Source organism: Oncorhynchus nerka, linkage group LG3, assembly GCF_034236695.1.
Source record: "Oncorhynchus nerka isolate Pitt River linkage group LG3, Oner_Uvic_2.0, whole genome shotgun sequence".
Lineage (NCBI taxonomy): Eukaryota > Metazoa > Chordata > Actinopteri > Salmoniformes > Salmonidae > Oncorhynchus > Oncorhynchus nerka.
In genome coordinates, this window is record NC_088398.1 from 20,174,657 (window position 1) to 20,318,835 (window position 144,179).

Below are 144,179 nucleotides of genomic sequence, written 5' to 3' on the forward strand. Positions count from 1 at the left end.
GCCTAGGCCACTACAGGACCTTGAAATGCTTCTTACGAAGCCACTCCTTCGTTGCCCGGGTGGTGTGTTTGGGATCATTGTCATGCTGAAAGACCCAGCCACGTTTCATCTTCAATGCCCTTGCTGATGGAAGGAGGTTTTCACTCAAAATCTCACGATACATGGCCCCATTCATTCTTTCCTTTACATGGATCAGTCGTCCTGGTCCCTTTGCAGAAAAACAGCCCCAAAGCATGATGTTTCCACCTCCATGCTTCACAGTATGTATGGTGTTCTTTGGATGCAACTCAGCATTCTTTATCCTCCAAACACGACGAGTTGTGTTTTTACCAAAAAGTTATATTTTGGTTTCATCTGACCATATGACATTCTCCCAATCTTCTTCTGGATCATCCAAATGCTCTCTAGCAAACTTCAGACGGGCCTGGACATGTACTGGCTTAAGCAGGGGGACACGCCTGGCACTGCAGGATTTGAGTCCCTGGCGGCGTAGTGTGTTACTGATGGTAGGCTTTGTTACTTTGGGCCCAGCTCTCTGCAGGTCATTCACTAGGTCCCCCCGTGTGGTTCTGGGATTTTTGCTCACCGTTCTTGTGATCATTTTGACCCCACGGGGTGAGATCTTGCGTGGAGCCCCAGATCGAGGGAGATTATCAGTGGTCTTGTATGTCTTCCATTTCCTAATAATTGCTCCCACAGTTGATTTCTTCAAACCAAGCTGCTTACCTATTGCAGATTCAGTCTTCCCAGCCTGGTGCAGGTCTACAATTTTGTTTCTGGTGTCCTTTGACAGCTCTTTGGTCTTGGCCATAGTGGAGTTTGGAGTGTGACTGTTTGAGGTTGTGGACAGGTGTCTTTTATACTGATAACAAGTTCAAACAGGTGCCATTAATACAGGTAACGAGTGGAGGACAGAGGAGCCTCTTAAAAAAGAAGTTACAGGTCTGTGAGAGCCAGAAATCTTGCTTGTTTGTAGGTGACCAAATATTTATTTTCCACCATAATTTGCAAATTAATTAATTAAAAATCCTACAATGTGATTTTCTGGATTTTTTTTCTCATTTTGTCTGTCATAGTTGAAGTGTACCTATGATGAAAATTACAGGCCTCTCTCATCTTTTTAAGTGGGAGAACTTGCACAATTGGTGGCTGACTAAATACTTTTTTGCCCCACTGTATATACACATATACAGTACCAGTCACACCTACTCAGTTTGAACACACCTACTCATTCAAGGGTTTCTCTTTCTTTTTACTATTTTCTACATTGTAGAATAATAGTGAATACATCAAAACTATGAACTAACACATATGGAATCGTGTAGTAACCAAAAAAGTGGTGTTGAACAAATCAAAATATATTTTATATTTGAGATTCTTCAAAGTATCCACCCTTTGTCTTGATGACAGCTTTGCACACTCATGGCAGCCTCTCCAACATTATCCAGGTAGACTCAGGAATTCCTCAGGGCAGCTGTCTAGGCCACTTACTTTTTTCAACCTTTACTAACAACATGCTACTGGCTTTGAGTAAAGCCAGTGTGTCTATGTATGCAGATTACTCAACACTATGCACGTCAGCTTCTACAGCGACTGAAATGACTGCATTACTTAACAAAGAGCTGCAGTTAGTTTCAGAAAGGGAGGCAAGGAATAAGTTAGTCCTAAATATTTCTAAAACTAAAAGCATTGTATTTTGGGACAAATCATTCACTAAACCCTAAACCTCAAACTAAATATTGCAATGAATAATGTGGAAATTAAGCAAGTTGAGATGACTAAACTGTGTGGAGTAACCATAGATTGTAAACTCATATTGATACAATAGTATCTAAGATTGGGAGAAGCCTGTCCATAATAAAGTGCAGCTCTGCCTTAAAACGTCTTTGGGACAGGGGGGCAGTATTGAGTAGCTTGAATAAAAAGGTGCCCAGAGTAAACTGCCTGCTACTCAGTTCTAAAAGTTAGAATATGCATATAATTAGTAGATTTGGATAGAAAACACTATGAAGTTTCTAAAACTGATTGAATGATCTCTGTGAGTATAACAGAACTCATATGGCAGGCAAAAACCTGAGAAAAAAATTCAACCAGGAAGTGGGAAATCTAAGGTTTGTAGGTTTTCAACTCTTTGCCAATCCAAGATACAGTGGAAATGGGGTCAAGTTGCACTTCCTACGGCTTCCACTAGATGTCAACAGTCTTTAGAACTTAGTTTGATGCTTATACTGTGAAGTGGGGCCGAATGAGAGGGGAATGAGTCAGAGGTCTGGCAGAGAGACACAAACTGATGATGCGCGGTCATGAGAGAGGTAACTCCGGTTCCATTGCTTTTCTACAGACAAAGCAATTCTCTGGTTAGAACATTATTGAAGATTTATGTTTAAAACATCCTAAAGATTGATTCTATACTTCATTTGACTTGTTTATACAAACTGTAATGGAAGTTTTTGGACTTTTTGTCCGACCTTTCGGCTGGACACGCGCGTTTGGATTTGTTTACCAAACGCCATAACAAAAGAAGGTATTTGGACATAAATTATGGACTTTATGGAACAAATCAAACATTTATTGTGGAACGGGGATTCCTGGGAGTGCATTCTGTTGAAGATTCTCAAAGGTAAGTGAATATTTATAATGCTATTTCTGACTTTGTTGACTCCACAACATGGCAGATATCTGTTTGGCTTGCTTGGGCTCTGAGCGCTGTACTCTTACATGGTGTGCTTTTTCGGTAAATCTTTTTTGAAATCTGACAGAGCGGTTGCATTAAGGAGAAGTTTATCTAAAGTTCCATGCATAACACTTGTATTTTCATCAACATTTATGATGAGTGTTTCTGTAAATTGATGTGGCTCTCTGCAAACTCACCGGATGTTTTGGAAGCTAAACATTACTGAACGTAACACGTCAATGTAAACTGAGATTTTTGGATATAAATATGAACTTTATCGAACAAAACATACATGTATTGTGTGACATTAAGTCCTATGAGTGTAATTTGATGAAGATCATCAAAGGTTAGTGATTAATTGTATCTCTATTTATGCTTTTTGTGACTCCTCTCTTTAGCTGGACAAATGGCTGTGCTTTTCTGTGACCATATATTGACCTAACATAATCGTTTGGTGTGCTTTCGTTGTAAAGCCTTTTTGAAATTTGGTGTATTGCATCTGTGATTTAATGAAAGTTGCATTTTTATTGTAATTTATTTGAATTTGGCGCTCTGCATTTTCACTGGATGTTGGCCATGCGGGACGCTAGCGTCCCACATATCCCAGAGAGGTTATTAACAACACTTTCAACAAGGTTCTACAGGTCCTACAGGCCCTAGTTTTGTCGCACCTGGACTACAGTTCAGTTGTGTGTTCAGGTGCCACAAAGAGAAAATTGCAATCGGCTCAGAACAGGGCAGCAAGGCTGGCCCTTAGATGTACACAGACAGCTAACATTAATAATTTGGATGTCAATCTCAAGTGGAGGAGAGATTGACTTCATCAGTACTTGCATTTGTGAGAGGTATTGACATGTTGAATGCACCGAGTTGCACCGAGTTGTCTGTTTGAACTACGGGCACACAGCTCGGACACCCATGCATACCCCACAAAACATGCCACCAGAGGTCTCTTCACAGTCCCCAAGTCCAGAACAGACTATGGGAGGCGCACAGTATCACATAGAGCCATGATACATGGAATTCTATTCCACCACAAGTAATTGATGCAAGCAATAGAATCAGATTTACAAAACAGATAAAAAATACACCTTATGGAACAGCGGGGACTGTGAAGAGACACAAACACAGGCACAGACACATGCATACACACACACAATAACATACGCACTGTACACACACGTACAGATGGATTTTGTGTTGTAGATATGTGGTAATAGAGTAGTGGCCCGAGGTCACACACTTAATGTGTTGTGAAATCTGTTGTGAATGTATTGTAATGTTTAAAAATGGTATGTAACTGCCTTGGCAGCAGGTAATGGGGATCCATAATAAATACAAATACAAACTCAGCTGAGGAAGGAATTTTTCATAATTTGAACTTGACTAATCACACAAATGCGAGGTGTCTTCAAAAAGGGGCAGGAAATGTCTGGGACAGGGATGTTGTTTCAATGTGGAAATTCGTAGGCAAGTTCTCGGCATCTGAGGCTACTAAGCCCATGAAACTGGTCTGCAAGATTCTTGATTTGTTTAGCAAGCTCAGACTCATGTCAGACAAGACCTTGTGTGCCTCTGCTACTCTATCATAGCCTCTCTTTCGCACAGGTACATGTTCATTTCATTTTTTGCCTATATAACTCTTAAGTGTTATTGTATTATGTATTATGTATTATGTATTGTATTATGTATTGTATTATATATTGTATTATGTATTGTATTATGTATTGTATTGTGTATTGTATTGTGTATTGTATTATGTATTGTATTATATATTGTATTGTGTATTGTATTATATATTGTATTATGTATTGTATTATTTTTGTTGTTTTTTTCACCTTTATTTAACCAGGTAGGCTAGTTGAGAACAGGTTCTCATTTGCAACTGCGACCTGGCCAAGATAAAGCATAGCAGTGTGAACAGACAACACAGAGTTACACATGGAGTAAACAATTAACAAGTCAATAACACAGTAGAGAAAAAAAGGGGAGTCTATGTACAATGTGTGCAAAAGGCATGAGGAGGTAGGCGAATAATTACAATATTGCAGATTAACACTGGAGTGATAAATGATCAGATGATCATGTACAGGTAGAGATATTGGTGTGCAAAAGAGCAGAAAAGTAAATAAATAAAAACTGTGGGGATGAGGTAGGTGAAAATGGGTGGGCTATTTACCAATAGATTATGTACAGCTGCAGCGATCGGTTAGCTGCTCAGATAGCTGATGTTTGAGGTTGGTGAGGGAGATAAAAGTCTCCAACTTCAGCGATTTTTGCAATTCGTTCCAGTCACAGGCAGCAGAGTACTGGAACGAAAGGCGGCCGGCCGAATGAGGTGTTGGCTTTAGGGATGATCAATGAGATACACCTGCTGGAGCGCGTGCTACGGATGGGTGTTGCCATCGTGACCAGTGAGCTGAGATAAGGCGGAGCTTTGCCTAGCATGGCCTTGTAGATGACCTGGAGCCAGTGGGTCTGGCGACGAATATGTAGCGAGGGCCAGCCGACTAGAGCATACAAGTCGCAGCATCCCCCCTCTGATGACCAGGTGGCGAATCGCATCTCTGCATGTCTGGCAGACAGATCAGTGTGGATGACGGATCACCACCTCAAGCTGAACCTCGGCAAGACGGAGCTGCTCTTCCTCCCGGGGAAGGACTGCCCGTTCCATGATCTCGCCATCACGGTTGACAACTCCATCGTGTCCTCCTCCCAGAGCGCTAAGAACCTTGGCGTGATCCTGGACAACACCCTGTCGTTCTCAACTAACATCAAGGCGGTGGCCCGTTCCTGTAGGTTCATGCTCTACAACATCCGCAGAGTACGAACCTGCCTCACACAGGAAGCGGCGCAGGTCCTAATCCAGGCACTTGTCATCTCCCGTCTGGATTACTGCAACTCGCTGTTGGCTGGGCTCCCTGCCTGTGCCATTAAACCCCTACAACTCATCCAGAACGCCGCAGCCCGTCTGGTGTTCAACCTTCCCAAGTTCTCTCACGTCACCCCGCTCCTCCGCTCTCTCCACTGGCTTCCAGTTGAAGCTCGCATCCGCTACAAGACCATGGTGCTTGCCTACGGAGCTGTGAGGGGAACGGCACCTCAGTACCTCCAGGCTCTGATCAGGCCCTACACCCAAACAAGGGCACTGCGTTCATCCACCTCTGGCCTGCTCGCCTCCCTACCACTGAGGAAGTCCAGTTCCCGCTGAGCCCAGTCAAAACTGTTCGCTGCTCTGGCCCCCCAATGGTGGAACAAACTCCCTCACGACGCCAGGACAGCGGAGTCAATCACCACCTTCCGGAGACACCTGAAACCCCACCTCTTTAAGGAATACCTAGGATAGGATAAAGTAATCCTTCTCACCCCCCCCCCTCCCCCTTAAAAGACTTAGATGCACTATTGTAAAGTGGCTGTTCCACTGGATGTCATAAGGTGAAAGCACCAATTTGTAAGTCACTCTGGATAATCCAGGCACTTGTCATCTCCCGTCTGGATTACTGCAACTCGCTGTTGGCTGGGCTCCCTGCCTGTGCCATTAAACCCCTACAACTCATCCAGAACGCCGCAGCCCGTCTGGTGTTCAACCTTCCCAAGTTCTCTCACGTCACCCCGCTCCTCCGCTCCCTCCACTGGCTTCCAGTTGAAGCTCGCATCCGCTACAAGACCATGGTGCTTGCCTACGGAGCTGTGAGGGGAACGGCACCTCAGTACCTCCAGGCTCTGATCAGGCCCTACACCCAAACAAGGGCACTGCGTTCATCCACCTCTGGCCTGCTCGCCTCCCTACCACTGAGGAAGTACAGTTCCCGCTCAGCCCAGTCAAAACTGTTCGCTGCTCTGGCCCCCCAATGGTGGAACAAACTCCCTCACGACGCCAGGACAGCGGAGTCAATCACCACCTTCCGGAGACACCTGAAACCCCACCTCTTTAAGGAATACCTAGGATAGGATAAAGTAATCCCTCTCACCCCCTCCCCTGAAAAGATTTAGATGCACTACTGTTCCACTGGAGGTCATAAGGTGAATGCACCAATTTGTAAGTCGCTCTGGATAAGAGCGTCTGCTAAATGACTTAAATGTAAATGTAAATGTATAAGAGCGTCTGCTAAATGACTTAAATGTAAATGTAAATGTAAGTGTAATTTGGTCCATTTGTTCATCCCTTGCTGTAGCTCGAATAGACTTATTCCTTTCTCTCACTTCCTTGGCTGCTCTTTCAAGAACTTCAAGGGGCTGGACCCTTGCTTTTTTTAACGTTTGTATACATGGGACATGATTTTCTGCTCTGTAACAATAAAAATGCACGTTGAGTTCATAATGCATGACAATACTATGTGTATTATGCATAAAACCAAATGGTGCAATTTACCCCAAAGCAACCATTTTGACTATGTTAGCCCACACAGCTGAGTATGAGCTTTCACACCATGTTTAGGACCTCATATTGTAGCTTATAGAGATCCCAACTGATGTATAAAACTGTCTTAAAACAATCTACTTTGGTTTAGATACAAGCATCATGAAACCTATAACACAATACATCTATTTGACTTTGTGAAAATAATTTTTTTGGACCTACCTATTTTTCCATGTTGTTTCTTCCTTCACAGATTCCATGAAAAGATGACCTATTCCCAAATATTTGCTTACATGATTCACTTTGTGTATGGTATCCTAGCAACAAGGTGTGGCTCAACTAACCCTTTGGCATGACTTCCTCCACTCTCACCTACAGTTCCTTAAATGGTATGGTCATTGTGTTACTAGAGAGCTTTCTGTTCTGTCCAAAATCCTGGTACCGTTACATTAAACAGATTTCATGTTCTATTTACTTGAATTTACGTGCAATATTCAGTGAGACCTGAGAGAGCTGTTGGAGAGGAGGCCACATCTGTTTCCTGTTTCTGTGCATACCATTGAGCCCACCACAAAACTGGAAACAGATCACCTCCCAGGATCCTCTGCTCTGATCATATGACCAATCCCGTGACTGAATCATGGGATGGGATCTCCAGCTTGACTAAGCTGGTCTGGTACTATAATAATAAGTAATCTGACATCATTGTGTTGTTCTATAAGAGCAACAAAGTGATCATAAACAACCATATATAGAGCAAGTTTATATATACTCATCATAAGACCCCTCCTATACCATATTTTGTAACAGAATTTACAGCAATTCCACAGTAGAAGCTTTGGAATTTACAACCAATCCAGATATTTTGTTAGGAGAATTATACATATTTTTTGTTTATTCCCTGTCCAGTATCAGTATGTGGAGTAACATTCATTCAGATTTTTTCCAATCTACTGAAATATGTGTATGCGTGGGTTTGAATTCAGATGTGAAATGTGTGCACTTGTCACTGACAAATTCAGACAAATGCATTTAAACTGGAGGGTTTCAAAATATGTTTGACAACAGATTCAAGTATAGTCTATATTTCATTCAATTCCAGTACATTGCTTTTTAAATTGAATGTTTATAATATTATGTATCGTCTCTTAATGTAATAAATCCATGATAAACCAGGAGGGTAGGCAGGATTGTTTGATTTGAATGTCCCGCAACTCTGGAACATCCAGATGTGTTGAAAATAACCACTTATCCCATTATAGCTCGGCATTCTTTCACCATTTGAAAGGGTTAGAGAATCAGACTAGATAATGAATAACTGCAGTTTTGTAGATTGTTCATTCAGGTGGAGCATGGGGTTGCAGGTTCCCACATGGGTTACATGTACCAATAGGCCTACTGTATGTGTTGACTTGAAGTCGCTCTAGATAATAGCATCTGGTGAATGCCTGAGCATGTCCTGAATAAGTCAATCAGTGTTCAGAGAATTAGCAACACATTGTATTACAACAAAGATTTGAGGCTCTGGATGGGAAATCTATCATTGCTTAGAATGCATCCAACCACATTCTGATCTTAGTGCTGGTAGACCTTAGTATGTACTGAAATACCATCAGTGACATTGGCACAAAATCCACGTGACAGTTGTTAGTTTTGGGGTAACTAGTTCAACCGTATGCTTGGGATGTAATGTCACTTAGGGGCTTCCTCCTTTGGCTTTCCACATGAGGAGGAATGGCGCTGCAATGTATAATTTTGTGCGTTCTTTTGCGCTGATCTTAAATTATTTATTTTTTACATATTGTTTGTGATATCATTTCCTATGACCGGAAAGAGCTTCTTGGACATCAGAACAGCGATAACTAACCTTGATTTGGAGGTGGATTTATACTCCATCGAGTCGGAGGTGCTGGACACACTGCTCAGCCTGGACCAGGCCCTAATCCTCGACACTCGGAAAAGAAAGAGACTTGATAAAGAGACCAACGTGCAGGTACCCTGATGAAACTATGGCGGCAAGTAAATAAACCGCTTCTACCCTCTGTTCTATTGGTGAATGTACAATCACTGGAGAACAAACTGGACGAGCGCCGTTCGAGACTATCCTATCAATGGGACCTGAAGAACTGTAATATTCTATGCTTCTCGGAGTTGTGACTGAAGAAGTTACATGAATAATATACATCTAGCTGTTTTTTCTATGCATCAGAAGGACACAATTTCAGTGTCGGGTAAACTCAAGGGGTGTGTGTCTCTTTGTTAACCACAGCTGGTCCGCGATCTCTAATATTAAGAAAGTCTCAAAGTTCGGCTCGCCTGAGTTAGAATACTTCACGATAAGCTGTAGACCATACTATTTACCAAAATAGTTTTTATCTATATTATTTGTGGCTATGCTGGCACTAAGACCCCACTCAATGAGCTGTATAGGGCCATAAGCAAACAAGAAAATGCTCATCCAGAGGCGTCGCTCCTAGTGGCAAGTGATTTTAATGCAGGAAAACTGAAATCTGTTTTACCTAATTTCTACCAGCATGTCCTGTGCACCACCTGTGCAACTAGAGGGGAAAAAACTCTGGATCACCTTTACTCCACACACAGAGACGCCCTCCATTTGGCAAATCTGACCATAACTCTATCCTCCTGATTCCCGCTTATTACAAGCAAAAACTCAAACAGGAAGTACCAGTGATGTGCTCAATACGGAAGTGGTCCGGTGAAGCGGATGTTAAGCTACAGGACTGTTTCGCTAGCACAGACTGGAATATGTTCTGGGATTCATCCGAGGGCATTGAGGATTTTACCACATCAGTCACCAGATTCATTAATAAGTTCGTCGACGAAGTTGTCCCACAAGTGACCGTACAATGGATTACAGACAACATCCGCACTGAGCTAAAGGCTAGAGCTGCTGCTGGACGCTTGTAAGAAATCCTGAAGAACCATCAAACAGGCAAAGCATCAATACAGGACTCGAATCCTACTACACCGGCTCTGACGCTCGGCGGATGTTTTTATTATTATTATTTTTTATTTCACCTTTATTTAACCAGGTAGGCTAGTTGAGAACAAGTTCTCATTTGCAACTGCGACCTGGCCAAGATAAAGCATTGCAGTGTGAACAGACAACACAGAGTTACACATGGAGTAAACAATTAACAAGTCAATAACACAGTAGAAAGAAAGAGAGTCTATATACATTGTGTGCAAAAGGCATGAGGAGGTAGGCGAATAACAGTATGGGGATGAGGTAGGTAAAATTGGGTGGGCTATTTACCGATAGACTATGTACAGCTGCTGCGATCGGTTAGCTGCTCAGATAGCAGATGTTTGAAGTTGGTGAGGGAGATAAAAGTCTCCAACTTCAGCGATTTTTGCAATTCGTTCCAGTCACAGGCAGCAGAGAACTGGAACGAAAGGCGGCCAAATGAGGTGTTGGCTTTAGGGATGATCAGTGAGATACACCTGCTGGAGCGCGTGCTACGGGTGGGTGTTGCCATCGTGACCAGTGAACTGAGATAAGGTGGAGCTTTACCTAGCATGGACTTGTAGATGACCTGGAGCCAGTGGGTCTGGCGACGAATATGTAGCGAGGGCCAGCCGACTAGAGCATACAGGTCGCAGTGGTGGGTGGTATAAGGTGCTGTAGTAACAAAACGGATGGCACTGTGATAAACTGCATCCAGTTTGCTGAGTAGAGTATTGGAAGCTATTTTGTAGATGACATCGCCAAAGTCGAGGATCGGTAGGATAGTCAGTTTTACTAGGGTAAGTTTGGCGGCGTGAGTGAAGGAGGCTTTGTTTGCGGAATAGAAAGCCGACTCTAGATTTGATTTTAGATTGGAGATGTTTGATATGAGTCTGGAAGGAGAGTTTACAGTCTAGCCAGACACCTAGGTACTTATAGATGTCCACATATTCTAGGTCGGAACCATCCAGGGTGGTGATGCTAGTCGGGCGTGCGGGTGCAGGCAGCGAACGGTTGAAAAGCATGCATTTGGTTTTACTAGCGTTTAAGAGCAGTTGGAGGCCACGGAAGGAGTGTTGTATGGCATTGAAGCTCGTTTGGAGGTTAGATAGCACAGTGTCCAAGGACAGGCCGGAAGTATACAGAATGGTGTCGTCTGCGTAGAGGTGGATCAGGGAATCGCCCACAGCAAGAGCAACATCATTGATATATACAGAGAAAAGAGTTGGCCCGAGAATTGAACCCTGTGGCACCCCCATAGAGACTACCAGAGGACTGGACAGCATGCCCTCCGATTTGACACACTGAACTCTGTCTGCAAAGTAGTTGGTGAACCAGGCAAGGCAGTCATCAGAAAAACCGAGGCTACTGAGTCTGCCGATAAGAATATGGTGATTGACAGAGTCGAAAGCCTTGGCAAGGTCGATGAAGACAGCTGCACAGTACTGTCTTTTATCGATGGCGGTTATGATATCGTTTAGTACCTTGAGCGTGGCTGAGGTGCACCCGTGACCGGCTCAGAAACCAGATTGCACAGCGGAGAAGGTACGGTGGGATTCGAGATGGTCAGTGACCTGTTTGTTGACTTGGCTTTCGAAGACCTTAGATAGGCAGGGCAGGATGGATATAGGTCTGTAACAGTTTGGGTCCAGGGTGTCTCCCCCTTTGAAGAGGGGGATGACTGCGGCCGCTTTCCAATCCTTGGGGATCTCAGACGATATGAAAGAGAAGTTGAACAGGCTGGTAATAGGGGTTGCGACAATTGCGGCGGATAGTTTCAGAAATAGAGGGTCCAGATTGTCAAGCCCAGCTGATTTGTACGGGTCCAGGTTTTGCAGCTCTTTCAGAACATCTGCTATGTGGATTTGGGTAAAGGAGAACCTGGAGAGGCTTGGGCGAGTAGCTGCGGGAGGAGGGCGGAGCTGTTGGCCGAGGTTGGAGTAGCCAGGAGGAAGGCATGGCCAGCCGTTGAGAAATGCTTGTTGAAGTTTTCGATAATCATGGATTTATCGGTGGTGACCGTGTTACCTATGTGGCAGGGTTTGCAAACTATCATGGATTACCAGCCGCGAGATGCCCAGTGAGACATACCTATCAGACAAGCTAAATGCATTCGAGGCTAGCAACACTGAACCATGCGTGAGAGCTCCAGCTGTTCTGGACGACTGTGTGATCACGCTCTCCGTAGCCGATGTGAGTAAGACCTTTAAACAAGTTAACATTCACAAGGCCGCAGGAACAGATGGATTACCAGGACACGTACTCAGAGCATGCGCTGACCAGCTGGCAAGTGTCTTCACTGACATTTTTAACCTCTCCCTGACCCACTCTGTAATACCTAAAGTCGAAGTCGGAAGTTACATACAGTTAGGTTGGAGTCATTAAAACTCCTTTTTCAACCACTCCACAAATTTCTTGTTAATATTCTATCATTTTGGCAAGTCGGTTAGGACATCTACTTTGTGCATGACACAAGTAATTTTTCCAACAATTGTTTTTACGACAGATTATTTCACTTATAATTCACTGTATCACAATTCCAGCGGGTCAGAGGTTTACATACACTAAGTTGACTGTGACTTTAAACAGCTTGGAAAATTCCAGAAAATTATGTCATGGCTTTAGAAGCTTCTGATAGGTTAATTGACATCATTTGAGTCAATTGGAGATGTACCTGTGGATGTATTTCAAGGCCTACCTTCAAACTCAGTGCCTCTTTGCTTGACATCATGGGAAAATCAAAAGAAATCAGCCAAGACCTCAGAAAAGAATTGTAGACCTCCACAAGTCTGGTTCATCTTTGGGAGAAATTTCCAAACGCCTGAAGGTACCATGTTCATCTGTACAAACAATAGTACGCAAGCATAAACACCATGGGACCATGCAGCCGTCATTACTCTCAGGAAGGAGATGCGTTCTGTCTCCTAGAGACGAATGTACTTTGGTGCGAAAAGTGAAAATCAATTCCAGAACAACAGCAAAGGACCTTGTGAAGATGCTGGAGGAAACATGTACAAAAGTATCTATATCCACAGTAAAATTAGTCCTATATCAACATAACTTGAAAGGCCGCTTAGCAAGGATAAAGCCACTGCTCCAAAACTGCCATAAAAAATCCATACTACGGTTTGCAACTGCACATGGGGACAAAGATCATACTTTTTGGAGAAATGTCATCTGGTCTGATGAAACAAAAATAGAACTGTTTGGCCACAATGACCATTGTTATGTTTGGAGGAAAAAGGGGGAGACTTGCAAGCTGAAGAACACTTTGCTTTGCTGCAGGAGGGACTGGTGCACTTCACAAAATAGATAGCATCATGAGGGAGGAAAATTATGTGGATGTATTGAAGCAACATCTCAAGACATCAGTCAGGAAGTTAAAGCTTGGTCGTAAATGGGTCTTCTAAATGGACAATGACCCCAATCATACTTCCAAAGTTGTGGCAAAATGGCTTAAGGACAACAAAGTCAAGGTATTGGAGTGACCATCACAAAGCCCTGACCTCAATCCTATAGAAACTTTGTGGGCGTAACTGAATAACTGTGTGCGAGCAAGGCGGCCTACAAACCTAACTCAGTTACACCAGCTCTGTCAAGAGAAATGGGCCAAAATTCACCCAGGACAACAACCTCTACCTCAACATCAGCAAGACATTGGAGATAATCGTGGACTAGAGGAAACGGAGGGCTGAGCACGCCCCGAATCATATTGACGGGGCTGGGTGGAGCACCAAGTCTGGAGCCAACAGGACCCTGAACAGCTTCTACCCCCAAGCCATAAGGCTGCTAAATATTTAGTTAAATAGTTAACCAAATAGCTATCCTGACTTTGTTCATTCACCCCTTTTTGTACTCATCACATACGCTGTTGCTACTGTTTACTATCTGTCACTTTATTCCTAGTTATATGTACATATTTACCTCAATTACCTAGTACCCCTGCACATTGACTTGGTACTGGTACCCCTTGCATATAGCAAAGTTATTGCTACTCATTGTGTATACAGTTTATTATTATGTGTTTTACTATTCTATTATTTCTCTATTTGCTTTCTCTCTGCATTGTTGAGAAGGGCCCGTCAGTAAACATTTCACTGTTAGTTCACACCTGTTGTTTACAAAGCACGTGACAAATACAATTTGATTTGATTTGACGTGCTGATGTGGAAATGATCACAGGATACCATCATATCTGGCAATGAAACAAAGCCATTCATGATTCCTAATAACTAATGATATTAACTGGGATCGTTGTGCAGGCGTCTGTTATTTTTGTTGACGTGCACATGTTCCCTTTACTGTTTATGGGATTAAAGTTCATGCAGAGCAGAAATGGCTAACCTCCACATCACACAGACAGAATTAAAAGCCAATTACAATGCCACAGAATGCAAGCTCATTCACTATTTTATTTAAAAATTGGTAGATCTCATCTGGCCCGTGCTGCTCCATCTCCAAGTTTGCTCTTTAGGGATTAGTAGTCCGAGACAAAATGTAGTTAAAGTGGTGCGTGCCTCATGCTTCGGCCTCCAAAGCATATTTTTAGACCAGGGTCAAACACTCACTGTGCAGAAGAAAAAGTGAAATGAGCTGGGAGACTGTAGCTAAGTGACGTTCACTTTATAGCGGTGCCAATATTTGAAAGAATACTTGAGCACTCTGCATTATGGGCCTGTTCATTAGTGGAGCCAAGCAGAGCCACAAGAGACAGCAGCTGAGGCCTCACTGTGGGATTAAAAGATGATAGGTCTATTTGGAGTTCCATGCTTTGATCCACAGAATAGTATTAGGATGACCTTTGACATCATATGAAATTCCATGCACCACAGTTACTAATGTGTGTGTGTGTGTGTGTGTGTGTGTGTGTGTGTGTGTGTTTGTTTACTTGGTTAGTTGGTTGGTTTGGTCTGTTATAGACTTTAAACTCAAATCTCAAATTTAAATGGTGGTCAAACTGTTATAACAGACAAAAGCAATTTTCACAAATTCCCAATATCCCAGAATCTATTATCCGCATCAACCAAGCAACATCACCAACAGATGATTCTGTTTTGTAAAAACATTTAACGAATTCATCACAACAATGTTTTACTAATTACATGTTTGTCTGAGATTAGCATTTACATGTAATTAATTTATTGAGTCTTGCTTTGGAGAAGGGAGTGTGCTTTGTTTTTGTTTTCCCCTTGTTTTCATTATATAAAAACATTTAAGGATGGATCAGAGCCACCCAAAACAAATAATCCCAATGTAATCTTCTTGGTTACAAAACAAAGTGCTGGCCGCTAACCAAGCAGAGCCTGTTAGCAGGTCTTTGACCAGCTGTCTGTGGCAGCCTCTACAAAAAGAAAAACCCTCAAGAAAGAGCTCATCCTTAATTTCAGGCTCCTTCCTACGCAGAGAAAAACATAACGATTATTCATATTGTACAGATTATGATTCTTTATGGTATCATTGTGATGAAACACAACATTATCTGTCTGTTATTCTGTACATGTTTTGTTTTTTGGCTAGAAATATTTATCTACATTAATCAACAATGTTGATATAAATATTTTGACAATGATGCAAATCATTCCTCATCATGTTTTCTTAGATTTCGTTCAGGTCTGATATATGTGAAATGGAGTATGTGACACTAATGTAGTCCACTAAGATTGTTTTGTTGTACTACTGTAATTCCGATTAAAGTAAGTGAACTCCATAATGTAGTAAAAGTGAGAACCGGCTCCATCTCCCTTTGTTCATTTTAGACATTCTCCCCCCAGTGGCCAAACGTAATTAAAGTCCTTTGGGCTTTGCCAAGAGTGCCACTGTCCTTCCAAATCACTAATGGATGGCGCACCAGTTTCAGATACAGAGAAATAAAAGGCTACTCACGATCATTACAGCAAATGTAACATACTGGTTATTAAAATGAATTAAGTGACTATCAGCTACATTATGTTGGCAAAGCAACCAATGCCAACTAATGCACCTCAGTGAACAACACTAACAGAATGTCATGTGGAGAGTGTGGGACTCCTGTGCAATCAATACATAATGTATCTCTAATGCATTTTTTTTTACATCAATCCAGGCAGGCAGGTCACCCATGATACAAGTCAGTATTCTAATATTCTGCTGTCCATCCATGTCCGAGGATGTCAGGAGATGACCTGGAAACCAGCCACTAGGGGCAACAGTGAGCAATGTCACCTTCAAGCATCTTCCTCTAATTCCAAAAGTTGAATGTTTGAATCCAGTGATAGAAAGTAGTTTTCTATATATATTGTTTAAGCCTATCCCAAACCTTAACCCTTACCTTAACCATTGAGAGTTAATGCCTAACCTTAAACATTACCTTAAAAATGTGGAGTTGATGCATAAACTTAACCTTAAACACTTTGACATTTTCCCTTGTGAGGCAGTCTCACCAAATGAACATGGCCATGAGTGTTGTTAAACGCAATAACCTTCTGCACCTGCCTCAGTTTCAGGCGCACTTTTCCTCTAGGTCCTCATCAGGAACATACCGTCCGGCAGATGCTCCATGTTATGCTCCATAGAGAGGAACCGCAAGGCTGCCCTGCTCCAATCAGAGAGCACCAGGTAAACTGATGAGGATGAATTCAAATGGAACTGTGGTTGAGCCCAAATCTACCATTTACTAGTGGGAGCCAAGGCCCAACATCTAGCCCATCTGGCTTCTTTCTGCGAAGCAGTCACAGTGTTAGATTAAAACAAAACCCAGAGTAGTTTGCCCGTATCCCATTGATGGGGAGTTGGATTGACTTGTAAAGCTCACAGGGCATTGTCAGGTTGGCCACACTTGAATATGGTGGCAAAATCCCTGTGCTAGACAGAATTCTTCTTGAACATAAATCTCTTGTATAACCTAAAAGGAATGCTCAATTTCAGTTTAGAATCAAACATACCAATATGTTTGTGTGCCAATTAAAATATCAAATAATGTTTTGTGAGGATTATTGTGGCAAATCCACGAATGATTGCATGCATGTGTATGCACACTTTGAGGCATGGGCTCTCCAACTGAACGCTGAAGGGGATGAATTTAGTCTGTGATTGCCCTATAGTTTTTTATTTATATATATTTATGTATTTTCTATACAGCTGGTGTCTTGCCTAAATCAAAAGATTTGCCTGACCAGAGTGCACATTTGCCCATCATTCCCAAATATTGGCCTAGCCGGCGCGGTAGTAATGTACTGTCGTGGATCATTTCCAGAACTCAATCAGTCTAGTGGATAACATCACAAATCCTGTCAGAATGCTAAAATCTCAGGGATTTCGCCACCATGTTCGCGCATCTATGGTAGCCTACTATGAACTCGTTCTTACACACTTGGTCGTTGCACTATGTCCTCATGGACAAGGGTTTCATTCATGTAGTTGACTGGTTCGTTGATGTACACCAATAGGCCACTTTCCTCAAATTCGCTTGAGATAATTCTGATATTTTTCTGTGGGATGCAATTGCGACTCGAGCAAGAGCGTCACTACCACGCAGAAGAGCACAAGCTGGGCAAGAAGGCGGGCTTTCGATAGCGTCAGAATAGAATAAAGTAGTCGACATAAATTATTTTCCGTAGCGTAATTATCCTACCCCAGAGGGTGGTGCAGTAGTCAGAATAAATTAATGAAGGAGGACAAATTAAATTGTGTAAGGTCTCAAGGCATATGTTTTAAAGTCTTGTAAAACATAATAAATCAACCAGCAACCGACGCGAAAAGCTTAGGCGAGAAGGAACCCGAACGTTTGGAGTTGTGCGTAAAATATGGAAATGTTTTACTATCAACGTTTTATTGAAGTCATTAGCTGGTGAGTTTTCGTTCATTGTATACAATTTTCAGTGTACATTTTAAATTGTGTAACCCTAATTGATTTTGCAATTGTGTTTTTATATCAGACAGTTCAAAGGCTACTGATTTACCAGTCTGCATTGTTGGCTACTTGTCAATAATATGAACTAAGCACCTGTGGGCAGCAATATTTTGTACAGGAGCGGACTTGTGTTGTCGCCCTTTGGCGTCGATTGATTTATGGGTCAGCCTAATTCAGACCCCATGTAATAGTTTTTATGGTCAACGTGGGCTTCTGGACAGAGACCAGCTCAAACGAGTTCTTGACATGGCTTTCGACTTTAATCCCACAATAAGTGCCAAAATGGTGACTGTGATTTCCATTTGATTCCTTTGACTCAACATTTGAACAGGTTCACAACCTAATATGGAAGGAACAAAAACACAAACGTAATATTAATAAATATACAAAAATACAGTACCTGGGTTGGCTAGGCTATATTGTCAAAGAAGCAAAGTCTAGACACCTTGATTTATCTTCCAATGAAAGTATGCAGAATGCAAAGTTTTTCCGGTCGTGACAATATATATATATTTTTTTAAAGCAATCCTGATTGAGCCTGGTAAATGTTCTTATCATTTAGAATACGTTGGATGAGCCAATTATATAAATATCCATTAAAACGTATAATTAGATAATTAGACGTTTATGATAGATTTTTAACTTCATAATTGATTTTCATCTGCAGCCTGATAAATTAAAATTTCAATTATAATTCATCAAGGAAGAGAGAAAGATACAATAATGTTATCCAGTTTGTAGATTTTTTTGTACGTTTTTTCCCCCAGCCAGAGAGAAGGCGCATATCACAGAAGAAGGAGAATATCACAACAATGAAGTGCGACTGGCAAAGCAGAGTGCCAAAGAGTACCTTTTGGTGACTGGCCAAATAGGCACTTTAATCAGGAGGTGCTTTATGCACAGGAAGTATTTCAGTATCATTGTTAGGGGAATGATTTATCCTGACTTTTAATTATCAACCTGACCTGATCTGGGTCAAGCAAGATTTTTTTTTTCATCAGTGCCTTCTTTGTTTTGCTTGGTCGCCATTACTGAAATGTAAATGGTCTTGTTCTTAATTTCAAAGTTATGTGAGGCAGGGCTGTTTATACAGTCCCAACAGTCCAGGGATGAGAATATATTTCGACAGGTTGCTCAGCTGCAGCTTTTAGCTTCATCTGCAGTCCTTAATAGCAGGCTTAGTTAAAAGCATTGGGGCAAGGTCACGCGGTAACGGAGTCACACTCCCACTATAAAAACGGCCATATCTTTTTAATATGTGTCATGGAGCCATATGGGAGTCTTTAAATGCATACAATTAAGATGTATTATTTAGTTTCTGGGCAGGTGTGACTCCATCAAGCACTAATCAATTTTTTGCATTAAATATGTATTTGAACAATTACTTGTTAGTATTGCACTAACTAGTATGGCACTAAAAAATGATATATACACACACACACACACAATCGTTAAAGATACAATATGTAACATTTTGGGTGACCTGACCAAATTCACATAGAATTGCAGGTTATAGATCTATCATTCACAATGAAAGCAAGTCTAAGAAGCGGTAGACATGTTCTATATGTGTTATTTCTATGTTTCCCATTCATTAAATTTAGTTTTTGTGTCTTTTACTTTCGGTTTTGTATACCAGCTTCAAACAGCTGAAAATACAATATTTTTGGTTACTGAAAATATATCTCACAGAGGTTTAGATGGTACAGTAATTCTCTATATATTACTTGCTTTCTCACATAAACTAAAATAAGGCAAACTATTAAAATTTTAGCAACCAGGAAATGGCAGAACGATTTCTGCATATTGCACCTTTAAGATCTGGCCCCAATTATTTAAAAAAAGATATGCCCATTTTTGTAGTGGGAGTGTGACCCTTCTACCGCATGACCTTGCCCTTTGAACCTGGAAGATTGCACCACAGATCCTTGCACACTTTCATCCATTCTGCTCCAATTTGACTCTTTACAGTCCAGGGGATTAACATCAAGGCAATTCCACTGTAAAATAATATTTCACTTTAATAGTATGCCAAACATAAAACATGATTTCAAGGTTAAACAAACCACACTACTCGATGCACAAGGACTACTTTTATCAATTTTCACAGAACATTTTACAAAAATACTTTTACTCGAAGAACAGTGCAGATGTAAAGTTTGGTAACAGAATGACAGTGAAATCTCCATCAGTGTTCTATGTGACCACGTTGTCTAAAAACGACTCTGAATTAAGATTCAAATATGTCTACAGAAATAATGGGGTGTCAGCTATGATATACTATATCTACAAAAGTATCTAGACACCCCTTAAAATTTGTGGATTCGGCTATTTCAGCCAAACCAGTTGCTGACAGGTGTATATAATAGAGCACACAGCCATTCAATCTCCATATACAAACATTGGCAGTAGAATGGCCTTACTGAAGCGCTCAGTGACTTTCAACGTGGCACCGTCAAATTTCTGACCTGCTAGAGCTACCCCGGTCTACTGTAAGTGCTTGTTTTGGGAAGTGGAAACGTCTAGGAGCAACAACGGCTCAGCCGCAAAGTGGTAGGCCACACAAGCTCTAGGAACAGGACCACTGAGTGCTGAAGTGCGTAGCGTGTAAAAATGGCCTGTCCTCAGGTTGCAAAACCCACAACCGATTTCCAAACTGCCTCTGGAAGCAAAGTTAGCACAATAACTGTTTGTCAGGAGCTTCATGAAATGTGTTTCTATGGGCAAGCAGCCACACACAAGCCTAAGATCATCATGTGCAATGCCAAGCGTTGCCTGGAGTGGTGTAAAGCTTGCCGCCATTGGAATCTGGAGCAGTGGAAACACGTTCTCTGGAGTGATGAATCACGCTTCACCATCTGTCAGTCCGACAGATGAATCTGGGTTTGGCGGATGCCAGGAGACTTCTACCTGTCCCAATGCATAATTCTAACGAGTGGAGTTGGAATAATGGTCTGGGGCTATTTTTCATGTTTCGGGCTAGGCCCCGTAGTTCTAGTGAAGATAAATCTTAACGCTGCAGCATACAATGACATTCTAGATGATTCTGTGCTTCCAACTTTGTGGCAACAGTTTGGGGAAGGCCCTCTCCTGTTTCAGCATCACAATGCCACCGTGCACAAAGTGCGGTCCGAACAGAAATGGTTTGTCGAGATCGGTGTGGAAGAACTTGACTGGCCTGCACAGAGCCCTGACCTCAACCCCATCGAACAACATTGGGATGAATTGGAACACAGACTGCGAGCCAGGCCTAATCGGCCAACATCAGTGCCTAAAACTGATTAATGCTCTTGTGGCTGAATGGAAGCAAGTCCCTGAAGCAGTGTTCCAACATCTAGTGGAAAGCCTTCCCGGAAGAGTGGAGGCTGTTATAGCAGCAAAGGGGGACCAACTCCATATTAATGCCCATGATTTTGGAATGAGATGTTTGACGAGCAGGTGTCCACATACTTTTGGTCATGTAGTGTATGACACCTTGAGTTTGAAAAAAATATATACATATTTTGGTTATTGAATTACAGTGAAGTGGATTAACACACGGTAACAGAATGATGGTAACAGAATGACATCATGTGTTCTTGATCTGTACTGTAGACAGGTTAGCTGACATCACAAAAACAATGCAAACGCTTTACTGGGGCAGAAGGCGGTGTGTTGTTGTGATTCTGGATGACCAGATAGCAAGCAGCAATGATAAGAAGCTGCCATGTGGGGAGTCGTTTCAGCTAGTTTTATGTTGTTCTTCATACCATGTCTTGTTTTAAGGTGTTTTGACTAATTTCCTGTCAATGCTAATATGGCAAAAATGTGCTAGCTAGCTAATCAACAACTGTAACGATGTATTTGAAGGACAAGTTCTCATTCTGCAAATGTATTTCTTTTCAACATTGGAGATGAAATATATACTAAACAAAAATATAAACACAACATGCAACAATTTCAAAGAATTTAAGGTAATCAGTCAATTGAAATAAATATATTAAGCCCTAATCTAACATGACTGGGAATACAGATATGCATCTGTTAGTCACAGATACCTTAAAAAAAAGATAGGGGTGTGGATCAGAAAACCAGTCCGTATCTGGTGTGACCACCATTTGCCTCATGCAGAGCGACATCTCCTTCACATAGAGTTGATCAGGCTGTTGATTGTGGCCGGTTGTTCCACTCCTCTTCAATGGCTGTGCGAAGTTGCTGGCTATTGGTGGAAACTAGAACACGCTGTTGTACATGTCAATCCAGAGCATCCCACACATGCTCAATGGGTGACATGTCTGCTGAATATGCAGGCCATGGAATAACTGGGACATTTTCAGCTTCCAGGAATTGTGTAGAGATCCTTGCGACAGTACATTATCATACTGAAACATTAGGTGATGTTTGCGGATGAATGGCATGACAATTGGCCTCAGGGTTGAAATTGCCACTGATAAAATGCAATTGTTTTTGTTGTCCATAGCTTATGCCTGCCCATACCATAACCCCACTCCCACCATGGGGTACTCTGTTCACAATGTTGACATCAGAAAACTGCTCGCCCACACGACGCCATACACGTTGTCTGCGGTTGTGAGGCTGGTTGGACGTACTGCCAAATTCTCAAAAATGATGCTGGAGGCGGCTTTTGGTAGAGAAATGAACATTACATTCTCTTGCAACAGCTCTGGTGGAAATTCCTGCAGTCAGCATGCCATTTGCAAAACCTGAGACATCTGTGACATTGTGTTGTGACAAAACTGCACATTTTAAAGTGGCCTTTTATTGTCCCGTGCACAAGGTGCACCTGTGCTGTAGACAATGCTGTTTAATTAGCTTCTTGATTTGCCACACATGTCAGGTGAATGGATTATCTTGACAAAGGAGAAACTCTTACTAACAAGGATGTAAACAAATTTGTGCACAACATTTCAGAGAAATAAGCTTTTTGTACGTATGAAACATTTCTGGGATCTTATATTTCAAATCAAATTTTACTTGTCACATGCGCCCCGAATACAACCGGTGTAGACCTTACCATGAAATGCTTACTTACAAGCCCTTAACCGACAATGCCGTTGAAGAATTACAGTTAATAAAAATGTTCCCAAAAAATTAAAAATCGAATCAATCAAAAAGTAACATAAGAAATGTACATAACAATAACGAGGCTATATACAGGGGGTACAAAGTCAATGTGTGTGGGGTACAGGTTAGTCCAGGTAATTTGTAAAGTGACTATGCATAGATAATAAACAGTGAGTAGCAGCAGTGTATAAACAATGTCAACTTGTGAAACATGGGACCAACACTTTACACATTGCATTGATATTTTTGTTCAGTGTAGTTTACATGCTGTCAACAATCTAAGCCAACCCCCGTCTGTTTTGCCCCATAGTTGTGCACGTGCCAGTTTTGATTCTAAACAACCAACCATTCTATACAGAATTGCATAATTATGGATGATGTTTACTGAATAGGTACGCAAAGGTAGAACATTTGTTGGTAAGGGTAGGCAACAAGTCTGCCACGCTGATCCTCAACACTGGGGCCCCCCATGGGTGTGTACTTAGACCCCTCCTGTACTCCCTGTTCACCCACAACTGCATGGCCAAACACGACTCCAACACCATCATTAAGTTTGCTGATGACACAACAGTAGTAGGCCTGATCACCGACAACAATGACACAGCCTAGGAGGAGGTCAGAGAACTGGCAGTGTGGTGCCAGGACAACAACCTCTCCCTCAATGTGAGAAAGACAAAGGAGCTAATCGTGGACTACAGGAAAAGGCGGGCCGAACAGGCCCCCATTAACATCGATGGGGCTGTAGTGGAGAAGGTTGAGAGTTTCAATTTCCTTGGTGTCCACATCACCAACGAACCATCATAGTCCAAACACACCAAGACAGTCGTGAAGAGGGCACGACAACACATTTTCCCCCTCAGGAGACTGAAAAGATTTGTCATGGGTCCCCAGATCCTCAAAAAGTTCTACAGCTGCACCATCGAGAGCATCCTGACCGGTTGCATCACTGCCTGGTATGGCAACTGCTCGGCATCTGACCGTAAGGCGCTACAGAGGGTAGTGCGTACGGCCCAGCACATCACTGGGGCCAAGCTTCCTGCCATCCAGGACCTATATAATAGGCGGTGTCAGAGGAAAGCCCAAACAATTGTCAGAGACTCCAGTCACCCAAGTCATAGACTATTTTCTCTGCTACGGTAAGCGGTACCGGAGTGCCAAGTCTAGGACCAAAAGGCTCCTTAACAGCTTCTACCCCCAAGCCACAAGACAGCTGGACAATTAATCAAATGGCCACAGGACTATTTACATTGACCCCCCCCCCCCCTCTCTCCATTTGTTTTGTACACAGCTGCTACTTGCTGTTTATTATCTATGCATAGTCACTTCACCCCTACCTACATGTACAAATTACCTCGACCAACCTGTACCCCCACACATTGACTCAGTACCGGTACCCCCTGTATGTGGCCTCGTTATTGTTATTTTTTTGTTACTTTATTATTTATTTTTTACTTAAGTTTATTTTGTAAATATTTTCTTAACTCTTCTTGAACTGCGCTGTTGGTTAAAACTTCTTTGGGCTGCAATCCCGTGAACAGGGTCGATATGACAACAGCCAGTGAAAGTGCAGGGCACCAAATTCAAAACAACAAATCTCATTATGAAAATTCCTCAAACATACATGTATCTTATACCGTTTTAAAAGGTAATCTTGTTGTTAATCCCACCACAGTGTTCGATTTCAAATAGGCTTTACAGCGAAAGCACCACAAATGATTCTGTTAGGTCACCACCAAGCCAAAGAAAAACTCAGCCATTTTTCCAGACAAAGAGAGGAGTCACAAAAAGCACAAATAGAGGGAAAATGAATCACTAACCTTTGATGATCGTCATCAGATGACACTCATAGGACTTCATGTTACACAATACATGTATGTTTTGTTTGATAAAGTTTATATTTATATAAACAAAATCTGAGTTTACATTGGCGTGTTACGTTCACTAGTTCCAAAAACATCTGGTGATATTGCAGAGAGCCACATCATTTGACAGAAATACTCATTATAAATGTCGATGAAAATTCAAGTGTTAGACATGGATATACACCTCTTCTTAATACAACCGCTGTGTCAGATTTTTAAAAAACTTTATGGAAAAAGCAAACCATACAATAATTTGAGAAGGTGCTCAGAAAACAAATAAATTTTTTCCTCCATGTTGGAGTCAACAGAAATCAGAAATTACATTATAAATATTCCCTTACCTTTGATGATCTTCATCAGGATGCACTCCCAGGAATTGCAGTTCCATAATAAATGCTTGATTTGTTCGATAATGTCCATTATTTATGTCCAAGTAGCTACTTTTGTTAGGGCGTTAGGTGCACATATCCAAACGTTCGTGCAGGTCAGGCATAACATCGGACAAAAACTTCAAAAAGTTATATTACAGGTCGTTGAAACATTTCAAACTAAGTATAGAATCAATCTTTAGGATGTTTTTATCATAAATCTTCACTAATGTTCCAACCGGAGAATTGCTTTGTGTGTAGGGAATCCATGGAACACAGGTCGCTATCATGTGAAATGCGCGTGACCAGGAAATGGCTCTCTGCCAGTAACCTGACTCATTCAGCTCTTATTCAGCCCCACATCACAGTAGAAGCCTCATTCAAGTTTCTAAAGACAGTTGACATCTAGTGGAAGCCCTAGGAAGTGCAACGTCATCCATATCCCACTGTGAATTCAATAGGGGATGGGTTGAAAATCGACCAACCTAAGATTTCTCACTTCCTGTTTGGATTTCTTCTCAGGTTTTTGCCTGCCATATGAGTTCTGTTATACTCACAGACATCATTCAAACAGTTTTAGAAACTTAAGAGTGTTTTCTATCCAATAGTAATAATAATATGCATATATTAGCAACTGGGACTGAGGAGCAGGCCGTTTACTCTGGGCACCTCTGGGCACCTTTCATCCAAGCTACTCAATACTGCCCCTGCCACCATAAGAAGTTTTAAGGGCTTATAAGTAAGCATTTCACGGTAAGGTCTACACTTGTTGTATTCGGCGCATGTGACAAATAAAGTTTGATTTGATTCCAAATTTGTGTGTGTGTGTGTGTGATTTCAGTGCTATCGATAAACAACTCTTGCATTCTTGCCAGTCAATGCATCCATATGACCCATCAAATATTTGGCCTTCCCAGCTAGCACATTTGGTTCCTTGGAAGTTGTGGGAACTACTGTTTTTGGTTTCACATTGGTTGTTGGAATGAAGCCATGTGTTTCCTGACTGGTAAAACATCACTTTAAAAAAAAAACATTTTAATGTTCTGCTAACAGAAGTTAACATTTCGGCTGTTCTAAGAACATTTATTTTACAGTAGGTTACAGGTAGATTCTGAGAATGTTTTACTCTGGTACCTTGAAAGCTTTCCTGGGTGGTTTTACTGAAGCTCTGTGAACGGAGATTATAGTTAATTTGGAGGTTCTTGAATAACTTCTTTAAAACTTTCACAGAATTGTTCAATAAGACTTTTAATAAACTGCTATCTTATTTTAGGTTTAGGTTTTTTGAACTCCAAGCAGAGATTGAACACATTGAACCTATAATCTTCTGTTGTTTTCCATGGAATTAGTCCACTGCGCCACCAGGATGGAGGTAGCATGAAATGTTTGTTTATGCACACAAAACTGTTCATTTTAGTCTATTCAAACAGACCCCATTTCAAAGGAAACAAGCACTTCTTAAGATGCGCTCATTAAGATCTGGCCAATAAGTTGGCACAGCTAATACACCTGAACACACTTAAAGAGAGAGGATATAGATCATTTTGTTGATGCTGAGAACGGAATGTATATGTTTTTAAATAACATTCTTAGAACATTCTCTAACGTTACTAATGTTTTCTTGTGTTTTTTATGGAAAGAACAATTTGAAAACATTCACAATGGACAACCACACTCTCATCAAACTCTAAGAAACATATGGTTCTCAGAACATTATGTGCTAGCTGGGTTTGTACCCACAATGCATCACTATTGACCAGACCAAATCTGTACCAATCATAGACATTTATGTTTCAAGTTTGGACATCACAGTACAGCACAGTTGGTTACACTAAATGGAAAGAGAGGGGGCACATGGGTAGATGTCAGTAAGAGGTGGTTTATCTAGATTGTTTTCAAACTCTTGCTTTGACCACCACTTGACAGAAAGAAAACAGTTGTGAGCTGAACATAACAGTATGCCAGTGGAAGGGAGGACAGTAGCAGGTGACCCAAATGTGGTTTCTGACTACTATGAATTTCCATTGTAGCCATTCAGTTGCAGTCAGTCTGTTACAAATGTTTTGGTTATTCTTTCAACGATTTGTTAACAGAATAATGCGTTTTAATCACTTAATAAATTATGAACCAAATTGTTATTAGTAAAATCACAAAACAAATTGGTTTGTCTACCTTTACTTGTTATGTGAACTTTCATAATCCTCCCTCCTGAGGGAGAGAAATGAGGAAATATCTTTAAAGATATGTGGGTTTTTGGTAACTGAATGATACTAGGCAATATTTCTTAAACATAGAGAAGGCAAATTGTTTTTTATTTTTTTTATTTCTAATACCTTTCAAGACTTTTTCTGCTAGATGTTTTCTAAGACCCCTTTTCCATCTGTTTGACCAGAAATCAAAGCCTTTGTTTATTCCTAATTTCTAGCATGGACAATGGTGGACAATGTATTTCCCCCCAGAAATATTGACTCTCGTAGGTTTCATTTCACACCACATTTGATGTGCTCCTATGAACTTCACATGTGAATGCTCATAGGGCTTTTTACATGGAACTGCCCATCACTAGTATTGGAGAGTTGGTTTAAAAACCTGTTTATGGAGGATAATGCATTCTGTTCACACCAACTCTGTGCTGGGTTGACAATTTCAAAGGATTGTTTCTGTCAATCTCTTTTTTATGCCATTTCAGTAGCCTCAAACAATACCCATTTGGAAGGATTGTGCATAAACATTATGCATACATAATAAAAGTCACAATATGAAGATTTAAATGGCAATACCCTTGGGCTCATGTGAAACCAACAAATTACTTATTCTCGCAATTGCAGTGGTTTATGAGAGACTGTGCTAAAGGACTAGGACTAATGTTTATGCATGTTTTCATTCTACCTTTTAATTTGATTAAGTTGCTGTAGTGTTTCTGCATATCAGAGGACTTATTAAACGAATCAATGATGTAAACACAACATCACAGCACTATAATAAAACCTCATTGTTAATCTCCCAACCAATCTATTTGAGCAAAATGAAGCATGGTTGAAAAACCTGCATACTTACTCTGACGTCACAAGGAAATGGACACGGTGTCTCTTTGCCTTTCTTTGATGATGTATTCTTTCAGACTCAACCGCGGTTATCACATTTATTGGATGAGATAACAGCCCCAGTATGTGCCGTACCCAGAGAGGACAATATGTGCATTCCATTAGCGTTCCACATGATTGGACCAACGCTATAGCTTTAGCACCACCATAGCTGTTTACCTTTATTGGAATCAAGTTAGGATTGTGGCTGGCTCTGATCAGATTAGCAAGCAGCCCGTAAGTGTGCCAAACGGGAAAAGCTCCACCTGTCCAGTGGTGTGTGGAGGATTATGTAGTGTAGTTGCTTTTCTGTAAAAAACACAACCCGTAACAAACTGTTGTGGCTCTCTTTCAAGAGGTTGATCTCTTTGTCCTCTCAAAGCTGTTTTGGAATAGTGAAAGCAGAGAGGGTATGCTGAAAATGGAAGGACATTCTAATGAAAGTGTAGCCTAAAGGAGACCTTATAACAGGCCCAATGTAACCCAAGAATGGTACAATTGGCTGCTGTTATATATTCTTGGTATACTATAGGCGGAAAGTTTCCTGACTGCTGAAGTCCACCTTCAGAAGAATCAAGTACCTTTTTTTAAAGCGTGCTTGCTGGAATCCTTGTTTACCATCCATCTCCTCCTGTCAGACATGGTTCTTTCTCTCATTGTACCTTGTTGGATTCAATCTGTCAATGCTATTAACTAAAACGACCTCATTCGGCATGTCACATCAGTGCTGCACTGAAACCAATTATCTTTTCTCATTTATTTGTGCTATTATTAATTTTGCAGCCAGTGCACTTTGTGCGAGCAGTGACTTAACTGACTGCCTTGATAAAGAATTATAATATAGTGCTCCCTGCAACACGACAGAACACTGTCTCTGGAACCAGATTGATTTGAGTGGGCTGTCATAGTGACCCACTTCTGCCTCTGCCTGTGTGAAAGAGTGAGCGTGTAAATACAAACATATTCAGAGCGCACACACGCGTACACACACACACATAATGCATAACGCCTAACCCTAAGCATCCCGACGCAGACACACATTCCACCATACAAAGACCAGAAACTCTCCAAAACCCACAGATATTTAAGTTGCAAATACACACAAAAGGCATTTGTATAAAACACATTAAATCCAGATGAAACAAATGCAATTGCAAATGTGGGCACAGTGTCACACAGTTAATATAATCATATTTGTCACAGTTGCAAGCTTACAGCCAGACAAACATACTCTTCTTTATGGCTTCCCTATATGCTTAGTGTAATGCAATTACACAATCTATCTAACGTAGGTCTACACACACACACACACTGCAATATTATTGAGGTATACGTTGTCTTTACAAAATGTTTTAAAGTGATTGAATCAGAAATGGCTTGCTTGACTTGAGGTTGTTTACGAGCCCTTTCTCCTTTCCCTGGCAGACCCAATGGCAAAAAGAATCTGGCATTCTGAAGAGCACTGCTATTCTCTCCCCCTCAGCCTAGCAGCTGTTCTGCTCACAAACCTTTTAATACACGCTTGTAGAACTCTGGTGCATATCACAGAGGCTGGTGCACAGGGGCAGGTGCCAGGAGCAATAAACAATGTCTTTCTAGCACATAAAAACATACAGATATACACACAGAGACACTTTCAACAGAGTGGATGCACACCCCCTGGTCCGTGACCCCCCTGACCCCCTGGTCCGTGCTGTTGTTTCATTTCAGCCATCTTAATTGGTCTAAGAATAGCACTTATACAAGTGTCAAAGTGTAGCCTGGCTTACACTGTGTGCATTCTATTTCTAACCCCATGATGATTTGGAGAGTGACCAATGTGGGGAGGGGAGGAAAAGTCTGCCAGGGTGTCTGTTTTGAGGACTGACTTCAATACAATGAATGAACACAAGACTGTTCTCGTGGGCCCATCCAAAGCGGCCCCCAGCTAGACATCATGCACCGGTTCAATTGGGTCTTCTTGCCCATAATCTCTAAGTGTCCCTGCCAATACTGATCGGGAAAGATATGTCTTGAGGTAGGAAAGACCAAAGGCTTTGGGAAATACTAGTCAGGTTGCAGAGCAGATACCACTTCAAAACAATGAATCACATTAAAAAACAGATCAAACTTAGTTTGGGGTTGTTGTTTTGCTCTGTTTCTGCTGTGGGTCATGTCAAAATGAGAAGGAGGCTCATGAGCCACAGTTTTGGTTACCTAAAGTCATTCCATGGAGTCAGTAATGGGGATTCTGTAGCTAGGCACGCGCTGCAAGGTCACTGTTTTGACACTCAGAATGTTCTGACATCTGTCCACAGTTTGATGTAACACGATGACAGCTGAGCGGACTTGATGAGTTTTATGTGATGGTGGGAGAGAGCTGAGTGGCAAAGTCCAAATGTTTGAAAGAATTAAGCAACAGTGGGATCCAACCCAAACACCAAACATGGTTTGTGGATCTGCCATGGGATTGTCTGAGTGGATGTTACATCAGGTTGGCTTTGATATGGTTTGCATTTGGCGTTGTGGTTGTCTGTTAGATAAGAGCTGGCCGCTGCACAGGTTTGGACGGGTGGGTTTTGGTGTTATGCAAAAGTTTTACATCTCGGCCAGTCAGGCATTTTGCCATCAACTGTCCAGTTAAAAACAATAACAAACCGAATACCCACCCAGGACAGACTTCATTCAACACCTTCCTCAACAACTATTTCAATTGGAACAATACTTGAAATAGTATTCTATTTTTACCCGTAAGAATGTACTTAGCATAAATATGATACCGTGTGACTGTGGAATCCAAAGTGGGTGAAGTCTAGGTTCCTGACCCAGGGTCTGGTCACTTTGTGACCTCTAGGTCAGGACCATTGGCTGCAATCTAGCTTCATGGTGTATGCATGGACATACAGTACCAGTCAAAAGTTTGGACACACCTACTCATTCAAGGATTTTTCTTTATTTTTTTATGACTATTTTCTGCATTGTAGAATAATAGTGAAGACATCAAAACTATGAAATAACACACATGGAATCATGTAGTAACCAAAAAAGTGTTAAACAAATCAATCTTTTTTTTTATATATATTTGAGATTCTTGATGACATCTTTGCACACTCTTGGCATTCTCTCAACCAGCTTCACCAGGAATGCTTTTCCAACAGACTTGAAGAAGTTCCCAGATATGCTGAGCACTTGTTGGCTGCTTTTCCTTCACTCTGCAGTTTTTGCGACTGCACTTGAAGAAACTTTAAAATTTCTTGAAATTTTCCGGATTGACTGACCTTCATGTCTTAAAGTAATGATGGACTGTCATTTCTCTTTACTTATTTGAGCTGTTCTTGCCATAATATGGACTTGGTCTTTTACCAAATAGGACTATCTTCTGTATAGCACCCCTACCTTGTCACAACACAACTGATTGGCTCAAACACATTAAAAAGGAAAACAATTCCACAAATTAAATGTTCTAACAAGGCACACCTGTTAAATGAAATGCATTCCAGGTGACTACCTCATGAAGCTGGTTAAAATAATGCCAAGAATGTGCAAAGTTGTTATCAAGGCAAAGAGTGGCTACTTTGAAGAATCTCAAATAGAAAATGTATTTACATTTTTTTTGGTTACTGCATGAATCCATATGTGTTATTTCATAGTTTGATGTCTTCACTATTATTCTACAATGTAGAAAATAGTCAAAATAAACTAACTCTTGAAGGAGTAAGTGTCCAAACTTTTGATTGGTACTGTAGAGCAGGAGGAATTCTATAACACTGTGGCTGAAGGCTCAACCTCTGACAGCCCTGCCTCATTCGGACCACCTAGCTTCTTGCCGTGATGTCATGCACCTGCCAGTCTCTGTCTCTCACAAGTCCACACTGAGGGATCAACACGGTTCATTTATGTTAGCTTGCACTATGGTGTTAGAATGGCTCAAGCAGTTCCAAACGTCTGAGCTCAAGTGGATGGGTTGAGTCAGCCCTTCTAGTCGCTATAAGACCGTTTTCGGGAATAGCAGGGATGAGACAAGCCACTCTGGGACTGATTTCAAGTTGGCCGGTCAGTGATAAGGCTGTGTCGAGAAAGGACAGAGTGAGAAAGTGTCTCTATGATGTTGGACTGAGAGACCGCAGCTCCCGCAGGTTTGACTGAGCTCAGCACTGTATATTTATAATATTGATGTATTAGTCATCATATGCATATTCATTTGATATATTGGATTGTAGATTTTCAGCATTTTTAGAGTAGTATATGATATATTTTAGAAAGGGCATGAACAAAGAAATATGGTAACGGTAAATAATTGCAAGCTATATTGTACCCATATTTACTTGTATTTTGGTTTTAAGCAGTAGTTAAATCACAGCAATGGATCGGTCCATAGTCCTCTTGATGTGCCTGACAACCCTTTGTCAGCTAGTGAATGTTTTCTTCAGTTGGATCTTGGGGCCAATTTTTCAAATGCAATGCCACAATTAGTAAACTGATTGGATTCATTTACAAGATATCAGCAAAAACATGATTATGTCATCACATTGTGCCAGTTGGGGGAAATATATGTAGGCTATCACTTTTTACTTTTGTTTATTTAGGTTTTACCTTTTGATCAGTGGTGGAAAAAGTAAAAGACACCTTAATAGAAAATGACTCAAGTAAAAGTAAAAGGCACACAGTAAATTTCTACTTGGGTAAAAGTATTTGGTTGAAAATATACTTAAGTATCAAAAGTAAAAGTATAAATTCCTTATATTAAGCAAACCAAATTGCACAATTTTCTTGTTTTTAAAATTTACGGATAGCCAGGGGCACACTCCATTATTCAGACATCATTTACAAATGAAGCATGTGTCTTCAATGAGTCTGCCAGATCAAAGGCAGGGATGACCAGGGATGTTCTGTGCATGAATTGGACAATTTTCCTGTCCTGCTAAGCATTCAAAATATAACAAGTACTTTTGGGTGTCAAGGAAAATGTATGGAGTAAAAAGTATAATATTTTGATGTATAAGTAGTCGAAAATATAAATAGTAAAGTACAGATACCCCCAAAAATGACTTAAGTAGCATCTTAAAGTATTTTTACATAAGTACTTTACACCACTGCTTTTGATGTTGTTGATTTAGATTTAGCCTTTTGGTGTTTGAGGGCTAGATCTAAATGCAGTTGCAGTTACAACTAATGTTTTTGGCATTTGTGTCGGTATAAGAGTTAGTGCTTTAGTCAGTGCTTTAGTCGTCATCATCAGGATTAAAACTTTTAAAAGCATTCCTAAAATCTGATTTGCACCATAGTTGAATCACAAATGTTGCTGAAATGTATGAACATATTATATTTTATATATTTGTACTTAAAAGGACAGTTTGAGATTTTGGCAATTAAGCCTTTTTGTTCAAATGAAGTCAAATGAAAAAATGTATGTGTCTGTGTGCAGTTTAAAGGAAGTCAAAGGTAGTTTCTGGAGCTATTGCTTACTAGCGTTAGTGCAATGACTGGAAGTCTACAGTAGCTGCTAGCATTGTATCCATGAGTTCAACTGTGTTGAACTATCCCTTTTAATACAGTGTAGTTGAAAATGTTCCCTAATTTCTTGTCCTGCTTAATGAATTGAAAAGGAGCCTGCACAGTACGACAAAACCATTTTGTTTCTTGGGGTATGTACGATGTGCCCCTATGGGAATGTTAGACTATTCCCTACTCGACCTTCTCAACTTGGTCCTGTATAGCCTACGTGCGCACATCTGCTTTCGCATGTCACGTGTCACTGGCCCTGACCACAGATAGCCTGCCTAATCCAGATGTCTGGCCAGGGGGCACAGCTCCCATCTGAACTGGCCTTCATCAGGGTTTTTAGAATCAGTGAGCATAGGTCTGGATGCACTAATGAGGATTTTTTTTTGTGCAGATCAAGATGGGGGCACGGTCATGGGCGTGTGTTTCATTACCGTATCACTACCTTTTAGCCTGCAGCTTAGACTGAGGATATAAGTTGCAGAGTAAAAGTGGTAAACAATGTATTATTTGGCAATCAATTAGTAGAGATGTTCTCTGTATTAAACAGAGATGTAGGTCGATAGTAATTAGGACATCTGCTCTGAATAGTACCTTAATTATGCTCTGACGTTGATCATGTGGATTTTTTAATACATTTTTTTTTTGTCTTGATTCCACTCTCAAATTCACCACTTTTGTTTTAGGTTTATCTCAAAATGTTGAAAACTCATGCTTTGTCCATAAATCTAGCATTTGCAATCCATGATTTACAAATGCTACAAAGAATCATTGCTTATGTATTTTTGGGGGGAGATTAATTCCTGTCTCTTTTGTCTCTCTAGGCCACTTGCAAGGACATGTTTTTCACAGAACATCATCTCTTATAGAAGACTTAACTCAAGTCTGATCCCAACTTGACCACCACTGGTTATGAAAACCTGCATCCTCATAGTAAATCGGTAAGTTCCTTAACAAATACTAAAATATATTCAGACCTTTGTTTTCATCTGTTATGGCATTGTGAGTTAGCATGACTGCTCATAACCTTTTTGTTTCCATTTTTAGGCAGGAGGCAAGATGTTTGTGGAGTCTGTTGTCAGATGGGGGGCATGGAGCATCTTGCTCCAGTGTGGATTATTGGGCGTGTCAGCAGGGGACTTCCCCTGGCCTTGCCCTGCCAGGTGTGTGTGTCGGCTTGAGACTTTAGAAGTTAACTGCTCTGACAAGCAGCTGACTTCTGTGTCTGAGGGCTTCGCTAGTGGCACCCAGCGCATCAACTTATCTCGTAACAAGCTGAAGACGCTGGGTCGTCGCCAGTTCTTTGGCATGACCCAGCTAGAGGATCTGGACATTAGTGACAATCACATTGCCATGATTGAAGTGGAGGCTTTCCAGGGCCTGCAGAACCTCAAGACCCTGTGCATTAGGAGCAATCGCCTGAAGATCATCTCTGTGGGGGTCTTCTCCGGACTGCCCAGCCTGCGCTTCCTGGACCTGAGTGAGAACGAGATCCTGGTCTTTCTGGACTTTACTTTCCGTGAGTTGGTGAGCCTTCACCAGCTGGAGGCTGGGGAGAATGACCTGGTGTTTATCTCCCAGCGGGCCTTTACCGGCCTGCAGAACCTGCAGGAGCTCAATCTGGACCGCAGCAACCTGACCTCCATCCCCACCGAGGCACTATCCCAGCTCCAGAGCCTGACTCGGCTGCGCATGATCCGCCTCACCATCTCGGCGCTGCCCAACAATGCCTTCCGCCGCCTGCATCGGCTGCGTAGCCTCGTCATCTCCCACTGGCCCTTGCTGGACAAGCTGGCCAGCAACAGCCTGATTGGCCTCAACCTCACCTCGCTGGTCATCAGCAGCTGCAATCTCAGTGCTGTCCCATACCAGGCACTGCGCCACCTGGTCTACCTGGGCTACCTGGACCTGTCCTACAACCCCATCACAGCCATCCAGGGTAACCTGCTGGGGGACCTGTTGCGGCTGCAGGAACTGCACCTGGCTGGGGGCAACCTGCTCCGCATCGAGCCAGGGGCCTTCAGGGGGCTGGCATACTTCCGTCTGCTCAACGTGACATCCAACCAGCTCAGCACACTGGAGGACAGTGCCTTCCACTCGGTGGGGAATCTGCAGGTCCTGCGGCTGGATGGGAACCCCCTGGCCTGCGACTGCCGACTACTCTGGGTGGTCCGCCGGCGACAGCGCCTGAACTTTGACGGTCGCCAACCCACCTGCTCCACCCCAGACATGGTGCGAGAGCGGGAATTCCGGGACTTCTCAGAGAAAGAGCTCCCGAGACTGTTCACCTGCCGGCAGGCCCGCATTGTAGACCGCAGGTCCCAGGAGGTCAGGGTGGAGGAGGGCACTACGGTGCTCTTCTCCTGCAAGGCAGATGGTGACCCAATGCCCTCCTTTACCTGGTTGTCAGCCCAGCGGATTCCGCTCTCCACTACGGGGCGCATCAGGGTGTTGTCCAATGGGACTCTAGAAGTACGCTATGCCCAGGTTCAGGACAGCGGCACATACCAGTGCACGGCGGGCAACGCAGCTGGCAACGACAGCCTGTACGTCAGCCTCTATGTGAAGGGTTTCCCACGTAACCGCACCATGCCATTTTTCACAGACGAAGGCTGGATAGAGTCCTCACACGCTCCTACTGCCAACTCCTCTGCCCAGGTGGCCAACCAGTACCCGTTTGATGCCAAGACACTGATCATCGCCACCACCATGGGCTTCCTGTCCTTCCTCAGCTCAGTGGCTATCTGCTTCGTCTTCATGTTCTTCTGGAGCCAGAGCAAGGGGCAAATCAAACACACAGCCACCATCGACTATGTGCCCCGTTCCTCAATGGGGGTAGGAGGAGGAGGAGGGGGAGGGGGTGGAGGGGATGCTGGCAAGTTCACCATGAAGCTTATCTAAGGTTATGTGGGAGAGAACTTGGGACACATTAACTGTGTCACCCCATGAGGGTGAAGGCTCTACAAGGACACAGGGCCACGGTCTGCCTTCAGAAAGCTAGATCCTCAGTGCACCCTTAACATACAGAAATTATACATATCTGATGACTTATCATCCTAAATATCTTGGAGAACAAAAAATAATGAACAGTGGTTGTCTAGAAGCCGGTTTATTTAAACTCTGTTGTCATTTTTTTTTAAATGGTGTCATTTTCTTTATTCAAGTATTTATTCAACATTACAATTACAGTGCTACAAAACGAATTTGCCGTTACTACATGATGACATGAAATATTATACATGTTCATGTGTATAAGGAATGCTCTTAAAGGGTCAAGGTTCGTTTCACTCATATCAGGTGTGCTTGGTGGATCTGATATACAGATATATAGTAAGTGTGGATATCATGTGTCAACTTGCCAATACAGGTCAACCAAGCATTGCCCTCTGACCTGAGGATAACTATTTAAGCTTATCCACAGAGGATCCATTCAGAGACTGCATACTCACCATTTGCTTAAGGCTCTATGAAACTATAATAATATGCAAACACATGATTGTAGTTATATAGTTATAATAGATGTATAGAATATTGTACTAGGCTATATTCAAATACTGTAGATAAATCAGTTTCACTGTACAGTAACATTTCATGGCTCACTTTTTGACTAGCCTCTAGTTTACGAAAATTCATGTTGTTTTGGGGACAGGAGTATTATTTAGCTATCAGAATATGACAGTGTCCAGCGGGTGATGAAATTATAATCTGTACATAAGAATGTATCCAATTCCATGTCATATTATAAGCAATCTTTTAAGCTTTAAATCCTATTTCCATTCGATTTTTTTTATAACAAAGTAAGATAGTTCGCACACATCAAATACAGAGAATTCAAGATAACTTTTTGCAAGTCGTTTTCTTTTTATATCAGTGGAATTTCATACTGTATAATTTGGTAAGATGTTGCAGTCAGCAACGATGCTTCAATGATAATATAACTGTATAACATTCATGTAACCTCACACAGTTTATTTTTCCTGAATGATTATCGATCACAGGGTATTGAAAATATGTGCCTGAGTAATCTTACTTGCCATTAAAGAAACAATGATGAACTGTAATGGCGAACAGTACCTTGTAAAATTCAATGTCAAATGTAGGTCGTAGACATTTCCATGCTCTATGTTACTTTATGGCTGTATCTAGTCCTGTGGATTAGTGTCACTCAAATATGCCACTCTTCTTTCATGTACACTTGTTGTGTAGGTACACACAAACCTAAATTCCAATACAATGTAAATGATGTACACATCTATAGTTAAGTCTGTTTTGCTATTTTATTTGTATAATATAATCTTTTTGCATTTTGAAATGATTAAAAACCTCCTTTAACCTGCCTCATTGCCTTGGATTGATTCAGCAATATCCCATAGCCTTTTATGAAATGACAAAAAAAAACGATTCAGTCTGCCACAACATACACATCTCAGTGGATCTGAGTTGTGCTCTATTTTAAATAACTATACAGTACATTGTTAAAGAATTGCTATGAGAGAGACATCCTTCACTGCATAAGACACAGTACGTTGATAATCTCAATGTTTTGGCTCAGTTGTCGTGCCCATTTCAATCGATTAGAGCAGAGAAAAACAGATTTGTTTCATTGCCTCAGCACAAACGCAGATGGTTATTTGATACAGCTATGTTTGTTTGTTACACTTCCTTGTTGGTCTTACTTTTCTGACGGAAAGGAGGAAATAGTAAATGAGGGTTTTGCTGTATATTGTCTCATTAGTTCAGTTGAAGGTGACCGCATGAAGGTCAACCTCAGGAGATCCACGATCCACTGACAATTTCCCGTCCAGACGGATTTGAAGCCCACCAGCTCTAAGTGGATTCGGTGGAGAGCAAATCATTTTCTCTCTCTTGCCCTTGCCCAGAATAATCCAGAAAAAATGATAATCACGTGCATGAGCAGAGATTTAAACCCTTTTGGATTACCTCTGCATGTCTCAATCTGTTATATAGGTCTGTCTGGTGGCTGCTAACCCGAGGCCTGGCCTGTCATATTATCTGTTTTAATGCAACTATTTCCTCTCATGGAATGGAATCCAAAGGTTTTACTGTAGCGTCATAAGCCAATGCTCCCTATGGGAAGAAAATCCAAGGGCATTATTTACTTGTGCTGTCAGGTGCAATGTTCACTGATATTAAAGACTGCGAGGACAGAAAATCAATGTTTTTGTAGGTATAAATCTATTTAGGTTTACAACAGCCTGCCAGAGAAATATATACTCTCAAGTAGGTCTCATGGTTTACAGTACAGGTCTACAGTATTATTGCACCTCTACACAGATATGTCCACAAGAGAAAGAACTTGTTAGGTGTGTCTGTTTTAACATGGTTAACACATTTAATGAACCCACAGTGCGGTTTTTTCTTTACCTATAATTGATTGAATTGGGGCCCTTGTGTCTGAATTCCAGGTGCTAAAATAACCATGACGCTTTGTGTTCCCCTTATCTGGCCTGATGCTGGCCACTGAGTGGTGCTAAAACCCCATGATTAAAGATTCTCAAGTCTCATCCATTACACTTACCAAACATATTTTAATTTGTATTAATTATACAAAGATGCTGGGTCAACGTTTCTATGGAAATCATTTTGTGGAACTCCTACTGATTGGATTTTATAAGAAGGGAAATAAATGTAGTTATAGGTGACAATGACTAATTCATCTAGGCGATGTGTAGAAGTATGGCATATGTTGCAGATACAGTAGCCTATATCTAAACAATAGATTCCAAATTATCTCTGTATTATGTAACTATCGTATTTGACTAAAAGTGTGTAAATATCTATTACTCCGGAGTTGCTGTGAGCGCTCTTCGTTAGTGTCTCAGATGGTAGCCACCGTGAAAGACACTGACACTACCATTAAGATGAAACCATCCATTAAGCCATTTTTCCTGCCATGGGCATTGATGCATCTTCTGACATTCAAGTCAATTAACCCTCCTTGGATGCGCACACAGCAGAACTGCTTTGCTGATGCATCGCTTTCTGGGCGTACAAGTGACTATTGACAGGTATTGATTGGGCAACATTACAATAACCCATCTCTACCATTATTGGCTTCTTGATGTGGACCTAAAACGTGTTAACACTACTGCCCGATTAAAACAAAATGGCTGTGTTTAGCAAAAAAACAAACATATTCAGGCTGGAACATGTTTTCCAGTTGCTCACGTTAGGTCTAAGAACATAAGAAAACATAGCCTGCACATTACAGGGGTATATTGTACATGTACGTGATTGAATAGGATTAGTCCTTCAACACACTGCTGCGAGCATAAAGAGCAACAGGTATCAAATTACGCGTTTATGGTGGATTTACTCTGAAAGTGACCATGGTGCGCTTCCATACATCACGAAAGCCTACATTTCTTTTTCGCGCCCCATTCCTCACACCCACCGTTCTTTTTGTTTTTGAGGTGGAGCCTGATACCCCGATTCTTCAGTGGACTGTCGGCAAGACGGGTTGCATGATTGAGGCCAATAGTCAGTCGCATAGATCAATACATTATACCAATACGAAAGCTGATTGCCTATTGTGGAAATAATAAAGTGAGAACTCATTCTATTATTAAATCCTTGGAAATCGGGCACATTGAGGACGTGGAATTATGAATTATATCATATTGGCGACCGTTTTTTCCATGGTTTTCGCTGAAAAGTCACCTCGGCTGAAATTCATTGTAAAAGGTATGTGTTAATTTAGCTATTTACGTTAAGGGTGGTCAGATACGCCCCAGTCTGTGTATTAGGCTATATGCGAGGGTCTTGTTTTTTCCTCCATGGAAATAGTTAGATTAACAATGAACACTAGACTGTAGTCTACTTGAAAATAAAAGTAGTGGATCACTTTCCTCATCGCGCGTTTAAACATGCATGACGTCATGCATGATTCAAGGTAGACAATAATGTAAAATGTTCCTCAAAACAAGCTATACCGACAAAAAATAGAAAGTGAGCCTTATAATGATACTAGGCTATATTAAATTGATAGAATGTTTGGCATTGTGCCAATGAGAATGGATCTCAGAGAAACGCAAAAAATGTGATGAGAAAGAAAACACTTTGGACTTGGTATAATTGTATAATTTAAATAGCCGATTTGTCACATTATTTATGTGTCCCAGTTCTCAACTAAATTAAATGAAATACGCCATTTGTATTAGATTACATGGAAGAAAGTAAACACTGTGTATTAGATTAAATGGAAGAAATGAAGCACGGTGTATTAGATTATATTAATTAAGCTTCATGTGGGCTAATTTAGGCCCATTGGCCTATTCCATTGTAATGAAATGGAAGGGACAGAAGTGTTGTTTCGAACAGGTTTATGGCAGCGGGAACGGTAGAATTATTCAGAACCAATTGTGTTTTACAAGAAACTAGCTTAATTAAGATAGCCTATTATTACTATTTAGGTGTTCATTATTCGAGTAGCCTTTTCCTATACAATAGTGACCCACTCCTACGAAGACATCTAATCTTGAATTCAGAGCGCACCTCAGCATGCCAATGCAGAGGCTGTGTGTTAAAGGCCCAGTGCAGTCAAACGTGTTTTTCCTGTGTTTTACATATATTTCCACAATATGATGTTGGAATAATACTGTGAAATTGTAAAAAGGTTTATAATGCCCCTTTAGTGTAAGACCTGTTTAAAAAAGGCCGCATTAAATTTCTGCCTGTTTTGGTGGGATGGAATTTTAGCCTGCCTGGCTAATTCGGCTGCATTATACCTTTAAGTGTTTTGAAGGTTTTGTACGTTTTTTGCGTTTCGGTCACTGATAACTCATGTGTGAGGTTCAACCTAGGGCAGTGGGTAGACGTTTGTCAGTTGTCATGGAAACGCAGTCCTGGTGCTGTTTACCAATCAGACAGCTGTTATTTGTGATCAATGTCCGGATATTTCTTCTGCTCTGCACCTCATTCCCTCTTCAAGACAGAATATAAGGCTAAATGATCCGTGCTAATTGAAAAGAGTGCTCTGGAGCTCTGGGTGTAATATCATTACGTTTACTCAAAGACACAATGTCAGTGAACGTATTACAAAACCACTACATTACAGTTAAAACCCATCCTTATGGTGAATACTTTGGTCGCGCTGCAGAACTGCAATGCAGGTGCACGAGCTGACGCGTTGATGGTACTGCAGTAGCTGAGGCTTGTTGAGGATAGAGCAGCAGCATTAGCTCCAGGACCTCATTAACACACGCGAACACACACACACACAGCCCAATGAACATTTATGGGAATTCCGCGCAGCAAACTAACAGGGCTATCAAGTTAAGATGCACCGACGCTATAGTCATTACAGGTGTAAAGGACTGTATTCCTCTTGGCAGATCAGCATACAAATACAGACAACAACGTGGACTATTTGTTTGACATATCAATCAAACGTATGTTATACAATAGGCCTACCAACCCTATAAAGGGATGTCATATTAACGACATTCAGTCCTAGTGTACCCGATAGAGACAGAGACATGTCAAAACAGAAAGATAAAATCGATGAAGGCATTACGGTCTTCTCACCGTGGAGGTTTAAATGAGTGGTGACCGAAGCCTAGTTCAGCACCTTGGACAGCGCCATTTGCCGCTCTTTTTTTGTCGGCCAATTGTGAAACTAGTGGTCTACTTTCCTGAACCGTCGAGAACATCAGTCTGCCACTGAATTGGTAGACACACTAGTGTCGGATTTGCATGTGCCTGTAGGAATAGGAGTCCCGAGGGTAAATTGTCCTTAACCATGGAAACCAATTCAATTTCAGTACAGACTCTTTCTCTCTCTCTGAACTGTACAGCTTCAGCCTCATATCATGTAAAACTAAAATGACTTGGGTCAAAAGAAAGACTACTGGATTTTTTTTGACCATTACATGACCACACCACAGAGCTCAATTAATACATTCTGGTTAAATCAAATTAATTAACTGAAAATAATGGGCAATTACATGTTTAATTGACTCAACTTGAAACCCCCAAGACACTGATATACTGGTATATCATATAAGGACATTGTAGCAACACCTTCTCCTAACCTACTTTGATATGGCCCACAGAGCCAGCCAGGTATCACTTCTCCAAACCGGAGAACTACATGTCAGTGTACCACCAGGAGGGCACCAACGTGCTGTACGTGGGGGGCCAGACAGTGATCTACGTGCTGACGTTCACTGACAGGGGGGTCCGCGACCTGCAGGTGAGTTGCTGGTAACCAACGAGATGAACAGAGATACTCGGTGGTGGTGACACAGTAACCCAGTGAAGGCACAGGAGACTAGCTTAAAGAGGAGGCAGCAGCTGTCGACCTAGTTCAACAGCCTCCGTCGCATGAGATGGGTCATACATACATTTATAGAGCAGATCTCATCTCTGTCCAATCGGAAGGAAGTGATTATATAGTGTGGACTTATGAGGTCAACATACAATAAAGATAATACACTGAGCTAATAATGTCAACGTTGACTCGACGAACATGAGCAGAAGGTAGCCTATCATTTGTCTTTTGTGACTATTCTGATTGTCTGTGCCCTATAGTTACGCATAGTTGATCAAATATTAGCGACAGTAAAGTAATCCTCCATTTGTTAGTTTATAGCACAGGACCAGACTTTTGTCATTTTCAATCAGCACTGAATTTGATTGCAGTTGTTTGTATATTTGAAAAGGCCTAATATTTGCATACGAGTTATGGATAAATTGTATGACATATTGGAATGTATCTTATATTATTACAGATCCCTGTGGTAACTGATGAAAGCGCAAAGGCAGCTTGCATCGCCAAATCAGACCCACCAAAGGTAGGTGGTCACCATCAACATCATCCTCATCATTATCCTCCTAATTGATCGTTGTCATCATTATCATCATCATTACAATGAGGTAAGTTTGTTGCTACTGTATGATTATGAATAAAACAGACACATAACATCAACGTGATATCATCCCCAGTAGAAACTGTCTCAAAGGTTAAAGGTTGGGACAGGGGAGCGGTACAATGCTGTATTTGGTATTCAGGCACAAACTCCATCTGGAAGTTTCTCTTGAGATAACAGTCCAGCTCCTGTACCTTCTGAATAAGTGATGCAATGCATATGAAGTTATGCAGACAATGCATTCCCTCAGTACTGCAGAGGTAATTCTTGCGCTATCTGCCAAATTAGGGAAAATGGATCAGTTCCAATATTCTCTTCTCTCTCTCTCTCTCTCTCTCTCTCTCTCTCTCTCTCCCTCCCTCCCTCCCCCCACCCCTCTCTCTCTGCTACAGTTGGAGTGCGACAATTTCATCACAGTCATCCAGAAAGTCAAAGACACTTTTGTGGTATGCGGGACAAATGCAGGAACCCCCAAATGCTGGCTGCTGGTAAGATGACATGATGATGAATAGGATAGCTATTGTCTTCAACATGTGTTTAGTGTTCTCACAACAGTCACACTTTCATCTTACTTAACTCCTGTATCACTTTTATAAAAGTTGTTAATAGTGTTCAATAAAGTACTTTAACTTGTATCTCTATTTGTACTGTATTCAAGGTGGTAAGAGCATTCAGGATATGGCTTGTGAGGCTGTGATGTCATTTCCTCTCCATAGGTAAATGACACTGTGTTGACTGACGCCCCCACCAATGGACAGATGGCACCAGCCTCTGACATCTCCCCTCCCTACCCCTCCCAGAGGTCCGTCAGTTTGTCTGCAGGTACGATGCGAGGACAGACAGACACTCCATCCAAACATCCATAGAAACTCTGCTATTGGCACAATACTAAACCCATCCCTCAGTCCTATTTCTACATGCTTGTTAACTCCTCTCTGTGGATCTGAAAGGATAGGATAAGTATCAGCATTTTGGTGGAGAGCTCCATCCAGCCATTATGTTCATAATTATACAGACCAATCAGATCCTCAACATTGGCTTTGGTATGGAATAGGAGATCTGTTTGAAATGGTACCATAGTACTACAGATGGTTCACGACATGTAGCGAAGCTGTAACTCACTGTATTATCGAAATCATGGCAAGGTTACTTTGTATAGCAGGTTCTGTGATATCGCAGACCAGGCTGGACTGGAGTGATGAACCAATGAGCCATTTGCTAGAGTGGTGCAGCATTCTGATAATGTTCGGTTCTCATTGAACCATTAATGTCATGATTCCAAATGACCTCCCTTATTGCTATGGAGACAGTGCCCTAAGTGGGGTAATTGTAATACGGTTATGGGAGGATGTTGGTTGATGCAGTCAGCTGTCTTCTGTTGATTTCTTTTCTTTCTCTCCCTCTACCTTCTGTTTGTCTCTCTCCCTCTCTCCTCTTTATCTCTATCTCTCTATCTTTACCCCCCCTCTCTCGCTCTTAGATGGGAATCTATACTCTGCTCTGTCAGCAGTGGGGCGTCACCCTGGCTCTATCCGCCGGACCTACGGCACTCAGAAGCTTCTGAAGACTGAGACCAAGTGGCTGCAGAGTGAGTGGGATGAGAGCAACATGGGACTATATTGGTGTAGGAGAGCTGCATGAGGCACTGGAGTGGATGAGCATGGAAATAGCAACTCTATATGATCTTCTATCTTGTAACTGTAACACGCTGCATGCAGAAATGTAATCCCTATGAATTCTTCCATTTTAAAGATCATAAGTTAAATTCACAATTGTGATAAAACATTGTATGACTCCCTGTATGATGAACTGGAAGTCTTTATTAGTCTACAAAGCTTCCAAGCAAACCCTTTTATCACAATGTATTTTTTAAATACACCTTTTCTCTGTAGACACTAGATGGCCCTGCTAGAATGAAATGCATTAGGAGTTTGAAAAGGACCCAAATAGTTACAACCAGTGACTGAGTTGGCCTGGTGCTCACTGGCCTCAAATGTTTTATTGCCTGATTGAGTATTAGCGCTTATAGAATTGTGGCACCTATTTCAGTCCACTTCAAGCACTGGTAGAAGCCCTTTCTCTCTCCTGTTGCAGGCCCCCAGTTTGGTGGAGCAGCAGTAATACCAGCCTCTCAGAAACACAAGGAGGAGATCTACTTCTTCTTCAGTGAGATTAATAAGACGGCCATGGTGGATGAGGAGCCCTACAGGTCGCGCATCGGCCGAATCTGCATGGTAACCATAACAACATCACCGTATATCAGCTGTATTACTACGCTATTGCATATTAAAGCTGAGCTCCGCGAAAGTAGAAACTGTACCACTGGTCACCCCAGGCACATTAGTTATTGTTATTGTTGTTGTTTTTTAAACAGAGGAGATGAGCATCCAGCCTCGTGGTACAAATAACACGTATTACATACTCCAATGTTCTATCGCATGTGCAATGATGTCAGAGGGGGAAAAAACTGGGTTTGTTGTTTGAAGTAACATCTGTGTTGTTGTAATATCGCGAACGAACCTGGCAGTTTCACCGCTAAGGGTTCCAGCTTTAATGTTATGGTGTACTGTTGTATACTGTGTGTCCGTCTCCAGGTGGACGAGGGGGGCATAAAGAACCTGCTGGCGGACTCGTGGACTACCTTCCTGAAGGCCAGGGTGATATGTGGTGCGGGTAGCTCCCCCCAGCAGTACAACAACATCAGACAGGCCTTTGTGCTGTCTGAAGTGGCCCAGGAGAAGAGGACCGGGGTCATGTACGGCCTGTTTGCCAACGCCTGGTGAGTAGACACCTTACACCTTCAACACCCTTCATCCCATATGGCTGCTTAAGACTGTGTCATGCTTAGAATGCAGGAGAGGAATGAGCTGCACAAACAACATAATCAGAGGAAAGGAGGATTATGCACAGCACATCCAAATGGGGCACAGGAGCTGGATAGACATGTACAGCAATGAAAACTTGGGAGCAGCAACAGGTTTCAGTGAGGAAAATAAATGATTGTATTTGAAAGGGGGATACCTAGTCAGTTGTACAACTGAATGCATTCAACTGAATTGTATCTTCCGCATTTAACCCAACCCCTCTGAATCAGAAGTGGGCTCTGCTCTGTGGAGGCGGTCAATTACTTTTGAGCTTGAATGCTTTTGTTAGCATATTTGAGCAGCCTTAAATCTTTTAAGTCCATTTAGGGAGTCATAGTAATATGATTCTACTCCGCTATCAGTCAGTGATTGAGTTGCTAACAACATTCCGATTCACATTACGTTTGAATAAAGTAAGTAGAAGGAAGGAAGGCTTTTAAGTGTTGTATTGTTTGGTTGACCAGGGACACAACAGTGATATGTGCTTACTCCATCGAGGACATTGACCAGGCCTTCGCCACGTCCAAACTGAAGGGCTACAGCAGTCCTCTGATTGGACATCGCCCTGGCACAGTAAGACACCCACTGAATCAGTTAAATTAACTTTATTTTAATTCATGTTTTGTAGTGCCAATCAAAGTCATTTTGCAAAGGCCAATTGCATAAGCTCACGCATGTGAGTCCACAATTTTGGGGAAGTGGAAGACTTGTGTTTCTATTTTGGAACAGTTGCAGATGACAGACACTGGTTGTGAAATTATTGTGCAAGGCAAAGCCACAGCCAAAGTCCGTCTCCCTTCCTGATTACATCACTTTCATTACATCACTTCTTGTCCCAGTGTGCCTTCAAGAACTCCACGGCAGCCCACAACCCTAAGATCCTGGGGGTGATCAGGGACCACCCGGAGATCGAGGACGTGATTCGTCCGGTCGGGGGTGCTCCGCTGAACCTGCCCACCGACGATCACTTCACACACACTGTCGCTGCCATGGTGCTGGCAGTCAACGACGAGCACTATACTGTGCTGTACCTGGGAACAGGTGTGTGTGTGTGTGTGTGTTTTTAGCTGTCAAACTGTATCTCATGTACAGATGTTTGGTGTAACCTATTTAAAAGTGATGTTTTAGAAGACGTAGTCTCCTTGACAAAGTAAATAAAAAAAGTTGTTTGCTCAACACAGGCATGAGTTGGGGCTTATTATAAGAGTGCATTTTTTTGGCATGAATCTCAGATAAATTGACTGAATTTTAAAAAACTAAGTAGCTACAGCCTAATGGACTGATAAAGAAGTCAGTCGCTACCACAGGGAAAGTAGTGATAGAGCTGTGAACAGAGCCATGGGTCTCCGAGGTGGCCTAATAAGAAATTAGAGCAGTTAAGTCTTCTGTGGGAAGTAATCGCCTCTCAATGTGGGGAGGAGATAAGAGAGGACAAGCTGTAGGACAGGCCTGCTCCTCTCCGTTAGTCACCCACTGATGAATTGACCAGTAGAGGAAAAAGGCAGCATGTGCTATTATAAACCTGGGGCCATATACAATCAAAAATAGTCACTGGGTTTCCGGGATACATAAAAAACAATAGGGCTCGACCATGGTGTCTCTCTCTCCTCTGATAATATTCTCTCTCTCTTTCTGGTGATAGAACAGGGCTCGACCATGGTGTCTCTCTCTCCTCTGATAATATTCTCTCTCTCTTTCTGGTGATAGAACAGGGCTCGACCATGGTGTCTCTCTCTCCTCTGATAATATTCCCTCTCTCTTTCTGTTGATAGAACAGGGGAAAGTGCTCAAGGTTCTGCACACTATCGAGGATGCCTTTATCATATCCCAGTACTCCCTCTTCCACAATGAGGGTCCTGTTCTAAGCATGGCCATCGACTCTAGGAAGGTACTGTGAGACCATCGCCGAACACTCCTTAGCAGCTAGCACTAATATCCGTAGATGAATTTGTTTACGATGTAGCTGCAGTCCAATCCTTTTAAACAATGCACTTCTAGTGATAGCCACTGTATGTCTCTTCCTGTCTCTCGTGTATTGCTCCCTGCCTTCTCCCCCAGGGCCACCTTTATGTGGGCACGGCAATGGAGGTCCAGCGCATACCATTGGCTGACTGCGGTCGCTATGGAGACAGTTGCCGGGAGTGCATTCTGTCTCGGGATCCCTATTGTGGTTGGGACGCAGCCAGGAGGAGGTGCACACCCATCCCAGCTGGATACAACATCAGCACTGGGTATGAGATGTGATGATGTCACTCCTGGAATACAATTCAGATACCTATGGAAAACATGCAGTGTATCAAAAAATGACAGTCAATACCAGCCATAACTTATCATTTCTCACAGAGTGTCAAGGTTCCAACTACTATTCTAGGTTTTATGTTAATTGTTTAAATTACATCAAATGTTTGATCGTTCAAAATGGTACATGCTAATTTGATGTTCCTTCAATAATTTGTTTCATACTGTAGGGCACTCACTCAGAGTCTGGACCACTCCAATGCCTCTATCTGTGGTGAAGCTGCTGGTGAGTGCCACTCCGCCTCCTCTCTGACTCTCTGTATCTTCATTAACTGAAATATGGGACTTTTTTCCAGAGCTTAACTCAGAAGATGATATCATATAATTGAGCGGAGGCTCAAACCCATTGGGTGGTTTAATATCAAAGTTTGCCCTCACTTCAAAGCCCAATAGCTTCAGCCATATTAACCTCTAATAATCCAAACAAATTCTCCCCGCTGATGGGACATGTACTGTCTTTGTTATCAAGCTCTTTTTCCCATTACTTCTCTTGGTCACAGTCTCAGTGCAGCTGTCATGTATATCCGTTCACTGTTTCCTTTCTTCCACTCCTGGAACACTGAGATTTAATCCTAGGGAGTAGAGGATGAAAGGTGATGCAATATCATCTATAACGATATTCTATTTGAATCTGTTATTTTAGCTGATATTTTCCAGAGAAAGTAAGTTTCAGGCCACAGAATAAAATAGAACACTATTTAATGCATCTCTGTGTCAGTTTGTACACGTTAGTCTGGTTTTAGGGTTTACTGGGCTTTGAGTCACAATTGTCCTAGTAACTGAGAGCAACGTTATCATTTACAACAACCTGTATATTTTTTCACAAATAAACTCAGCAAAAAAAGAAACGTCCTCTCACTGTCAACTGCGTTTATGTTCAGCAAACTTAAAGTGTAAATATTTGTATGAACATAAAAAGTTTCAACAACTGAGACATAAACTGCACAAGTTCCACAGACATGTGACTAACAGAAGTGGAATAATGTCTCCCTGAACAAAGGGGGGTCAAAATCTAAAGTAACAGTCAGTGTCTGATGTGGCTGCTGTGAGATGTTACCCCACTCTTCCACCAAGGCACCTGAAAGTTCCCTGACATTTCTAGGTGGAATGGCCCTAGCCCTCACCCTCCGATCCAACAGGTCCCAGACATGCTCAATGAGATTGAGATCCAGACTCTTCGCTGGCCATGGCAGGACACTGACATTCCTGTCTTGCAGGAAATCACGCACAGAACGAGCAGTATGGCTGGTGGCATTGTCATGCTGGAGGGTCATGTCAGGATGAGCCTGCAGGAAGGGTACCACATGAGGGAGGAGGATGTCTTCCCTGTAACGCACAGCGTTGAGGTTGCCTGCAATGACAACAAGCTCAGTCCAATGATGCTGTGACACACGGACCCAGACCATGACGGACCCTCCACCTCCAAATCGATCCCGCTCCAGAGTACAGGCCTCGGTGTAACGCTCATTCCTTCAACGATAAACACAAATCCAACCATCACCCCTGGTGAGACAAAACCACAACTTGTCAGTGAAGAGCACTTTTTGCCAGTCCTGTCTGGTCAAGCGACGGTGGGTTTGTGCCCATAGGCGACGTTGTTGCCGGTGATGTCAGGTGTGGACCTGCCTTTACAACAGGCCTACAAGCCTCAATCCAGCCTCTTTCAGCCTATTGCGGACAGTCTGAGCACTGATGGAGGGATTGTGCATTCCTGGTGTAACTCGGGCAGTTGTTGTTGCCATCCTGTACCTGTCCCGCAGGTGTGATGTTCGGATGTACCGATCCTGTGCAGGTGTTGTTACACGTGGTCTGCCACTGCGAGGACGATCAGCTGTCCGACCTGTCTCCCTGTAGCTCTGTCTTAGGCGTCTCACTGTACGGACTTTGTAATTTATTACCCTGGCCACATCTGCAATCCTCATGCCTTGCAGCATGCCCAAGGCACGTTCACGCAGATGAGCAGGGACCCTGGGCATCTTTCTTTTGGTGTTTTTCAGAGTCAGTAGAAAGGCCTCTTTGGTGTCCTAAGTTTTCATAACTGTGACCTTAATTGCCTACCGTCTGTAAGCTGTTAGTGTCTTAACGACCGTTCCACAGGTGCATGTTCATCAATTATTTATGGTTAATTGAACAAGCATGGGAAACAGAGTTTAAACCCTTTACAACAGGGTCCTGAAAAAGGGATGTTTCTTTTTTGCTGAGTTGATGAGTGTGGCCTCTCACCCACACATTTCTCACATAATGAAGTAGTCCTACCAATCCTGTCCTGCCATTCCCATTTTGAACTCACCTATGATTGTTACCGTAGATACGTAAACAATCCATAGGTATGAAACCATAGGCTACTCTCTAGTCTAGGCAGCCCATAAGTAAGTATTTCATTTGGGTGAGATCAATGTTAACCAGGCTGTGCCCTCTGAACCCCCACAGCACTGAAGACCCATAGGACAAACCCCAAACAGGTGGTGATTGACTCGGACGGCCCCGTCAACCTCCCCTGCCCCGTGCACTCCTTTCACGCCACCTACCGCTGGGAGAAGGACAACTGTATCCAGCACTACCCCTGCTTCATCATTGGAGACTCCTGTGTGCTGGAACCCACCCCTGGCCTGCCCCTTAAGCAGGGGGTGTTCCGCTGCATGGCCACGGAGAACGGCTACAAGGTGGAGGTGGTCTCCTACAGGCTGGTGATCAACAGTGGGCCTCTGCCTGCCTCCCTGGCCTCCACCCTGGGGCCCTCCCTCCTTCTTGCTGCAGCCACCCTCTGGCTCCTGTAACCATTGCAAATGCTAAAGCTAACCCCTTAGCCTCTAAGGCCCTCTCTCTGACAGACAGGAGAGGAGGGACCACCATACCCAGGTTAGGTTCGCAGAGCATTGATATTAATGGTTGGGTAATGCGATCAGTGTTGCCCGCAGAGACTGTTTTCAGAAAAAGTGTTTTTAAATTAATTTTCCTTTGTTCAGAAAATGCCTGAAATAAACCAAGCCATTTATTTTTAAATAATATATGGGCCTACCATACTAACTAATACTGTACTGTTTAAACAAAAAAATACCTAAAACAAACTCAAAATACATAACATTTAAACTTAATTAATACATTAACATCAATATGGGTTTTATGGAAAGACAAACTATATTACCATGTCTTATTCTTAATTTTAAATACAGATTCAAACCACAAGATATGCTTTGCGAACCTTGCCTGTCCACCCAAGAGATGACATCTCATGAGTTGTGTTAAATACAATACCAAGCCAATTTCTCTTTATGGTTTCTCAACTTATTTTGAAACTTGATTGTGCTACTTTGTGAATATTTGAAGCTTGAATACTGCTCTAACATCTAAACATCCTGTTGAATGTCATAAGTATAGGCTAGTATTTAGAAAATGTCTGGTATTGAGTTTTAAAAAAAGCCTTAACAATTCTGGGACATACCCCCTAAGCACAATTTGCTGTGAAAGCATAACTGCTCAATTGTGTTGACTTGAATCTGTGAATGAGGTGGCCAAGTCTTACTTTGATGCTGGGAGGAAGTGTCATCATTTTGACAAGAAGTCATCTTTTTGACAGGAAGTAGGTAGAAGAGTGTGAGCTAGTCCTCGAACATCACTGTGTCTCGGCAAGTCCTCTGCAGTAAAAGGCAGTTTTTGCATAATTTTAATGGACAGTATCAGACATTCATATTATGCTACTTCATTTTCAATAAACGTAAGTTCAGTAAACATCATTCAGTGGCAGGTGAGGCCAAATTAGAATTGAGTAGATGACATGTAGAGTTAGTTGCATTTTGTAGTTTGCTAAATATGAGAAAAAGCTTGTGATTATATGAGTACTGTGTGTTAAGTATTTTATTGCTCCGCAAATGCTGATTTCCACCATTGCTGCCTATGAAAGTTATTCTTGACGGTTCAAGGTTTTATACTGTACGGAAGTCATGAGAGGACATATGAATAAAATAAAGTAAATCCTTGTTATGTCGAGATAACAAACATTTTGCCGAGGTCACAAGATGAACTCTACAAATAGGAGTAGACGCATTGATGATAGATTGACAGCATGGCTGAGGCGGTAGAGCCCACAGTGGATCAGCGCATATGTTTTGATCGATTGCTACACTAAGGGATGGTACATTTCATGCTAACATATCAGTCATTATCAGTTTATAAATTAGAATGTTAGCCAGCTAAATGTCCCTTACCTTGAACAAAGAGCTCTTGGGGCATCTAAGCCGTCATGGGGCGTTTGAGTCTTGAACGATGCCTGACAGGCTTGGCCTGTCTCTGAGGCTGTATGCCACCCCCAAGACCACAGGTAATCGCATGCAAGCAACAATGCAGCTAACCTGGCTAGTCTTGTGAGTGCGCAAGCTATCTAGCTAGTTAGCTAGGTAGTCTTACTAGCTAGCTAGCTAGCTAGCTCGTTATATATGCTGGTTGTTAGCTTGCATAACTGATATGTGTATAATTGTAAGGGGCACTTCATGTTTTATGGATAATATTACAATTTACAGAGTGGGTGAGCACAATTCCTGACAGGCTAATAAGATGACATTTTATCCTCAGACATTGATCAGATTCAATTGCAGCCTCAGAGGCTGATAAATCAGGATTCCACCTTGTAGGTTGTTTCATAGGTAATGCTCCTTGCATGCAGATTAGCAGTCAGTGCATTGTGTATATGATCAAGACTGGGTGCGCTCTATTCCTGGCAGGCTGATTCGATTCAGTAGCAGCCTCAGAGGCTGATAAATCAGGATTCTGACTAGTAGGCTGTCTGCAAGGAGCCTTACATATGAAACAGCCTACAAGGCAGCACCCTGATTTATGAGTCTCTACGGCTTCTATTGAATCTGATCAGCTTGCCAGAAATAGAGCTCACTCACTTTGGATTATAGGCATCAGCCTCTACAGCGCTGACAGCTAATCTGCCTGCAAAGAGATTTACCTATGAAGTAACCTACAAGGTGGAATCCTGATTTATCAGCCTCTGAGGCTGAAATTTAATCTGATCAGCTTGTCAGAAATGCAGCTCACCCACTGCAAATGTAAATATTATTCACAATAAATGAAGTGTCCCTTATAATTTATACACATATCAGTTATGCAAGCTAACCACCAGCATAGATAACAAGCTAGCTTGCTAGCTAGAAAGCTCACAAGGAGAGCCAAGTTAGCTGTGTTGTTTCTTGCATATGATTTAATATGGTCTTGGGGGTGGAGGACACCCTGGGAGACGGTGTCGCCTGTCAGGCATCGTTCCGTGCTTACATGCCCCACTTTGCGATCAACACAGCCACAGGGCTCCTTGATGAAGTGGTTATCGGGCATCTGAAGAAATGAATGGGTGATAAGTTGTACTTTTGATTGTCTTGTGATCTCGACAAAACAACTTTTGTTATGAGATAAATATGTCTTGATCCCGACATAACGAGATAACTATTTTTTAAATTCATATGTCCTCTCTGGATTTCCGTAATACTGTGGATGTACAATGATGTTACTCATTGACTGCTTTAACTAACCTATTCTCAATGGGAAAATCCAGTGCACAATACACAAAGGGGTTATTTTCATACTTGTATCTGTATGCTGTAACAAAAGGCTTGACATCATTTGATAGGATCATTTTGTGAAGTAGAACACTTTGAGCAGCCACCATACTCTGGGGAGAAAGACTGAAATTGATTGACATTTCTGGAAGATATGGAACAAAATTCCTCTTTAAGCAATAGATGTTTTTTATTTTAGCACCTGACCTCACGTAACAATAGTGTATGCTTTATTGGAGGCAGAGAATGTTTGCTGGGAGGGAGTGGTTTACTCAAAGCAAATGTTGAATGTAACATATTAATATGAACGTAGTTGCAACAAAATGCAGGTCTATTGTCCCCATGTATTGATTGTTTTATCTCAGTGCTGAAGCACCACCTTATAACCACTACTGTGTTTTGAACTGTGCCACTGAGCTTTGTGGCGAATTTTGAAATGGCAAAAAAACAGTCGCCTGAAAATATTGGTCGAAAACAGTCGACATAATGCTGTTCTTAGAACAGTTTTAGCCATAGTTCTGCAGGTCCCATCTTTCTCTCTGGGGGGTGGCTGTAAGTTTGTTGTCTCGAGGTCTCGGAAGGATCTGCTTGCTGCATTGCACTGATGCGGGTTATTGACTGTGCCAAACATAAGCTGTGTTGAGCCGCCTCATCCGCCGCCTGCCGCTTCTCACTCACTTAGCACTTTGAGTAATTGGTTTCCCAAATCTCTTTCTCAAACACACACACATTCTTATATATGTCACAAATACACACAGGCATGTAGGTGCGCGCACACACACACACCTCTTGTTTACCAATCACCCACCTCAATCTCATTCTCTTTACTCCAGTATTTACTGTTGCTTATCTGTTTCATTGTATTTTGAGCATGAAGCTGGTGTGTCTCTGAAAACAGTGAACAGAAGCCACTCACTCATACGCTAGCCAACACTAATTAGGCAACTGAACCTGTATCGCTCACTGCAGAGACATACAAGCTCTTTTACCAAGACAGATGGCCTAGTGTCAGTGGGTATTGTTAAAAACGGTCAATGAATCGTGGCTGTGCAGAGTTGATTGTATTTGGCCTTTCATGGATTTCCAAGGGGCAGCAGTGATATGGGAGTTTGTTTTCTCTGGAGCACTTTATTTAATGACCACCTTCCTAGCCGGGAGTCCCTGCTTTGACGTGGACATAAACAGTGGATATATCGCATGCGAGTGATTATCATTATCCTCGAAAGATTTAAACTGGTTTGTTGTGTTCAATTACCCGTTAGATAAATAATGCCAGCAGAGAAATTGAGTGAAGTGAATTGTATTGTCTTTAAATCCTTTCTCTGGTGCTTTGGACGGTGTTGATTGCATTCTGTGTCTTAGTACATTTGTATTGGGAATCAGCTTACCAAACTCGATTGAAGAGGAGATTGTATTGGTATCATGCTCGTTAATGCCTCACCATAACCATTTGTTTTAAGGACAGATGTCTGTCTATATGAAGTGTTAATACATGTCCATGTAACACATCTGTATCTCCAGATGTTTCCCTTTACTGAACATGTACAGTGAAAATCAATAAAGTAATCAACTACAGTATTTGATTTTTTATTAACTTTTATTTTTTCCAGGGTAGCCCAATTTTTTTTTTCACACACTGGAAGAAAATGGTCTTTCTTTCATTTGCTTGTGTGTCTAAAGAGAGAGAGCGAAAAGATGGGGAGAGGGAGGGATGTGGACAAGCGTATCAAAAGAGGAGAGGGAGAGAGAGCGAGAAGATGGGGAGAGGGAGGGATGTGGACAAGCATATCAAAAGAGGAGAGGGAGAGAGAGCGAGAAAATGGGGAGAGGGAGGGATGTGGACAAGCGTATCAAAAGAGGATAGGGAGAGAGAGCGAGAAGATGGGGTGAGGGAGGGATGTGGACAAGCGTATCAAAAGAGGAGAGAGAGCGAGAACATGGGGAGAGGGAGGGATGTGGACAAGCATATCAAAAGAGGAGAGGGAGAGAGAGCGAGAAGATGGGGAGAGGGAGGGATGTGGACAAGCGTATCAAAAGAGGAGAGGGAGAGAGAGCGAGAAGATAGGGAGAGGGAGGGATGTGGACAAGCATATCAAAAGAGAGGGAGAGAGAGCGATACATACGTAACTGTATAATACATGGGCAATGAGCATGGCACCGTTTGCGGCACAGTGGAAAGTTGGATTACTTTAAATTGTAGCAGATTGTGTTAGATTCATGCTGGAGAACCACAAAATGGTTGAGTTCTACATTGAGTAAATTATGTTAAATGTTGCACCATCTACTGGTGTAGAATTGTATGACAGTTCAGTGTCAATGCAGCACACGTGATCTTCACAAGAGTAAACTAAAATAAAAACATCACTTAAACCATGAAACAGACAGGTGAACCCTATTTATGCTGGTGATGAACCCTATTTATACTGGTGAATGCCTATTCAAGGGCATACTCCATTGTCAGAGAAGTGTTATTGCTTAACACAAAAGGGACTATTTATTTTTGCCAACTCACTGCCAGCTTATTTTCTGCCTATCACTTCCTGATTTTTCCCCCAAAGGAAACTTGGCGTGACATGGTGATGAATCACTTATGATTAATAACAAGATCTAACAAGACAGCTTGCATTTGTTATGGGTTGTCATTCACTTTTGAACAACCACCAACAAACTGAGGCAACCATAATGAAGAACATATTTATTTCCCCCTCTCTCTTTTCTATTAAAGTTTCTACCCATTTGCCATGAAGTTAGTTTCCTATTTGTAATGAAGAGAAACAACTAATCTTATTCAATAACAGACAGGCTTACTTCTCGACTGCCAGAGATAGCCACACAAAGCAAAATCAAAACCCCTGCTACATACAACCATACAGCATATTAGTCATCCATTTTATTAGGTTCTAGCTTTCCTCTGTGCAAAGACAACCACAATACAATTATATCTAATGACATGACTCACTAAATCAATTTAATTGCCAGAGAGGTTTTAACTATAAATGTGGAAGGTTCTGACCTAGCATTTTGTCTTTATGTGTTAGAATACCCAGGGTGGAATAACAACAGAGACAAAGCTATTTCAATGTACTATTGCACAAGATGGCCCCATATCTTATTTTCCCCACAGTCACCTCAAAAGACATTGTGTGACATTAAAGGTTGCAAACCCCGCCAGCAGCGCTTGACTTGGATTGGAGTAGGTGCCGGTACTCATTTTGGGTGCAGGTACCTTTTATATTTAGGTGCAGGAGCGCTACAATACTTTGGAGCTAATATTCTATAAGAGGTGCAGGAGCTCAAGCAGTAGAACATTTGAGGTACCGGTACTCAGCTCCTGCCCAAGTCAAGCACTGCCCTGCAGAAAAGGGAATGTCTTCATCCACCACATTCCACATTCCTGAGCGCGTAACAGAGCAATGAAGGAAATAAGGCTTATAAAGGGCTGGTCTTCTTCCTTCATTTCTCATAAGCGTGATCAGTCACTGACAACATATGCTAAAGTGTTGAAGGGCTGAATTGGTTCACTAATCTTTCATCTTCAGGTGAGTGCTGAGAGTTTGTCTGACTACTTTATATAAAATGTAGGGAGAAGGGGGCTGGCATCATTTACACTCATTTAAATATTTGAGTGTAAAATTACCTAAAAAAATGCTAGTAGTAACTATTGTTAGGCTACAGGATGAGTTTACAAATACCAAACAGTCGGGCATCAAGGAAAAACTTTTAAAAATCTAGATATGCAAATGTGAACTTTTCAAGTGACTGAGAAATCAAATGAGTTTTTTTTAAGTAAGCAGGCCTAGACAGGCTGTATGAGATAAATATAGAACCACACTGTGATTATAGGAGGAGTCACCATCATGAGCTTTACTCTGTTAAAACATTTCCCTCAAGTCCAGCAACACAGTGATCTGCCAGGTGGTTGAGGGTGCGTTTGACTCCATTAATATTGTGCTAACTGAAGGACTCGTGTGAGGGCCATGGTTTTGTGCAGTCTGTGCAATTGAGCCATTGCATCACATATGGCTTTAATGTTAGGGTACAACTTATAATATTGAAGACCTTTGACCAGTTCTCTTGATAAATAGATTCTGTCAGTGAGACTAAGCTGTATAAAAAAAAGTTAAATATATCTATATAAAAATAAAACTATAGCTCAAGTCAAACTCACAACATTACAGTATGCATGCCAAGCAAACACACAATGGACAGTACCATGACAGACTAGGTTGGGGTAAGTCATTACCTGGGAGCAGTTTTAAAGCTAATTTCCTGCAGTTCTACACATTGTATTGCTCATCTCATGCCATTTGTCACATTTTGCCATGAGGCTGAGAGAAAACGTTGCAGTTTTAAATTGTCCAGTGAAAATCACTTTTAAAAGTGAATATTGTTAACTCATACTCAAATGTTGTTGCCTCATCCTATGCATAGTATTTGTGGCCGAAGTATAAATAAAAATCAACTCAAACTTGCAACTCAAACTAAAAATAATGCTTACTGTGATATCACCCTCCTGAGGAGAATGAGCTGGCTAATCACCGTTCTACTCAAATTCATATTTTTAATGCCCGGCATACGCCCACACCATTCCTACACAGAATATGTGCTTTAACATACTTAATTACCTTTTTTTAGAAGGAAAACCATTTCACTCATTGTAATTGATGAGTAATATTTTATAGAAATCTGGAAACACTGGACAGTTATTTTAAGAGGTCACCTTTGGGCAAAAACAGCAGCTTTGAACTGTATAACTGATCAAAGCACCATCATACCCAGTCATTTCACCCTTAAAATGGCTACATTAGTGCTATTTCTTACCGATGTAAAAACTGATCAGAGTTGGGGTTGTAAAAGGACTGCATCTTGCTGTAACTGTTAGTTTGAGTCAGAGCTACCATGGTGGTGTCTCCATTAAAACACTGAGATGGTGGTTTGAGTCAGGGCTATCATGGTGGTGTCTCCATTAAAACACTGAGATGGTGGTTTGAGTCAGGACTATCATGGTGGTGTCTCCATTAAAACACTGAGATGGTGGTTTGAGTTAGGGCTACCATGGTGGTGTCTCCATTAAAACACTGAGATGGTGGTTTGAGTTAGGGCTACCAGGTGTCTCCATTAAAACACTAGTCATGGTGGTGTCTCCATTAAAACACTGAGATGGTGGTTTGAGTCAGGGCTATCATGGTGGTGTCTCCATTAAAACACTGAGATGGTGGTTTGAGTCAGGGCTATCATGGTGGTGTCTCCATTAAAACACTGAGATGGTGGTTTGAGTCAGGGCTATCATGGTGGTGTCTCCATTAAAACACTGAGATGGTGGTTTGAGTCAGGGCTATCATGGTGGTGTCTCCATTAAAACACTGAGATGGTGGTTTGAGTCAGGGCTACCATGGTGGTGTCTCCATTAAAACACTGAGATGGTGGTTTGAGTCAGGGTCATGGTGGTGTCTCCATTAAAACACTGAGATGGTGGTTTGAGTCAGGGCTATCATGGTGGTGTCTCCATTAAAACACTGAGATGGTGGTTTGAGTCAGGGCTATCATGGTGGTGTCTCCATTAAAACACTGAGATGGTGGTTTGAGTCAGGGCTACCATGGTGGTGTCTCCATTAAAACACTGAGATGGTGGTTTGAGTCAGGGCTATCATGGTGGTGTCTCCATTAAAACACTGAGATGGTGGTTTGAGTCAGGGCTATCATGGTGGTGTCTCCATTAAAACACTGAGATGGTGGTTTGAGTCAGGGCTATCATGGTGGTGTCTCCATTAAAACACTGAGATGGTGGTTTGAGTCAGGGCTACCATGGTGGTGTCTCCATTAAAACACTGAGATGGTGGTTTGAGTCAGGGCTATCATGGTGGTGTCTCCATTAAAACACTGAGATGGTGGTTTGAGTCAGGGCTACCATGGTGGTGTCTCCATTAAAACACTGAGATGGTGGTTTGAGTCAGGGCTATCATGGTGGTGTCTCCATTAAAACACTGAGATGGTGGTTTGAGTCAGCTATCATGGTGGTGTCTCCATTAAAACACTATCATGGTGGTGTCTCCATTAAAACACTGAGATGGTGGTTTGAGTTAGGGCTACCATGGTGGTGTCTCCATTAAAACACTGAGATGGTGGTTTGAGTCAGGGCTACCATGGTGGTGTCTCCATTAAAACACTGAGATGGTGGTTTGAGTCAGGGCTATCATGGTGGTGTCTCCATTAAAACACTGAGATGGTGGTTTGAGTCAGGGCTACCATGGTGGTGTCTCCATTAAAACACTGAGATGGTGGTTTGAGTCAGGGCTATCATGGTGGTGTCTCCATTAAAACACTGAGATGGTGGTTTGAGTCAGGGCTATCATGGTGGTGTCTCCATTAAAACACTGAGATGGTGGTTTGAGTCAGGGCTATCATGGTGGTGTCTCCATTAAAACACTGAGATGGTGGTTTGAGTTAGGGCTATCATGGTGGTGTCTCCATTAAAACACTGAGATGGTGGTTTGAGTCAGGGCTACCATGGTGGTGTCTCCATTAAAACACTGAGATGGTGGTTTGAGTCAGGGCTATCATGGTGGTGTCTCCATTAAAACACTGAGATGGTGGTTTGAGTTAGGGCTATCATGGTGGTGTCTCCATTAAAACACTGAGATGGTGGTTTGAGTTAGGGCTATCATGGTGGTGTCTCCATTAAAACACTGAGATGGTGGTTTGAGTCAGGGCTATCATGGTGGTGTCTCCATTAAAACACTGGGATGGTGGTTTGAGTTCATGGTGGCTACTGAGATGGTGGTGTCTCCATTAAAACACTGAGATGGTGGTTTGAGTTAGGGCTATCATGGTGGTGTCTCCATTAAAACACTGAGATGGTGGTTTGAGTCAGGGCTATCATGGTGGTGTCTCCATTAAAACACTGAGATGGTGGTTTGAGTCAGGGCTATCATGGTGGTGTCTCCATTAAAACACTGAGATGGTGGTTTGAGTCAGGGCTATCATGGTGGTGTCTCCATTAAAACACTGAGATGGTGGTTTGAGTCAGGGCTATCATGGTGGTGTCTCCATTAAAACACTGAGATGGTGGTTTGAGTCAGGGCTATCATGGTGGTGTCTCCATTAAAACACTGAGATGGTGGTTTGAGTCAGGGCTATCATGGTGGTGTCTCCATTAAAACACTGAGATGGTGGTTTGAGTCATGGTGGGCTATCATGGTGGTGTCTCCATTAAAACACTGAGATGGTGGTTTGAGTCAGGGCTATCATGGTGGTGTCTCCATTAAAACACTGAGATGGTGGTTTGAGTTAGGGCTATCATGGTGGTGTCTCCATTAAAACACTGAGATGGTGGTTTGAGTCAGGGCTATCATGGTGGTGTCTCCATTAAAACACACTGAGATGGTGGTTTGAGTCATGGTGGGGCTATTAAAACACATGGTGGTGTCTCCATTAAAACACTGAGATGGTGGTTTGAGTCAGGGCTATCATGGTGGTGTCTCCATTAAAACACTGAGATGGTGGTTTGAGTCAGGGCTATCATGGTGGTGTCTCCATTAAAACACTGAGATGGTGGTTTGAGTCAGGGCTATCATGGTGGTGTCTCCATTAAAACACTGAGATGGTGGTTTGAGTCAGGGCTATCATGGTGGTGTCTCCATTAAAACACTGAGATGGTGGTTTGAGTCAGGGCTACCATGGTGGTGTCTCCATTAAAACACTGAGATGGTGGTTTGAGTCAGGGCTATCATGGTGGTGTCTCCATTAAAACACTGAGATGGTGGTTTGAGTCAGGGCTATCATGGTGGTGTCTCCATTAAAACACTGAGATGGTGGTTTGAGTCAGGGCTATCATGGTGGTGTCTCCATTAAAACACTGAGATGGTGGTTTGAGTCAGGGCTATCATGGTGGTGTCTCCATTAAAACACTGAGATGGTGGTTTGAGTCAGGGCTATCATGGTGGTGTCTCCATTAAAACACTGAGATGGTGGTTTGAGTCAGGGCTATCATGGTGGTGTCTCCATTAAAACACTGAGATGGTGGTTTGAGTCAGGGCTATCATGGTGGTGTCTCCATTAAAACACTGAGATGGTGGTTTGAGTTAGGGCTATCATGGTGGTGTCTCCATTAAAACACTGAGATGGTGGTTTGAGTCAGGGCTATCATGGTGGTGTCTCCATTAAAACACTGAGATGGTGGTTTGAGTCAGGGCTATCATGGTGGTGTCTCCATTAAAACACTGAGATGGTGGTTTGAGTCAGGGCTATCATGGTGGTGTCTCCATTAAAACACTGAGATGGTGGTTTGAGTTCAGGGCTATCATGGTGGTGTCTCCATTAAAACACTGAGATGGTGGTTTGAGGGATGGTGGTGTCTCCATTTGATGGTGGTTTTCAGGGCTATCATGGTGGTGTCTCCATTAAAACACTGAGATGGTGGTTTGAGTCAGGGCTATCATGGTGGTGTCTCCATTAAAACACTGAGATGGTGGTTTGAGTCAGGGCTATCATGGTGGTGTCTCCATTAAAACACTGAGATGGTGGTTTGAGTCAGGGCTATCATGGTGGTGTCTCCATTAAAACACTGAGATGGTGGTTTGAGTCAGGGCTATCATGGTGGTGTCTCCATTAAAACACTGAGATGGTGGTTTGAGTCAGGGCTATCATGGTGGGTGTCTCCATTAAAACACTGAGATGGTGGTGTCTCCATTAAAACACTGAGAGGGCTATCATGGTGGTGTCTCCATTAAAACACTGAGATGGTGGTTTGAGTCAGGGCTATCATGGTGGTGTCTCCATTAAAACACTGAGATGGTGGTTTGAGTTAGGGCTATCATGGTGGTGTCTCCATTAAAACACTGAGATGGTGGTTTGAGTCAGGGCTATCATGGTGGTGTCTCCATTAAAACACTGAGATGGTGGTTTGAGTCAGGGCTATCATGGTGGTTTGTCTCCATTAAAACACTGAGATGGTGGTTTGAGTCAGGGCTACCATGGTGGTGTCTCCATTAAAACACTGAGATGGTGGTTTGAGTCAGGGCTATCATGGTGGTGTCTCCATTAAAACACTGAGATGGTGGTTTGAGTCAGGGCTATCATGGTGGTGTCTCCATTAAAACACTGAGATGGTGGTTTGAGTCAGGGCTATCATGGTGGTGTCTCCATTAAAACACTGAGATGGTGGTTTGAGTCAGGGCTATCATGGTGGTGTCTCCATTAAAACACTGAGATGGTGGTTTGAGTCAGGGCTATCATGGTGGTGTCTCCATTAAAACACTGAGATGGTGGTTTGAGTCAGGGCTATCATGGTGGTGTCTCCATTAAAACACTGAGATGGTGGTTTGAGTCAGGGCTATCATGGTGGTGTCTCCATTAAAACACTGAGATGGTGGTTTGAGTCAGGGCTATCATGGTGGTGTCTCCATTAAAACACTGAGATGGTGGTTTGAGTCAGGGCTATCATGGTGGTGTCTCCATTAAAACACTGAGATGGTGGTTTGAGTCAGGGCTATCATGGTGGTGGTGTCTCCATTAAAACACTGAGATGGTGGTTTGAGTCAGGGCTATCATGGTGGTGTCTCCATTAAAACACTGAGATGGTGGTTTGAGTCAGGGCTATCATGGTGGTGTCTCCATTAAAACACTGAGATGGTGGTTTGAGTCAGGGCTATCATGGTGGTGTCTCCATTAAAACACTGAGATGGTGGTTTGAGTTAGGGCTATCATGGTGGTGTCTCCATTAAAACACTGAGATGGTGGTTTGAGTTAGGGCTATCATGGTGGTGTCTCCATTAAAACACTGAGATGGTGGTTTGAGTTAGGGCTATCATGGTGGTGTCTCCATTAAAACACTGAGATGGTGGTTTGAGAGGGATGGTGGTGGTTTGATGGTGGTTTTAGGGCTATCATGGTGGTGTCTCCATTAAAACACTGAGATGGTGGTTTGAGTCAGGGCTACCATGGTGGTGTCTCCATTAAAACACTGAGATGGTGGTTTGAGTCTGAGAGGGCTATCATGGTGGTGTCTCCATTAAAACACTGAGATGGTGGTTTGAGTCAGGGCTATCATGGTGGTGTCTCCATTAAAACACTGAGATGGTGGTTTGAGTCAGGGCTATCATGGTGGTGTCTCCATTAAAACACTGAGATGGTGGTTTGACAGGGCTATCATGGTGGTGTTCCATTAAAACACTGAGATGGTGGTTTGAGTCAGGGCTATCATGGTGGTGTCTCCATTAAAACACTGAGATGGTGGTTTGAGTCAGGGCTATCATGGTGGTGTCTCCATTAAAACACTGAGATGGTGGTTTGAGTCATGGGGCTACACATGGTGGTGTCTCCATTAAAACACTGAGATGGTGGTTTGAGTCAGGGCTATCATGGTGGTGTCTCCATTAAAACACTGAGATGGTGGTTTGAGTCAGGGCTATCATGGTGGTGTCTCCATTCCATTAAAACACTGAGATGGTGGTTTGAGTCAGGGCTACCATGGTGGTGTCTCCATTAAAACACTGAGATGGTGGTTTGAGTCAGGGCTATCATGGTGGTGTCTCCATTAAAACACTGAGATGGTGGTTTGAGTCAGGGCTATCATGGTGGTGTCTCCATTAAAACACTGAGATGGTGGTTTGAGTTAGGGCTATCATGGTGGTGTCTCCATTAAAACACTGAGATGGTGGTTTGAGTCAGGGCTATCATGGTGGTGTCTCCATTAAAACACTGAGATGGTGGTTTGAGTTAGGGCTATCATGGTGGTGTCTCCATTAAAACACTGAGATGGTGGTTTGAGTTAGGGCTAGGCCATGGTGGTGTCTCCATTAAAACACTGAGATGGTGGTTTGAGTCAGGGCTATCATGGTGGTGTCTCCATTAAAACACTGAGATGGTGGTTTGAGTCAGGGCTACCATGGTGGTGTCTCCATTAAAACACTGAGATGGTGGTTTGAGTCAGGGCTATCATGGTGGTGTCTCCATTAAAACACTGAGATGGTGGTTTGAGTTAGGGCTACCATGGTGGTGTCTCCATTAAAACACTGAGATGGTGGTTTGAGTTAGGGCTACGATGGTGGTGTCTCCATTAAAACACTGAGATGGTGGTTTGAGTTAGGGCTATCATGGTGGTGTCTCCATTAAAACACTGAGATGGTGGTTTGAGTCAGGGCTATCATGGTGGTGTCTCCATTAAAACACTGAGATGGTGGTTTGAGTCAGGGCTATCATGGTGGTGTCTCCATTAAAACACTGAGATGGTGGTTTGAGTCAGGGCTATCATGGTGGTGTCTCCATTAAAACACTGAGATGGTGGTTTGAGTCAGGGCTATCATGGTGGTGTCTCCATTAAAACACTGAGATGGTGGTTTGAGTCAGGGCTATCATGGTGGTGTCTCCATTAAAACACTGAGATGGTGGTTTGAGTCAGGGCTATCATGGTGGTGTCTCCATTAAAACACTGAGATGGTGGTTTGAGTCAGGGCTATCATGGTGGTGTCTCCATTAAAACACTGAGATGGTGGTTTGAGTCAGGGCTATCATGGTGGTGTCTCCATTAAAACACTGAGATGGTGGTTTGAGCTTCAGGGCTATCATGGTGGTGTCTCTCCATTAAAACACTGAGATGGTGGTTTGAGTTAGGGCTATCATGGTGGTGTCTCCATTAAAACACTGAGATGGTGGTTTGAGTCAGGGCTACCATGGTGGTGTCTCCATTAAAACACTGAGATGGTGGTTTGAGTCAGGGCTATCATGGTGGTGTCTCCATTAAAACACTGAGATGGTGGTTTGAGTCAGGGCTATCATGGTGGTGTCTCCATTAAAACACTGAGATGGTGGTTTGAGTCAGGGCTATCATGGTGGTGTCTCCATTAAAACACTGAGATGGTGGTTTGAGTCAGGGCTATCATGGTGGTGTCTCCATTAAAACACTGAGATGGTGGTTTGAGTCAGGGCTATCATGGTGGTGTCTCCATTAAAACACTGAGATGGTGGTTTGAGTCAGGGCTATAAAACATGGTGGTGTCTCCATTACAACACTGAGATGGTGGTTTGAGTCAGGGCTATCATGGTGGTGTCTCCATTAAAACACTGAGATGGTGGTTTGAGTCAGGGCTATCATGGTGGTGTCTCCATTAAAACACTGAGATGGTGGTTTGAGTCAGGGCTAGTCATGGTGGTGTCTCCATTAAAACACTGAGATGGTGGTTTGAGTCAGGGCTATCATGGTGGTGTCTCCATTAAAACACTGAGATGGTGGTTTGAGTCAGGGCTATCATGGTGGTGTCTCCATTAAAACACTGAGATGGTGGTTTGAGTCAGGGCTATCATGGTGGTGTCTCCATTAAAACACTGAGATGGTGGTTTGAGTCAGGGCTATCATGGTGGTGTCTCCATTAAAACACTGAGATGGTGGTTTGAGTTCAGGGCTATCATGGTGGTGTCTCCATTAAAACACTGAGATGGTGGTTTGAGTTAGGGCTATCATGGTGGTGTCTCCATTAAAACACTGAGATGGTGGTTTGAGATGGTGGTTTGGCAGGGCTATCATGGTGGTGTCTCCATTAAAACACTGAGATGGTGGTTTGAGTTAGGGCTATCATGGTGGTGTCTCCATTAAAACACTGAGATGGTGGTTTGAGTTAGGGCTATCATGGTGGTGTCTCCATTAAAACACTGAGATGGTGGTTTGAGTCAGGGCTATCATGGTGGTGTCTCCATTAAAACACTGAGATGGTGGTTTGAGTCAGGGCTATCATGGTGGTGTCTCCATTAAAACACTGAGATGGTGGTTTGTCAGGGCTATCATGGTGGTGTCTCCATTAAAACACTGAGATGGTGGTTTGAGTCAGCTATCATGGTGGTGATATCATGGTGGTGTCTCCATTAAAACACTGAGATGGTGGTTTGAGTCAGGGCTATCATGGTGGTGTCTCCATTAAAACACTGAGATGGTGGTTTGAGTCAGGGCTATCATGGTGGTGTCTCCATTAAAACACTGAGATGGTGGTTTGAGTCAGGGCTACCATGGTGAGTGTCTCCATTAAAACACTGAGATGGTGGTTTGAGTCAGGGCTATCATGGTGGTGTCTCCATTAAAACACTGAGATGGTGGTTTGAGTTAGGGCTATCATGGTGGTGTCTCCATTAAAACACTGAGATGGTGGTTTGAGTCAGGGCTATCATGGTGGTGTCTCCATTAAAACACTGAGATGGTGGTTTGAGTCAGGGCTATCATGGTGGTGTCTCCATTAAAACACTGAGATGGTGGTTTGAGTCAGGGCTATCATGGTGGTGTCTCCATTAAAACACTGAGATGGTGGTTTGAGTCAGGGCTATCATGGTGGTGTCTCCATTAAAACACTGAGATGGTGGTTTGAGTCAGGGCTACCATGGTGGTGTCTCCATTAAAACACTGAGATGGTGGTTTGAGTCAGGGCTATCATGGTGGTGTCTCCATTAAAACACTGAGATGGTGGTTTGAGTCAGGGCTATCATGGTGGTGTCTCCATTAAAACACTGAGATGGTGGTTTGAGTCAGGGCTATCATGGTGGTGTCTCCATTAAAACACTGAGATGGTGGTTTGAGTCAGGGCTATCATGGTGGTGTCTCCATTAAAACACTGAGATGGTGGTTTGAGTCAGGGCTATCATGGTGGTGTCTCCATTAAAACACTGAGATGGTGGTTTGAGTCAGGGCTATCATGGTGGTGTCTCCATTAAAACACTGAGATGGTGGTTTGAGTCAGGGCTATCATGGTGGTGTCTCCATTAAAACACTGAGATGGTGGTTTGAGTTCAGGGCTATCATGGTGGTGTCTCCATTAAAACACTGAGATGGTGGTTTGAGTCAGGGCTATCATGGTGGTGTCTCCATTAAAACACTGAGATGGTGGTTTGAGTCAGGGCTATCATGGTGGTGTCTCCATTAAAACACTGAGATGGTGGTTTGAGTCAGGGCTACCATGGTGGTGTCTCCATTAAAACACTGAGATGGTGGTTTGAGTCAGGGCTATCATGGTGGTGTCTCCATTAAAACACTGAGATGGTGGTTTGAGTCAGGGCTATCATGGTGGTGTCTCCATTAAAACACTGAGATGGTGGTTTGAGTTAGGGCTATCATGGTGGTGTCTCCATTAAAACACTGAGATGGTGGTTTGAGTCAGGGCTACCATGGTGGTGTCTCCATTAAAACACTGAGATGGTGGTTTGAGTCAGGGCTATCATGGTGGTGTCTCCATTAAAACACTGAGATGGTGGTTTGAGTCAGGGCTATCATGGTGGTGTCTCCATTAAAACACTGAGATGGTGGTTTGAGTTGGGGCTATCGTGGTGGTGTCTCCATTAAAACACTGATGGTGGTTTGAGTTAGGGCTATCATGGTGGTGTCTCCATTAAAACACTGAGATGGTGGTTTGAGTTAGGGCTATCATGGTGATGTCTCCATTAAAACATTGAGATGGTGGTTTGAGTCAGGGCTATCATGGTGGTGTCTCCATTAAAACACTGAGATGGTGGTTTGAGTCAGGGCTACCATGGTGGTGTCTCCATTAAAACACTGAGATGGTGGTTTGAGTCAGGGCTATAGGGCTATCATGGTGGTGTCTCCATTAAAACACTGAGATGGTGGTTTGAGTTCAGGGCTATCATGGTGGTGTCGTCTCCATTAAAACACTGAGATGGTGGTTTGAGTCAGGGCTATCATGGTGGTGTCTCCATTAAAACACTGAGATGGTGGTTTGAGTTAGGGCTACCATGGTGGTGTCTCCATTAAAACACTGAGATGGTGGTTTGAGTCAGGGCTACCATGGTGGTGTCTCCATTAAAACACTGAGATGGTGGTTTTTCAGGGCTATCATGGTGGTGGTCTCCATTAAAACACTGAGATGGTGGTTTGAGTTAGGGCTATCATGGTGGTGTCTCCATTAAAACACTGAGATGGTGGTTTGAGTCAGGGCTATCATGGTGGTGTCTCCATTAAAACACTGAGATGGTGGTTTGAGTCAGGGCTATCATGGTGGTGTCTCCATTAAAACACTGAGATGGTGGTTTGAGTTAGGGCTATCATGGTGGTGTCTCCATTAAAACACTGAGATGGTGGTTTGAGTCAGGGCTATCATGGTGGTGTCTCCATTAAAACACTGAGATGGTGGTTTCAGGGCTATCATGGTGGTGTCTCCATTAAAACACTGAGATGGTGGTTTGAGTTAGGGCTATCATGGTGGTGTCTCCATTAAAACACTGAGATGGTGGTTTGAGTCAGGGCTACCATGGTGGTGTCTCCATTAAAACACTGAGATGGTGGTTTGAGTTAGGGCTATCATGGTGGTGTCTCCATTAAAACACTGAGATGGTGGTTTGAGTTAGGGCTATCATGGTGGTGTCTCCATTAAAACACTGAGATGGTGGTTTGAGTTAGGGCTATCATGGTGGTGTCTCCATTAAAACACTGAGATGGTGGTTTGAGTTAGGGCTATCATGGTGGTGTCTCCATTAAAACACTGAGATGGTGGTTTGAGTCAGGGCTATCATGGTGGTGTCTCCATTAAAACACTGAGATGGTGGTTTGAGTCAGGGCTATCATGGTGGTGTCTCCATTAAAACACTGAGATGGTGGTTTGAGTCAGGGCTATCATGGTGGTGTGTCTCCATTAAAACACTGAGATGGTGGTTTGAGTCTGAGAGGGCTATCATGGTGGTGTCTCCATTAAAACACTGAGATGGTGGTTTGAGTCAGGGCTATCATGGTGGTGTCTCCATTAAAACACTGAGATGGTGGTTTGAGTCAGGGCTATCATGGTGGTGTCTCCATTAAAACACTGAGATGGTGGTTTGAGTTAGGGCTATCATGGTGGTGTCTCCATTAAAACACTGAGATGGTGGTTTGAGTTAGGGCTATCATGGTGGTGTCTCCATTAAAACACTGAGATGGTGGTTTGAGTTAGGGCTATCATGGTGGTGTCTCCATTAAAACACTGAGATGGTGGTTTGAGAGGGCTTCAGGGCTACACATGGTGGTGTCTCCATTAAAACACTGAGATGGTGGTTTGAGTCAGGGCTATCATGGTGGTGTCTCCATTAAAACACTGAGATGGTGGTTTGAGTCAGGGCTATCATGGTGGTGTCTCCATTAAAACACTGAGATGGTGGTTTGAGTTAGGGCTATCATGGTGGTGTCTCCATTAAAACACTGAGATGGTGGTTTGAGTCAGGGCTATCATGGTGGTGTCTCCATTAAAACACTGAGATGGTGGTTTGAGTCAGGGCTATCATGGTGGTGTCTCCATTAAAACACTGAGATGGTGGTTTGAGTCAGGGCTATCATGGTGGTGTCTCCATTAAAACACTGAGATGGTGGTTTGAGTCAGGGCTATCATGGTGGTGTCTCCATTAAAACACTGAGATGGTGGTTTGAGTCAGGGCTATCATGGTGGTGTCTCCATTAAAACACTGAGATGGTGGTTTGAGTTAGGGCTATCATGGTGGTGTCTCCATTAAAACACTGAGATGGTGGTTTGAGTCAGGGCTATCATGGTGGTGTCTCCATTAAAACACTGAGATGGTGGTTTGAGTCAGGGCTATCATGGTGGTGTCTCCATTAAAACACTGAGATGGTGGTTTGAGTCAGGGCTATCATGGTGGTGTCTCCATTAAAACACTGAGATGGTGGTTTGAGTCAGGGCTATCATGGTGGTGTCTCCATTAAAACACTGAGATGGTGGTTTGAGTCAGGGCTATCATGGTGGTGTCTCCATTAAAACACTGAGATGGTGGTTTGAGTCAGGGCTATCATGGTGGTGTCTCCATTACTGAGAACACTGAGATGGTGGTTTGAGTCAGGGCTATCATGGTGGTGTCTCCATTAAAACACTGAGATGGTGGTTTGAGTCAGGGCTATCATGGTGGTGTCTCCATTAAAACACTGAGATGGTGGTTTGAGTCAGGGCTATCATGGTGGTGTCTCCATTAAAACACTAGGGCTATCATGGTGGTGATGGATGGTTTGAGTTAGGGCTACCATGGTGGTGTCTCCATTAAAACACTGAGATGGTGGTTTGAGTTAGGGCTATCATGGTGGTGTCTCCATTAAAACACAGATGGTGGTTTGAGTTAGGGCTATCATGGTGGTGTCTCCATTAAAACACTGAGATGGTGGTTTGAGTTAGGGCTATCATGGTGGTGTCTCCATTAAAACACAGATGGTGGTTTGAGTTAGGGCTACCATGGTGGTGTCTCCATTAAAACACTGAGATGGTGGTTTGAGTAAAACACATGGTGGTTTGGGCTATCATGGTGGTGTCTCCATTAAAACACAGATGGTGGTTTGAGTTAGGGCTACCATGGTGGTGTCTCCATTAAAACACAGATGGTGGTTTGAGTTAGGGCTATCATGGTGGTGTCTCCATTAAAACACTGAGATGGTGGTTTGAGTTAGGGCTATCATGGTGGTGTCTCCATTAAAACACTGAGATGGTGGTTTGAGTCAGGGCTATCATGGTGGTGTCTCCATTAAAACACTGAGATGGTGGTTTGAGTCAGGGCTATCATGGTGGTGTCTCCATTAAAACACTGAGATGGTGGTTTGAGTCAGGGATATCATGGTGGTGTCTCCATTACAACACTGAGATGGTGGTTTGAGTTAGGGCTATCATGGTGGTGTCTCCATTAAAACACTGAGATGGTGGTTTGAGTCAGGGCTATCATGGTGGTGTCTCCATTAAAACACTGAGATGGTGGTTTGAGTCAGGGCTATCATGGTGGTGTCTCCATTACAACACTGAGATGGTGGTTTGAGTTAGGGCTATCATGGTGGTGTCTCCATTAAAACTGAGACTGAGGGATGGTGGGTTTGAGTTAGGGCTATCATGGTGGTGTCTCCATTAAAACACTGAGATGGTGGTTTGAGTCAGGGCTATCATGGTGGTGTCTCCATTAAAACACTGAGATGGTGGTTTGAGTTAGGGCTATCATGGTGGTGTCTCCATTAAAACACTGAGATGGTGGTTTGAGTTAGGGCTATCATGGTGGTGTCTCCATTAAAACACTGAGATGGTGGTTTGAGTCAGGGCTATCATGGTGGTGTCTCCATTAAAACACTGAGATGGTGGTTTGAGTCAGGGCTATCTGAGATGGTGGTGTCTCCATTAAAACACTGAGATGGTGGTTTGAGTCAGGGCTATCATGGTGGTGTCTCCATTAAAACACTGAGATGGTGGTTTGAGTCAGGGATATCATGGTGGTGTCTCCATTACAACACTGAGATGGTGGTTTGAGTTAGGGCTATCATGGTGGTGTCTCCATTAAAACACTGAGATGGTGGTTTGAGTCAGGGCTATCATGGTGGTGTCTCCATTAAAACACTGAGATGGTGGTTTGAGTCAGGGCTACCATGGTGTTGTCTCCATTAAAACACTGAGATGGTGGTTTGAGTCAGGGCTACCATGGTGGTGTCTCCATTAAAACACTGAGATGGTGGTTTGAGTCAGGGCTATCATGGTGGTGTCTCCATTAAAACACTGAGATGGTGGTTTGAGTCAGGGCTATCATGGTGGTGTCTCCATTAAAACACTGAGATGGTGGTTTGAGTTAGGGCTATCATGGTGGTGTCTCCATTAAAACACTGAGATGGTGGTTTGCTACCATGGTGGTGTCTCCATTAAAACACTGAGATGGTGGTTTGAGTCAGGGCTATCATGGTGGTGTCTCCATTAAAACACTGAGATGGTGGTTTGAGTCAGGGCTATCATGGTGGTGTCTCCATTAAAACACTGAGATGGTGGTTTGAGTTGGGGATGGTGGTGTCTCCATTAAAACACTGAGATGGTGGTTTGAGTTAGGGCTATCATGGTGGTGTCTCCATTAAAACATTGAGATGGTGGTTTGAGTTGGGGCTATCGTGGTGGTGTCTCCATTAAAACACAGATGGTGGTTTGAGTTAGGGCTACCGTGGTGGTGTCTCCATTAAAACACAGATGGTGGTTTGAGTTAGGGCTATCATGGTGGTGTCTCCATTAAAACACAGATGGTGGTTTGAGTTAGGGCTACCATGGTGGTGTCTCCATTAAAACACATATGGTGGTTTGAGTTAGGGCTATCATGGTGGTGTCTCCATTAAAACACAGATGGTGGTTTGAGTTGGGGCTATCATGGTGGTGTCTCCATTAAAACACAGATGGTGGTTTGAGTTAGGGCTATCATGGTGGTGTCTCCATTAAAACACAGATGGTGGTTTGAGTTAGGGCTATCATGGTGGTGTCTCCATTAAAACACAGATGGTGGTTTGAGTTATCATGGTGGGCTACCATGGTGGTGTCGTCTCCATTAAAACACAGATGGTGGTTTGAGTTAGGGCTATCATGGTGGTGTCTCCATTAAAACACAGATGGTGGTTTGAGTTAGATGGGTCTCCATTAAAACACAGATGGTTTGAGTTAGGGCTATCATGGTGGTGTCTCCATTAAAACACAGATGGTGGTTTGAGTACCATGGTGGTGTCTCCATTAAAACACTGAGATGGTGGTTTGAGTCAGGGCTATCATGGTGGTGTCTCCATTAAAACACAGATTTGAGTGGTTTGTCTCCATTAAAACACTGAGATGGTGGTTTGAGTCAGGGCTATCGATGGTGGTGTCTCCATTAAAACACTGAGATGGTGGTTTGAGTTAGGGCTATCATGGTGGTGTCTCCATTAAAACACTGAGATGGTGGCTATCATGGTGGTGTCTCCATTGAGTCAGGGCTATCATGGTGGTGTCTCCATTAAAACACTGAGATGGTGGTTTGAGTCAGGGCTATCATGGTGGTGTCTCCATTAAAACACTGAGATGGTGGTTTGAGGGCTATCAGTCTCCATGGTGGTGTTCCATTAAAACACTGAGATGGTGGTTTGAGTTAGGGCTATCATGGTGGTGTCTCCATTAAAACACTGAGATGGTGGTTTGAGTCAGGGCTAGGGCTCATGGTGGTGTCTCCATTAAAACACTGAGATGGTGGTTTGAGTCAGGGCTATCATGGTGGTGTCTCCATTAAAACACTGAGATGGTGGTTTGAGTCAGGGCTATCATGGTGGTGTCTCCATTAAAACACTGAGATGGTGGTTTGAGTCAGGGCTATCATGGTGGTGTCTCCATTAAAACACTGAGATGGTGGTTTGAGTCAGGGCTATCATGGTGGTGTCTCCATTAAAACACTGAGATGGTGGTTTGAGTCAGGGCTATCATGGTGGTGTCTCCATTAAAACACTGAGATGGTGGTTTGAGTCAGGGCTATCATGGTGGTGTCTCCATTAAAACACTGAGATGGTGGTTTGAGTCAGGGCTATCATGGTGGTGTCTCCATTAAAACACTGAGATGGTGGTTTGAGTCAGGGCTATCATGGTGGTGTCTCCATTAAAACACTGAGATGGTGGTTTGAGTTAGGGCTATCATGGTGGTGTCTCCATTAAAACACTGAGATGGTGGTTTGAGTTCAGGGCTATCATGGTGGTGTCTCCATTAAAACACTGAGATGGTGGTTTGAGTTAGGGCTATCATGGTGGTGTCTCCATTAAAACACAGATGGTGGTTTGAGATGGTGGTCTCCATTAAAACACTGAGATGGTGGTTTGAGTTAGGGCTATCATGGTGGTGTCTCCATTAAAACACAGATGGTGGTTTGAGTTAGGGCTACCATGGTGGTGTCTCCATTAAAACACAGATGGTGGTTTGAGTTAGGGCTATCATGGTGGTGTCTCCATTAAAACACTGAGATGGTGGTTTGAGTTGGGGCTATCATGGTGGTGTCTCCATTAAAACACTGATGGTGGTTTGAGTTAGGGCTATCATGGTGGTGTCTCCATTAAAACATTGAGATGGTGGTTTGAGCTTCATGGTGGGCTATCATGGTGGTGTCTCCATTAAAACACAGATGGTGGTTTGAGTATCATGGTGGTGCTAAAACACATGGTGGTTTGAGTCAGGGCTATCATGGTGGTGTCTCCATTAAAACACAGATGGTGGTTTGAGTTAGGGCTACCATGGTGGTGTCTCCATTAAAACACAGATGGTGGTTTGAGTTAGGGCTATCATGGTGGTGTCTCCATTAAAACACAGATGGTGGTTTGAGTTAGGGCTACCATGGTGGTGTCTCCATTAAAACACAGATGGTGGTTTGAGTTAGGGCTATCATGGTGGTGTCTCCATTAAAACACAGATGGTGGTTTGAGTTAGGGCTATCATGGTGGTGTCTCCATTAAAACACTGAGATGGTGGTTTGAGTTAAGGCTATCATGGTGGTGTCTCCATTAAAACACAGATGGTGGTTTGAGTTGGGGCTATCATGGTGGTGTCTCCATTAAAACACAGATGGTAGTTTGAGTTAGGGCTACCATGGTGGTGTCTCCATTAAAACACTGAGATGGTGGAATACTGTTCAAAGGGCTGTTGCCCAGTTTATTATTTCAGTGGAATTGAAGATAATGACAAGGTTGTAGATGTAGTGGTCTGGAAGGGAGATAAAGGGAAATATTAGTAACAAAACATAAAAAGGTGTAGATATGACAAAGTAGTGCCAGGTGACTATTACAGGGAACTGGGTAATATAACTACAACTAAGGAGGCAGCCACGACTAAAACCTAAAAAGGGACATTATCAAACTGAGGACATTGATATACAAAGATAAATAACATAGGACAAAGTTATGGCTGCATATAATATTGATTTATCGCCAACAACATAATAAATAGGCACTTAATTTGTCATATCACACACAAGGAAAAGGATGGGGGCCACCCCATGGCATCACCAAGCATAAACTATGCTAGTGCTTAGGGAGAAGCATGCTGCTTATATGGGAAAACAGACGAGCGAAAAAGGGAGGAGAGGTGATTATAGAAGTGGGAACTGGTGTGTGTATTTGACCTGTTGGGGAAGCCAAAGTGGTGATAGGATTAGGGGGAATGTCAGTCAGGTTAGGGACAATTCGACAACACTGATCTTTACAGCAGGGCTGTCAAACTCATTCCATGGAGGGCCTAGTGTCTGCTGGTTTTTCCAAAGACCTAGGCAATCAGGTAAGGGGAGTTCCTTCATAATGTGTGACCTTACCTCCTCAATCAAGTACAAAGGAATAGAAAAATCCCGCTGACACTCGGCCCTCTGGAATGAGTTTGACACGTGCTCTACAGATTGTCCAAAAACCAATCCTGTGAAATGACGTCAACACATACTGGAGGAGTTAATGAGTAGCTACAAGTGGCTAGTTCAGCTAACGAACTAGCTACATTGGTCGCTGCGCGCATGACCAGAATGACACACCGAAGGCACACCCCATTTCTGTTAGAACATGTTGGAGGTGGAGGAGTTTGACCGTTTTCATGTCCAAAGTCGACCGTTAAAGATAATTTCCTGCAATTCAACACATGTTGCCATTGATTATGACATGTTCGTATGCATGAACTTCAGGCTAAGGGCAACATCACATGAGCAAGGTTATATACCAGCAAAAATATTGTAATCAGATTACAGATAGTTTTGAAAAACGAGATGATTACTTCGAGGATTACTTTTAAATTCAGAAAGGATGTTTGCGGACATTTTTTTACACTTCTATGTTTTCTAAATGACATTCAAATCAGCATTGAAAAATGGTGCAAATTTAAGTTTGTTCCACCTGAGCGAGTCTGACCACAAGTCAGAGACCACTGTAACGGCAGATTTCCTCCTCTTCGTCTGAAGAGGAGGTATAGCAGGGATTGGACCAAAACGCATGGAAAGTGTCCATATCATTTATTATAAAACAACTGAACACTAAGAACAACAAAACAATAAATGTGAACATGAACGAAAACCAAACCGAAACAGTCCCGTGTGGTCACCGACACGGAAACAAACACCCAAACATAGAAACACAAAACATAGACTGCCCACCCCAACTCACAGCCCTGACCATACTAAATAAAGACAAAACAAAGGAAAATAAAGGTCAGAACGTGACAACCACTATGATGACACACCAAATGTATTAGATAGATCGCGGGAAAAGAGCAGGAATAGGCTTTTGTAGGCTACATTCCAAACTATGTCTTCCAATGGTGCGACAAAGATGATCCATTTTGAATCAACGCTTGGAGGTAAGGATGACAGCAGTGGTGTGTAGTCTACGGCGACACGATTATCACTTATTATTGATATCTACATAGCGCGTTGATGTGAATCACACTGCTGCTCTCTCATTTAGATATTTACTCCTTACGGATTGTGGTTGTTGTGGATGGCTGTTCACAAATCTAAATGTGTATTTGAACCCAATAATGGTTGAATTCAATACGTTTAAGCTGCCTATCAATCCTTGTTTTTGAAACCAGTGGACAGCCAGTGAAAAATGCGCTCTTGCAACAGCTCCATAGTGCGGATCCAAACCTATGGAATAAAAGTAGGGCTTTTATTGCTCAATTTAATCCATGCTGATAAAAAAAACTAAAATCCATTGGCCTAATGGACACATGCTCAAGTTTTCACACTTTTGATAGACTTAAAGGGGCAATCTGTAGTTGCTACATCAATTGTTGTACTTATACATTATAATATATATATATATATCCATTGATTCTTGAAGAATATAATTTACAAATGCCTCATGAGCTTAGTTCAACTGTCAAACTCCATGAGAACCCAAAATATATGCTTGTTTTACTCCAATGTTTGTAAACATTGTAAATGTAAACAACCGCTGTATAGCCACATAACATGATTAAAATAATACTTCATAATCTGAGAGCGGTTACATTTCTCTAGGCCCATCCATCAGCTTTTTACCAAAACAGGCAGGGTGAACCATTTAGTTATTGTTTCATCTGTGGATTTGCCCTTTAAACAGCTGTATATGATCAAGATATCAAAGTGTCACCAACAAAAAGGTAAACAATAGGTCTATAACAAATGCAGCAGGCATTCATTTTTCACATGAAAATAGCAGTTTTCATTAGTCCTCAAAGCATGCCATTCCATGAGCGCAGCATTTATTTTTTAAACTCAAATCACTGAGCCCAATCAGTCCTACATGACAACACAATCATAAACAACAGAGTAGGGCTGGCCAGTAAGTCCTTAGTTTTGGTGTCATGTTGAGGTAAAACTACTTGGCTAATCTATACTTCCATATTTCCAAGTCCTATTCTTGAAGATCAAAGGGTATAACATTAATTGGAATGACTGGAATTCTCATTTTGGTTTTAATGCAAAGCTATAATTTAATGGTATTATATGTAGTAGAAAGCGATGGGTTAGAAGAAGTCTACATAACCAACCCATAAAGTAAAATCCATATATGGCCAGCTATGTAAACTTTAACTTTGATTTATCCTGCAATATATGTGGTTCAATTGGTAACATACGTTTTTGCCTTCTTTTATGCCTCTTAAGGGGAAAGCAATCTAAAAGTAACAGAATGTAATCAGATTACATTACTGAGTTTGGGTAATCCAAAAGTTACGTTGCTGATTACAATTTTGGACAGGTAACTAGTAACTGTAACGGATTATATTTAGAAAGTAACATACCCAACGCTGGTTATATATAAGAAGTGGAAACTTTAAAACTTGTTTTCACATGCAGTCTTTTGAACATTGAGACTCATTGTGCCCACACAGTTATAGTATTACGAGAAATGCCTTACATTGTGATTCTGTGCCAAGGCATGGCCACTCCTGAACATTGTTACTGAAAAGTGAAGCAATAGCATTACTACAGAGATGGACTGATGCTTATCAGTGTAATTTCCATACAAAGACGCTTTGACGATACGTAGGGTTCAGTAGGCCTATGTCACTAGGAGGATGTCATTATGCCAAGACAGGAGGGTCAACTTCAAGGAATCATTGACAAAATGGAACCAGTCAGACATCAATTCACTGCATTGTCTCCACTGTCATTCTATTGACGGTATGTCCCACTGTCATTCATTCCACTTACTGTAGATCCCTGAGATGATATACAGTAGATATGATATAGAAAGCTATCTTTAGCAGATACCGGTAACAGATATTATTTATCTTTTGGTGTTGAACTTAGGGGTTTCTTTGAAGACAATATAGCTAATTGGCAATAAAGCAAGTATGTGTTTACTGAGAAAATATTATCAGTTGAATATATGATGCTATTGTCTATCAGAAGTTATTTTGTCTCAGTTTTATTTGGATGTGTCTCAAATGTGTCTGGATGTGGATGTTTCTTTTTAAATATTTGTTTTACTTGCTATATTGTATTTACTTCGCCACCATGGCCTTTTTTTTGCCTTACCTCCCTTATCTCACCTCATTTGCTCACATCGTATATAGACTTATTTTTCTACTGTATTATTGACTGTATGTTTGTTTTACTCCATGTGTAACTCTGTGTTGTTGTACCTGTCGAACTGCTTTGCTTTATCTTGGCCAGGTCGCAATTGTAAATGAGAACTTGTTCTCAACTTGCCTACCTGGTTAAATAAAGGTGAAATAAAAAAATTACATGAAAAAAAAGTGGGTGAGTACTAGGTTTAAAATAGGTTTATAGGTTTTATAAGTTGTTTGGACATGCTTTCTGGGCACCAAACTAAGCCTTACATTTGTCCTGGCTTGTCTAAATAAACTGCTTAGCTGCGGATGTTCATTTCCCTGAAGCTAAAGTATATACTACTTATTTGAGTGACCAATCTTGATTGGCAAGTCGTCGGATTCCAGTATTAGACATTCAGAAGCACACAACCAGTGAGTTAATGGCTAACCAGGCTAACTAACAGAGTTCATGTAGCCTATTAATACTCTATACATGTAGGTTAGAGGCACACAGCTCAGGGTTGACTGCTCTGACCTGGTGGTAAGTAGTAACACTAAGTAAATATAGACCGGCTTTAGAAGGAAGCTCCTACTTTCCTGTAAAAAATCCTTCTCATCAGCCACTCATTGTGTCATATTTACCATCCGGTCTGACATTGGTCCGTGAGACATTAATCAATCACTCAGTTATAGTAGGCTGATATTGATTTAATCACTCTGCAAGGTCTAGTGTTAATCTAAGCAGTTTTTAATGGAGGAAGACCATATTGTCCTGGGTTCCTGGTATAATAACAATAAGATTGATAAATACTAATATTGAACCATTTCATGATTGGCCTATGCTTTATGGTGGTCATCATGCTGGGTTATGGTTTTGTCATGGGGTCATATGCATGTGAGGCATTTTACTGAATCAATATTATTGAAATGTTTGTTATCTTTTCTTCATTTGTAGGAATAGCTATCAGTGGTGGCTAGATAACCGATAAGCTTCTCTAAACTACGGGTACAGTAGGTATCATTGTGCAATAAAGCTATGCGGGTTTTTTTTATTTTTACATGCAGATGCTACGTAGCATAGCAACAAGGAAGGGCATATTGCCTCTATGTTAAATTACAACAACCCCACACAGTAAGTAAATATTTATGAGTCAAGGAACCCTGCCAGATATGAATGTCAGTGGAGGCGGTGCACATCAGATAAGGAGATCAAGATCAAGACAGCAGTCTAACAGACTGTCCAATGAATTATAAACATCATAAATTGACCCTTCCAGCAGAAAGAAGGAATTCATTATCTAAATATTAAGCTCTATATCAAGAGCAGAACTCCGTCTTAAAAAGGGTCCGTCTTAATTGCTGGTCTCCAGGAAGTAGTCATTGCCTATGTATATGTTACCCAATGTATACAGTACAGTAAACAAAGTGGAGGCTCTGAATACCTTAGACATTTTGGTATCAGAAAATACAATATGCCAAAGATTTAAAAAATATATAATCCAGAATCTTTATTGAGAAAAGCAAGGGCTTCTGAAAATAAAATGTTTTCATTAAATTTTTCATCCCTTGGTATTACTCAAAATATCATAAAACATTGCTAGAATACCAAACTTACAGTAGGCTATAGCAGGGGTTACCAAACTTTTTCACTCGAGGCCCCGCCTCCAACATTGGGGAACATTCCACGCCTCAAGCACTACACTAGCTGTTCACAGCCCTCTTGTTGTTGGAGAGAATTTTGCAAGTTTAAGGCTTATTTCCTGCAATTCTACAAATTTTGTCATGGTGTGCAAAGAACATTTTGCAGTTTTCAAATAAATGTTCTGTAATTCTATACATTCTGCCATGTCTAATGTGTATTCATCTGATATTTGAGTGACAAAAAAATTACTACAATGGGCATTTTTTTTATATATTGCTAAAAAACCTTAATACAAAAACATTAGCTGACATGTGCTAGTTGATCTGGACATTTCTGACAAGTTATAAATAGCTCTCCAAGGTATGCAATGACTAACATTAAAAGAGGAACTGGTGATGCATTACCCAATTTTGCAATTGTATCGTGTACTATTACAACTTTCAAGAGTAAGTTTAAAGCCGGACTGAGTTCAGCCTAGGGGCCGCGCCCCACAGTTTGGGAACCACTGGGCTATAGGACAACAATCAAAGGGTTCACTGACATATTTGATGAGATGTTAGAATATGTCATCTATGACAATCAGTTATTTTCTTCAATATTGGTGAAGAAAGTGTGCTGTAGGTGATAAGTCAGGTGTAAATGTAAGGAAGCAGTACATCTGCAGCCAGAGCATATTTGTTCATGACATGAATGTTTACTCCTTTCTTGCCACTCACTGGATACAATTTTATTAAAACTGTTTGTTCTACATTGTAATAACATTTATTGCCGACGTGAAGGTAATGCCAAAACAGTGAGTTACCCTTGGTTTGTAGTATAAATAAAGGAAAGGATTATGAGAACTTGGGGGATTGTACCTAACAGCCATGAGCAGAGTACTGTGTCTTATGAGGGTTAGTTGAAACATTCAGCCATGAGAATGAGTCTGCAAGAGGAACTTTAATTTCAGTAAAGGGGGATGAAGCAGTTCAGTCCCTTGTGTAAGGCATATCAACATATCAGCTGGTCTTGAACAGATAACAGCATCACCTCCACTAACAGGTACAGTTACACGCTTTTAAAAGATGCATCTTTAAATTTACTAGTCACAGGAATACTTTAAAGGTTCTCCATTGAGCATGCATTTTAGCCCAGAAATAGGTTTAATCTGGATCCAGGTAACAGCCTACTTAGAATGGCATATATCCTTTATTAGTTTTGCTATGGAAATTTGAGCATTTCACTTCTCAATACCACAACAGTAGTCGGAATTAAGTCAATAGATCAGTTGATGTGCATGCCAGAACTGACCATACGGTCCGGTCCGTGTTGAGAAATCTCACGTTCAGTTGCCATTTTCTAATTTTATTGCCCACAAAGCGAGAACTATACATTATAGGTAGGACATTATAGGTTGTTGGTATTCTTGATCTGGTTGCTTTTTGACTATTTTATCAATACTTTGCTGACTTCTACACTAAAGCCTAACTTCAAAGATGCACACTGTTGGACCATTCTTCAGTGCAAGCATGTTAATATTCAACCTGTAATAATCATGACAGTGATGGTAAACATGGATGTAAACATGTATCCATAGATAAGAGTGTCATGGCGATATTTCACAAATCTCTTCTCTTGGCTTTGAAACAGAAATGTGTGGGTAATGTTGGGCACAGACATAAATACTGGTAACATCAGAGTGAAATCCATTTTATTCCTCCCTATTTCCTCTAGTTACAATAGAGGATTGAAGGACGTAAAGAGGAGACTATAGTCAAACTTCAATGATAAAGACCTAGAGAATGTAATAGATGTTTGTTAACAATCTTGTCAATCTTGTAATTTGTTAAACTTGACAGATTTTTTCATTCCTTTACAGATCGAAAATGTGCATGCACACAATGATTCTACTGGGTTTTGTGTGGTTTAGTCTGCCACTTCTTGTGGCCCTTGTCTCACCAAACCCTGCTTCGAATGATGAGAGAGGCCCCTGTCAAATCTACAACTCTGGTCGCTCCGCAAACTGCCTTGGTCAGCAACTGGATCATGTTCCATGGAAGCACCTCCCTTCCACGCTTGAAAGTATAGATCTCTCCTACAATGAAATTCATGCCATTCGTGTTAATTACTTTTCTCGCCTACCTCATCTTCGTGTCCTCGAGCTGCAGTTCAACAACATCTCTGTGATTGAGGACCGTGCCTTCCACAACAACCCCCTCCTGGAGCATCTTAACATCTTTAACAACTCCCTAGAGGAAATCCCTGCCAACGCCTTGCAGGACCTCTTCAATCTAAGGGAACTCCTTATGTCGAATAACCTTTACACCCAGGCCACATTGTCAGCTGACGTTTTCTCCAGATTGACCCACCTTAAGGCCCTGTCCATGGGCGGCCCCTTGGTCAAGGGTCTAAGGAAAGGGGACTTCCAGGCATTGAGGAACATTCAGTTGCAGGACTTTGCCATTAAAACTTCATCAAATATCAGTTACTATGAGCCGGGTAGTCTGAAGGTAATTCAGACAGGTAGAATGGGTTTTGACATGGCCATAGATCAGAAGCCGAATTTCCTACCTTTGATTCTACGAGACTTGGCCAACAAGACTTTCAGTCTCATCCAATTCAGGAACCTCTTTGAGTTCATGTATTACATGGGAGATGAGGATATTTTCAGAGGCTTGCAAGACATCAAAGTAGATTCGCTCATCTTTCACCGTGGAAAATTCAATGAGAACCTTATGAGGATGGCCCTGTTTAATCTACAGGTCACCCCCCTTAAACGTCTGACACTTCAATACATTGACTTTGCTCGCTCGCCCAACTTTCTGGATAATGGCTTGGGATCCAGTATCAAAGACCTTGCACTGAGTAGACTAAATTTGTGGTAAGCATATCTTATTCTACTCTGTTAAATTACAAAAGCACTATGCAGACATTTCTACCCAGAAGACGCAAAAACAAATACAGGTTCCTAGTCTCAAGTGTATTTTTTTCATCAATTGAAATCTTTTTTCATATCTATGTATTGGGAAAGTACCAATTATGTTATCATCTTGACCACATCATCTTCACCATGTTTTTTTCATGCTTACATTTTTTTCTTGCTTACTCCTCAGGCACATCAGTAATCCAGACATTTTGCGATTTGACTGGCGCTTCACATGGTTCAACAAAGTCCGACTGCTGTCCATCCAGAATGTCAACTTCAACTCTGTGCCTTGCGATGCCTGGCTTAATATGGAAGACATGGAGGTTTTGGACATCTCAAACAACCGCCTGCAGGACAACATCCTCTTCAACCAGAGATGCGACTACAGGGGCACCATGCCGGCTCTTCGTTCCTTCAATGTCAGCACCAACCAACTGACCAGCCTTAAGGACTTAGCCTCCCTGACCAGGGAGTTCAAACAGTTGAAGGTCCTGGATGTCAGCCACAACATGCTGGGCTCTGCTGAGAAGAGTCGCAACTGTAACTGGATGCAGAACATCACCCTGTTGATCGCTCACCACAACCGCTTCGAAAGTGGTGTCCTCCAGTGTCTGCCCACCACAGTACAATTCCTGGACCTCTCGTACTGTGACCTGGACCAGCTGGACATGGCCTACTTCCAACAAACCATCAGCCTCAAGGAGCTCCTGCTCAATGGGAACAAGATCAAGTTCATCCCCTCTGGGTGGAGAAGTCACTCCTTGCAGTCACTGGCTCTGGATGGGAACTCCTTTGGGCTTATCAGCATGGGCTCCTTCCAGGACATGCCCCAGCTGTCTCGACTGACGGCGGGGAACAACCCATTCCACTGCACCTGCGACCTCCATGCCTTCATCCAGGACACAATTTCCAAGGGGAAAGTCAACATCACTGACTGGCCAGAGAAGTACAAGTGTTACCATCCAGAGGCCCTGCTCAATACCGCTGTGGCAAATTTCTTCCCGGGTCACGTGGCCTGCGATATCAGACTGGTCATCATCATCTGTGTGGCTACTACTGCAGCTGTGGTTTTAGTGTTGATGCTTATATGCTACATATTCAATGTTCCCTGGTACATCAAAGCCACATATCAGATCCTCAGAGCCAAATACAGGGCTCATCAGGAAGGAGCATCTGGAAAATCACAGATCTATGTTTACCATGCCTTTATCTCCTACAGCCACCCAGATGCAGACTGGGTCAGGGACCAGTTGTTGCCTTGCTTGGAGAACAGCAAGCCCCCCTACCGACTCTGTATCCACGAGAGAGACTTCATGCCAGGAAAGTGGATCATCGACAACATCATTGAAAATATTGAGAGCAGCGAAAAGGTAAGGGTGAGGACCCACCAAGACAAGTTAGAGGTGTTTTAACAAGTAAATAGTACTAGACTTTTAAATATAAAATGTCAATTGAACAACCCAAAATGTAAGATGTATGTTTTGTTTAGGTTTGTATCCTGATTCCTGCACTGTGAATTTGCCTAAATGAATACACCCTATCCTCTGAATTTTTTGTTTCCTAATCCAGGTCATATTTGTGTTGTCACACCACTTTGTGAACAGCGATTGGTGCAACTACGAGCTCTACTTTGCCCAGCAAAGAGCCATCGGCAAGACCTTCAGCGATGTTATTCTGGTGGTGAAAGAGCCCATCGACCCTGAATCTCTGCCCAGCAAGTATTGTAAGCTCAAGAAGATGCTGTACACCAAAACGTACCTAGAGTGGCCCCAGCAAGCCAAGCAGCAGACCTTCTTCTGGGCTCAACTTAGGAGCTGCCTGGGCAAGCCCACAGTGACTAGAGAGCAGGCTCTTAGTGGTAGGAGCAGCAGTGTATCCTCAGTGGGTGCTGTACCTGTGATAGAGCTCCCTCTAGAGGATGGGAAACCAGCGATAGCTATGCCAAATTTAGACAGAGAAGCAGAGCTCCACAAAGTAGTTCCTCAGGAGATCGAAAATCTTTCAGTGAGAAGTGCAGAGTTTTATGGGCAAAGACCAATCCATGTAGCCGTGGCATCAGACAAAATAAGCCAAGCATGTAGCTTGTAATGTGTATAGTGTCCCAAGACCAATCTCTCTCTGAAGTGCTGAGCTTGAGTGACTTCTTGGCCATGCTGTGGCAGATAATGTGTTTGCTAAGCTGCTGGTAGCATTAGCAAGTGTTTCATAATGATGACAGTGAATAACATGATCTGTCTGCCACCCACCCTTCTGACATGTACAGTGCTTACTCCCCCTTGAACTCTTTACATTTTGTTGTGTTACAAAGTGGGATTGAAATAGATTACATTTTTGTGTCATTGATCGACACAAAATACTCCATAATGTCAAAGAGAAAAAAATAATAATAACAGAAGTATAAGTATTAATTTATAAGCACAAGTATTCAGAAGTAAAAATTGTCTGAACAAATCACATAACTTATACATTTTAAACCTTTATTTAACTAGGAAGGTCAGTTAAGAACAAATTCTATTTTCAATGATGGCCTAGGAACAGTGGGTTAACTGCCTTGTTCAGCGACAGATTTTTTCCTTGTCAGCTCGGGGATTCAATCTTGCAACCTTTTGGTTACCAGTCCAACACTCTAACCACTAGGCTACCTGCCGCCCCATGGACTCACTCTGTGTGAAATAATAGGGGTTGATGGTATTTCTGAATGACTACCCTTTCCTCTGTCATCTGTAAGGTCCCTCAGTCAAGTATTGAATTTCAAGCACAGATTGAACTACAAGAAGGGCAGTGATTGGTAGATGGTAAAAATAACAAATCAGACATTGAATATATCTTTAAACATGGTCAAGTTAATAAGTATGCTGTGGAGGATGTGTCAAACAACCCAGACATAACAAAGAAACAGTCGTCCTTCTGAACTGAGCTGCAGGATAGGAAGGAAACTGTTTAGGGATGTCAACATGCGGCCATTGCATTTTAAAACAACTACAGAGTTCAATTGCTGTGATGGGAGAAAACTGAGGATGGATTAACAACATTGTAGTGACTGCACAATAATGACCTAAATGACAAAGAAAAATAATAATACAAATATACAGAATAAAAAATATCCCAAAATATGCATATTTATGCAACAAGGCACTAAAGTAATACTGAGGGGAAAAAAACACAGCAAAGGAACACACTTTTTGGACTAAATGCAAAGCCTTACACATAATGTATGTCATTTAGCAGACACTTTTATCCAAAGCGAATTACATTTTGTGTGCACATACACATGCCATGTAGAATCGTCTCTGCCATGTCAAAAGGCACGCAAGCCACAAATCTCATACGAAAACGGAACCAGTGGGGACTGCATGTTAAATGACAGTTGTTTAGAATGAAAAAATGTAGCTTATGCAATGTATTCATGTCCAGTAATATTGAGAAAAATGTGATGGTCCAAATATTGAAATATTTTTATTTTTTCTATACTCTATACATGCTTTAATGTACATGTGAATGTTATTGTTAATGTGAATGGTATTTACTAATTAAGTAAATAACAAATGAGTTAATTGCTTATCATAACATTGCTTGCCTAATGCAAATTAATTTATGCCAATAACTCTAATAAAACAGTGTTGTTTTGACTGTTGAGTGGGTATTTAGAAATAGGGATGTGTTAAAATGCGGTGTAATTCTGTTTTACAATATCAGTGTGAAGGGCTGCTTTGTGAAACCTGGCAATATATACAACTGACCAATAGATGACACCCTTTTACATTTTCAGGAAGTCACTTTAAGTTTGTGTGTGTGTGTGTGTGTGTGTGTGTGTCTTGAGGAAGAGATCAGACTTATATCACAGAAACAGGCAGATGTCAGACATGATATAACAAACAGCATCTGCCTGTAGTTATATGCCCAGCAAGACAACAAACATACTTTTATTGTATCAAGTGTTTGTTCTATGCAACAGAATAGAGTATTCTTAACTATTGTGTGTGTGTTCTACTGAGGATGGGCCTCTGGGAGATAACACTGACAGGAGATTTACAATGTATTTTGGGTGATAAAACCTAAAGAGCATTCCAGAGCATGAGTTAATGCTTCTGTTCTATATGGTACCAGGGAGAGATGGTTCCAGTTTGGAGTCGGAGGGACAGACACTGGTCTCTATACAATGAAAACTGTTGACACAGCAGATACTGTCTGCTATGTATTATAGGTATCTTTCATACAGATCTTAACCTTGTGACCCATTCTATATATCTGTTGTTCGTCATGTAGGTTGAAAGAGGTGTGTCTTGGCTATAAAATACCTTTGTACTTTTGTCTCGGGGCTCTCAACGAATCATTTGATCGTGAATAGTCGACCAGCCATCATTATCGTAGAGCACTCAATTGATTCACTTTATATGTGTGCGTTGTATTGACCTGCTCCCTTATTAATAAGTGATTAAATATTTAGTTTAAGTATAACTCTGACTTGTGTGATAAGTTTGTCTTTCCTCATTTGATAGTAAAAAAAATTAACCACCACAGTTCCTATTCTAGTATGTCTCCTTATGTGTTTTTCCAATTGTTAAATGAGAAAATGGCTACCCAGACTAAATCAAAATGTATTATGCGCTGGCTATTTACAGAAATTGCCATCTGAGCACAGAACATAAGAAGAAAACATGTTATCACTCTACTCATTTTAAATCCCATGTGCATTATCATTGCTACCTGTATTTTCAGTATTCTGGAATAATAGGTGTGAACTGTACAAGATAATTGAAGGTACAATTAAGTTCAAGATTGCACAGGCTGTAAGAGATTCTAACAGTTGGTTCTGCTTCTCTGTACGGTAATGAGAGATGGTGGCTTTAGTTTCCCACACAAAAGGGAAAGGTGAGTGTTCTTTTTCTGGGTCACTCAAGTTGACATCTACTTAAGTGAGATCACCTTGGAAACGCATTCCGCAGAGCCCGCTTTTGTGGCCTTGACATGGCCAAGCCTCGATGAATGACTTCCACCAGACTTACAGTATTTGTCCTGGAGCTGTCTAATCTTGGAAGGTTAAGTAAAGTATAGCCTACAAAGTAATACGCAAAGTATATGACATGCAAATACTTATGACAGAGGTCTGTATTCTGACCACATAGACAGTTACCACATATCAGGCCTAACACCTTTGCCAAGATATCCTAGAAACTACGGCTTCTCAGGCATTATCACTTAATTGATCCCTTGGTTGTGTATTCTGCAAATATACATTTAAATTAGTGTTTGTTTTATTGAGTGTTTATCTAATCTACTGTAGTCATAGCATAAGAGCATGTAATCTTGAAAAGGGATAGAAGGACAGGTGTTGTATGTCAACGTGGACATTAGCATATGAATGAATTAGAATATCATAGAATATAGCATGTGTGATGAAAGATGGCTCATTCATCGGCTACAGCTGATTTGAATTTGGTAGTTAGAGTCTGTTATGAGCGCATAAGGATACAGAGGGAGATTATTGCCATGTGATGTCATTTGAGGTGATAAATGCTGGCAAACCCTTTTGGGTGCCCAGCAAGGGACAATGGTGAGAGAGAGAGTGAATGTATGGAACATACTGTAGTAGGCCTATACATATCTGACCTGCTGCTGTCATATCCCATGGCTAATGTACTGTCAAAGCCCATGGCTAATGTACTGTCATATCCCATGGCTAATGTACTGTCATATCCCATGGCTAATGTACCGTCATATCCCATGGCTAATGTACCGTCATATCCCATGGCTAATGTACTGTCATATCCCATGGCTAATGTACTGTCATATCCCATGGCTAATGTACTGTAATATCCCATGGCTAATGTACCGTCATATCCCATGGCTAATGTACCGTCATATCCCATGGCTAATGTACTGTCATATCCCATGGCTAATGTACTGTCATATCCCATGGCTAATGTACTGTCATATCCCATGGCTAATGTACTGTCATATCCCATGGCTAATGTTCTGTCATATCCCATGGCTAATGTACTGTCATATCCCATGGCTAATGTACTGTCATATCCCATGGCTAATGTACTGTCATGTACTGCCAGAAATTGTGTACACATCATTGCGACATGGGGCCGTGCATTATCATGCTGAAACATGAGGTGATGGCGGCGGATAAATTGCACGACAATGGGCCTCAGGATCTCGCCACGATATCTCTGTGCATTCAAATTGCCATTGATAAACTGCAATTGTGTTTGTTGTCCAAAGTTTATGCCGGCTCATACCATAACCCAACCACCACCATGGGGCACTGTGCACAACAAACCGCTCGCCCACACAACGCCATACACGCCACCTGCTCTGTACAGTTGAAACCGGGATTCTTCCGTGAAGAACACACTTCTCCAGCGTGCTAGTGGCCATCGAATGTGAGCATTTGCACACTGAAGTTGGTTACGACTTCAAACTGCAGTCAGGTCAATACCCTGGTGAGGATGACGAGCACGCGGATGAGCTTCCCTGAGATGGTTTCTGACGATTTGTGCAGAAATTCATGGGCTTATTTTTCGTGGACAGATTTTGGGCGGAGTAAAACCTCTTGCTTCACCTCTACTTACAGCTGGTCCCTGTCTTGGGCTCTCAGCAGATGTGTATGGAAGACAGCTGGCTCCATGTGAACTACTCCCGACGCTCTGTTTTAACGTTTAGAAACGTTAATAATTATACCTTGCAATATGGTTTTGGAAACATAAAGCCTTCCACTTTCACATCAAAATAATTTCACAAATGTTAAATAAACACTTAATATACAATGTTTTAACCGGTTTTAACACAGTTGCAGGCGGCAGTATTTTTCAGTTACAACACTATTACACACAATTGTTAGGAGACGCTTCGATAGGTAATTAGTTAAATAAAGGTAAAAAAAAAAAAAAAACTAATTAATTATAACAGGTCGTCTTCTTCAAATTTCAGTCAGTCGTCTTCTTCAAATTTGTATTGGAGGACCGCAACAAACTGAAAGGTGCATACACCGCCACCTACTGTATTGGAGTGTAAGGACGGTCACGGACTCCCTATTCATCTATTTCTCTTATCTAGCCCTGTGTTTCCATCTACTGTTCTGGAGTGTGAATTCATTACACTTTGACACAAAAAGGGAAGGGGACAGGGAAAAGGGACCAACTAACCTTACATCCATTAAAAACGCCAATTTTGTTGTAAAACGTTTTGCAACAGAAACCATTTAGCCTACGCCAAACGTAAACGGTTTCCGTTGCAACTAAACTCGGAATGGAAGTCGGTCTTTTTAGTTGCTTTAAACCAATAGGTCCCATCATTTCAAGACGTCGTTGTTAAATACAGCCTATACGACTGTATACTGATACTGTCTTGTTTATGCGATAGGCTAATACATTCTGTATAATACTTATAATTAGTAGTTGCACCGCGAAATGTAACCTTACATGGTTAAATTAATTAGGCATACCTGTGTCATTTGCATCCGTGACGTTGTAGGTTTCACCGGTGGGAGGCGCCTGATTTGAATTTTGTCTCAGGTGAGATGCATAAAACAGGTAAGATGACAGTCGACGCCACTTTTGCTTCGTTTGTCATCAGCTTTGAGGTGAGTAGCGGACCTGTTTGTGGTTATATATATCAACAACCACCTGTATGCCTAGTTCTTGTTGAGCATATGTTCATGTTTGGCCATGCAGCCTATTTTTTATTTGTTATACCTTTATTTAACTAGGCAAGTCAGTTAAAGAACAAATTCTTATTTTCAATGACGGCCTAGGAACAGTCAGATGAGAGAAATCAAATGTCCTTTTTTGGGGGGGACTCTGTAGCATTGGGTTTTTATTTTATAGTGGTTCTCTTTTGGTAATTGCACAATTTGCCATCTGTTTTATAATTTGCTTAAACTAGGCCTACAAAAAGTTTCAGCAAATGTGCTTTGGGCCTAATACTGACTGGAATAACCACTATACACAGTGTACAAAATATTAGGTAGACCTTCCCCTTTTGTCCTAAGAATAGCCTCAATTCGTCGAGGTCGACAAACTCTACAAGGTAAAAAGCGTTCTGCAGGGATGCTGGCCCATGTTGATGCTGACACTTCCCACAGTTCTGTAAATTTGGCTGGATGTCCTTTTGGGTGGTGAACCATTCTTAATACAAACGTGGAAACTATTGCGCAGCGTTGCATTTCTTGACATACTCCAACTGGTGCGCCTGGCACCTGTTAATTTGAACAGAAGTCTTTTGTTGTGCCCTTTCACCCTCAATAGCACACATTCTCAAGACTTAAAATCCATATTTTAACTTGTTTCTACCCCTTCAACTACACTGAAGTGCATTTAACAAGTGACATCAATAAGGGATAATGGCGTTCACCTCGTCAGTGTCATTGAAAGAGCAGGTGTTCCTTATGTTTTGTTCACTCGGTGTACTTTCAGTCCAATTGCCTCAACAGCCCTTGGTGTTTTAATGAGGGTGTTTTCACAGAGCTGATCACATTTGTAAGGAACAGAACTACAATCTAAACTTATCAAATAATGCTTGATTCAGGGGTGTTGTGTGCTTTAGATGCATCAAACATTAGGCCTACCCCCTTCAGAGCTTGAATTACTAGGATAGCTGCACACATCACAAAAGAATGGGCTACATTTGTGTCTCTGGGGATGACAATTTTATAGCTTGTGAAACCATCTATAACCTTACTGAGACAACCAATCCTTTTCGAATGTTTATCATGGACCCCCTGAGAACAGCAAGGTATGACTGTTTCCTCTGTAGGCTCACCAGGGCTGTACTGTTGAAGTGTGCTCACCAGGACAACCAATAGCAATGTCTCATTCTCCTTTGGATCAATATTTTTCAATCCTAGTTGCTGCTGGAGTTGATGTCTTATTTAAAGATCTTAATTCATGGGTTGCTAGTTATCGGATGCCTGTCTAGATCATAATTGAGAATTGACTGTTTTTCAAAGACTACATTTGAAAGGGGGATAGAATTTAACCCACATGATCATTTTGAACTGGATTAAATGCTCAAAAAACTGGCCCCAGTGGCTGTTGCATACAGTTTACAATATTCTACACACTGACAAATGTTTCATGTAAAAATAAACAGGAACCAGTAAGGAGTTCACTTCATGCAAATTGACTTCTACTGTAAAATCTAATTGTCCATACAGTTTATACACTGTCATGGATTGACCTGTCCCTCACATTTCTTTTAGGTATTCACAGCAGTGTAAAATGGGTTCCAAACTCGAGAGTGCAATGGAGGGGCTAATTCAAGTGTTCCACTCATATTCCTCAAAAGAAGGGGACAAGTACAAGCTGAGCAAAGTTGAGCTGAAGAATCTATTGCAGGGTGAACTGAGTGAATTCCTGGCGGTGAGTTTGATTCCTAATGCTGTCCAGGGGAGGGATATGTGGTTTCAATATGACATTCTGTTCAATTACATTGTAAGTAGACATAAACAAAATGTAAAACTGCCCCACAGCAAGTCATACATGCAATAATTGGAGAAGTCTTGATTTATTCAACAGTTGTGGGACCATCACCTTCACAACATATTGTATTAGAATCATTTAAATAATACCATGGCCTTGCCTAGAAATGACACATCACCTAGACATTTCATAGATATGAAATGATTTGATGGTAAAACAATGGCATGAGATGGATTTTTCCATCTGATTGGCTTTGTCAAATTTCCTACGCATTGCTTATTCCAGTTCTTATCTACAACTGTTCTAAGAGTCATGTGGCTGCTTCTGGTCTTGGCCTACCTTTCAATGCATTAACTGTTTCTACTCCTCTCTCTCTCAGGCATGCAAGGACCCTATGGTAGTAGAGAAGATCATGAGTGATCTGGATGAAAACAAAGATGGCGAAGTGGACTTTCAGGAGTTTGTCGTCTTGGTTGTTGCGCTGACGGTGGCCTGTAACGAGTTCTTTGTAGAGGGCCTGAATGAATGAGTTGGGGGGGACAGTCTGTGACCTCAACTTTCTACTCATTATTCCTTGTTAATAAAACAAACGTATGCTTTCATTTGATTGAAATGACTATCTTTTTGACAAAAAGGCAAATGTTTGAATATTCTTGTCACATAATGGTAATTTCTAACAAAGGCTCTTTTCACTGTTGTAAAATGATTGCTTCTGGAGAGAATCCTGCAATGGACTGGGCAGTTTCAGTGTACTATTGCACTAGTCGTTAACATTCTGCTCAGATCAATGAAGGTGATCTTTGCTGTCTTTCTAAATGTTACTCAGCTCATTGACTTGAATGCGTGTTACTGGTACATGTCTTTTGCATGAACTCTGGGCCGTATGAATCAATCGTCTTGGAGTAGGAGTGCTGATTTAGGATCAGTTTTGCTTTTTTGATCTGTGAATAAGATTACATGGATGGTAGGGACTTGCTCATAAAACACTTGTACTGAGATTCTTCATATGGCCCCTGGTCTGCCACCTATGCTTAAACATGGCGAACCGCACCCAACATTTTAGGGAAGGCTTTGTACTGAAATGCACAACTTTTAGCCAAACATGGTTCTAAACTAACTTCCAAAGTGACTTCCCCTCAGGTGTGCACTGCAAAGCTCCAGAGAGGAAGGGGGGGGGGGGGGAAACAAGTTCCCACACAGTAGACTGGCTGCATCTGAAGTTTCCCCAATCTTAATGAAATGCAAAGCTTGATTTAAATCCATGTAAAAGATTGCTTTAGAGCCTGTGTGTTGGCGGCAACAGAACACTGCAGTCTCTGACAACCTAATACTGGAGTCTGGATGCTTCAGCCATTTGCGTCGAACACTTCCTGTAACTTAAAATATGAGCATGCCCTGAGCAACATTTCAGGGTTTCATGTATGACTGCTGCTGTGAGAAATTTGCCACCTTTAATATTTCAAGCAGCCTTAAACTAGTGAGACCACTAGAAACAGGCTTTGGAAAATTAACTAAGGCTTCATCAGGTGAAATCTAAATACTCGTCTTCATTCATTTACACAATTTGCCAGAAAAGGGGTACATTCTCTCAAAAGCAATTTTGTCCAGACAATATGGAAAAGCAATTGCATTACATGTATGGTTGCGTGGCCTCCACTTCTTTCCACATTCTGTGAAATATTAGTCATTTGGCTCTGGCCATGTCCGAATACCCATACTTACGTTCTAAATAGTAGGCCATTTTGAAAATCCAGTAAACTTTAAATGCGCAGATGTCATACTTATTTCAGCTTTGACAACCAGATATGGGGATGTGCTATCAAAATTAACCAAAACACGAAACAATGCAATTGTGCATGATAAATTCTCAGTATAGAAAAACATTTTTATAGTATGTAATTTCCAAAAATCAGGTATGGCTTAAATGTTACTGATTTCAGGTCATCTAGTAGAATTCGATGCACATTTTTCCACAGTGCATTGGAAGAGGTGGGCTGCGAGTGATTGGCTACTTGGAGAACTAGGACCTAACAAAATTAGGCAACTTAATTGGGAAGATGCCAAATAGCAAAGCTTCTGCGGTGGTGTTCAAATGTACTGTAGGCCAAGTAGTTTTTGTTCTCTTTAAAATGATGATGCGTTTTGCATCAGGCTACATATTTTGAAAACATTTATTTACCCAAAGTGGATTTCTGTTCTCATTAAAGTATTGTTCATCAGAGCTTTTAAACTAAACCATCTTTAGATGTTTTAATGCGTCAGTAGCGGGGACTCGGGATGTGGCTGCGTTATTGTCATGTTAATCAGACCTTTTGATTTGAACACATGGATTGTTTTAGGTTTGAAGGCCTTAGCAGTCTGATCTCGTTCCCAGTTATCAGTGCTTTAGTTTTCTGTTGCTGTCCAACAGTTTTGAATCTGCGATGCACCGGCATGTCTACGTTTTTTGTTGATTTTAACATTTGAAAAGTTTTGGTGTGTGTCCTAGGGTATTTGATTTAATGTATATATGCACTTGGGTTTCACTAAATATGTTAACGAAACCAAAACCAGATTTAAAGTGCCTTTGAACGGAGTATGGTAGTAGGTGCCAGTCATACCGGTTTGTGTCAAGAACTGCAACACTGCTGGGTTTTTCACACATCAGTTTCCCATGTATATCAAGAATGGTTCACCACCCAAAGGACATCAAGACAACTATAACGTCATGACTATTCAGAGTTTAGAGAAATTAACTGAATTGGAAATGGGCTGGTTAATTAATGCATGTCTTTTGAATTTTGAAAAATCCACCCGTACTCTGCACCGCCCCACCTACTCAGCCAGTCAGGAGCCGCTACTGCGTTGTGGCCGTGGCATACTTTTTACTAAACGGTACGTGCAAAATAGTTTGCGACAATGAGTACATAGTATGCAGTTTAAGTATGTAGTACGGATATTCGGACACAGATACTCACTTCTAAACTTCCACTCAAGTCTTTGAGCACCAATGAGTAAGGGAGTAAACTCTGAACACAACACACGATTTTAGAGTTGTCCTTGGTTATGGAAGAGTACACTCGGCCTCTTTGTCCCTTGTCGGCTGCTTCAGTACCAGGTTTCAGGGAGAGAAAGCAGGGTCAAAGAGTGGCACCAGCTGACTCTTTATACCTACACCAACAATCAAGCAATAACAAATAACACCTTTACTGTTAGCACTGCACTCACAAAAAAAAATACAAGATCTGATAACACACAGTCTCTGTACATTTCCTCACCTTTCTCCTGAAGGTATAGCATCCTGTCCAGCAGCACCAGAGTCTACACCACCGGTAGAATTTGAATTTGGTAGTTAGAGTCTGTAATGAGCGCATAAGCATACAGAGGGAGATTATTTCCATGTGATGTCATTTGAGGTGATAAATGCTGGCAAACCCTTTTGGGTGCCCAGCAAGGGACAATGGTGAGAGAGAGAGTGTGAATGTATGGAACATACTGTAGTAGGCCTAGACATATCTGACCTGCTGCTGTCATATCCCATGGCTAATATACTGTTATATCCCATGGCTAATGTACTGTCATATCCCATGGCTAATGTACTGTCATATCCCATGGCTAATGTACCGGCGCCGACAGAGATGGCCGCCTCGCTTCGCGTTCCTAGGAAACTATGCAGTTTTTTGTTTTTTTACGTGTTATTTCTTACATTAGTACCCCAGGTCATCTTAGGTTTCATTACATACAGTCGAGAAGAACTACTGAATATAAGATCAGCGTCAACTCACCATCAGTACGACCAAGAATATGTTTTTCGCGACGCGGATCCTGTGTTCTGCCTCTCAAACAGGACAACGGAATGGATCCCATGCAGCGACCCAAAAAAAACACTCCGAAAAAGAGGGAAACGAGGCGGTCTTCTGGTCAGACTCCGGAGATGGGCACATCGTGCACCACTCCCTAGCATTCTTCTCGCCAATGTCCAGTCTTTTGACAACAAGGTTGATGAAATCCGAGCAAGGGTAGCATTCCAGAGGGACATCAGAGACTGTAACGTTCTTTGCTTCACGGAAACATGGCTCCCTGGAGAGACGCTATCGGAGGGGGTGCAGCCAGCAGGTTTCTCCACGCATCGCGCCGACAGGAACAAACATCCTTCTGGTAAGAAGAGGGGCGGGGGCGTATGCCTTATGGCTAACGAGACATGGTGTGATGAAAGAAACATACAGGAACTCAAATCCTTCTGTTCACCTGATTTAGAATTCCTCACAATCAAATGCTGACCGCATTATCTACCAAGAGAATTCTCTTCGATTATAATCACAGCCGTATATATCCCCCCCCAAGCAGACACATCGATGGCTCTGAACGAACTTTATTTGACTCTTTGCAAACTGGAATCCATTTATCCGGAGGCTGCATTCATTGTAGCTGGGGATTTTAACAAGGCTAATCTGAAAACAAGACTCCCTAAATTTTATCAGCATATCGATTGCGCAACCAGGGGTGGAAAAACATTGGATCATTTTTACTCTAACTTCCGCGACGCATATAAGGCCCTGCCCCGCCCCCCTTTCGGAAAAGCTGACCATGACTCCATTTTGTTGATCCCTGCCTACAGACAGAAACTAAAACAAGAGGCTCCCACGCTAAGGTCTGTCCAACGCTGGTCCGACCAAGCTGACTCCACACTCCAAGACTGCTTCCATCACGTGGACTGGGATATGTTTCGTATTGCGTCAGATAACAATATTGACGAATACGCTGATTCGGTGTGCGAGTTCATTAGAACGTGCGTTGAAGATGTCGTTCCCATAGCAACGATTAAAACATTCCCTAACCAGAAACCGTGGATTGATGGCAGCATTCGCGTGAAACTGAAAGCGTGAACCACTGCTTTTATTCAGGGCAAGGTGACTGGTAACATGACCGAACACAAACAGTGCAGCTATTCCCTCCGCAAGGCTATCAAACAAGCTAAGCGTCAGTACAGAGACAAAGTAGAATCTCAATTCAACGGCTCAGACACAAGAGGCATGTGGCAGGGTCTACAGTCAATCACGGACTACAAGAAGAAATCCAGCCCAGTCACGGACCAGGATGTCTTGCTCCCAGGCAGACTAAATAACTTTTTTGCCCGCTTTGAGGACAATACAGTGCCACAGACACGGCCTGCAACGAAAACGTGCGGACTCTCCTTCACTGCAGCCGAGGTGTGTAAGACATTTAAACGTGTTAACCCTCGCAAGGCTGCAGGCCCAGACGGCATCCCCAGCCGCGCCCTCAGAGCATGTGCAGACCAGCTGGCCGGTGTGTTTACGGACATATTCAATCAATCCCTATACCAGTCTGCTGTTTCCACATGCTTCAAGAGGGCCACCATTGTTCCTGTTCCCAAGAAAGCTAAGGTAACTGAGCTAAACGACTACCGCCCCGTAGCACTCACTTCCGTCATCATGAAGTGCTTTGAGAGACAAGTCAAGGACCATATCACCTCCACCCTACCTGACACTCTAGACCCACTCCAATTTGCTTACCGCCCAAATAGGTCCACAGACGATGCAATCTCAACCACACTGCACACTGCCCTAACCCATCTGGACAAGAGGAATACCTATGTGAGAATGCTGTTCATCGACTATAGCTCAGCATTCAACACCATAGTACCCTCCAAGCTCGTCATCAAGCTCGAGACCCCGCCCTGTGCAACTGGGTACTGGAGTTCCTGACGGGCCGCCCCCAGGTGGTGAGGGTAGGCAACAACATCTCCTCCCCGCTGATCCTCAACACTGGGGCCCCACAAGGGTGCGTTCTGAGCCCTCTCCTGTACTCCCTGTTCACCCACGACTGCGTGGCCACGCACGCCTCCAACTCAATCATCAAGTTTGCGGACGACACAACAGTGGTAGGTTTGATTACCAACAACGACGAGACGGCCTACAGGGAGGAGGTGAGGGCCCTCGGAGTGTGGTGTCAGGAAAATAACCTCACACTCAACGTCAACAAAACTAAGGAGATGATTGTGGACTTCAGGAAACAGCAGAGGGAACACCCCCCTATCCACATCGATGGAACAGTAGTGGAGAGGGTAGCAAGTTTTAAGTTCCTCAGCATACACATCACAGACAAACTGAATTGGTCCACTCACACAGACAGCATCGTGAAGAAGGCGCAGCAGCGCCTCTTCAACCTCAGGAGGCTTAAGAAATTCGGCTTGTCACCAAAAGCACTCACAAACTTCTACAGATGCACAATCGAGAGCATCCTGGCGGGCTGTATCACCGCCTGGTACGGCAACTGCTCCGCCCTCAACCGTAAGGCTCTCCAGAGGGTAGTGAGGTCTGCACAACGCATCACCGGGGGCAAACTACCTGCCCTCCAGGACACCTACAACACCCGATGTTACAGGAAGGCCATAAAGATCATCAAGGACATCAACCACCCGAGCCACTGCCTGTTCACCCCGCTATCATCCAGAAGGCGAGGTCAGTACAGGTGCATCAAAGCTGGGACCGAGAGACTGAAAAACAGCTTCTATCTCAAGGCCATCAGACTGTTAAACAGCCACCACTAACATTGAGTGGCTGCTGCCAACACACTGACACTGACTCAACTCCAGCCACTTTAATAATGGGAATTGATGGGAAATTATGTAAATATATCACTAGCCACTTTAAACAATGCTACCTTATATAATGTTACTTACCCTACATTATTCATCTCATATGCATACGTATATACTGTACTCTATATCATCGACTGCATCCTTATGTAATACATGTATCACTAGCCACTTCAACTATGCCACTTTGTTTACATACTCATCTCATATGTATATACTGTACTCGATACCATCTACTGTATCTTGCCTATGCTGCTCTGTACCATCACTCATTCATATATCCTTATGTACATATTCTTTATCCCCTTACACTGTGTATAAGACAGTAGTTTTGGAATTGTTTTGTAACAGTATTTTTATTGAAATTTCACAATTTTCACCCATATTAAGAGATACAACAACAGAGACAAAGCACACAGAACAAAAAGAAAAACAGCCCCCACTTACCCATATCTACGTGCATATATATACACATACATACATACACATACATACACACATATACATATACCCATGCATATACATACACATACATACATACCCATACATACATACATATACATATACCCATGCATATACATACACACATATACATATACCCATGCATATACATACACATACATACATACACATACATACACACATATACATATACCCATGCATATACCCACACATATGCATACATACACGCACGCACACACACACATATACACACCCATACATACGTACACCATTTTCCTCTCCCCGCTCTGTGCTTCTCTCACCCCATCACCATCATTGCGTCCCTCAATACATACATTTTAAACAAACTTACAAACAGAAATTAAACAAAAAAGCTCAGTTTAAACCAAGAGGTTAGGTTCCACACATGGAACGTACAGTGTAGTTCTGAAATACATAGATCCCCGCCATTCTAAGAGAATCCTTGCAGCATAATAGCTGATACCTCAGGTTCTAGGTAATTTAGATAAGGTTCCCATACTTTGTAGAACTGGTCTGTTTTAGAATGCAATGTACATGTCAGATATTCCAGAGGCACCCATTCAAATAGTATCTTATGCCAGTCTTTAATAGAAGGAACCTTATCACTAATCCACTGTAAAAGGATGTCCTTCCTCGCTGCGAAGGTAAGGATGTTGTAAAGCCTCCTTTTACAGACAGAAGTAACATGCCTACTAGGGAGACCTAACAGTAAAGTGACTGTGCTGCTGCTCCAGTTTCAACTGTTCTGCCTTATTATTATTCGACCATGCTGGTCATTTATGAACATTTGAACATCTTGGTCATGTTCTGTTATAATCTCTACCCGGCACAGCCAGAAGAGGACTGGCCACCCCACATAGCCTGGTTCCTCTCTAGGTTTCTTCCTAGGTTTTGGCCTTTCTAGGGAGTTTTTCCTAGCCACTGTGCTTTTACACCTGCATTGTTTGCTGTTTGGGGTTTTAGGCTGGGTTTCTGTACAGCACTTTGAGATATCAGCTGATGTACGAAGGGCTATATAAATAAATTTGATTTGATTTTTGATTTGATTTGATTTGATTTAAAGAAACTGGGTCCAATTCTAGATCAACCCCTAGGATCTTTTCAATTTCTTGTAGGACACCAGACCAGTATCTTTGTATTTTGGTACATGACCATAAACAATGTGTTAGGGTGCCTGTATCAGTTTTGCATTTAAGACACTGAGGGGAAGAGGAAGTGGGGCTAAAAGCATGTCTGCGATTTGGGGATATATGCAATCTGTGTATTATTCTTAATTGGATTGCTCTAGTACGGTTACATATAGATATTGTTTTTGCATATCTCCAAATGTCCTCCCACATCTCTTCGTCAATAGTAACAGACAATTCTTTCTCCCACACTTGTTTCACCCTCTGTGTGTTGACAGCAGAAAAAGACCTTAAAGTATCATAAAACAGACTTACAGACATTTTCCTTTGTGGGAAAAAAAGCATTCTTTCAATGACAGACATATCAGGGTTACCAATTAAGGTGGTGCTCTCCAGAATATAATGTCTTACTTGTAGGAAGCGGAAAAAGTCCTGCTTTGGGAGTCGATATTTCTCGACCATCTGCTCAAATGACAACAAAATCTTGTCAGCAAATAAGTCGTTTAGCCTGCGTATGCCCTTATTAAGCCATAAGTTAAAGCCAGCATCCAGCAATCCTGGACTGAAATCTGGGTTGTTAAGAATTGGGGTAAGAGCAGAGGTTAGTTTGGACCTTCCCAGGAAGCGTTGAACTGACCTCCATACTTTGAGTGTGTTAAGTGTAACTGGATTATTGCAGTGTTCTTCTACAGACTTGAAACTTCTGAAAAATAAAAGATCCTGTAAGGGGTATTTTGAAGAGAAGTCTCAATGTCTAACCAAATAGAGGAGTCATCATTTGTGATCCAGTCAGAAATATAACAAAGGTGGGCACACCATTGATAGAACTTGATATTGGGCAGGTCCAAGCCGCCCATAGAACTTGGCAGCTGCAATATTGCCATCTTAAGTCTTGGCTTGCGTTTACTCCATATAAAGGAACTTAGCCATCCATTTACATCCTTTATTACCTTATTGGAGAGTAATACTGGGATCATTTGGATTGGGTAAAGTAGTCTAGGTAAAACGTTCATTTTCAGGAGGGATATTCTACCCAACCAAGAAATGGGGAGAGAGTTCCAGCGCTCCAGATCCTGTCTTATTGTATCAAACAAGGGAACAAAATTGGCTTTGTACATTAGCTGGAATTTAGGAGTTACAAATATACCCAGATACATGAAACCTGAGGGAGACCATTTAAAAGGAAGGGGGAGAAGTATTAGGTACAGAGTGTAGGCTACCAAGTGGCATAGCCTCTGACTTAGTTAGGTTAATCTTGTAGCCTGAGAATTCACTGAATAATTCAATTATATTAATAAGAGATGTAATTGAAGTCTCGGGACTAGAGATGAATATCAGGACATCATCAGCATACAAGCTTATTTTATGGTGAACATCACCAATGAGCAGCCCCTGTATAGCAGGCGTTACCCTGATGGCCTCGGCCAGTGGTTCCATAACGAGTGCAAAGAGGAGGGGGGATAAAGGACAGCCCTGTCTGGTACCTCTGTGTATAGAGAAGCTATTTGACCGTAGCCCATTAGTAAGGACAGCAGCCTGAGGATCATCATATAAAACTTTCACCCATTTTATAAAGTTGTCCCCTAGACCAAATTTATTTAGAGCAAATAATAGGTAAGACCACTCCACACGATCAAATGCTTTCTCAGCATCTAGGGAGAGCACAAGACCATCTACAGCACTTTGTTGGTAGGCTTGAATTACATTAAGAAGCCGCCTGACGTTGTTGCATGACTTACAGCCCCTAATGAAGCCAGTTTGGTCTCCTTTCACAATTAGTGGCAATGAGTCCTCTAATCTTGTGGCTAGAATTTTAGAAAGCAATTTTCTATCCACATTCAGAAGGGAAATTGGTCTGTACGAGGAACAAGACTCTGGACATTTTCCCTTTTTGAGAATAAGTGTAATGTTGGCTTCTCTCAGCGTTTGAGGGAGTTGGTCATTTGAAAATGAGTGGTTAAACATATCCCGCAATGGCTCAAGGATCAGGCCATGGAACTCTTTATAGAACTCACTACAAAACCCGTCTGGTCCTGGGGCCTTACCATTTTGCAGATTCTTAATTGCGAACATTATCTCTTCCTTGGTAATAGGGGCATTAAGGAGAGACCTCTGTTCTTCGGAGATAGTAGGGAGCTCAATCTTACCAAAGAAGTTCTCCATTAATTTGGGTGCATCCTTTGGCAGTTCTGAGGCATAAAGGTTTGTATAAAATTTCTTAAATGAGTCACTTATCAATTTATTTTCATATAAATGATTACCATCAGAATCAGTAATAGTAGCAATTGACTGAGAGTCAGCCCTCTTTTTAGCTAGGTATGCAAGTACTTTCCTGGCTTATCGCCATGTTCATATAGCTTTTGCCTGACAAATCTCATTTTCTTTTCAGCGTCCTGTGTTAGGAGAGAGTCTAGCGTTGATCTAATGACTGATATTTCCTTTAATAGGGCAGGAGTGGGCGTTTTAATGTAGTCCTTCTCTTTAGTTCCCAATTCACCCTCTAACATTTTTTGCTTTTCCCGCTTTTCCGTCTCTTAGTAGCTGTGTATGACATAATCAGACCCCTGGCATACGCTTTACAGGTCTCCCAAAGGAGCGAGGGTTATCTGTTGATTGAGAGTTAATAGAGAAAAATGCTTTAAACTCTGTTATAAAGTATGATGTGAATGTATGGTCTTTAAGAATGGTTGTGTTCAACCTCCAATGTCTTGACCGATTGAATGCCCCGTTGAGTTTTATGTCCAGGATCACCTCAGCATGATCAGATATGACTATGCTTCCTATCCTAGCAGATAAAACAGACTGCAAAGACGTCTTGGGCATAAAAATAATCTATTCTAGTCTGACATCCATGAGGTGCAGAGAAAAAAAGTGAACTCTCTGTTGGAGGGATGGAAAGCTCTCCAGACATCCGCATACCCCAGATCATCACAAATAACTTTAAGTGACTTAGCTTGAGGAGAGAGTGAAGCTATATCACTGGGAAACTTATCAATAAGGGGGTTCAACAAGCAGTTAAAATCTCCTCCAACCACTGCAGTGTCTGAGTTTAATTCTGAAAAGTCTAGAAATGCCTTAGTGAGGAAATCAGGGGGGTGAGCAGGGGGGAAGTAAATGTTCATTATGGAAATGTTCTGCCCTTGTAAAGTACCATTAATTATAACAAAGCGACCAAATTTATCTTTCACACAATTCAAGACCTTAAGTGGTAAGTTCTTTTCACCAGAATTGCTACACCTCTACTTCTGGATGTAAATGATGAGAAAAACACTTGACCAAACCCTCCTTGTTGTAATTTCAGGTGCTCCTTATCATCCAAATGGGTTTCTTGCAACAGGGCAATATCAATATTTTCTTTTTTCAAAAAAGACAATACTTTCTTCCTCTTAATGGGGTTATGGCTCCCTCTAATGTTCCACGTACATACACGCAGTCTGTTATCTGCCATTGTATCTTGACCATTCAATATTCAGACTGGATCCTACTGTAAAAGTGGGGTGGTACCTTTTTCCATGTGTTGAACTCTCCTCTATCTCACTGAGCATAAACAAAAAATATGAACCCTGAACTCGAACTATACTAAACCCAAAAATTAAACATGTAAAAATCCAAAAGGGGGTTTTCCCACTAGCTAACATGCAGGGGATTTCAACTCTCCAATGTAGACTCTTAAGTCCGCATTGCCGCTCAATAGCCTCATCCTTTATATATATGGAAAAGAAAATCAATAGAAGAAGATTGAGGCTCTTCCACCTAAAACCAAGCCTGGGCACCAATATGGATTCACACATATCTCAGCCTGAGCTATAGCGGCTATTACTTTAGCAAGAAAAATAATAAAGTTAAGAATATTACTGAGCCGGAGTACGTGGGGACTCACACCACTGTTTCGTGATCAGATTCAACCAAAAATAAACAAAGTTATTCAATGCTGTTGAGGTGCAGCTTAAAGTTATTTACCCGAGAGAGTCAATAAACGCAGCAGCCTCTTCAGGTGTGTAGAGCTTTTTAGGTGATCCGTTGACCATAATCTTCAATGTGGCCGGGTACAACAGTGCGTAGTCCATCTTCATTCTCCTGAGTCGAGCCTTCGCCTCATCAAACGCTTTGCGTCTTCGTACAACCGCTGTGGAATAATCATTGAAGAATGAGACCTTTGGACCTTTATGTTGACTACCATCAGAGCCGATGTTTCTAGCCGCATCCATGACACGCTGCTTGTCGGTGAAGTTGTGGAACTTTATAACCACCGGCCGTGGGCGTTGATTGGGGCCCGGTATCGGTGCTTGAGAGCGATGGGCTCTGTCCAGCTTCACACGACCAGCCTTAGTGTCCATTTGTAGGTAGCCAGGGATCCATTCCTCAAAGAATTTTACTGAACGTGTCCCTTCAGAATTTTCCGGGAGTCCCACAACACGAATATTGCATCTGCGTCCTCGATTATCCAAGTCGTCAATGTGCTCCGCCATTTCGCGCACCTGTTTCTCAAGTGCTTTTATCTTAGCGTCCATAGATGTAGTTGAAGTTTCCACTGCAGCAATTCTTCCTTCCGCCTCAACAACACGTTTCACAACGCTCTGTATTTCAGCTGAATGGCCTGCTATTGCTTCCAAGACCGTTCTTATCTTAGCATCGATCACTTTAGTAATGTTATCAGTCATCTTTTGAATCATCAGGTCCATTGTGCCCGGGTCCGCAATGGTGTTAGCTTCGCTAACGTTAGCTAGCTCCTCATGCACATCCACAGGGGTGGTGGTTTTGGTCGACTTCTTAGTAGTTCTATTGGGCATGTTGTCGGAGATTTTTGCGAAATAGTCGTCAAGACTCATTATATGGTAACTTATTTAGCCAATTCTACCACTTTTTCAAGCTAGGAGATTAATGTAAGAATATAAATTTACGAATGCCACGAGAGCTCGCTGAAACACCGTGTTCTCTCTACGGCGCCATTTTGTCCCCCAGTTTTGGAATTGTTAGTTAGATTACTTGTTGGTTATTACTGCATTGTCGGAACTAGAAGCACAAGCATTTCGATACACTCGCATTAACATCTGCTAACCATGTGTATGTGACAAATAAAATTTGATTTGATATCCCATGGCTAATGTACTGTCATATCCCATGGCTAATGTACTGTCATATCCCATGGCTAATGTACTGTCATATCCCATGGCTAATGTACTGTCATATCCCATGGCTAATGTACCGTCATATCCCATGGCTAATGTACTGTCATATCCCATGGCTAATGTACTGTCAAAGCCCATTGCTAATGTACTGTCATATCCCATGGCTAATGTACTGTCATATCCCATTCCTAATGTACTGTCATGTACTGCCAGAAATTGTGTACACATCATTGCGACATGGGGCCGTGCATTATCATGCTGAAACATGAGGTGATGGCGGCGGATAAATGGCACGACAATGGGCCTCAGGATCTTGCCACGATATCTCTGTGCATTCAAATTGCCATTGATAAACTGCAATTGTGTTTGTTGTCCAAAGTTTATGCCGGCTCATACCATAACCCAACCACCACCATGGGGCACTGTTCACAACAAACCGCTCGCCCACACAACGCCATACACGCCACCTGCTCGGTACAGTTGAAACCGGGATTCTTCCGTGAAGAACACACTTCTCCAGCGTGCTAGTGGCCATCAAAGGTGAGCATTTGCACACTGAAGTTGGTTACGACTCCAAACTGCAGTCAGGTCAATACCCTGGTGAGGATGACGAGCACGCGGATGAGCTTCCCTGAGATGGTTTCTGACGATTTGTGCAGAAATTCATGGGCTTATTTTTCGTGGACAGATTTTGGGCGGAGTAAAACCTCTTGCTTCACTTCTTCCTCTCTACTTACAGCTGGTCCCTGTCTTGGGCTCTCAGCAGATGTGTATGGAAGACAGCTGGCTCCATGTGAACTACTCCCGACGCTCTGTTTTAACGTTTAGAAACGTTAATAATTATACCTTGCAATATGGTTTGAGAAACATAAAGCCTTCCACTTTCACATCAAAATAATTTCACAAATGCTAAATAAACACTTAATATACAATGTTTTAACCGGTTTTAACACAGTTGCAGGCGGCAGTATTTTTCAGTTACAACACTATTACACACAATTGTTAGGAGACGCTTCGATAGGTAATTAGTTAAATAAAGGTAAAAAAAAAAAAACTAATTAATTATAACAGGTCGTCTTCTTCAAATTTCAGTCAGTCGTCTTCTTCAAATTTGTATTGGAGGACCGCAACTGAAAGGTGCATACACCGCCACCTACTGTATTGGAGTGTGAGGATGGTCACGGACTCCCTATTCATCTATTTCTCTTATCTAGCCCTGTGTTTCCACCTACTGTTCTGGAGTGTGAATTCATTACACTTTGACACAAAAAGGGAAGGGGACAGGGAAAGGGACCAACTAACCTTACATCCATTAAAAACCTCACAACTTTTCCACTACTTGGCTCCATCTGAATCCTACACCAGGCTGACATCCTGGGAGGACGAGACACTATCATTCAACACACATTGTAACTCAACTGCAGTAAAATCTCATACACCCAAGTACCTGTCTGCAGCTGCCACCACAACATCTATTTTGTGTGATTTACGTTCCATTCCTGAGGTACAGTTGATAACCATGGCTATGCCTCACTCTCTATTGGCCACAGCCTGCTCACAGGGATCATTACATTTACATTTAAGTCATTTAGCAGACGCTCTTATCCAGAGCGACTTACAAATTGGTGCTTTCACCTTATGATCATCTTAGGATCTCTAGCCCTGTACCCATCTTCCTCTTCTACTCTCTTCACTGTCTCGGCATACCAAACGTTCTGTACTACTCTGATCCAAGCAACTTCAGCCTGCCTTTCTCTCACTGGAAACTTCTGATCCTCAGCACCATGGGTACCCCCACAGTTAACACACAACTGTTTTCACCGATACTGCATATTCCTTTGTCTCATGCCCCCCTGCACACTTCTCACGGTCGCCTGTCTTCCGTAGACCTAAATAAGCGCTATAACATGGAAATATGGCAGCCCTGCATGGACCTCTAATCCTAAAAAGGTGTGTAGTCATTTAGCCTTTTGTTTTTTCATAAATACCATCTCACTGATGTGAAAGTTATTCCAAATATTTCCAAAACAGTATCTCTTCGTGCGAGGTATAGGCCTATTTGCGTTTAGACAGAGCATTTGGGAATTGTCACGGCATTTCCCTCAGAAGGTTAAAGGGTACGTCCAATGGCTCTTGTAATGCACTAGAATAAATGTTACATGCGGTATATTCATTCTTTACGCCAATTTTGTTGCAAAACGTTTTGCAACAGAAACCATTTAGCCTACGCCAAACGGTAAACGTTTTGCAAGAGTTTCTATTGGACAAATTCAGGTAGGTCCCGTTACCGTTTCCTCTGAGTGCATCAGTGTGGTTCTTAAACCGTAAACGGTTTCCGTTGCAACTAAACTCGGAATGGAAGTCGGTCTTTTTAGTTGCTTTAATAAACCAATAGGTCCCATCATTTCAAGACGTCGTTGTTAAATACAGCCTATACGACTGTATACTGATACTGTCTTGTTTATGCGATAGGCTAATACATTCTGTATAATACTTATAATTAGTAGTTGCACCGCGAAATGTAACCTGACATGGTTAAATTAATTAGGCATACCTGTGTCATTTGCATCCGTGACGTTGTAGGTTTCACCGGTGGGAGGCGCCTGATTTGAATTTTGTCTCAGGTGAGATGCATAAAACAGGTAAGATGACAGTCGACGCCACTTTTGCTTCGTTTGTCATCAGCTTTGAGGTGAGTAGCGGACCTGTTTGTGGTTATGTATATCAACAACCACCTGTATGCCTAGTTCTTGATGAGCATATGTTCTTATTTGGTCATGCAGCCTATTTTTATTTGTTATACCTTTATTTAACTAGGCAAGTCAGTTAAAGAACAAATTCTTATTTTCAATGACGGCCTAGGAACAGTCAGATGAGAGAAATCAAATGTCATTTTTGGGGGGGGGGACTCTGTAGCATTGGGTTTCTATTTTATAGTGGTTCTCTTTTGGTAATTGCACAATTTGCCATCTGTTTTATAATTGGCTTAAACTAGGCCTACAAAAAGTTTCAGCAAATGTGCTTTGGGCCTAATACTGACTGGAATAACCACTATACACAGTGTACAAAATATTAGGTAGACCTTCCCCTTTTGTCCTAAGAATAGCCTCAATTCGTCGAGGTCGACGAACTCTACAAGGTAAAAAAGCGTTCCGCAGGGATGCTGGTCCATGTTGATGCTGACACTTCCCACAGTTCTGTAAAGTTGGCTGGATGTCCTTTTGGGTGGTGAACCATTCTTAATACAAACGGGGAAACTATTGCGCAGCGTTGCTTTTCTTGACATACTCCAACTGGTGCGCCTGGCACCTGTTAGTTTGAACAGAAGTCTTTTGTTGTGCCCTTTAACCCTCAATAGCACACATTCTCAAGACTTAAAATCCATATTTTAACGTGTTTCTACCCCTTCAACTACACTGAAGTGCATTTAACAAGTGACATCAATAAGGGATAATGGCGTTCACCTGGTCAGTGTCATTGAAAGAGCAGGTGTTCCTTATGTTTTGTTCACTCGGTGTACTTTCAGTCCAATTGCCTCAACAGCCCGTGGTGTTTTAATGAGGGTGTTTTCACAGAGCTGATCACATTTGTAAGGAACAGAACTACAATCTAAACTTATCAAATAATGCTTGATTCAGGGGTGTTGTGTGCTTTAGATGCATCAAACATTAGGCCTACCCCCTTCAGAGCTTGAATTACTAGGATAGCTGCACACATCACAAAAGAATGGGCTACATTTGTGTCTCTGGGGATGACAATTTTATAGCTTGTGAAACCATCTATAACCTTACTGAGACAACCAATCCTTTTCGAATGTTTATCATGGACCCCCTGAGAACAGCAAGGTATGACTGTTTCCTCTGTAGGCTCACCAGGGCTGTACTGTTGAAGTGTGCTCACCAGGACAACCAATAGCAATGTCTCATTCTCCTTTGGATCAATATTTTTCAATCCTAGTTGCTGCTGGAGTTGATGTCTTATTTAAAGATCTTAATTCATGGGTTGCTAGTTATCGGATGCCTGTCTAGATCATAATTGACTGTTTTTCAAAGACCACATTTGAAAGGGGGATAGAATTTAACCCACATGATCATTTTGAACTGGATTAAATGCTCAAAAGAAACTGGCCCCAGTGGCTGTTGCATACAGTTTACAATATTCTACACACTGACAAATGTTTCATGTAAAAATAGACAGGAACCAGTAAGGAGTTCACTTCATGCAAATTGACTTCTACTGTAAAATCTAATTGTCCATACAGTTTATACACTGTCATGGATTGACCTGTCCCTCACATTTCTTTTAGGTATTCACAGCAGTGTAAAATGGGTTCCAAACTCGAGAGTGCAATGGAGGGGCTAATTCAAGTGTTCCACTCATATTCCTCAAAAGAAGGGGACAAGTACAAGCTGAGCAAAGTTGAGCTGAAGAATCTATTGCAGGGTGAACTGAGTGAATTCCTGGCGGTGAGTTTGATTCCTAATGCTGTCCAGGGGAGGGATATGTGGTTTCAATATGACATTCTGTTCAATTACATTGTAAGTAGACATAAACAAAATGTAAAACTGCCCCACAGCAAGTCATACATGCAAGAATTGGAGAAGTCTTGATTTATTCAACAGTTGTGGGACCATCACCTTCACAACATATTGTATTAGAATCATTTAAATAATACCATGGCCTTGCCTAGAAATGACACATCACCTAGACATTTCATAGATATGAAATGATTTGATGGTAAAACAATGGCATGAGATGGATTTTTCCATCTGATTGGCTTTGTGCAATTTCCTACGCATTGCTTATTCCAGTTCTTATCTACAACTGTTCTAAGAGTCATGTGGCTGCTTCTGGCCTTGGCCTACCTTTCAATGCATTAACTGTTTCTACTCCTCTCTCTCTCAGGCATGCAAGGACCCTATGGTAGTAGAGAAGATCATGAGTGATCTGGATGAAGACAAAGATGGCGAAGTGGACTTTCAGGAGTTTGTCGTCTTGGTTGTTGCGCTGACGGTGGCCTGTAACGAGTTCTTTGTAGAGGGCCTGAATGAATGAGTTGGGGGAAACAGTCTGTGACCTCAACTTTCTACTCATTATTCCTTGTTAATAAAACAAACTTATGCTTTCATTTGATTGAAATGACTATCTTTTTGACAAAAAGGCAAATGTTTCAGTATTCTTGTCACATAATGGTAATTTCTAACAAAGGCTCCTTTCACTGTTGTAAAATGATTGCTTCTGGAGAGAATCCTGCAATGGACTGGGCAGTTTCAGTGTACTATTGCACTAGTAGTTAACATTCTGCTCAGATCAATGAAGGTAATCATTGCTATTTTCTAAATGTTACTCAGCTCATTTGACTTGAATGCGTGTTACTGGTACATGTCTTTTGCATGAACTCTGGGCCGTATGAATCAATCGTCTCGGAGTAGGAGTGCTGATTTAGGATCAGTTTTGCTTTTTCATCTGTGAATAAGATTACATGGACGGTAGGGATCATTAAAAAAAACACTTGTACTGAGATTCTTCATATGGCCCCTGGTCTGCCACCTATGCTTAAACATGGCGAACCGCACCCAACATTTTAGGGAAGGCTTTGTACTGAAATGCACAACTTTTAGCCAAACATGGTTCTAAACTAACTTCCAAAGTGACTTCCCCTCAGGTGTGCACTGCAAAGCTCCAGAGAGGAAGGGGGAAAAAAACAAGTTCCCACACAGCAGACTGGCTGCATCCTAAGTTTCCCCAATCTTAATGACATGCAAAGCTTGATTTAAATCCATGAAAAATATTGCTTTAGAGCCTGTGTGTTGGCGGCAACAGAACACTGCAGTCTCTGACAACCTAATACTGGAGTCTGGATGCTTCAGCCATTTGCGTCGCACACTTCCTGTAACTTAAAATATGAGCATGCCCTGAGCAACATTTCAGGGTTTCATGTATGACTGCTGCTGTGAGAAATTTGCCACCTTTAATATTTCAAGCAGCCTTAAACTAGTGAGACCACTAGAAACAGGCTTTGGAAAATTAACTAAGGCTTCATCAGGTGAAATCTAAATACTCGTCTTCATTCATTTACACAATTTGCCAGAAAAGGGGTACATTCTCTCAAAAGCAATTTTGTCCAGACAATATGGAAAAGCAATTGCATTACATGTATGGTTGCGTGGCCTCCACTTCTTTCCACATTCTGTGAAATATTAGTCATTTGGCTCTGGCCATGTCCGAATACCCATACTTACGTTCTAAATAGTAGGCCATTTTGAAAATCCAGTAAACTTTAAATGCGCAGATGTCATACTTATTTCAGCTTTGACAACCAGATATGGGGATGTGCTATCAAAATTAACCAAAACACGAAACAATGCAATTGTGCATGATAAATTCTCAGTATAGAAAAACATTTTTATAGTATGTAATTTCCAAAAATCAGGTATGGCTTAAATGTTACTGATTTCAGGTCATCTAGTAGAATTCGATGCACATTTTTCCACAGTGCATTGGAAGAGGTGGGCTGCGAGTGATTGGCTACTTGGAGAACTAGGACCTAACAAAATTAGGCAACTTAATTGGGAAGATGCCAAATAGCAAAGCTTCTGCGGTGGTGTTCAAATGTACTGTAGGCCAAGTAGTTTTTGTTCTCTTTAAAATGATGATGCGTTTTGCATCAGGCTACATCTTTTCAAAACATTTATTTACCCAAAGTGGATTTCTGTTCTCATTAAAGTATTGTTCATCAGAGCTTTTAAACTAAACCATCTTTAGATGTTTTAATGCGTCAGTAGCGGGGACTCGGGATGTGGCTGCGTTATTGTCATGTTAATCAGGCCTTTTGATTTGAACACATGGATTGTTTTAGTTTTGAAGGCCTTAGCAGTCTGATCTCGTTCCCAGTTATCAGTGCTTTAGTTTTCTGTTGCTGTCCAACAGTTTTGAATCTGCGATGCACCGGCATGTCTACGTTTTTTGTTGATTTTAACATTTGAAAAGTTTTGGTGTGTGTCCTAGGGTATTTGATTTAATGTATATATGCACTTGGGTTTCACTAAATATGTTAATGAAACCAAAACCAGATTTAAAGTGCCTTTGAACGGAGTATGGTAGTAGGTGCCAGTCATACCGGTTTGTGTCAAGAACTGCAACACTGCTGGGTTTTTCACACATCAGTTTCCCATGTGTATCAAGAATGGTTCACCACCCAAAGGACATCAAGACAACTATAACGTCATGACTATTCAGAGTTTAGAGAAATTAACTGAATTGGAAATGGGCTGGTTAATTAATGCATGTCTTTTGAATTTTGAAAAATCCACCCGTACTCTGCACCGCCCCACCTACTCAGCCAGTCAGGAGCCGCTACTGCGTTGTGGCCGTGGCATACTTTTTACTAAACGGTATATGCAAAATAGTTTGCGACAATGAGTACATCGTATGCAGTTTAAGTATGTGGTACGCTAGTACGGATATTCGGACACAGATACTCACTTCTAAACTTCCACTCCAAAGTCTTTGAGCACCAATGAGTAAGGGAGTAAACTCTGAACACAACACACGATTTTAGAGTTGTCCTTGGTTATGGAAGAGTACACTCGGCCTCTTTGTCCCTTGTCGGCTGCTTCAGTACCAGGTTTCAGGGAGAGAAAGCAGGGTCAAAGAGTGGCACCAGCTGACTCTTTATACCCACACCAACAATCAAGCAATAACAAATAACACCTTTACTGTTAGCACTGCACTAGGCCCACAAAAAAAGATGTATGGAATCCAGATACAAGATCTGATAACACACAGTCTCTGTACATTTCCTCATCTTTCTCCTGAAGGTATAGCATCCTGTCCAGCAGCACCAGAGTCTACACCACCGGTGCCAGTAGCAGAGCCAGGCTGAAGTATACCACCACACGACCCTCCTGCCTCAGCATGGCCCCCACTCTGCAGGTGTCCAGGGGCAGGCCAATGCGGGGCAGACCCAGACAGGCATACCTGTGGGTACATGGTGAGAGGGGGTCAGGGTTGTTTGACCTAAAGGCTATGTAGAGAGATCGCAGATATTGAATTCCTAAATGTGATCATCAAAATGATTATCATTATACACAAGGATAATACCAAATAGTAAAGGTTTTTCTGAGACAAATGCAAGGATGAATTTCTTAGGTTTTCATCCTAACATACAGTGAAAGCTGCTGCCTAATGATACAGACTGAAGAGGTATGGATACAAACTTGTGTAAACACTCACCCTGTAAAGGGTAGTGGATGTGCTTTCTTTATCGCCTGGACTCCTGGCCCGCGCAGTCCCGGCTTCACCTCCCTGATAACTGTCTTCAGGGTTGCCCGATAACAGTGCATCCTTAGCAACCCACTCTCCTCCCGCAGCCTGTGCACGTAGTCCTCGATGGCGTGACACGCCCCCTCCCGCGCTTTATAGGACAGCTGGTGTCCTGGCAACCCCTGCACCGAGGAGCTCATAGGGTAGCCAAACTCTGAGTGATATGTCTCATTGGTGGGGAAAGGGGACGGGCTATGAGGCCAGGGGGGGTTTGGGTTCTAGCTGGTGGTGATCTTCATGTAGCAGCACGCCACTGAGGTGATGCCATGAACGTGAGTGGAGAAGTAGGGTGGCGCTGAGGTCCCCGCAGGCATGGAGGCATGTTAGGATGAAATCTGGACATCCCTGCCCCTCTTCCACAGGGCAGACAACAACTTCAGTGGATGAACACTCTTGGCAGAGTAGGTGGACATATGGGCCTTGTCCGGCTTTAGTCTTGCAGAGACGTTTTGGAAACGAGAGTGAGCTAGACCGGAGTTCATGTTTTACACTAGGAAAAGAGTTTGTACATGCATTGTCATTATTCTTGAGCGGGGATGCAGCCTGGCCATTGTCTCAACAACCCAGGAATTCTGATTCTGCAGTCAACACAGGCTAGTCTCTGTGCCCATGTTGCTGATCAGCTTCTGACATGGACCCCCCGCTGTCTCTTCTTACTGGGTCCAGCCAGAGTGGTCTGATCCTCACAGACACAGTTACCATTTCCTACCTGCTTGATGCTTTGGGGTTGACCCAGCCAGCCACATGGTAGGGTGAGGGGCCAGATCTAGAGAGGGGAGGTCCATTCTGAAAGAGTATGAGCAGTATAAATATTTAATTCTTCATTATATTGCATATTAGCAATATTCACCAAATTGCTTCACCTCTTTCTTCCCAAAAAATCCTAGTCAACTGGGCCTTTCTTGCACTTTACTACTGAGCGTTCTGGTGCATTACCTTCCTCTGCCGCTCCTTCTCCAGCGTCCACAGAAGCTGTCCATCATATTTGGATGCCATGGAAACTAGAGTGGGATCAGCCTCAATTTCAGTCCCAGACAGACAGAGCCCAAACGACAAGAAACAAGTCAAATGGCCCTAGGGAGACCAGTAGGGATATACAACATCGTGACAAATCATATACCGTGACAAATCTCATTGTTAGGCAGATTACAAAAAGTAATATTGTGTGACTCCTAGGTCTGATAACAAGACTGAATATTAGGTTACCTGTCCAGAGCCCACATCCACCACACTATTGCAGTCTGTCAGGTCACAAAGCTGCTTCACCAACTGTGGAGAGAGATGAACAGATCAGTATCCACAACTGAAATGCTTATTTGAATCAGCAGTATATATATGTAAAGTAGTATGCACATCCATATATGTAAAGTAGTATGCACATCCATATATGTAAAGTAGTATGCACATCCATATATGTAAAGTAGTATGCACACCTTTACCTTGCCCAGACTCCAGATTTCATGCTGCTTTTTGGGTTTCACATGTTTCCCAGCAGTGAGCTCTGACTCTTGTTCTCCAAGAACTCCTCTGGCTTCAGCATGCCCACTTCATGTCCCTGTTTGCCCTGGGGTGTCATGGCATGCGCAGTGGCCCGGAAAGCCAATAGTGAAAGAGGCAATAGTAGCTGAAATTTAAAAAAAAGTAAATTGTATAAGTTATTTAACTGTTTTATGATATAGAATCCAATTCAAATTGAACGAATACACTGGTATGACTGAATACCTTTTTTATATTTATTTTATTTCACCTTTATTTAACCAGGTAGGCTAGTTGAGAACAAGTTCTCATTTACAACTGCGACCTGGCCAAGATAAAGCAAAGCAGTTCGACACATACAACAACACAGAGTTAGTTACACATGGAGTAAACAAACATACAGTCAATAATACAGTAGAAAAACAAGTCTATATACAATGTGTGCAAATGAGGTGAGATAAGGGAGGTAAAGGCAATAAATAGGCCATGGTGGCGAAGTAAATACAATATAGCAATTAAACACTGGAATGGTAGATGTTCATTAGATGAAAAAAAACAACTTCAATTCACATTCAATCTGTTAGCTATTTGTGGGGGTGACAGGTCACAGAGGATCTATTGCCATCTGGTAGGTGTAACATTATAACTTTAGACCGTCCCCTCGCCCATACCCGGGCGCGAACCAGGGACCCTCTGCACACATCAACAACAGTCACCCACGAAGCATCGTTACCCATCGCTCCACAAAAGTCGCGGACCTTGCAGATCAAGGGGAACCACTACTTCAAGGTCTCAGAGCAAGTGACGTCACCGATTGAAACGCTGAGCACATCATTCGACTGTCGCATCGGCAACTGACTGGCTACAACAACTGGTTACGAATTGTGAACATTAAACATTTCAACAATAGGCTATTTCAACAGAGTCCGAGTGAAATAGTTTTATATAACGACGATGAGAAGTGTTTGTAGCTCTTCCTCACAACTACGTCCATTAGTGTATATCACAACACGAACTCTGAACCCGGAACCGGAAGTAGTCGACTGTTTGGCTGTTAAGGAAGTCGGAGTATGGTGCTATGTTTATAGGTCGGTGTATAAATGTAATTTGTTGTATGACGCTGATTTGTGCACCACCATATTATCAGGATACAATTTGAGTGAAGACATAGAGTTAAATGAGTCTGTCTGGAGAATAGAGTTTCATTCCTAGCTAGCTAATGTTCGAGTCGAAGCTTAGCATTATAGCTAGCCAATGACCCAGTTCTAGCTCGCCTAAACCGTATTTTCGACTGTAATATCATCCTGACAGCTAACGTTTACACTACACGGATTACACATACTTTTCGAAAATACCTAACGTTAATTGTGGCTAGCTAGCTAAGTTGGATCAATGTGTTTCATACTAAGCTAGTACCAAACTAGCTAGATTATATAAACAGCTAACTAGCTGGCTTCTTTGTTTGTCATTCATGACTATAATCTTTTCCTACAATTTCAGACATACCAGCTGCTTTGTTAACAGAAACCTATTTTGTTTTTGTCCAGGTATCACAATACTGCTTCCATTGATGTCATGATAATTGGGTCAGAATCACATTTGATTAAAGCAAATATTTGAACCTAAATTTGCACAGCAGTGAATGCCTTTATGTCCTGTTGAAGGGAGTGGGACGTAAACAGTTTTTGTCCAAGAACAAACCCAGCCCCAGTTGAGGAAGATTCCCCTCCAAGATGTCTGACATTATGTTAAACCTGGACTGTTCGGGCAGCAGTGGACCCTGTAAGGACTCATCGGGAAGCAACAAATACAAGGCATTCATCAACAGGCGGCGACTCTTGGAGAAAAAGGGTTACCTCAACAAAAAGCAGAACCAGCACAATCACAGACAGGGGAATAAACATCAGGGCCCACCTCACTGGCACAATGGGGCCAATTGGCCATCTCAACCCAATTCTGCACACAACAAAAGCATTGCTCACACGCATAATACTCACAGTAAAAGTTCATATCACATACCCAGGTCAGATCATGCTAGAAGCGTTGCTTCCAAGCCTGCATCATCCACAAGCAGCTCAACATCCTTGACCATAACTGTGGAGAATTCCACCAATCCTGAGCAATCCACTTCGACTATCACCCCGGGGCACCAACCCCCACCCACCAGGACTGTTGCACGCTATGCCTCTGTCCCAAGTGGGTCCGCCCCCCTTTGTAACCCCCTGAAGTACCTTGCCTTGGACTGTGAGATGGTCGGCACGGGCCCCAAGGGTCGCAACAGTGAGCTGGCACGATGCAGTATTGTCTCCTATGATGGAGACGTGGTGTATGACAGGTACATCAAGCCCACCAACGCAGTCACTGACTACCGGACTCGTTGGAGTGGCATCTCCTGGCATCAATTGGTCAAAGCCATGCCATTTCAACATGCCAGGAAGGAGGTAAGAAGGCTCCCGGAAGAGAATGTTCAAAGGAGGAGGAAAAATATGTTTTCCGTTGAACCTTTTTCCACCGTAAAGGACCTATGAGCATATCAAATTGGGTGTTAAATGAAAGCTAAGAGTCTATATTTTGGGGAAATGAAGGCATAGATACATTTTTCAACTATTATCCATCTTGAAAATGTGATATTAGCAAAGGCTTTGATTTCTGGATAAACGGGTGGAAAAGGGGTCTTAGAAAACATATACCAGAAAAAGTCTTAAAATGTATCAAAACACAGTAATGTTGAAGTAAAGACCCCTGCCAACTAATAGCAACACTCATTTTGAACTGGACTGTTTTTACAGCATTGAGCGGTCATGAGTCGATGCGCTTGTTTTGAGATCAAAGTGAGAGCTACGTGTAGTGACTTGTGCATATTTGTTCATATCCTTTGCTAGTTAGTGAGTTATTAGCCCAATTACAGATAATTTGTAGTCGGCAATGGAGGATTGATTGCTTCCTACAAGAGTACAAAACGTGAGCATTTTCTTTATAAAGCGAGTCAGGTAAATAGCTTTGTAGTGTTGTATTTTGAGACCGGCTTGATAAGCTAAGTAACCAATAGGCAGAGCATAGCATAATTTGTCTGATTCACTGTAGCAATGGTTTGGGAATAATTATGCATTTTATTTTGTAAAGTGGTTTCTTGCATCAAACACAACATTTGTTGTCGTCTTGTCTAAAGGTCAAGTGGATTAACAGGTTAATGTCAAGCCCTGCATGTTTTTTGTCATGTAATGTAAGCCTGCATTGAACCCCACACATTGGCTGCTACTGTTGATTTTTCTACTCACAGTAGCCTACTTGACCACTGTTAAAACTAACCTAAAGTGGGAACAGCATCAGTGTTCACAGTAAACCGCGCCGGAAGTTGCACTGAATTTTCACAACTTTCAAGTTTGCACTCAGCAGACCTGAAATTTGCTCAGTGATAATTTTTTTAGAGGGAACATTAGTTGTATGGTTTGTTAAACTTTCAAATCAATGATTTTTGTTTGGCATACATTTTCAAGTGAAAAAACTGAGTCAAAGCGTAAATCTGTTACAGTGGAATTGCCCCTTAATCTATTCTATTTGGACCTTTACTTTGCTAAACATGACCATGATATCATTTGATCTCTTCTGTATTCCCCCCTCCTATAGATACTGAAGATCCTTGCAGGAAAGGTGGTGATAGGGCATGCTGTCCACAATGACTTCAAGTCCCTGAGTTACAGTCACCCTGCTGTCTTAACGCGGGACACATCCCGCATTCCTCTCCTCAACCAGAAGGCTGGCTTTCCAGAGAAAGATGTTGCCTCACTGAAAAGACTCACCAAGGCCCTGTTCAACCGCAACATCCAGGTGAGAAGAGACTTCTGATTGAAATGGGATTGATTTGAATATAATCTATAGTGATTCAGTCTAGGTTGTTGTTTCTAGTCTCGGTAAAAGTAGTAAGCTACTTTTATTGTGTCGCTTATGTTATTTTGTAGTAACAAGGAATTCCCCTTGTGTTCTCAGACTGGGAAGAAGGGGCACTCGTCCGTGGAGGACGCCAAAGCCACCATGGAACTGTACAAAGTTGTGGAGGTGGAGTGGGAGAGGACCTTAGCCTCCAAATAGAAAAAAAGCCAGTGAAAGACAGTATGGACTGAACTGGTGAAAGGGTTGAGTGATGGTATGGACGTATCATGTTTAACATAATTTTAACATTCAGAAATCACTATCAGGTCTTCCACTTCTCACCTCAGCCACTTCTGTCTGTTTTTCTAATTCTGTAAAAAAACAAAAAACAGTTGCCTTCAGGGTTGCAGTTGTTTATTTTATGCTGGATGACCTATGGCACACGATGGCAGTCCTCTGCCACAAGGTTGCAGTCTATTTTCTTGGTTTTTATTCATTAATTCCTAATACAGTACTGTGATGTTTTTTTGCTTTGAATTGTCTAGAGTTATTTGTTCAGACATTTCTATTTTATATATTCAATTGTTAACATACAGTATCTCAGTACCTCATGTACATGTTCATTTTGCCGGGTGAAAGTAAAAGTCATTTTAATACAACTGCAGTATAATGAACAAATTGGTTTTAAATCATTATTGTAATGGCAAACATGGCAAAAAAAGAAATAAATGACCATTTCAAACTTTTAAGCCTACATTACTTATTGATATAATGAATGGCGCCCAAGAACATGGCTGACGTTTGACATTTTTTTTACTTATTGTGTGCATAATGATGCTGCTACCGTCTCTTATGACCGAAAATAACTTCTCGATCAGAAAAGCGATTACTCACAGCGGGCTGGAAGAAACTTTTTCCTTTAACGAGTGACAAGAAGGATATCCTGCTTTCACCGGAACAGGCCCAGATCCACGCCTTTTGTGTGAAGAAAAGATGCCGGAAAAGGGGCCACAGATCAGGCATCCTTCTGAGAATCCGGAGACGAGCGAGTTAACTCCCACTGCCTTCCATTCTTGCTAACTTGCAATCATTGGAAAATAAAATTGATGACCTACGATTAAGACTATCCTACCATAGTGCCCACAAAGCTCATCACTAAGCTAAGGACTCTGGGACTAAACACATCCCTCTGCAACTGGATCCTGGACTTCCTGATGGGCTGCCCCCAAGTGGTAAGAGTAGGCAACAGCACGTCTGCCACGCTGATCCTTAACACTGGGGCCCCTCAGGGGTGTGTACTTAGTCCCCTCCTGTATTCCCTGTTCACCCATAACTGTGTGGCCAAATACTACCCCAACACCATCATTAAGTTTGCTGACGACACAACAGTGGTGGGCCCGATCACTGACAGTGATGAGACAGACTATAGGGTGGAGGTCAGAGAACTGGCAGTGTGGTGCCAGGACAACAACCTCTCCCTCAATGTGAGCAAGACTAAGGAGCTGATCGTGGACTACAAGAGAAGGCGGGCCGAACAGGCCCCCATTAACATTGACGGGGCTGTAGTGGAGCAGGTTGAGAGTTTCAAGTTTCTTGGTGTCCACATCACCAACAAACTATCATGGTCCAAACACACCAAGACAGTTGTGAAGAGTGCATGACAAAAACCTATTCCTTCTCAGGAAAAAAAAATATTTGTCATGGGTCCCCAGATCCTCAAAAGGTTCTACAGCTGCACCATCGAGAGCATCCTGACCAGTTGCATCACCGCCTGGTATGGCAACTGCTCTGCATCTGACCATAAGGCACTACAGAGGGTCGTGCGAATGGCCCAGTACATCACTGGGGCCAAGCTTCCTGCCATCCAGGACCTACAGTTGAAGTTGAAAGTTTACATGCACTTAGGTTGGAGTCATTAAAACTCGTTTTTCAACCATTCCACACATTTCTTGTTAACAAACTATAGTTTTGCCAAGTCAGTTAGGACATCTACTTTGTGAATGACACAAGTCATTTTTCCAACAATTGTTTACAAACACAGTGAGTTATAAGTGAAATAATCAATCACAATTCCAGTGGGTCAGAAGTTTACCTACACTAAGTTGACTGCCTTTAAACAGCTTGGAAAATTCAGGAAAATTGTCATGGCTTTAGAAGCTTCTGATTGACTCAAATGATGTCAATTAGCCTATTGGAGGTGTACCTGTGGATGTATTTTAAGGCCTACCTTCAAACTCAGTGCCTATTTGCTTGACATCATGGGAAAATCAAAAGATATCAGCCAAGACCTCAGAAAAAAAATTGTAGACATCGACAAGTCTGGTTCCTCATTGGGAGCGATTTCCAAACACCTGAAGGTACCACGTGCGTCTGTACAAACAATAGTATGCAGGAATAAACACCATGGGACCACGCAGCCATCATACCGCTCAGGAAGGAGATGCTTTCTGTCTTCTAGAGATGAATGTACTTTGGTGAGAAAAGTGCAAATCAATCCCAGAACAACAGCAAAGGACATTGTGAAGATGCTAGAGGAAACGGGTCTATATCCACAGTAAAATTAGTCCTATATCGACATAACCTGAAAGGCCGCTCATCACCATAAAAAAAAAGCCAGACTACGGTTTGCAACTGCAAATGGGGACAAATATTGTACTTTTTGGGGAAATGTCCTCTGGTCTGATGAAACAAAAATAGATCTGTTTGGCCATAATGACTGGATGTTTGGAGGGAAAAGCCGAAGAACACCATCCCAACCGTGAAGCACGGGGGTGGCAGAATCATGTTGTGGGGGTGATTTCCTGCCAGAGGGACTAGTGCCCTTCACAAAATAGATGACATCATGAGGATGGAAAGTTAAGTGGATATATTTAAGCAACATCTCAATAACCCCAAGCATACTTCCAAAGTTGTGGCAAAATGGCTTAAGGACAACAAAGTCATGGTATTGGAGTGGCCATCACAAATCCCTGACCTCAATCCCATAGAACATTTACTGCATCTTGCCATCTTTATGTAATACATGTATCACTAGCCACTTTAAACTATGCCACTTTATGTTTATATACCCTACATTACTCATCTCATATGTATATACTGTACTCTATACCATCTACTGCATCTTGCCTATGCCGTTCTGTACCATCACTCATTCATATATCTTTATGTACATATTCTTTATCCCTTTACACGTGTGTGTATAAGTAATGGGCCAAAATTCCCCCAACTTATTGTGGGAAGGTTGTGGAAGGCCACCTGAAACGTTTGACCTAAGTTAAACATTTTAAAGTCAACTTCTGACCCACTGGTAATGTGATGAAAGAAACAAAAGCTGAAATAAATAATTCTCTACCATTATTCTGACATTTCACATTCTTAAAATAAAGTGGTGATCCTAACTGACCAAAGGGACAGGGAATTGTGAAAACTGAGTTTAAATGTATTTGGCTAAGGTGTATGTAAACATCTGACTTCAACGGTATATAATTGGCAGTGTCAGAAGAAAGCCCATAAAATTGTCAGAGACTCCAGTCACCCAAGTTACAGACTGTTTTCTCTGCTACCGCACGGCAAGCAGTACCGGAGCGCCAAGTCTAGGACCAAAGGCTCCTCAACAGCTTCTACCCCCAAGCCATAAGACTGCTGAGCAAATCATAAAATCGCCACCGGACAATTTACATTGACCCCCCCCCCCCTTTGTACACTGCTGTTTGTTACCTATGCATAGTCACTTCGCCATGTACAGATGACCTCAACTAGCCTGTACCCCCGCACACTGAGTCCGTACCGGTGCCCCATGTATATAGCCTCGTTATTCTAATTGTGTAACTTTTTTTTTTAGTCTGCTTGGTAAAAAAAATCATCTTGAACTGCACTGTTGGTTAAGGGCTTGTAAGTAAGCATTTCACGGTAAAGTCTACACTTGTTGTATTCGGCACATGTGACAAAGTTTGATTTGATAATAACCATGACACAAAGGCAATTGCATGTCTGTCCAGGGACTTGAGATTGAACAGGGGTTTCCAGAATGGGTCTTTGGAAAGTAGACTGTGGTCCTATTGACTCACAACTGTTACCAAGACACCGTTCAACACAACAGTGTGCCAGAACAGTGTGATTAGACTACAGCCCCAGTAGTCAACCTCATGCATTGTCGTCCAGTTGTTTCTTTTCAGTGGATAATGTAGCGACGCATTAGCTCAATGGCAATACTTGATTTTTAAAAATTGTGTCAAATCTAAAAACGATTTCAATTAGAAATCAAATGTATTCATGTTAATGTTGTTGACTTATACTTCAGTGCTGTGGGACCCATAAAGAAAGGCCCCTGTTGTACCTTCTCCTGCCCGGGTCAGGGTGTGAAACGTGTGCTACTGCCTTTGGCTGTTTTGCCCCCCCCCATTGAAGACCTATGCTAGGTATTCAAAGAGAACCGTTCTGTTCTTCTCATGTCAGCCTTGGCCTACCTCTATTGACCGAGCAGGCAACTGAAAACCACGGTATCGCCACCGCTTGTGCCAGAGCTCCTGATGGCTAAATCCAGGACATTACACCTTCTCGCCAGAATGTACCAGTGATTCTGAGAGGGCACGCCACTCTATGCCAGTCTTCCCGGCTGCCACCCATTCACTGGTTACGTGGATCCTTGTTTTTACATTGACGGACATCTTGACTCTTCACAATAACTATCCACTGAGGTTAAAAGACAATTCATTTCACAAAGAATCTTTGACCTGTAGGAGCTTTCCATCGTTTCCTCTTGTCAGATGGTTTTTACCATTTCATGTCAAGGAATAAATAGTCTCTCATGCATATTCACTTGTAACTCCACTCCCACTTGTGTAGGCACCGCAGAGTGGACCTTTACAAATGGCAGAGAAGCCTGAGCTCTAAATTCTGCCACAAAATGCCTGCAGGTACTATGCAGAGAAGTCATTGCGTAAGGTTGAGAAATGACCTATCAACGCATTCATCATTGACACAGCTGAAGAAGTATGTAGTCTGTGAGATAAGCCAAACAGGTTCTCATTAATATTGATTTAAAAAGGTAGTAAAGTATTACAGCAGTGGAACAATCAGGTCAGTGATCAGATTTAATCCCAGGTGGAATGCATGTCTTTGTGCCATGAAGGGATATAGCTGGATGAATTGGGAAACGTTGCCTGGAATGAAAGTATTCCCAGAGGAAGTTATTGAAGTTGTAACATACATGTATTTTCTACAATTATGTTTTGGCACCTCACATCATTATCAATTATAACATTGACATGGATGGTGGCAATAACCAAGAATGAACTAGACATTGGGTGGGAAGTGCATGGCGAAAATATCGGGCGACTCTCTCTGAGCCAGCCTACCATTATATCCATGCCTCTGGGCCTGCAGTGCAACAGCGGCGTCCATCCCACTGGCTTCCCAGCACCCATGTTGACCATCCCGCACCATGCCTATATGTTAGATTCCTCCACAGCCCGCCACTCGGCCGCGACTGTCAGCTGAGCAAGGCTATGAACAAAGCCGTATTCACCCTCCCCTCTTACCAAGACCTCTTGCTCAGCACTACTACCATGCTATACCCACATATCTAACTTCTGTCTGTTCATACCGTTGGACCATTAAAACCTCTGTGGGTGGCCAGCATCCACCCTCTGTCCACAAGTGGTGAGCATAGCAGACATGAATCACGACTCTGACTGCAGCCTGTCTGCGAGAAAGCAAGGTCCTGCTTTGTGTCTAGTTGGAAATCTGTACATAATCGTTTCCCACATCATTTCAACCTGTATCATGTGTTTGACTTTTATAGGAAACTGGGTTAACTCTGATGGCTGTGAAAGGACAAATAGTTCCTCCACATACTCATATTGTTGAGCAAGTAATCCAATACAGGTCTTGATGAATCCCACAGAGATTTTGTTAAATTGGGAACTGAAATTGCATAAGCATCCAAAATGGAACTCAAAGCAATGTGATTGTGACACTTGACCTTTGTTTGGCCTTTCATGTTGTTGACAGGTTGAGCAAAAATATCTGCTATCATCCACATGTTAATCAAGATTGTCCCAGATTAATAACCCGTAATTAATCCCTTTGTGCAGGGGCACATAATGAGGATAATTTTAGATTGTTCACCATTAGCTGTTAACCCTCAGTTTTGGATTAATTGCTATTTTCTTGAGAGCCTTGCAATATTTCAGGGGAGCTTATAGGAGGAGTATTTTCATGAAGATTTCCTCTCCTTTTTATGAGTGATCAGCGATGGTCATAACTGGTCATATTCTTCATGACAGGCAATAAATAGGCCTAATCAAATCACCATGATATGTGCTCTTCTCACTGAATTTGGAGCGTGGAAACAAATTATTAAAGTGGTTTGCACGTTTGGTTGGTCAATTTGAACATTTACACGATTGCTCTAAATAAAAAAAAATGAAAAACCAGCAGACTGAAGTGCTGTTTTCTTTTAATTGTAGTATAGGTAACTGGAGTATGTGAATGGGTGCTGCTGGTAGCTTATAGGCCTCTATTGTAGTCCCACTGCAGCATCCTCAGTGGTACCCTCTGCTGCGAGATGGTGTGGGATCGCAACTTTGAATTCAGGCTATTGACTTCTGATATTAATATCCCCTAAAGTGATTCCTTCAACCTGCATGCTTGTGGGCGATTGATGGTGTGGGATCGCAACTTTGAATTCAGGCTCTTGACTTCTGATATTAATATCCCCTAAAGTGATTCCTTCAACCTGCATGATTCCTTCAACCCCCCTCTTGGTCGGAGGAAGAAAGTGGGCTGTTCAAGATTTTGGTGTGCATAATTCTCTGCCCCCCAATCCCTCTTTACTTTGCTTCCTTCGCTGGCGGACGGAGCTCAAGTCGTTCTTTAGCTTTTTCAATTCAACTTGGGAAATCCTCGTACCTGACAACCCATTGTCTAATTTCATTCAAATTTGGTGGAAAAATAATTATTAGAAGTTGCACCTGTCGAGTCTGCTTCAAAATACAGAGGTCCGCAGAAAGGATACTTTGAGAGGGTCGTTTAAATGAGGTAGGTGATGGATTTGTAAATCATATATCTTTGGCATGTCCTTGATAAATATAAGCATACATTTCTGTCGCAAAATAACACGTTTTGTTCATGAATTAGCCAACAAATGTTTTTTCGGTTTGTAAATCAAACATAAAATGCTCAATACATTTTTCCATAATTCTAGCTATTTAGAGACATTTTCGAAAAACGTTTTAAACAATATAGCCTATATTTTCCGTCAAAAATATATAATTAAATATTTTATATCACCTCTTTTAGCCTACTGTTATTGCTATTCTGTAGGTCAAAATGACAATTTTATGGACGTTTATTTTGATATAAAGTTATTTTGACTTACCACGAACCCACAATCTCAAGTATTCAATGTAAAATAATATTTTCCTGATGCATTGTTTGCTGAGCACAGTTAAGCAGGATCCAGACAGATTGTACCTGCTACAGTGCTGTGTAAGGATTCACTCCAAACTGATTTTATTAAGTAAATCGCATGGGGCCATGCACACTGTTGTTCTAGGCCTACTTGTACCTATAGAAATACAAGTTGTACTGTACTCCAAACTGGCTACATATGGACATTCTGTGACAGGGAATACAACATATTTTCCCCAACCAACTACTGTATTGACATTAAGACCAGTGGCTTTGTTTAAACATATTGATTAAGACATACAGATCTCTGAACTGGAAAGGGAAAGGGGGATACCTAGTCAGTTGCACAACTGAATGCATTCAACTGAAATGTGTCTTCAACATTTAACCCAACCCCTCTGTATCAGAGAGGTGCAGGGAGCTGCCTTAATCAACATCCAGCCCGGGGAACGACTGCCCGTCAAAGGCGTGGACCTTTTGATGCCAGTTGATATTTGAGGTGGCTAACACAGCTGTTTTGTGGAATGTCAAGTGATAGTTACGTTGGAACAGGTAGCTAATTGCTCTACACCTCTCACAGTCAGCATACCTATTTGGCTAGTTTTCTTCATAGTCAGGGGCACTTACAATATATAGGCTATTTCATGACATGATTTATCAACACCTCTGTTTCTAAGTTGATGTTGTATCATTTTAAAAGAGCTAACATCGACCCATACAGTACGTTGACCTAGTTTAGTACTATGTCCCAAGCAGGACCTTTCTGATACAGTATGTATGTCAACAAGCCTTATACTTTTACATGGAAAAGTGGAACTGTAAACGTTTACGTGTGAGAGAGCCCCCCCCCCCCCCCCCAAGCCCAGCCCCTGGATGTGCTCATCACTCAAGCCCCAGGTAGGGACAGCCATGAGGAGCTCCCTGAAATATGAAGAGGGGTGTGAGGTGAGCAGAGGGAGTGACACGCATGCCCTACCCAAGTGGACTCTACTGCATGGAGTGGAGGGAGAGAGAGAGGGCAGGGTGAGTGCATGACCATTCTGCTGTCCAAGAAACAGAATAATTAACTTCTATTTGTGAGCTTGAAACTATTATAGTTTTTATATTTAAATATTCAGCCAACCAGTCACCGGAAAAACAAAAAGGAGGTCTGTATCATAGTATATGCCATTTAGCAGACACTTTTATCCAAAGCGACTTACAGTCATATACTGTATTTTCGTGTGTGGCCCCTATGGGAATCGAACCCACAAACCTTGGCTTAGCAAGCACCATGCTCTGCCAACTGAGCCTCACAGGACCATTATTATTATCTCTTCCATAAAGAAAGTAGAGGCAAATAAAAATAAAGGTGCACTTTGATGACACTTAGCTGAGTTTTAACAGGGCTGGTTAATGCCCTAGTTGTCAGCCTAACATTACCGGCCTCTTAATCATGTTCCTATGTACGATCAAGTAGCTATATCCTCCTTGCAACCTGACTGTCAAGACAGACACTTTGATGCTGTGTTATCTGGGTTATCCTTCTCAGTTTGACTAACCTTGCAAATATGACTGTCTATTGCAAATATGAGATCACTGGTTTCTAAATAGGTCATTGCACCATCTTCGTGCTGTTGACTGACGAGAGTGGACTGATTTGGTGTACTGCTGTGAGTGTTGCCACAGTTTGTCTTGACAGTCTCCCATAAGCCCTTTAAGCGCTCAGAAGCCCTACATTTCTGCCTAATCAGCCCGTGGCACAGGCTACAAATTGGCCAAGGCCCCCTCCCCCCCATCCACCTCCATGAGTCAGTCCCTTTGGCTGGAGTGGCTAACGGCTAAAGCTAATAGCAATATGGCTAATGTCACTCCTCAGCTGGGCCTTCTGTTGTGTCCTGCTTCCTGCCGGAGGGGCACAGCTCAATCACACCAAAACTTCCTTCCTGTTGACTTTCTCTCTCTCTCTCTCTCTCTCTCTCTCTCTCTCTCTCTCTCTCTCTCTCTCTCTCTCTCTTTCCTCTCTTAGTGCACTCTCTCATAGCCCCTTTCTTTCTCATTCTCACCCCCCCCTCCCCCCTTTTTTTTGCTTCCTACCAGCCTGGGCCTGTGAGGGGGTATGGGTTGCCCCTAGAGATGGGCAGATGGAGTCATTCGAGGTAGCACGAGGCAGGATTGGAGGATGGGCGTGGTGGTGGGGTGGAATGAGGCCGGGTAATGGAGGGTGGCAGACTGGCAACGGTGGTGGTCGGTGCCATTTCCATGAAAGGAGGGGGAGTCACTCAGATTTGGGAACTATACGAAAATAATGACTAGGACAGCTGGTGTTCGATAAGCTACAGAGGAGAGAGGCTGTGTGGGCCAGGTGTCTGTGTTCGTGTTTACGGTATCTCATTCTATTTGACCATAGAGAGTGATGTATCAAACCATTACTTAAGCCAAAAGAGAAATAATCTGTTACTAACCCTCATTGAATCAGTCCAAGAAAGTATAAGTCCACTTACAGAGGTACTTACACATCCACACACTTCCCCCTTCCCACCACCATCATCCCCATCACCAACACTGTATACTGCAGTCCTTCAGCCTGAAATGACCTTTCTTGGTCAGACCAAGGTGAAGTCATTGGTTATTCCAGCCACTTGTGTGCACATCTAAGCACTTCTGAGGTTGCCTGGGATGCGTCCCCCCCCCCCTCTCTCCCCAGAGGAAGCCCTCTCCCTCTCTCTCCTTGGAGTATGAAAATGTGTCATGGCTAAGGGCCATGTGCCAAACACAGCAGAGAAGAAAACTACTGTGTGTGTGTGTGTGTGTGTGTGTGTGGTGTGTGTGTGTGTGTGTGTGTGTGTGTGTGTGTGTGTGTGTGTGTGTGTGTGTGTGTGTGTGTGTGTGTGTGTGTGTGTGTGTGTGTGTGTGTGTGTGTGTGTGTGTGTGTGTGTGTGTGTGTGTGTGTGTGTGTGTGTGTGTGTTTGGCGATATGAACAAAAATCCATATCATGATAAATTTACTGAATTATCATGATAATGATAAGTTGAACGATAAGTTTACAAGTTAGTTTTTTATATTACACTTAAAACTACTTCTACCTCTTTGAATGTTGTGGCTACCATTGTCCCGTTTCATTTCAAACTTCACATTCCTCTAGTAAAGGCTACTTATCATTATTATCGATATCAATAAACTGCCCTTGATAAATGGTTGGTTCGGTCTGTATCGAACAGACCGAACCAACTAAATACTTAATTTTCCTAGAAACCGGAGCTGAGACAAGTAGGAGAGGGAAGGCTGCCAGTGTGACAGTTAATTTGCTTGTCCACATTCTCTCCATCTACTGTTATCGATACTGCCACAGATCTATCAGCTCCCCAATTTCATTTCAACTGACAGTTATGATGTGGATGATTTACCCAATGATTTTCTTCACAGGTTCGAGACAGTTTTGTTCATGTGCAATTTACCAACTTCTATCTTCACCACTAATCTCCACTGTATTATCAGAGTGTCACGACTTCCGCCGAAGTCGGTCCCTCTTCTTGTTCGGGCGGTGTTCGGCGGTCGACGTCATCGGCCTTCTAGCCATCGCCGATCCATTTTTCATTTTCCATTTGTTTTGTCTTTGTTTTACACATCTGGTTTCAATTCCCCAATTACATGTTCATTATTTAACCCTCTGTTTTCCCCATGGTTTTTGTGCGTGATTGTTTTATTGTAAGTTCAGTCCGAAGTTTGTGGGCTTGGTATTACTTCATGTATTTGGACATTTTGAGTAAGATTCCTTGTGTTACTCATCTCTGCTGTCCTGCACCTGACTTCTCTGCATTTTCTACACCCAGATCCTTACACAGAGATCACACTCTAACAACCCACATGGATTTACAGTTTATGTTATGCAATAGGTCACTTTCCTTCAAACTTTGAAAAGAGAGTTTTACATGGGAACTTTGGGTAATTGATCATTAAGCAACAATTGGATTACTACAAAACCAACATTAATTTCTGCCTTGATTTCTAGTTAATCTAGTTCTTCTTGACCTAATTCCAGTTCCTGATGTGATTTCCCACAATATCAGGATTCTATATAAAAGGGAAGCAACAATCCAGACAGGCAATGTAGTGTATAGGTTGAGATTCTCTTCCTCTAACCTCGTCACCGGTTGCTTGTAAAATAGCTTGTAAAAATGATTAACGGGTCTGGATGTGACTGTGGGCTGTCAGTAGACATTTCCTCCTGCTTCTCCATTTAGCAGAATCATCACTTCCTCCTAAGTAAAACTTTAGGACATCAAGACATTTGAATTATAGGGATATATATATATTTGCAGATAGAATAATTATAAAGATAATTGGACTGATGATACATGAATGCCACCTACAGTATTACATTTACATTTACATTTAAGTCATTTAGCAGACGCTCTTATCCTGAGCGACTTACAAATTGGTGCATTCACCTTATGACATCCAGTGGAACAGTAGTGCATCTAAATCTTTTAAGGGGGGTGAGAGGGATTACTTTATCCTATCCTAGGTATTCCTTAAAGAGGTGGGGTTTCAGGTGTCTCCGGAAGGTGGTGATTGACTCCGCTGTCCTGGCGTCGTGAGGGAGTTTGTTCCACCATTGGGGGGCCAGAGCAGCGAACAGTTTTGACTGGGCTGAGCGGGAACTGTACTTCCTCAGTGGTAGGGAGGCGAGCAGGCCAGAGGTGGATGAACGCAGTGCCCTTGTTTGGGTGTAGGGCCTGATCAGAGCCTGGAGGTACTGAGGTGCCGTTCCCCTCACAGCTCCGTAGGCAAGCACCATGGTCTTGTAGCGGATGCGAGCTTCAACTGGAAGCCAGTGGAGAGATAGTTTAGGTTGAATAAAGAATTCACATTGACTATATGGCCGAAGTTAGACTTGCATTTGAATAAAGGCAATGTACTGTACACTGAGTGTACAAAACATTAAGAATGCCTGTTCTGGCCATGACATAGACTGACCAGGCGAATCCAGGTGAAAGCTATGATCCCACATTGATGTGTAGACAATCAGTGTAGATGGCTTTTTAAGCCTTGAGAAAATGAAGACATGGATTGTGTATATGTGCCATACAAAGGGTGAATGGGCAAGACAAAAGATTTAAGTGCCTTTGAACGGGGTATGGTAGTAGGTGCCAGGCTCACCGGTTTGTGTCAAGAACGGCAACGCTGCTGGGTTATTCATGCTCAACAGTTTCCCATGTGTATTAAGAATGGTCCACCACCCAAAGGACATCCAGCCAACGCTTTTGACACCTAAAAGAGTCCATGACCTGGCGAATTGAGGCTGCTCTGAGGGCAAAAGGGGGCTGATCAATAATATGAAGGTGTTCTTAATGTTTTGTCCACCCAGTGTAAATTCTCTAACTGTTAGAAAGTGATCACTAAAGCACCCAGTGCACTGGGTTTGCAGCATGACTGACTGCGGGGGGAGACTCTATTCATGTATACATTTTTGCACCCTCTAAGAAACACACTGCTTATTTGAATACACCGGCCTGCTCAGAATGGGTAATGTGGTGGTCCTATCGAGTCAGTGGGGAAAATGTGTAGCTGTGTCTGTGTGTCTTTGGTGTGTAGGTAATGTTGATGGGGTGGGGGTGGTTGGGGTTTAACATTTAGGTTGCTAAAAGGGATATAATGATGATAAAGCAGTGGAGTTGGAGAAAGGGCTTTGTGCCATGCCATCCTGGGGGAATTTGTGGGACATCAGAATTCTGCTCACACTCGAGAGCTCCCAAAGGCTGACTCATGCCAGCTGGATAACACCAAGGCCACACAGACAGTTACTCTCTAACACACTTTAGTTGACTGATGCAGAAAGGCACATACTTTATCGACACACACACACACACACACACACACACACACACACACACACACACACACACACACACACACACACACACACACACACACACACACACACACACACACACACACACACACACACACACACACACACACACACACGCACTATCTGACTAATGACACACTTGACTTAAAGAAATGTATATACACATGTAAAACCACAATACCCCACAAACACATATCCATAATCTCATCAATTAATTTATTGGAAGCTCAACAAAATTCTGCAGAACTAAAGAACAATCCCTCACACTTGTCATACAAATCAATTTGTCAAAATGAAGAATGAATATTTGTTATTTCAAAGGGACTTCAGCTTGATCAGGACTGATGTGCATGTGCATGTGATGGATTAACACACCATCCTATACGTTCTCAAGGTCTCTGCTAAATGACAGCGCTGATGTCTTAGCCACGGCTTTTACTTTACGGTCGTAGAGGCTGAGGTGGTTGGTGAAAGCTGGCCACTTGCCACTGTCTAGTAATATACTCTGAGGTTGATGAATGATTGTAAGCATGAATCAATATTTGTATATATATTTTTTATTCTTGTCTCTAGGTATCCAAAGAGGCCGCAGGACCCTCTGAGAGTTATTGAGGGAGTCATCCCTACCTCTTTGCCTCTTCTCACTTTCTCTACAGCACTTCTCCATTTGTCTATTAAGCTGTCACTATAATGATAATGTCTTTCTCTCTTTGTGTCTCTCTCTCCCCCGCCACCTCTCTTTTTCTCTCTATTGCAGATTGGAGATGCTCCTGTCTTTGCTGCTGTGTGCCATCTGTCCGCTCGTCCTACCGTCCTCCTCTACCCCCAGCCAAGCCTCAGGTGCGTGACTACCCCGTCAGCCCCGGCTATACTGACATCCATTCAATTATCTATGAGCTTTGACTTCTAAGGGTATAGGGGCATTCTTTAGTCACTCTCCGATCATTCATAGTTTTTGCTGACACACACACTCTGGAAACAATTTTAGAAGGTGTGACTTTAGAAGCAGAAATCAAGGTTAACTGATGTGCCCAGGTGTGTCTCATCTGGTATTTGTGTCAACAACACCATGACGGCAAGTGGCAACTGGCAATACTTTTGAATGGGTTCCAGACTTTAACAAATAACATTAACTGCAACCTGAGATGCCCCCCCAAACTGTGAACCTTTTGACTGTATAAAGTCAGCAATTGAACCCCTTCATTCTGCACTCTCCAGATGACTCCAGACTCCTACAGGTGACCATCCCTACGACCCCTCCCTTATCTGCCGTCTTGGGGGGCTCTCTTACCCTACCTTGCTTGGTGTCTCTGTCCCACCCGCCCCCCAACACAAATGGCCGCCACGCCGTACTCTCCCTACCCAGGGTCAAGTGGAGCGTGCTGTCCCAGGGACACGAGACTGAGATCCTTGTGGCCCGAGGGGACAGGGTGAAGGTCAGCGAGGCCTACAAGGACAGAGCCTCCCTGCTCCATTACGTCTCCTCCCCAGCCGACCTCACCCTGAGGCTGGATGGCCTGCAGTACAACGACTCTGGCTTCTACCGCTGTGAGGTGCAGCAGGGCCTGGAGGATGCCGACGATGTGGCTCAGGTCAAGGTCAAAGGTGAGGCCAGGGGTTGATGTCATAGATGTAGGGGATAAGCCAGTTCCTGACCCGTGACAGTAACAACTCAGGAGTGCGTGTGTCAAGACTTGTGCCTTGTGAATTTAATAATGAATTCACTTGTTAAATCAACTTCAATTAGTGTAGATGAAGGGGAGGAGACAGGTTATAGGAGGACTTTTAAGCCTTGATACAATTGAGACATGGATTGTATATGTGTGCCATTCAGAGGGTGAATGGGCAAGACAAAAGACTTAAGTGTCTTTGAACGGGGTATGGTAGTAGGTGCCAGGCGCACCGGTTTGTGTCAAGAATGGCAACGCTGCTGGGTTTTTCACGCTCAACAGTTTCCCGTGTGTACTTGGGCCAGAACCCCTGTGGAACGCTTTCGACACCTTGTAGAGTCCATGGCCCGACGGAATTAGTCTGTTCTGGTGCAACCCGATATTATGAATATGTTCTTTATGTTCTGTACACTTATTGTACATTTCTGTACCTTTATAATGTCATACAAATTCTGCTGAGATGAATTGGTTGTCCCACCCTATGCACCCAGCAAGTAATAGAGTATGGATTGCCTGACCAGAGCAGTTTGTAACATAATAAATCAGATATAGCCTTCCCTTGTGAATGTAGCTGTAGTTCACACAAAATACTGAATCTGAAATAACGCCAAGACTGTGGACCTTCAACAGGGGTGGTGTTCCACTACCGGGATGCTTCCAGTCGCTATGCCTTTACCTTTACGCAGGCCCGGGACGCCTGTGAAGAGATCGGGGCTCACATCGCCACCCCAGAGCAGCTCTTGGCAGCCTACCACAGTGGCTATGAGCAGTGTGATGCGGGCTGGCTCTCAGACCACTCAGTGAGGTAAGGGCCACAGGCAGATAAAAGACCACTGTGAATGTTCTCTCATATCAAGTGGACACAGATAGAGAGATTCTTTCATCCACTTCAATAGACCCCCCCTGTTATAACAGTTGTTTAAGACTATGTGGTATCAACACTCTTCTTCACAGATATCCCATCCAGATGCCACGAGAGGGATGTTTTGGAGACATGGACGGGCATCCTGGAGTGAGGAACTATGGGCTGCTGGAACATGATGAGCTGTACGATGTATACTGTTATGTGGAGAATATAGAGGGTAAGAAAATCTGTTATTTATTTGGAGTATTTCATCAATTTGATCAAGTGCAGATTATCACAATCTGATTTCTCCCTCCATATATACAGGGGAAGTGTTCCATGGCTCTTCCCCCCGAAGTTTCACCCTGTGGGAAGCTAAGGCCTATTGTCTGGCTCAGGGAGCAGAGCTGGCTACCACAGGTCAGCTGTATGCAGCCTGGAATGACGGATTGAACGCCTGCAGCCCGGGGTGGTTGGCTGATGGGAGTGTACGCTACCCCATTGTCACTCCCAGGGAGCGTTGTGGTGGAGGGGAGCCTGGGGTCAGGACTGTCTATCGCCATTTGAACCAGACAGGCTTTCCAGAGGCACACACTCGCCACGACACTTACTGCTTCCGAGGTAAGAGCTTTCGAAAGCGTAGGTATTGATGTTATTCTAGGCTTCAGTAGTGGCATCCAAACTCAGTTCCCACTGTATTCTAAGTCATCCTCTGGCCTAACTTTTATGCATTGCCCTTGCATCTGACAGGCAACAGCAACACTCACACCGAATCTCCCCATGATTACCTGGCTACAGAGCCAGAGGACATCGGCCAGGACATTGTGACGCTGTCTGAGCCTCTGGAGGAATTCAGCCTGGGTCAGGTGACAGAGCAGGTGGTGAGCAAAGAAGCTCAGGGCTCCCTGTCTGCCATCCTTGTTCCAGAGGAGCAGCACGCATCAGTGCATATAGAGGAGCAAGGGGCTGTCCCTGGGGAGCAGTACCCAGAGCAGGGGGCTGTCCCTGGAGAGCAGTACCCAGAGCAGAGGGCTGTCCCTGGAGAGCAGTACCCAGAGCAGAAGGCTGTCCCTGGGGAGCAGTACCCAGAGCAGAGGGCTGTCCCTGGGGAGCAGTACCCAGAGCAGAGGGCTGTCCCTGGAGAGCAGTACCCAGAGCAGAAGGCTGTCCCTGGGGAGCAGTACCCAGAGCAGAGGGCTGTCCCTGGAGAGCAGTACCCAGAGCAGAGGGCTGTCCCTGGGGAGCAGTACCCAGAGCAGAGGGCTGTCCCTGGAGAGCAGTACCCAGAGCAGGGGGCTGTCCCTGGGGAGCAGTACCCAGTGCAGGTGGCTGTCCCTAGGGAGCAGTACCCAGAGCAGGTGGCTGTCCCTGGGGAGCACGGAGAAGAACAGGGGTTTGTTCCTGGAGAACACGGAGCGGAGCAGGGGGCTGTTACTGAGGAGGCATACACCAAGGAGGATGGAGAGGAGCAAGGGGCTGTGCCTGGGCAGCACGGAGAGGAACAGGGGGTTGTTCCTGGGGAGCAGTACCCAGACCAGCCTGGAGAGGAGCAGGGGGCCGTCGATGGCCAGGGCCCTACTGTTGTCTATCACGCCCTACCCTTTCCGGTTGAACCCCAAGACCCATTCACCCCCACATCCTTCCCCCAAGACCTGGAGCCCACAGAGGACACCTGGCAGCCGGTGAAAGAGGTCAGCAACCCAGAAACATATCAGCCTGCCCCTAAGGGGGCAAACGTAGACTTAAACTACCCAGTCACACCCTATGATGAGCTGAATGCAAACCCAACACTGTATCCACCTTCTCGCGAGACAAATTATGACTCAGGTGATCTTACAACTGCTCATGAAGACAACATTAGTAGCCCCGATCCCTACCAGCCCTTGTCAGAGTCAAACGTGGAATCAGGAGAGCTCTCAATAGAGGGTGTTCTAGGGACTACTCTGGAGGCCCCCGTGCCCACTACTGCATATGAGGACGTGGACAGGTCCAGTGATCCACAGCCCATTCCTGGCACAACCACTGAGAGTGGTGAGTCTCAGTATGGTATTTCAGAGGAAAGCCATCTGCAAACAGGGATCACCCAGGAGACCGAACACTACACTTTTACCTCTGAGACCGCAGGCTACAATGTATCAGGAGTTGAAGCCACTACTAGTCATGACAGCTCTCCAGAGGAGCAACTGGAAAGTGGGCTGCCCACACCTCCTGAGGAGGACCACTCCGGAGATGAGCATGTCATCCAGGAGCATGTCACAGACACAGACTCGGTCTACCCAAGCACCTCTTACGACCTCTCAGGAGGGTCCATCAGGCCTGAGGGAGCCATCGCTGGGGGTGTTGAGGAGACATCTGTATCTTCCACTTCACCTCACGAGGAAACGGAGCTCTTCCCTGACCAGTCCACCACTCAGCCTCCATACTGGGAGAGCACACCTGAATACCGGCGTACCAACTCTGTGGACCACAGTGCCAGGGTCCTTCTCCCTGAGGAGCATACCACATCACTGGACTCATTGGTCCTCCAGACAGGGGAGAACAGTGGCTCTGCTACGGCTGAGTCAGGAGACCTGGCTACCCTAAGCCCAGTGGAGAGGGACCCCTATGAACTGATCCCTACCTCTGAATATGGTGAGTCCATAGAGAAGCCTTTCTGTGCCAAAGGTCTATTTTTTTAAACACTTTTATTTATGTAATGTACTGAAGATTTAGTGCAGTAAATATTCAGATGTGTATTTAATGGCATTGAATGACATAAAAAGCATGAGCTGGTGCACCCTAAAAAGGTGGTAGCGGTGCTGACTAATGGCGTGTAAATTGTATTCATACATTTATCTAACCTTTATTTTACCAGGTAAGTTGACTGAGAACACATTCTCATTTACCACAACGACCTGGGGTATAGTTACACGGGAGAGGAGGGGGATGAATGAGCCAATTGGAAGCTGGGGGTGATATGGTGACCATGATGGTATGAGGGCCAGATTGGGAATTTAACCACTGGGGTTAACACCCCTACTCTTACGATAAGTGCCATGGGATCTTTAGTGACCACAGGTAGTCAAGACAACCATTTAACGTCCCATCCGAAAGACAACACCCTACACAGGGCAATGTCCGCAATCACTGCCCTGGGGCATTGGGATATTTTTTTAGACCAGAGGAAAGCGTGCTTTCTACTAGCCCTCCAACACCACTTCCAGCAGCATCTGGTCTCCCATCCAGGGACCGACCAGGACCAACCCTGCTTAGCTTCAGAGCCAAGCCAGCAGTCGGATACAGGGTGTTATTCTATAAAAAGCTATAAAATTGTAGGGTATTAAAAATTAAATAAAAAGAGAGTCACACACTCTATATACAAGCTCCCAGTAATTTATTTGATAAACCACCAACATTTCAGCATCACTGTGCCTTCTTCAGGGTAATGTCATGAATGCTCGAACGTGAATGTCTACATAACCTGGTTCAAGCATTCATGACATTACCTTGAAGAAGGCACAGTGATGCCCGAACATTGGTGGTTTACCCAATAAATTACTCGAAGCTTGTACAGTATTTCTTTTAAATTTTACGTTGATTTAACTAGGCAAGTCAGTTAAGAACAAATTCTTATTTTCAATGACGGCCTAGGAACAGTGGGTTAACTGCTTGTTCAGGGGCAGAATTACAGATTTTTACGTTGTCAGTTCGGGGAATCGATTTTGCAACCTTTCGGTTACTAGTCCAACGTTCTAACCGCTAAGCTACCTGAAGCCCCGTATATAGACTGCAACTCTCTTTATTAAATTACATGAAAACATCTGTGCATATGTAATGTGTGATAAAACAAATATTATTAAGAGCTGAACACTCAAGTGTGGACAGGGTTACACTAACTGTAGGCTTGAATAATGTTTGTGATCTGTTTCCTGGCAGCTTTTGACCCCACTCAGGAGCAGTCTGGTGTCACATCACCCGACTCCTCTACCCTAGATGAGCATGTGGAGCAGGAGGCAGGAGGCACAGTGGACTCATTACCAGAGGTTTCCATGGGCTCCACTGACCTGGGTTCAGTTCAAACTGACGAAGTCCTCACAGTTACTTATGACACTGGCTCTAGTGAAGCCTCTGGGGTCCACGAGGGAATGCTTGACGTTACCCTCTTGACATCCCCCAAACCTATTACCTATTCCCCCCCGACCCAGCGATCCGTGGAAGCAGAGGCCAGCTCCCCAGGTGACTTCATAACCTTCATCCCAGAAACCAGCGTTCCATCTGGGTTTGATCCCCTGGAGGAAGGGCTGGGGAAGGTGGAGCAAGAGGGGTTGGGTGAAATCCCAGATGTAGTTGAAACTACTACCCCAGAGACAGCTTCTGGTGAGGAGGGGAGTGGAGATGAGCAGATTGGTCAGGAGGTGAGTGGAGAAGAGGAGAGTGGTCAGGAGGCGAGTGGAGACAAGGAGAGTGGTCAGGAGGCGAGTGGAGACAAGGAGAGTGGTCAGGAGGCGAGTGGAGACAAGGAGAGTGGTCAGGAGGCGAGTGGAGACGAGGAGAGTGGTCAGGAGGTGAGTGGAGACGAGGAGAGTGGTCAGGAGGCGAGTGGAGACAAGGAGAGTGGTCAGGAGGCGGTTGGAGACAAGGAGAGTGGTCAGGAGGCGAGTGGAGACAAGGAGAGTGGTCAGGAGGCGGTTGGAGACAAGGAGAGTGGTCAGGAGGCGAGTGGAGACAAGGAGAGTGGTCAGGAGGCGAGTGGAGACGAGGAGAGTGGTCAGGAGGCGAGGGGAGACGAGGAGAGTGGTCAGGAGGCGAGTGGAGACAAGGAGAGTGGTCAGGAGGCGAGTGGAGACAAGGAGAGTGGTCAGGAGGCGAGTGGAGACGAGGAGAGTGGTCAGGAGGCGAGTGGAGACGAGGAGAGCGGTCAGGAGGCGAGTGGAGACAAGGAGAGTGGTCAGGAGGCGGTTGGAGACAAGGAGAGTGGTCAGGAGGCGAGTGGAGACAAGGAGAGTGGTCAGGAGGCAGTTGGAGACAAGGAGAGTGGTCAGGAGGCGAGTGGAGACAAGGAGAGTGGTCAGGAGGCGAGTGGAGACGAGGAGAGTGGTCAGGAGGCGAGTGGAGACAAGGAGAGTGGTCAGGAGGCGAGTGGTGGAGACAAGGAGACAGTGGTCAGGAGGTGAGTGGAGACAAGGAGAGTGGTCAGGAGGTGAGTGGAGACGAGGAGAGTGGTCAGGAGGCGAGTGGAGATGAGGAGAGTGGTCAGGAGGCGAGTGGAGACAAGGAGAGTGGTCAGGAGGCGAGTGGAGACAAGGACAGTGGTCAGGAGGTGAGTGGAGACAAGGAGAGTGGTCAGGAGGTGAGTGGAGACGAGGAGAGTGGTCAGGAGGTGAGTGGAGACGAGGAGAATGGTCAGGAGGTGAGTGGAGATGAGGAGAGTGGTCAGGAGGCGAGTGGAGACGAGGAGAGTGGTCAGGAGGGAAGTGGAGACGAGGAGAGTGGTCAGGAGGTGAGTGGAGATGAGGACAGTGACCAGGAGCTGAGTGGAAATGAGGACAGTGACCAGGAGGTGAGTGGCCAAGAGGGAGTAGAGTCCGGCTCAGGTGAGGAGCACTCTGCATCTGCTGATTCTGCTGATTCTGGAGAAAGCTCACGGATCCTTGAACCAGAAGTCCCATACATCAATGAAACTGTCACTCCCATCAATGGCACAACTGTCAATAGCACAGATGAAAGCGAGCCTGAGTCAAGCACAGATGCGCCTTCTACTGACATGGAGATCACGCTGCTCCCTGATTTGTACCAGACCCCCGTGCCCTCCCCCACCGTACCCCAGGAGTCCCGGGCCGATGCAGATCTGGAGTACAGTGGGGAGACCTCAGTCACGGAGGACCCTGTCTCCATCACTCCACCCACTGAGGAGCCTGAAGAGACCCCCAGCCCGACGCCCACCACAGAGGACTACGATGACCAGACTACGACGGCAGCACCCCTATATCCAGAGGACGTTGATGAGGAGAAACTGATTACCACTTCTACTACTCCAAGATTTGGGAACATTTCAGGTAACGCGTTCAATGCAACTCGAACCATGACAATTATTTGAATGCATGTGTTAATGCAAATCATAATTGCATAATTTCTACCATATACCTCACCTTAAATGACTCACTTGACTCTTGTATTTATTTTATGGTCTCATGCCTCCCCCACTCTGCTTAGTCATTAGAAAGTTTTTTTTTTTAAATGCATTCACATGGCAGTCAGAGTAAACAACTGACTCAGCAAAAGAAAGGGATGATCATTGTTTCTGTTGGAGGTAAACACACAGCAGCTGTCTCTGTTTATAGCAGCAAAGGATTGGGAACATAATATGCAGTGGCCTCCAAATGTATTGGTACAGTGACAATTTTTCTTTTTCTTTTGGCTCTACTCCAGCACTTTGGATTTGAAATGATACAATGACTATGAAACCCTAAACACTTCTACATGAATGTGGATGCTACCATGATTACGGATAACCATGAATGAATGGTGAATGATGATGACTGAGAAAGTTACAGAGGCTTGTAGATAACATACCCCTCCAAAAGTGTTTTGAGACATATTCTATTCTTATTTCCAATACAAGTGACTCCAAAATGACACATTACATTATTCACCATTCATTTGTATTGGGCACAACATAATCTGAAACACAAACAAAACAAATGCATCCAACAGGTTTGTAGTCACAAGCTTGATGCACTGTATTTAGTCATTGTGTGCTAGGAATATTGGACCAAATACTAATCTTTCAACTACTTGAATACACATACGTGAATTTGTCCAAATACATTTGGTTGCCTAAAATGGGGGGACTATCTACAAAAAGTGCTGTAAATTCACCCGATATGTATGAAAATACCCTGACATAAAAGCTGAAAGTCTGCACGCTCATAGTCATTGTATCATTTCAAAGCGCTGGAGTACAGAGCAGTCAAAAGAGGATTTTCTGTTTTTTTTGTAATGATATTTCCACACTATGAGGTCGAAATAACACTCTGAAATTGTAAAAATGAGGATAATTCCCTTTTAGTACAAGATCTTTTTTTTTAAGAAAGAAAAAAAATACCTTGGAATTTCAGCCTGTTCAGGTGGGAGGGAGTTTTTAGCCCACATGACATCACAATCCAATCAGATTATTCTGACCAATGACCAGTCATCTTTTATTTGCATATGTATCCTTTTACTTTGAAGGGGCTCTAGAGTCTAGACAATCCAATCTGCCAAGCAGGGCTGTGTTTGTAAATATATTTCAATTTGTATCAACAAGCTCACACATAAATGTCTGTATTTAAAAAAATAAAAATATTAACCTCATTGGTATTTTTTCAATGGCAAAATGAGGCTCAGGAAGTTATTTTCAAGTAGTTCTTTTTATTTATTAGACATATACAGTGATGATCTAAAAATAAAATGTAAAAGACTGCATGGGGGGGGGGGCATTAACAAAATGGCATGGTAAAAAAAGAGCATGGAAGCAGATGTGCTCCACTTCATATATGCATGTGAAAAGGTCACCTATGTCTGAAATTTCCTCAGCACAGGGGCTTGAAAAGGTCAAATTCTATTTTCTATAAGCTGAACACTTTTCTATAAGCTGAACACCACTGTAGGCCTATAGTCAGTCAGTGATGAGGATGAGTACTGTTGGTATAATGGCTCCCTCCAGTGGCAGTTAAAGAAATTCCCATGTAAATCAACAATAAAGTGATCCTGTCATATCTGTCCTTTACATTGACACTATATAGAGGAGATTCCAAAAGATTTGTACTGCATTTACA

The 144,179-nt window shown here is 42.8% G+C and overlaps 7 protein-coding genes and 1 pseudogene across 9 annotated transcripts in view; 7 read left to right on the plus strand and 1 right to left on the minus strand.

Moving 5' to 3' along the window:
• The first annotated feature begins 17,572 nt into the window (after window positions 1–17,572).
• LOC115103972 (leucine-rich repeat and immunoglobulin-like domain-containing nogo receptor-interacting protein 1) lies at window positions 17,573–38,084 on the plus strand. Of its 2 annotated transcripts, none has more exons than XM_029625062.2 (3): window positions 17,573–17,827; window positions 34,573–34,689; window positions 34,796–38,084. In XM_029625062.2, exon 3 carries the CDS (start codon window positions 34,808–34,810, stop codon window positions 36,647–36,649), a length of 1,842 nt encoding a protein of 613 aa, XP_029480922.2. In that variant the 5' UTR covers window positions 17,573–17,827; window positions 34,573–34,689; window positions 34,796–34,807; the 3' UTR covers window positions 36,650–38,084. The 2 variants fall into 2 exon arrangements, with proteins under 2 accessions (XP_029480922.2, XP_029480913.2); XM_029625053.2 differs by lacking the exon at window positions 17,573–17,827 and adding an exon at window positions 32,067–32,382.
• Window positions 38,085–40,221: 2,137 nt separating this feature from the next.
• Window positions 40,222–55,930, plus strand: LOC115103978 (semaphorin-7A-like). The gene is made up of 14 exons (XM_029625076.2): window positions 40,222–40,453; window positions 42,823–42,962; window positions 43,501–43,563; window positions 44,031–44,126; window positions 44,355–44,460; window positions 45,119–45,226; window positions 45,733–45,872; window positions 46,233–46,417; window positions 46,967–47,075; window positions 47,342–47,543; window positions 48,275–48,390; window positions 48,561–48,733; window positions 48,971–49,026; window positions 51,231–55,930. Exons 1-14 carry the CDS (start codon window positions 40,375–40,377, stop codon window positions 51,575–51,577), a joined length of 1,920 nt encoding a protein of 639 aa, XP_029480936.1. The 5' UTR covers window positions 40,222–40,374; the 3' UTR covers window positions 51,578–55,930.
• Window positions 55,931–57,788: 1,858 nt separating this feature from the next.
• LOC115103983 (toll-like receptor 2 type-2) lies at window positions 57,789–88,623 on the plus strand. Of its 2 annotated transcripts, none has more exons than XM_029625089.2 (4): window positions 57,789–57,894; window positions 83,119–84,120; window positions 84,353–85,535; window positions 85,735–88,623. In XM_029625089.2, the coding sequence occupies exons 2-4, from the start codon at window positions 83,126–83,128 to the stop codon at window positions 86,251–86,253; spliced, it is 2,697 nt and encodes an 898-aa protein (XP_029480949.1). In that variant the 5' UTR covers window positions 57,789–57,894; window positions 83,119–83,125; the 3' UTR covers window positions 86,254–88,623. The 2 variants fall into 2 exon arrangements, with proteins under 2 accessions (XP_029480949.1, XP_029480958.1); XM_029625098.2 differs by lacking the exon at window positions 57,789–57,894 and adding an exon at window positions 80,894–82,301.
• A 3,035-nt stretch (window positions 88,624–91,658) lies between these two features.
• Window positions 91,659–94,195, plus strand: LOC115104009 (protein S100-A1-like). Its single transcript, XM_029625146.2, has 3 exons — window positions 91,659–91,756; window positions 93,374–93,533; window positions 93,973–94,195. The coding sequence occupies exons 2-3, from the start codon at window positions 93,393–93,395 to the stop codon at window positions 94,120–94,122; spliced, it is 291 nt and encodes a 96-aa protein (XP_029481006.1). The 5' UTR covers window positions 91,659–91,756; window positions 93,374–93,392; the 3' UTR covers window positions 94,123–94,195.
• Window positions 94,196–109,522: 15,327 nt separating this feature from the next.
• LOC135564491 (protein S100-A1-like) lies at window positions 109,523–111,985 on the plus strand. The gene is made up of 3 exons (XM_065009542.1): window positions 109,523–109,622; window positions 111,237–111,396; window positions 111,836–111,985. The coding sequence occupies exons 2-3, from the start codon at window positions 111,256–111,258 to the stop codon at window positions 111,983–111,985; spliced, it is 291 nt and encodes a 96-aa protein (XP_064865614.1). The 5' UTR covers window positions 109,523–109,622; window positions 111,237–111,255.
• Window positions 111,526–117,751, minus strand: LOC115103995 (methyltransferase-like protein 25B; annotated as a pseudogene).
• On the plus strand, window positions 117,717–121,346 carry LOC115104001 (interferon-stimulated 20 kDa exonuclease-like 2). Its single transcript, XM_029625123.2, has 4 exons — window positions 117,717–117,819; window positions 118,279–119,172; window positions 120,359–120,559; window positions 120,719–121,346. The coding sequence occupies exons 2-4, from the start codon at window positions 118,465–118,467 to the stop codon at window positions 120,818–120,820; spliced, it is 1,011 nt and encodes a 336-aa protein (XP_029480983.2). The 5' UTR covers window positions 117,717–117,819; window positions 118,279–118,464; the 3' UTR covers window positions 120,821–121,346.
• A 4,622-nt stretch (window positions 121,347–125,968) lies between these two features.
• LOC115114163 (aggrecan core protein-like) overlaps window positions 125,969–144,179 on the plus strand; it is a 21,372-nt gene continuing 3,161 nt past the window's right edge. The window contains exons 1-9 of the mRNA XM_065005550.1: window positions 125,969–126,054; window positions 134,627–134,709; window positions 135,088–135,474; window positions 136,170–136,344; window positions 136,455–136,621; window positions 136,711–137,004; window positions 137,134–139,014; window positions 140,299–141,437; window positions 141,923–142,418. Of these exons, the coding sequence (XP_064861622.1) occupies window positions 125,969–126,054; window positions 134,627–134,709; window positions 135,088–135,474; window positions 136,170–136,344; window positions 136,455–136,621; window positions 136,711–137,004; window positions 137,134–139,014; window positions 140,299–141,437; window positions 141,923–142,418 (4,708 nt within the window). The remainder of the gene's footprint in view (window positions 126,055–134,626; window positions 134,710–135,087; window positions 135,475–136,169; window positions 136,345–136,454; window positions 136,622–136,710; window positions 137,005–137,133; window positions 139,015–140,298; window positions 141,438–141,922; window positions 142,419–144,179) is intronic.

What these genes read in the sequence shown, in the direction of transcription:
- LOC115103972 (XM_029625062.2), top strand. Translation starts at nt 34,808, where the DNA reads ATGTTTGTGGAGTCTGTTGTCAGATGGGGGGCATGGAGCATCTTGCTC.
- LOC115103978 (XM_029625076.2), top strand. Translation starts at nt 40,375, where the DNA reads ATGAATTATATCATATTGGCGACCGTTTTTTCCATGGTTTTCGCTGAA. An exon ending in GCATCGGCCGAATCTGCATG is followed by an intron (nt 45,873 to 46,232) that starts GTAACCATAACA and finishes GTCCGTCTCCAG; the next exon opens with GTGGACGAGGGGGGCATAAA. An exon ending in TTGGACATCGCCCTGGCACA is followed by an intron (nt 47,076 to 47,341) that starts GTAAGACACCCA and finishes TTCTTGTCCCAG; the next exon opens with TGTGCCTTCAAGAACTCCAC.
- LOC115103983 (XM_029625089.2), top strand. Translation starts at nt 83,126, where the DNA reads ATGTGCATGCACACAATGATTCTACTGGGTTTTGTGTGGTTTAGTCTG. An exon ending in CTGAGTAGACTAAATTTGTG is followed by an intron (nt 84,121 to 84,352) that starts GTAAGCATATCT and finishes CTTACTCCTCAG; the next exon opens with GCACATCAGTAATCCAGACA. An exon ending in ATATTGAGAGCAGCGAAAAG is followed by an intron (nt 85,536 to 85,734) that starts GTAAGGGTGAGG and finishes TTCCTAATCCAG; the next exon opens with GTCATATTTGTGTTGTCACA.
- LOC115104009 (XM_029625146.2), top strand. Translation starts at nt 93,393, where the DNA reads ATGGGTTCCAAACTCGAGAGTGCAATGGAGGGGCTAATTCAAGTGTTC. An exon ending in AACTGAGTGAATTCCTGGCG is followed by an intron (nt 93,534 to 93,972) that starts GTGAGTTTGATT and finishes TCTCTCTCTCAG; the next exon opens with GCATGCAAGGACCCTATGGT.
- LOC135564491 (XM_065009542.1), top strand. Translation starts at nt 111,256, where the DNA reads ATGGGTTCCAAACTCGAGAGTGCAATGGAGGGGCTAATTCAAGTGTTC. An exon ending in AACTGAGTGAATTCCTGGCG is followed by an intron (nt 111,397 to 111,835) that starts GTGAGTTTGATT and finishes TCTCTCTCTCAG; the next exon opens with GCATGCAAGGACCCTATGGT.
- LOC115104001 (XM_029625123.2), top strand. Translation starts at nt 118,465, where the DNA reads ATGTCTGACATTATGTTAAACCTGGACTGTTCGGGCAGCAGTGGACCC. An exon ending in TTCAACATGCCAGGAAGGAG is followed by an intron (nt 119,173 to 120,358) that starts GTAAGAAGGCTC and finishes CCCCTCCTATAG; the next exon opens with ATACTGAAGATCCTTGCAGG. An exon ending in TGTTCAACCGCAACATCCAG is followed by an intron (nt 120,560 to 120,718) that starts GTGAGAAGAGAC and finishes TTGTGTTCTCAG; the next exon opens with ACTGGGAAGAAGGGGCACTC.